This window comes from Dipodomys spectabilis, unplaced genomic scaffold (assembly GCF_019054845.1).
Source record: "Dipodomys spectabilis isolate Male_0828 unplaced genomic scaffold, ASM1905484v1 ptg000085l, whole genome shotgun sequence".
Taxonomy (NCBI): domain Eukaryota; kingdom Metazoa; phylum Chordata; class Mammalia; order Rodentia; family Heteromyidae; genus Dipodomys; species Dipodomys spectabilis.
This window is the reverse complement of record NW_024870762.1, coordinates 4,212,617-4,351,069: the sequence shown is the minus strand read 5'-3', so window position 1 is coordinate 4,351,069 and position 138,453 is coordinate 4,212,617. Positions and strand designations below refer to the sequence as shown.

The following is a 138,453-nucleotide window of genomic DNA, read 5'->3' as shown; positions in this document are numbered from 1 at the left end:
CTCAGAGTTCAGGGCTCATGACTGACAAAAGAAAAGAAAGAAAGGGAAGTGGAGCTGTGGCTCAAAGTGGTAGAATGCTAGCCTTCAGCAGAAGAGCTCAGGGACAGCAGTCAGGCCTACAACTGCCAAAATAAATAAATAAATAAATGAGTCTTATGACCTTTCCTGCCCTGGCTGGTTTTGAACCAGCTGATATCTGAGGATATCAGCCCCGTGACTAGCTAGGATAACAGGTATGAGCCACCAACCCTTGGCCAATCATCAGCTTTCAGTCTTTGGATGTTTCTTCTTCTTGGTGAAGACCTGCAAGGCAGATAGGGACCTCCTCAGAGCCTGTAACCAGGAAACAGGAGACTTCTTTAACACAGGAGAACAGCCTCTACCATGTACTTTACCTACTGAGAAGGAGCACTCCTGATGTGCAGACTCCAAGCGCAATCAGAAAGTCCGAGGCTAGACTAGACCACCCTGCACAATGAACTGCTGCTCTTCTCCATTTCTCACCTGTAGCTAGTTCTTTCCCATATTCTTACTTTAGATCAATCCTAAAGAGAATCCTACTGTGAAAGATTCACATACTATATGTATGCATACCAACTAGTATTTCCCAACAGGAGAGTTGACAAATAAAATGTATTGTTTTTTTTACATTATTAACTATTCCTGTTCTATGTAACTTTTTCCTTCCTAATTTTAAGTAAACCTGGACATATTTTTCATCTATATAGAATGTCATCTATTTAAGATGTTCTAATGAGTCACACATACTTATATTAAGTTTTCCGGAGACATTATGCTTTTTAAAATTTGTTTATTTCTAACAGTACCTTATGTCCCACATTAGAAATCATTCCATAAATCCTAAAATATGGGGGCTGGGATGGTGGCTCAGTGGTAGAGTGCTTGCTTTGCATGCATGAAACCCTGGGTTCGATTCCTCAGCACCACATAAGCAGAAAAAGCCGGAAGTGTTGCTGTGGCTTAAGTGTAGAGCACTAGCCTTCAGCTGAAGAGCTGAGGGCCAGCACCCAGGCCCAGAGTTCAGGCCCCATGACCAACAGAAAATAAAAAATAATAAAATAATAAAAAAATCCTAAAATATGTATAAATTTTAAACTATTGTGCTCTTCTTTGAAGTTAAGACATCTAAACCCCCAAAATAACTTACAATAGGTCAGATAAACAGACTTGACTGATAAACAGAATGTGATATTTTTAGAAATGTTTCCAAAGATTTTTCACATAAAAGAAACAACACACTGGCTGGGCATCGGTGGCTCACACCTGTAATCCTACTTACTTAGGAGACTGAGATCTGAGGATCATAGTTTAGAGTCGGCCTGGATAGATAAAATATAGACACTCTTATCTCTTATTAACCAGCAAAAAGCTGGAACTAGAGGCATGGTAGAGTGCTAGTCATGAGTGAAAAAGCTGAATGAGAGTTTAGGGCCTTGGTTTAAGTATCATTACTGGCAGGTGTGCACATGCATGCGTGTGCCCATGTGCACACACACACACACAATTTAGCAAACTAAGAGCAAAAGGAAACTTCCTTATCTCAGTAAAGGCTCTCAAAAATCTTCAGAAAATATTACACTTAATTAAAATACTTTAGACATAACCTTTTGAATATCAAGAAGAGGAGCTGAAAGTATACACAACACAGTGGCTAGCATGTGTGCTTAACATGTTCAGATACTGGGTTTGATCCCAGCACTGGAGGAAAAATAAGGCTGAAGTGGCTTATGCCTACTATGGGAGTGGGAATAAAGAGGATAACAGTTTGAGGCTAGCCCACGTAAAAAGTTAGCAAGAGGTGGTGATGCTATGGCTCAAATGGGAAAGGGCTGGCCTTGAGCACAAACAGGCTCAGGGACAGTGCCCAGGCCATGAATTCAAGCCCTAGGACCTGGAAAAAAAAAAAAATCTCAATAAACAAGCTGGGTATGGTGATATGCACCTGTAATCCCAGCTATTCAGGAAGTGTAAGTAGGAGTATTGGAGTCTAGGCCAGCTTGAGCAAAAATAATAAATAAAAGCAGGCTCCATCTGAAAAAACAAAGCAAAAAGATCTGGGATTGTGAGATCTGAGGATCATGTTTCAAAGCCAGCCTGGGAGGATAAATCTGAGAGACTTATTAACAAGCAAAAAGTTGGAAGTGAGCTTTGGTTCAAGTGGTAAAGTGCCAGCCTTGAGCAAAAAAAGCTAAGGGACAGGTCTGGGAAGGTTGCTCAGTGGTAGAGCGCTTGCCTTGCATGCCTGAGGCACTGGGTTCGATTCTTCAGCACCACATAAGCAAAAAGAAAAAAGCCAGAAGTGGCGCTGTGGCTCAAGTAGTAGAGCGCTAACCTTGAGCTGAAGAGCTGAGGGACAGCGTCCAGGCCCAGAATTCAGGCCCCACGACCGGAACCCCCCCCCCCCAAAAAAAGCTAAGGGACAGCATCCAGTCCCAAGTGCCCACACACACACACAGTCTATTCATATTAGAAAATACCTATAAGTAAGCTTAACCAAAATACAAAATCACTCTGTGAAGAAAACTTTAAAGCTCTAGTAAAAAAAACAGAGAAGATCCAGGTGTTGGTGGCTTACAACTGTAATCCTAGCTACTCAGATGGCTGAGATCTGAGGATCACAGTTCAAAGCCGTCCAGAAAGAAAGAAAAGTCCATGTGATTATTGTCTCCAGTTAACCACCAAAAAGCCAGAAGTAAAACGGTGGCACAAATGGTAGAGCATTATTCTTGAGCAAAAAAGGTAAGGGACAGTGTCCAGGCCCTGAGTTCAAGCCCCAGTTCTGGCACAACACAAAAGAACACAGAAAATAATTTGGATAGAAGAAGGGAATATCATACTTTGGAATGGACCATTTACTAAGATGTCAGTTTTCTTCAAAATAGCCTACAAGCCAGGCACTGGAGGCTCACGCCTGTAATCCTAGCTACTCAGGAGGTTGAGATCTAAGGATTGAGGTTCAGAGCCAGCCTGGGTAGGAAAGTCTGTGAGACTCTTATCTCCAATTAACCACCAGAAAACTGGAAGTGGCTCTGTGGCTTAGTGGTAGAATGCTTGCCTTGAGCCGAAGAGCTCAGGGACAGTGTTCAGACCCAGAGTTCAAGCCCCACACTCCTTCCTTCCCCCAACACAATAGTCTACAAATTCAGTGCAAATCCATTTAGAATTTTAACTTGTTTTTCTGTGGGTTTTTTTTTTTTCTTTGGGTCCAGTCGTGGGGCCTGAACTCTGAGCCTGGGCGCTGTCCCTCAGCTCTTTAGCTCAAGGCTAGTGCTCTACCACTTGAGCCACAGCACCACTTCTGGCTTTTTTTTTTTTTTGCTTATGTGGTGCTGAGGAATCGAACCCAGGGCCTCATGTATGCAAGGCAAGCACTCTACTGCTGAGCCACCTTCCCAGCCCCAAGAATTCTAACTTGTTTTTAAGGGAAATATTTTGTTGTTGTTGTTGTGTGTGTACATGTGTGTTTGCTGGTCCTAGGGCTTGAACTTAGGACCTAAGTGCTGTCCGTGAGCATTTTTGCTCAAGACTAGCACTCTACCATGTGAGCCACAGATCCACTTATGGCTTTTTTGGTGCTTAATTTGAGATAAGAGTGTCACAGACTTTCCTTCCCAGGCTGGCTTTGAACTCTGATCCTCAGATCATCAGCCTTCTAAGTAGCTAAGATTACAGGTATGAGCCAGTGGTACTAGGCTGTTTGTTTTGTTTTGAGATGGGAGTCTCACTGTATTGCCTAGATTGACTTTGAGTTGGTGGACTTTAGTAATCCTGCCTCAGCCTCTCTGGTAGCAAGGACCAGGTCTCTAGCATGTATGAGCGAGGCCCTGGGTTCTATCCCTAGCACTAAAAAAAGAAACTGTGAGTATAGTACTTTGTGGACTATTTTGTGGCCTAGCATGTACAAGGCTCTAGGTTGCAGCCCAAGCATAAAAGGGAAGAGGAAGAGGACTCAGTCTCTAGATTGGGGAGTCTTCCAGTCATCAGGTGTGACTTTGAAGGACACTGGGGGACCCTGGTCTGTCCTTTCATTCTCTTCATATCCCCCATCCCCTTTCTCTGTGGTGCTGGAGTTCAAACCCAGGCCCTGTGCCTGCTGGGCAAGCACTCTATCATTGAAATATATACCTCAGCCACTTCCCATTTTTGCTTCTCCACATGAGGTGAGCAGTTTCACTTCTCCATACTCCTATGGTAATGTGCCACTTCACCACAGGCTTAAAGGCGACATAGCAAACTAACCATGGACTGAAATCTGCACACTGAACCAAATTAAGCCTTTCACTTTGTAGGTTGATTGCTTCAGCTATTTTGTTATAGTAACAAAAAACTGAGTAATACAGCAGCTAAGTTAAAATGTCTACAGAGGGTTGGGAGGTGTGTTTCAAGTAGCCCAGCACCAGCCTAGCAAGCCAAGCAATGTGAGGCCCTGAGTTTAATGTGGCAAGGGTATGCCTATCACTCTAGCTAGATGGGTTGCCTGACTTATGCAGATCAAGCCCAAGGATGTGCTTTGGTGGAAAACTAAGACTTTCTCTTAAAAATAACCAGCAAAATCAGGACTAGAGGATGGCTCAGTCAGCAGAGCACCTGCCTAGCAAGAATGAGGCTCTGAATTCAAACCCCAGTGCCACCAAAACAGAGAAAGCCCAAACCCCAAATACATATTAAGTTGCAAATGTTTCTTAAAAACAGAGTACTGGGGCTGGGAAGGTGGCTCAGTGGTAGAGCACTTGCCTTGCAATGCATGAGGCCCTGGGTTCAATTCCTCAGCACCACATAAGCAAAAAAGAAAAAAAAAAAAAAAAGCTGGAAGTGGCGCTGTGGCTCAAGTGGTAGAGCACTAGCCTTGAGCTGAAGAGCTGAGGGATAGTGCCCAGACCCAGAGTTCAGGCCCCACAACCGGACCCAAAAAAAAAAAACAAAAAACAAAAAAAAAAACAGAGTACTATTGGGGCACTGGTAGCTCACACCTGTAATCCTAGATACTGAGGAGGCTGAGATCTGAGGAGCATGGTTTAAAGCCAGCCCAGGCAGGAAAGTCTGTGAGATTCTTATTTGCAATTAACCACTAGAAAACAGGAAGTGGCATTGTGGCTCAAGTAGTAGAGCACTTGCCTTGAGCTGAAGAGCTCAGCGACAGTGCCCAGGCCCAGCCCCACAAATGACAAAATAAACAAAAAACAGTACTGAAGGCCAGGTGCCAGTGGCTCATTCCTGTAATCCTTGTTACTCAGGAGGCTAAGATCTGAAGATCATGATTTGAAGCCAGCCTGGGCTATCTCCAATTAACCACCCAAACTGTAACTAGAGCTGTGGCTCAAGTGGTAGAATGCTAACCTTGAGCAAAAGCAGCTCAGGGACAAGGCCCAGACCCTGAGTTCAAGCCTCAAGGCCAGCACTCAAAAAAGGTTTCACTGGGTGCCGGTGGCTCACACCTGTAATCCTAGTTACTCAGGAGGCTGAGATCTGAGCATCACAGTTCAAAGCCAGCCCAGGAAAGACCGTGAGACTTTATCTCCAATAAACCACCAGAAAACAGGAAGTGATGCTGTGGCTCAAGTGGTAGAGTGCTAGCTTTGAGGTGAAGAGCTGAGGGACAGCTCCCAGGCCCAAAGTTCAAGCCCCATGACCAATTAAAAAAAAAAAAGGGCTGGGAAGGTAGCTCAGCGGTAGAGCGCTTGCCTTGCAAGCATGAGACCCTGGATTCGATTCCTCAGCACCACATAAACAAAAAAAGCCGGAAGTAGCGCTGTGGCTCCAGTGGTAGAGCGCTAGCCTTGAGCTGAAGAGCTGAGGGACAGCGCCCAGACCCAGAGTTCAGGCCCCATGAAAAAAAAAAAAAAGATTTCCATTTATCTATGTATTCATCCAATAAAGACAGTCTGTCAAATACTAAGATGGTCCAAAGATATGATCCTTTCCACATAAGGAACTGAAATAGAAAAGAGTGCAAGGCAACTGAGTGTGATGGTCTTGTACTCACTCAGAACCACCATGTGAGGGGCTGGGAAGGTGGCTCAGTGGTAGCATGTTTGCCTTGCATGCATGAGGCCCTGGGTTCGATTCCTCAGCACCACATAAGCAGAAAAAGCCAGAAGTGGTGCTGTGGCTCAAGTGGTAGAGTGCTAGCCTTGAGCTGAAGGGCTGAGGGACAGCACCCAGGCCCAGAGTTCAACCCCCACAACTGACTGGAAAAAAAAAAAAAAAAGAACCACCATGTGAGACATTCAGATGCCAGACTTGGGGATGGTGGTGACAGGCATTCACAACACTGAAAGAGACCTTCAAGCACTAGCAGAACACACTTACCTCAGATCTCTAAACACATGGGTGAGAGATCTTGAGTTCAGTGAGGGACTGTTGACTAGTTGTTTCCAAGATAGCTTGGAAACTGCAACATGAACAATCTTACTCCAACATGTCCAAATGCATTACTAGCTATCACATAGCTTATGTGATAAGACCATTTATGCAGACAAAGTGATAATAAAACCCTGTGTGAATTCTCTAATACAGGTTGATTCCGCCCCCCCCCCCCATACTCTCTCATAGGGAAAAGATAGGTGATCAGCTTGCAGATCAGACTTATTTGCTTGCCAGATATACGTACTGTTAGTTGGCATGCTGGTTAATTATAACAGCTTGGAAGTTACATAAATGTCCAACAATAGGAAGTCAGTTAAGAACAAAATTCTTTATAGTGCCTATGTATAATGTAAGACTATGTAGCTGTTAAAAATATGTGTTGTTGGGTGTGGTAGTCTACTCCTAATCTACTCCTAGTCTAATCCCAGCACTCAGGAAGCTGAGGCAGGAGGGTTGAGAATTTCAGGTCATCCTGGGCCACACAACAAGACCTGGTTTCAAGAAACAGACAAAAACCTGGGGGGGGGGGGGGGGACAGGTGGAGATAATAATGCCAAAGGAAAGTGTACACAATAGAAAACACTTGCTGGGCTGTGACTCAGGTGTATAGCATCTTCCTAGCTAGTTTGAGGCTCTGAGTTTAAGTTCCACTACTATTTTTAAAAAATCATTCAAAAAGTTAGATTAGAGAGTGAGAATGTGGCTTAGAGGTAGAGTGCTTGCCTAACATGCATAAAGCCCTGGGTTTGATTCCTTAGTACCACATAAACAGAAAAGGCTAGAAGTGGTGCTGTGGCTGAAGTGGTAGTGTGCAAAAGCTCAGGGACAGTGCTCAGGCCCTGAGTTCAAACCCCAGGACTGGCAAAAAAAAAAAAAAAAAGATTACAACTGGGTACCAGTGGCTCACACCTGTCATCCCAACTACTCAGGATGCTGAGATCTGAAACTCAAAGTTCAAAGCCAACCCAAGGCAGAACATCTGTGAGACTTATCTCCAGTTAAGCACTACAAAAGGCAGAAGTGGAGCTGTGGTTCAAGTGGTAGAGTGCTAGCCTTGAGAACAAATCAAAACAAAACAAAAACAGCTCAGGGACAGTGCCCAGGACCTGAATTCAAGCGCAGGACAGAAAGAAAAAAGAAATTAGGTTACAAAACAAATGTATCAAATTATTCTGACTGCATTTACAAATAGTGGGGAGGAGGCATCTGGCAGAACTTTTTTTTTTTTAAAATTGGGTATGGTGCCTCAAGCCTAGAATCTTAGTTACTTGGGGAAGTTGGAAAGCAGAGATCAGGGGATCAAAGTACAGTCACGCCTCTTCCCGCCCCCTGGTGCATGCATAAGACTTCTCAATTTTCCATCTCAGTCAATGTCTGGGTCTGGTTTCAAGAGCCCCTTGTTGGAGGTATGGGGTGGAGGTGGGGCTTCAAAGGCTATGTGCAATGGTGTGTGCCTGTCATCTCCAGTGACACAGGGAAGTAAGTACAAGTAGGAAGTCCCGGCCCTGCCAGGGCATTAACTGGGACCTTACTCGGAGAACAACCAATACAAAGAAGGGGCTGGGGGTGTGGCTTAAGAGGTTAGAGCAACTTTCTCAGCACTGAAAAAAAGAAAACAAACAAAAAAGAGCTCTGGTTTTTTGGTGGAGTATTTTAGTTGGTTGGTTTTGTTTTGTTGCTATGGATGGAGCCTGTTCTCTTTGCCCTCCCCCCTACCCCCCAGCTCTTTTTTTTTTTTGCTTGTTCTCTTTTTGGAGACAGAGCCTCACCTTGTAGTCCAGACTGATAAAGAACTCCAGCTTTTTCTACTTTGGTCTTCCTAGTGCTTGGATTACAGATGTGTACTGCCACACCAGACCAACTCGTTTTAGTTTACAATTTTTTTTTTTGGGGGGGGGGGGTCCGGTCGTGGGGCCTGGGCACTGTCCCTCAGCTCTTCAGCTCAAGGCTAGAACTCTACCATTTGAGCCACAGCGCCACTTCCGGCTTTTTTTTTCTTTTTGCTTATGTGGTGCTGAGGAATCGAACTCAGGGCCTCATGCATGCAAGGCAAGCGCTCTACCACTGAGCCACCTTCCCAGCCCTAGTTTACAATTTTGTAAACATAAATCTGTATTTTTCTATATTCAGTAGTAATTACTTCTATGGTCAGGCCCAGGTCTGGAATCCTTAAAACTGGGTATTTTCAGGTTGGGAATGTGGCTTAGTGGTGTAGTGCTTGCCTTGAGCAAGAGACAGTGCCCAGGCCCTGAGTTCAAGCCCCAGGACTGACAACAACAAATGAAGAAAAGAAAATAACTACCCTTGGTCCAATAGGACCTCCAGGGTCTTCCTATCAATACAGGATCAAGAACTGAAGTTCCACCTCCCTCTCCTCTTCCCCGCCGCTGTCCCCACCCCCAGCCTCCCTGACCTAGTGATAGAAACTGCGGGCGAGCTCTTCCCCAGGCCTCCAGCGTCTCGCAGGCCCCGCCCCTGCCACCACCCGCGTCCTCTCTAGCCTCCAGGAGGACCCGAGTCTCTGTGCTCCGCCATCTGCGGCGCTGACTCCCAGGCTGGGAAGTGTGCAGGTGCACAGCGACCTCCTCGTTGCTCAGATTGTCAGAACACCTTGTCCGGTGGCATTTCCTGTTGGACTTCTCGAGAAAAACAGGAAACAAAACTGTTCTCCTAGCAAACGGAAATCACTACTGTTCACAAGTCAGTGAATTGTATTCCAGTGTCAAAATACAAAAATGACCGAGCTTAAAGATCCTTTCCGGGCTGGGGCGAGGACTCAAGTGCTCACCACTGCCAGGCAAGCATGCTAACGCTGAGCCGCGTCTTTGGACCACACTCTGGCCTGGTTTACAGATTTCTCATTCTAGATTTCTGCATAAAAATCCCATAAAATCCAAGTGCTCTGGTAAGCCCAGCTGACAGGGCTGTTTTTAGAGAGAGGAGGCTGAAAAAAGCAGAAAAAAGTACAAAAAACAGATTGCTCGTTTCCAAGTTACTTTCCTTGCAAGGCAAGGACAAGGAGACAGAATGATAGAAAAATAACCTACTGGTTCGCCTCAGGTTACCCTATGTAAGGGTTAAGGCAGAGGAAGCTGTCATTACCATGCCAGCTGAAGCTGGTATATTTGGAACTTTGGCTAGCATCTGCCCTGATTTCCTTAAAGATTAGGTGACACCTTTGATTTGGTGGAGTGGAACTTTAGCATTAGTGACTGCATTTTGGTTATCAGTCTGGCCTGTTGGAACCCAATGTAGGAGCTTAGTCCAAAACAATAGCTTCCTATAATTGGACGTACTGGGTTTGAACTCAGCCTCCTGCTTGCTCAGATGGCACCCTGCCCCTTGAGCCAGCAATGTGTTTTACTGGGTGGTTTGGATATTGAGTTAGACTTTTCTGCCTAGTACTGGCTTCAAACCATAGTGCTCTAGACATTGATGCTTAGATGTAATATTTATTTATTTATTGCCAGTCCTGAGGCTTGAACTCAGGGCTTGGGCACTGTCCCTGAGCTTCTTTTGCTCAAGACTGGTGCTCTACCCCTTGAGCCACAGTACCACTTCTGGCTTTTTCTCTTTATGTAGTATTGTGGACGAACTCAGGGCTTCATGCATGCTAGGCAAACACTCTACCACTAAGCCACATTCCCAGCCCTATTTTATTTTTTTAAATAATTTTTATTGTAAAGATACTGTACAGAGGGGTTACAGTTACATGAGCAACGTAATAAGTACATTTCCTATGGCACATTGTTACCCCCTCCTTTGTTTTTCCCCTACTATCCTTCCCTCCCCACTTCCCCAACTCCTCCTTCCCCCGCCCCCAAGTTGTAAAGTTCGTTTTCAACACAGTGTCTTGTATCTCATTGTTAAAATGGGTCAACCTGTATCCTTGTTTCAGCATTTTGTTATTTCCCTTCCCCTCTCCAAATTAGAAAAATGTATATTCAAGATGCTGGGCACCAGAATCAAATACAATGATAACAGGGGTTATACCATGGCGGGAGAACATACAAAAGAAACAAACAAAAGTCACATAGTACATTAAAAACAACATTGACAAAGAAAAAAAACCTCTAGTGTCCCTACATTGGGGTTCATTTTGCTTAGCATCATCTTATATGATCATATGTACAGGGGCTGGGAAGGTGGCTCAGTGGTAGAGTGCTTGCCTTGCATGCATGAAGCCCTGGGTTCAATTCCTCAGCACCACATAAGCAAAAAGAAAAAAGCCGGAAGTGGCGCTGTGGCTCAAGTGGTAGAGCTCTAGCTTTGAGCTTAAGAGCTGAGGGACAGTGCCCAGGCCCAGAGTTCAGGCCCCACGACTGGACCCAAAAAAAAAAAAAAAAAATATATATATATATCTATATATCTGATCATATGTACATAGTGTAAGGTCTGCACAGGGACATCTCCCAACCTCTTGGCTGTTTCCACCCAGTATCTGTTATCTAGGTAACTGGCAGACCTGGAAGCAGTCATATTCCCTTCTCCTGGGTCACCTCTGGTCACATGCCTCCCATCTGACCTTAGGAAAGTCCAAGACCCTGAGGTCACATCCAGATCCAGTGTGGCCACACCTTTGTCTCACCGGGCCACACCTCTTCCTGTCCCTGGCTTAGATAAGTCCTGGCCCAGGGATGGGTTGCCCCTTCCTTTTCAGCCATGCCTCTCCACCATACATGGCAGGGGCAGCAGTTTGGTAAATAAACTTCTTTTCCTGCCTGAATAGTGTATGGTGTTCTCTTCATTGGCTACCTAATGAAACCTACCTCTTTAATATATCTTACAGATAGCTTTTGACTTTGCTGTTTATTTTTTATTTTAATTAATTAGTTACTGTCAGTCGTGGGGCTTGAACTCTGCCTGGGCACTGTCCCAGAGCTCTTCAGCTCAAGACAAACACTTTACCGCTTGAGCCACAGTGCCACTTCTAGTTTTTTTCCCCCCTTTTTGCTTATGTGGTGCTGAAGAATCGAACCCAGGGCCTCAGGCATGCAAGGCAAGTGCTCTACCACTAAGCCACCTTCCCAGCCCTGAGCCATACTTCTATTTGTGGCTTTTTGCCGGATAATGGGAGATAATAGTCAGAAGATAGGAGTCTCATGGACTTTTCTACCTGGCTGGCTTCAAACTGTGATCCTCAGATCTCAGCTTCCTGAGTAGCTAGGTTTGCAGGCATGAGCCTCTTCAGTTTATTAAAGCTGCAAATTAAGGGCTGGGAATGTGGTTTAGTGGTAGAGTGTTTGCCTAGCACGTGTGAAGCCCTGGGTTTGATTCCTCAGTATCACATAAACAGAAAAAGCCAGAAGTGGCAGTGTGGCTCAAGTGGTAGAGCGCTAGCCTTGAGCAAAAGAAGCTCAGGGACAGTGCCTACCCCTGAGTTCAAGCCCCCCAGGAAAAAAGAAAAGTTGCAAATTATCAGGTTATGGTGGCATACACTTGTGATAACAGTACTTAGGAGGCTGAAGCAGGAAGATCAAGGCCAGGGTGGACTACAGAGTAAGACGATGTCTCAAAAATAAAACAAAAACAAAGCTGTAAATTTGAAAGTAGATTTGCTTATTTGTTTTTGTTTCAGCAGTACTGAAGTTTAAGCTCAGGGTGGATTGCTAGACCTAAACTCTACTACTTGAACCATGCCTTAACCTTTGTGGCTCAAGTGGTAGAGAACTAGCCTTGAGCAAAAGAAGCTCAAGGATAGTACCCAGGCTCTGAGTTCAAGCCTCAGGACCAGCAAAAAAAGAGAAAAATTTAACTTATACATGTGGATATTCTATTAGAAATCTTGTACATTGTATATAGAAGTAAGAGTAATATCTTGCTTTTGACTAGTGTTCTTTAAACAGCCCACGGGCTGGACAATTTAAATTTGCTTGAACATTACTCATACCATTTACAAATTTAGTTAATTAAATTCTCTTAAATATTTTAGCTATGTTTACAAATTTAATATACTTGATTTTTATTTTAGTTTATTTTTTTTTTTACCAAGCACTTCAAATTCCTCACTGGGAAAATTTACAAGTCAAATGAGAAAAGAATCTTAGGCATATAAATAATTCTCATAACCTTAATAATTCAAACTTTTAAATGTGGCAAATCAAGTAATCTAAAGATCTTAATATTGTTTACAAACATCAAAATATTTGATATCTTTTAAGTTATCCATTCAAAATAAATTACAGAAGTCAGTTTGAAACCACAGACTCATCGGCTACGTTCTGCAAGATGCCACTTTCTTGGAAATATAATAAATTAAGAAGCAGTCTTAATGTTACGTATTCCTATAATCCCAGCACTCAGGAGGCTGAGGCAGGAGGCCTGTGAGGTCTAGGCCAGTCCGGGCTACAGAGGGAGACCCAATCTCAAACAACAACAAAATCCCCAAAAGCCTGGTGCCAGTGGATTTTGCCTGCAATCCTAGTTACTTGGGAGGCTGAGATTTGGGCAAGTGATTGAGTTTTGAAGCCAGTTCAGAGAGAAAATGCTAGAAACACTATCTCCTAAACAATCAGAAAAGGCTGGGATAGAGCCATATATCAAGTCGTGTTGAGTGGCAGTCAGCAAAACAAGGAAGCTTGGGCTCTGAGTTCAAATTCCAATAATATATATATATATATATATATATATATATATATGCACACACACACACACACACACATATATATATATATATATGCACACATACATTAATTTTGATGAACAGGGCAGAAGAGGTGATTTTGCTGATAGAGAAGGGCTGAGAAAAGCAGAAAATGGAGTGGTTAACATCAAGTTGCTTTTTGGTAAGAATTAGAGGATTACTGGGCATTGGTGGCTTATACCTTAATCCTAGCTACTCAGGGGGCTGAGATCTGAGGATCACAGTTCGAAGCCAGCTCAGTCAGCAAAGACCAGAGATTTCTTTTTTGTTTTTTGTTTTTTTTGGTTGATCGTGGGGTTTCAACTCAGGGCTTGAGCGCTGTCCCTGCACTCTTCAGCTCAAGGCGAGCACTCTACCGCTTGAGCCACAGTGCCACTTCCGGTTTTCTAGTGGTTTATTGGAGATAAGAGTCTCCGGGACTTTCCTGCCTGGGCTGACTTTGAACTGTGATCCTCATCTCTAAGCCTCCTGACTAGCTAGGATTATAGGCGCGAGCCACCAGCGCCCCGCTACTCAGGAGATTCTTATCTCCAGTTAGCCATCAAAAAGCCAGAAGTGGCGCAGTGGCTGAAGTGGCAGTGTTATCCTTGAGTGAAAGAAGCTCAGAGACAGTGCCTAGGCCCTAAGTTCTAGCCCCAGGACTGGCAAAACAAAACAAAATAAAAAAACAAACAAACAGGAACATTACCATCAAAACAACAACCAAAAACCATGCAAAAGGAGACGTTGGAGCAGAGGCCTTCAGTGTGAAATGCGCTGAGGAGGAAGGAGAAGGGAAGTTACTATGGAGACTCTAGAGTTGTAGCTGCGACAGCTGGCTATGGGGAGTAAGAAAAGTCTGTGTGCTGTTGAGAGAGTGCCTGTCTGAATAGGATGAATTTGTTCAAAGAAAATGTCTCACACGTCCCCTCCTCTGAGAAGCTTCCCTATTTCACTCAAGATCAGGTTTGGTGCATCCCTCCTAGGACCCCCACACAGGGCCCCTAGCCTTCCCTCGCTCCTGGGTTGTCAGCTTTCCCGTGTCACAGGCTTTCCCCAGGGACCAGCAAAGAACATGAATGGGATGACAGTAGGCTTTCCCCAGGGACCAGCAAAGAACATGAATGGGATGACAGTAACAGACTCATAGGTCTTGTTTGTTTTGGTGAGTCTATGGAGGCCAGGTAGCCTTCATCTCTGGATTCTCTTGCCTCAACCTCCCTAGGGCTGGCAACATAGGAACATGCTACCCTGTCCTGCTGGATTTCATGGATGTTAAATGGGCACAAGCCCATTGGAGGATGATGGCATTGAGTCAGAGATCATTTGAGCTGTGGGCCCACAGAGGTCATTACCAAAATCTGGAACTTGGAGAACACAGCCCTGGGCTGAGAGTGTACTCAGTGCTAGAGTTACTTCATTACTTTCTTCTGTTGTTGTTGGTTGTGGGGCTTGTACTAAGGGCTTGGGCACTGTCCCTGAGCTCTTTTGCTCAAGGCTAGTGCTCTGCTACTTTTAAACTACAATTCCACTTTGAGTTTTTTTGAGTGGTTAATTGGAGATAAGAGTTGCAAGGGGCCGGGCGCTGGTGGCTCACGCCTGTAATCCTAGCTACTCTGGAGGCTGAGATCTGAAGATAGCGGTTCAAAGATAGCTCGGGCAGGTAAGTCCATGAAACTCTTATCTCCAGTAAACCACCAGAAAACTGGAAGTGGCATTGTGGTAGAGTGCTAGCCTTGAGCTGAAGAGCTGAGGGACAGCGTCCAGGCCCAGAGTTCAAGCCTCACGACCAAAAAAAAAAAAAAAAGAGTTGCGTTGGGATTTTTCTGCCTCAGCTGGCTTTGAACCACAATCCTCAGATCTCTGCTTGAGTAGCTAGGATTACAGGCATGAGCCATTGGCTCTTGGCAACTTCATTACTTTCTATTCTGTTAGCTGGTGGGCTAAATGCTTCCACCATCCTCCCCCACTTTACTTTTATAATTTATGGTGATTTTTTTTTCTGGCCCTGGGGCTTGAACTTTAGGCCTGGGCCCTGTCCCTGAGCTTCTTTTTTGAAGGCTAGCACTCTACCACTTGAACCACAGCACCACTCTGACTGACTTTTTCTGAGTAGTTCATTGGAGATTCAAGCCTCACACTTTCCTGCTTATAGTAATTTTTAACATGGCCAGTAATCATTTGGCACTGATAGCTCACTCCTGTAATCCTAGCCCTCTAGGAGCTAGGTTAGAGGTGAGGACCCAAGTTCAAAGCCAGCCTGGGCAAGACAGTCCATGAGATTCTTTTTTTTTTGGTCTGGTCGTAGGGCCTGAACTCTGGGCTTGGGCGCTGTCCCTCAGCTCTTCAGCTCAAGGCTAGCGCTCTTCCACTTGAGCCACAGTGCCACTTCCGGCTTTTTTCTTTTTGCTTATGTGGTGCTGAGGAATCGAACCCAGGGCCTCTGGCATGCAAGGCAAGCACTCTACCACTGAGCTACCTTCCCAGCCCAAGTCCATGAGATTCTTATCTACCTTTAACCAGCAAAAAGCCAGAAGTGGAGCTGTGGCGCAAGTGGCAAAAAAAAAGTTTGAGAAAAAAAGCTCAGGGACAAGGCTTAGGCTCTGGGTTTAAGCCCTATTGCTGGCACACACACACACAAAAATTGTCCAACAGTTAGTGAACATACCTGAGAGAAGGTGTTCAATCTTGTTTTGAGGCAGTCTTGATATGTATACTAGGCTGGCCTCCTATCTCAGCCTTCTGAGTGCTAGAATTACAGGTGTGCACCATTATGCTCGCTGAAGATGAGTTTTGCTGTTTTTCTGGCCCTTGACTTTGAATACTTCTAGTACTCACTGGTAATTCCAAACACACACATATGCATGCTTGTATGAATGTATGCATACCTGGGATTATAAATATTTGTGCACAGTCTGGTTAAAGCTGAAGTATATACAGCTGTGACACAAGATGATGCTTTCCCTATTTTAATTAATACATTCATTTTAACACAATTCAGATAGTTAGGTCATAATTTTTTGTTGTTGTTGTTGGGCTTGAATTTAGGCGCTGTCCTTGAAGCTTTTGCTCAAGACTAGCGCATTGCCACTTTGAACCAAGGCTCCCCTTCGGAGGTAAGAGTTTCATGGCTTTTCCTGCCCGGGCTGGCTTTGACCCGCGATCCTCACCTCTCTGCCTCCTGAGTAGCTAGGATTACAGGCCTGAGCCAGTGCCCGGCAGGCGCCCCTGATCTGACTACCTTCGGTTCCGCAGAGCTCCCCTGCCTCATTCTGTTGCCCCTAAATTCTCACCCCCTGGTTTGGGTAACACCGGCCTCGTCTCTGATCTAGGTTTGGGGAACTTCATCTTCGCAGAGGTCGCGAGGGGACCAGAGGTGGGCAAGAGCCACAACCTATTGGGGCTTCCTCCCCATGCCCATCAGGATAGTATTCCGACTTCTTCCCCGAGGTTGCGTTGATTCTTCCAGCCACGAATTATTGGTAACTTTCCCTCAGTGCCTCAAGCTATTACCCTCCTCAGCCGCTTGTCCCCGCCCGCCGCGGGAAGGAACGGGGGCGGCCCTAAGGCCACGCCCACGAAAGGGCACGCATGCGTCCCCGAAGCGGTGGCGGCCATCTTTGACTCGGGCAACTGGCTCAGTACAGCTTTCAGTGAGGAGGGAGGTAGGGGTGGTGGTGACAACGAAGGCTAGGCTAGCAGAGCAAGAGAGGCATCTTAGCTGTCTGGGTCCCTAAATCTGCGTTGGGCCTGTACTCACCAGACCTGAGACCTTTCCTTGGCTGTTCCCTCCCTGCGTCCTAATAAACTTAGAACCAGTATTCTGGTGACAAGTTACTTCTTCCTGTCTCTGGAAGGCACCTGTTTTTTAAAACCTGAAAAGTGGGAGTTTGTGAACGCATGCGCCCACACATGCACGCGTCTGGGCTCCAAACCTATTGTTTAGGTATCAACAATAAAGTCTCAGTATGAAGCCTGCACAGAGTAACCATACCATCTGAGGAGCGTTTTCTGTACATTGTGGGGGTGCACGCCTGGTAATAGTCACTTTCCAGCCACTTCAGTTTGTGCCCACTGGCCACCAATTCTCCTCTGTGGCCTCTTTGATAACAACACGCAGGGGTAAGGAGCTTGGCAGCCAGCCCCAGAGCAGTGAGATTGAAATCCAAGAGTCCTCTTAGACGGATGTGTGACATTTTAGAAGGGTGTCAGAAACAGACCAGAGTGCCCAGGACTGAAAAGACTTTGTAGATTTGGGAACATTTCAACGCCCCCATACTTGTTATTTTTATCAACCAGGGCTGCCTCCCAGTAGGGACTCCTATGCAGCATCAAACTCCTAAAATCACAAAAGCCCTCTGTGTGTGTGTGTGTGTGTGTGTGTGTGTGTGTGTGTGTGTGTAGGGACATCAGGAAGGGAAAGCTGGGACACTGTATCCCAGGCAGAGCTATACATTAGGAATAAGAACCTTTTGGATCAATGGGGGTGGTGACCCCAGGGAAGGAGATGAAGTCAGGTCCAAGTTGGTCCTTGGGGGTCCTCAGACTTGTGCAGCTGCTCCACCAGCGGTGTAGTCAAGGGTTCCTTGGCTTCCCAAGGGAGACAGTGCAAGGAGAAGGAGCTAAATAGTTGGTGGAGATGTCACACAGGGCTGGCTGGGAATTCTTTTGGTCTTCCAGCCCACCAGGGAACCACACCCAGAATTCTGGAGACCAATGAAGGATTTGATGCAGTTACTAAGCCAGCTACATTCCAGCAGGCCCAGCTTCCCACAGTCCAGCCAAGTCTGCTGCTTTCAAAAGGCACAAAACCCAGAGTTATTTGGTGGATTGGGTTCATATAAGACATTCAGCAAATGGCTAGCGAGGTAGAAGATACGCGAATACCAGGCAAAGGTGGGGGATTGCACAGTTTATTTTCAAACACAGCTGGAGGATGGGGGTATAGGGTGGCCCGAAGGTTCCATCTGTATCCCCTTCCTGCATTTGGCTTAATCAAGAACTTCCCTCTCTTTATTCCCAAGCCCCAAGGCTGTGCAAGATAGAGAAAAGTGCCCCACCTCAGCCCCAGGAGGGCCTAGGCTGCCTGGAACATGTTGGGTGGGGCTGGGTAGAGTTCAAGTATTCACAGTTCCCCGGGATTACTCCATGCCCAGGCCATGAGAGAGAGTTCCAACTTGGGGATCCCTCCTGGTGATTTACCCCTCTCCCTCTCAAACACCTCCAGATGAGTCCTACTTCTTTCCTCAGTAATAAGCCAGATCGAAAGCCCTGAAATGTAGGAAGGATGGAGGCCTAAAACCACCTGCTCATCCAAGATCCCTAGGGGGGCAGGCAAGGGTCTTCATCTGTAGTGACTGGGCTGGGAGCCGTGGGAATTAGGGGAGATGAAGGGTAAGAACTGGAGGCAGGCTCAGAGAATCCTGATGAATACATTCAGACAGCTCTGGTCTGCACTACCTCCCACCTCTACCCCTCCCTATCCTGGGCCCAGAATCCCTGAGAGTTCAACTACCAAGGCAACTTAGGGTGATAGAATAGGAATAGGGGAGATGAACAGGATCTTGGCTCCCATCTCCAGCCAGTCCTGCTTATGGAAAGCCATGATTAGGCAGGGCCAAGAAGGCTCAAGTCTCATCTCTCAGGCTCCAACGTTCTGGAATAGACCAATCCTGGGGGACAAGGAAGGTGGGGGGATTCACTGAGTCTCATAGCACTGATGCCCCGACTTTGGGCAATGGTGGGAAAGGGTGGGAGCATCTCTCGAGGATAATATAAAAAGCAAAAACCATTAAAAAAAAAAAAACTTCCTGGGAAGACATGGTCCCCAGCCTCTTGCCTCGCTACGATATCAGCCTCCCCAGCATTCAACACCAGAGAGCTAAAGGAAGAGGCTATAGCCACTCTCTGACAGGATGGGGCCTAGAGAGGGCGCCTGTTAGCACCATGTAATGCTGGAGTGGCTATGCAGCCTGAATGACCCCTGGGCCAGGGCTCTCCAAACTGGAGTGCCTGTTTGCTAAAGCTTCTGTAGTCTTGGGGCTAGGAGGGACAGGTCTACAGGAAAGAAGGGGAAGGAAGACGTTTGGGCTGAAGTCCAGAGGTCTCACTCAGCTGGAACCCCAAAGAGCCAGCCTAGGAGTCATGATTTGAAGTATCTTCGTACCACAAACTGGCCCAACAGAACCACAGCCAGGGCCGCTAACACATTCAAGATAGGTCTATAGCTGAAGTTCAGAACTGCCACCTGCCAAGAGAGAGGGGGTGGGTCAGAGAGGGGCTCGTGCCTTGGGGATTGGGATAGCCCCAGAAGCAGGGCGGATGCTGCCATCTTTGGGAACTTACCCAGCCACCCCTCTGTGCAATCCACCGAGTAATGTAGTGACGCATCATGACGTCGATCACAAAGCGAGTCACTCGACTGAAGAACCCAGTCAGGCCATGTTGGTAGATATGCATGGCCAGGCGATAGCCAAAGCCCAAGAGAGCCACCACGCGGCCCCAGCTGATGCCGCTGTCAAACAGCCTGCGGGCAGAGTGTCCCATCAGCCAGTGGCGAGACCAAAGGAGCCTTTCAACCCTCGTCCTCCTTCACCCTGGGAAGCTAAGTGGTTAAGCTGGGATTCCAGGCAGAAGAGACTGGCCTAGGCCTGGCCTCAACTTGGGAGAGCATGGGTTTCTGTGAAAGCAGAAAGCTAAGAGGCAGAAGCAGGAGACACTGCTGGTGCGGGGATCCAAGGCTGCAGGCACACAGAGACACAGAGGCAGAGGGTAGAGAAAGTGCACAGAAGCAGCAGGGGGATTACCTGTGGGTGTTGCTGCTGGTCTGGCAGCCCAAAGGGCAGCAGAGAGAAAAGGACAGAAGAGGAAATTAGGCCAGATCCCAGAATCGAAAGGGCATGGGGTGTGGAGGGCTAGCTAAGGACACGGGCTGGGGCCCTTTGGATCTCAGCACTGATTCCAAACCTGTCACCTACCCCTCCCTCCATCCCCATCTCCACAAATAGCTAACTTTTCAGAGTGGACACTTGTGTCTCTTCCTGTTTCACAGAGAGGAGAACGAGGGCCAGGAGGTTCCAGTGGAGTTGGTGGCGAAGCTGGGATCTGAATCAGGTGTATAGAGTCTCTGTCATCAGAGACTCTATACATCAGGTGCTCTTTCAGATGCCACAGGTAAGCGACCCAATCGAGGTTAGTAATGTCACCTGGGGAGCCAGGTGCCAATTGCTAACTCCTGTAATCCTAGCTACTCAGGAGGCTGAGATGTGAGGATCATGGCCCAAAGCCAGTCTGAGTAGAAAAGTCCATGAGATTTTCTCCAATTAACCACTAAAAAGCCAGACTTGGAGCTGTGGCTCAAATGGTAGAGAGCCAGCCCTGGGCAAAAAAGCTAAAGAAGAGGGGCCCAGGCCCTGGGTTCAAGCAACCAAACACCCCAAAACCCTGGGGAGCCTTGGGGGACACCTCCACCCTATAGCCCCTCCATGTCCTAGTCTAACCATCAGGTCCTTAGTGCCAGAGCTCATAAGTGCCATGAGCTTTTACACAAATGGAATCTGGGACTCAGAGAGAGAGAAAGGGGAAAAACCAGCTCCTTGAGACCACATGGGGACCCTGTTGCTAATACTGACAGAGAAGCTTCTGGCTGCCATAGATGGCAGGACGAAGTGACTGGGCTGGGTACCTGGAGGCGATCTTGGCGAAGAGCTCGGGGGCGTTCTCAGCTGTGGGCTGCAGCTGCTGTAGCATGTTCTGGAATTCGGAGTCAAAGCGCCGGTTAATGTCGTCTCCGATGATGGCGAGCTGCCGGCCCACCTGCCCCATAACGCTGTAGGAGTGGGGTGGTGGGTGAACAGCCACATTCAAAGGCAGGTGGGCTGGGCTCAGAGATGGGCATCAAACACAGTCCATGCTCTCAGCGTGGGGGGACATGGGAGGACGGAACCCTTCTTCCCCCAGTCCTCCCTAGCTCCCAGGATCCACATAGAGACCTCCCCCCTCTCCACACACACACACACTCCGACTGCGAGCCTGTCTCCCCAGAGCTCACCTGTTAGGGTCTTGAGGTAAGTTGACCATTTCAGGGTCGAGAGGGGCAGCTGCCCCCTGGGCCTCCTGCTCTTGCTGGTGGCTGTAATAAACGTAGCTGCGGAAAACCTCCTCGGTGTCCTGGGCTACCTGCTGCTCTGAGGGTCAAAGCTGGTCGTCAGCCATGGAAGGGAGTACCAGTACTCTGTGAGTGGCTCAAGCTTCCCCCTACATTGCATCCTTGCCCACGGGCAGAAAAATCCAGAGCCCTTTACTGGATACCTAGTACCCACTGCAGAGTGTTTGCTGACAGCAGAGCAGCCGGGCAGCTGAGTGATGTGCACAAGTTCCCACAATTAGAACAACTAGTCAAGCCAGGTGTGAACCCCAGCATGTGGGCTGTATGAAGTACCCAGCCCTTTGTGTTTGGCCTGGAATGGGAACCTCAGGTGCAGAGAATATCCTGCAGTGAGTGGGCTGTGAGCTGGGGCCTCCCAGGCCATCCACTGGGAAGAAGGGAGGAGGGCAGCCATCTTACTTCCCTCACAAGTCTGAACAATTGAGTTCCGAGTTCCCTGATCCCTGGACCTGGCAGGGGTGATAAGCCGATTCACTTCCTTATTTCTCCAACAGGGATATGGCGGGGAGGGCATTCTCTGCCCTCTTCTTTCACCCCGCCCCTCTGCTCTGGGTTGGCCCTCAGGCTGGCTCCCTGGCCTGCCCCTGTTTCCAGGCCCTCTGCTCTGGGTTGGCTCTCAGGCTGGCTCCCTGGCCTGTCCCCATTTCCAGGCCCTGTGCAGCCCACATTCCTTCCCACATGGGCTTAGCTGTGACTGTGTAGTTCCAGCCTCTGAGCCCCATGGGCCGTGGGCTGAGACACCTTTCCGCTGAGGGCTGAAACGTGGCAGAAGCCTGTCCCTAAGTCCTGCCTGGCCCTGCCCAGTCTGTCTTCTCCATCCTCGTGGTGGCCCTTGTGGTTTCAGGGGGGGAGGCAGGAGGGGGGAGACGGGAAGACTCTTACCAGAAGCTGAGGACGAGGAAGGTTCTTCACAGCTCTCTCTAGGAGGGCCGGGGCCTTGTCCCGATGCCATCTTTCAGGTTTCAGGGGAGGACTGTGTCAGCCTACAGGGATGGATGAGAAAAAGTAGAGTTGGGAATGGGCAAGAGCCTCTAGCTGAGGATTCAAGATGGAGGGGGGGGAGGTCCTCCATTCCCAGAAAGTTCCTGTAATCCTTAGGACTTTTCTCCTTGTTCTACCACCTTGGGGACCAGCGGCAACTGCTGAGGGCAACAAGAAATCACTGAGCATCTTCCTGGCAAGGCTTTAAAGGAAACAGCATCCAGCGTGAGGAAGCTAGGGAGGTGTCTGCTCCTCGTCTCTGACCAGCAGCCAGCGCCTCCCGGAGGGTATGGCATGGCCCTTACGTCCCTTCTCTGTCACTCCTGGCCCTTGAGTCTGTCTTCAGAGATGGAGGGTTCTTCCAGCTAATCTTGGGGCACTCTGTCCCCTCCCTACCAAGTCCTGAGAGTTCTCTGCCTCCCAGAAGGTCTTCCTTTCCCCCAGGGCCTACTTTCCCTTGGCTGATCAGGACACACCTTCCAATTCTCATCTGTGAGCAGAAAATACTTTGTGTGTTTGTGTGTGCTGGTTCTGGGATTTGAGCTCTGGGCTTGGGTATGTCCCTGAGCTTTTGTGTTCAAAGCTAGCACTCTACTACTTGAGCCACAGCTCCATTTCCATCTTTTCTGGTGGTTAATTGGAGATAAGAGTCTCATGGACTTTTCTGCCTAGGTCAGCTTTGACCTGTGATCCTCAGATCTTAGCCTCCTGAGTAGCTAGGATTACAGGTGTGAGCTGTTGGTGTCCAGCAGGACATACTGTATATTGCTACCACTTAGGAGCACTCTGGGTGTTGGATATTGAAATCTGACAGCATCCCAGCCAAGTACATACTATCATGTCCATTCTACAGGTAGGAAAAGTAGGGCTTCCAGTCATTAGTGCCCGAGGACATGGAACCCGGGGAAGATGTTGGATGCCTCCAACACTCACTTCCTGCTTGTGGACCTTTCTGGTGCTCTTCTTTCAGAGCAGCTGCCTCCATTTGCTTCCTCCCTGTGCCCACCTCCTCCTTGGTGGCATAAAGCTGATGGAGCCCTCAAGAGTCCAAGCCTCCTTCATAGCCCCCCACCTTACCTGCCCTCCTATCCCAAGATTTTTGTTGTTGTTGTTGTTGGTTGTGAGGTTTGAACTCTGGGCCTGGGCGCTGTCCCTCAGCTCTTCAGCTCAAGGCGAGCACTCTACTCTTTGAGACACAGTGTCACTTCCGGTTTTCTGAGTGGTTTATTGGATATGAGTCTAATGGACTTTCCTTGCTTGGGTGGCTTTGAACCTTGATCCTCAGATCTCAGCCTCCTGAGTAGTTAGGATTTTTTTTTTTTTGTCAGTCGTGGGGCTTGAACTCTGGGCCTGGGCATCCCTCAGCTCTTCAGCTCAAGGCCAGCACCCTACCACTTGAGCCACAGTGCCGCTTCTGGCTTTTTCTGTTTATGTGGTGCTGAGGAATCGAACCCAGGGCCTCATGCATGCGAAGCACTCTACCACGGAGCCACCTTCCTTTTTTTGTTGGTCCTTTTAACTTTTATTAGTTTATTTTTATTTTTTGTCAGTTGTGGGGCTTGAACTCAGTCTGGGTGCTATCCCTCAGCACTTCAGCTCAAGGCTCTACCACTTTGAGCCACAGCAATACTTCCATTTTTCTGATGGTTATTGGAGTTAAGAGACTCATGGACCTTCCTGCCTGAGCTGGCTTTGAACGTCGATCCTCAGATCTCAGCTTCCAGAGTAGCTAGGATTATAGGCATGGGTCACTAGTGCCCGACTTATTTGTTCATTTTTATTGTGTGTGTGTGTGTGTGCACATGTGTGTGCGCGTGTGTGTGTGCGTGTGCGTGCGTGTGTGTGTGTGTGTGTGTGTGTGTGTGTGTGTGTGTGTGTGTGTGTGTGTGTGTGCTGGAACTGGGGCTTGAACTCTGTGCCTGGGCACTTTCTAGCTTTTAAGCACAAGGCTGGTACTCTATCACTTGAGCCACTGTTTCATTTTAATTGGAGATAAGAGTCTCACAGACTTCCCTGCCAGGATTGGCTTTGAACTGCAATCCTCAGATCTTAGCTTCCTGAGTAGCTAGGATTACAAGAATTAGCCACCAGCACTAGGCTTAATTTTATTTTAGATAGGTCTTAACTCTGTAGTCCAGACTTGCCTTGAACTTCAGATTCTCCTACCTCAGCCTGAGGGCTGGGATGACAGGTGTGTACTACCAAGCCCAGCGCAAGCCATCTTCCTCAGTCTTGGCCTGTTAATCTTGCCCAAGGGCGTATTTCCTGATGCAAGCTCTTTCACTTTCAGTTTGCACCCCTTTTAGAGCCCCATTTCTTCCCAAGCTGCCTCTGTCACCCTGGCAGGAAGTTTCCCTCTTCCAACTCTCAAGGATGGCCTCGCTTCCACTCTGGGGCCAGCACAGCCCCTCCCCAGCTATCTGCTCACCTGCCCGAACTGGTAGCTCACATCCGAAGACTCAGATCAGAGGGTCATAGTTTGAAGCCCGCCTAGACAGGAAAGTCCGTGAGACTCACTCTAATTAACCACAAAGAGGCCGGAAGTGAAACTGTAGCTCAAGTGGTACAGCACTAGCCTTGAGCACAAAAGCTCAGGGAGAGCACGCAGGCTCTTGAGTTCAAGCCCCAGAATCAGATTGAAAAACAAAAGTCCCTTTGCCTCTCACCCAGTCAGCTCCTTCCTCAGGAAGAACACCCCCCCTCCCCCGCCTTCCTTGTCTCTAAACTCAGGCACCCTCAGGCTCAGGAGATGCTGACTGCCTCCCACCTCCCTCTAACACCACCCCAGCGGCTCACTACTGGGGAGCAGGTAGAGCCTCAGAACAGTCCCCAAAGCTAGAGGCCTGTGCTGACCTAGGCCTACTCCTGTCCCCCAAGCCAAGGGGCCTAACTTCCCATTCCACCCCCACCTCCACAGCTTGCTGGGCCCGGATGCATGTCTCCCCAAGAGATACGCCTGGCCAGGCCCTAGAACGGGTCTGGGGGTCCTAGGAGAGCAGAAAGCACTTGAAAGTTCTATCCCTGCTCTTGACCTTGGCTCTGACCTCTACTCCCATCCCCCCCCTCCCCCACCAGACTTCTGTCATCTAGGACCAACCCGAACTGCCACAAGGGAGAAAGGTGGCGGAAAGAAGGGCATCCCACAGTAACTCAGTCCCGATCAGCTGCCCCCCCCCCCCTCCAGCAGGCTTGAGGGACCGGCCCAGGCCAGCCTTTAGGACTCTGCTCCCCATGGGAGCCCCGGTGGGCTCCCTGCCCCACCCTGAGGCTGCCAGGAGTCAGAGGGTGGGGCAGATCCTGCCAGCTTACCTGCCCAGACACTGGACGCAGACCTGGGCTGGCTCAGAAGGGCCGAGGTTGATTCCGAGGGGCTGCCGGCTGCTCCCCAGGCGCAGGGCTCCAGGCCCGTCTTCCAGGAACTGGCGTCAGGGAATTCCTGGTGTCTAGATGAAGCCTCTCTGCGTGTGCCCTGCCGGGCCCAGGGACCCGCGCGACTCCAGCGATCATAGAGGTGCCGGCAGTGCCCAGCGATGACCAGCTCCCCCTAGAGGAAGTTGCCTAGTGGCCACCGGATGCGGATGCAGATGCACAGGCTGCAGCCTGGAGGGAAGATCTGCAGCCAGCCCAGCCCAGCTGCAGCTGCTGCCCACCGCCCCGCCTCCCCCCTCCCCCCCAGGTCCCACACAGGGTTCTGTTCTCTGCCTTTCCCATGGTTCTCAGTTCTCACCCTCTGATCTTGCTCTTTTCCATCAGTCAGTACAAGTGAAAAACAAACACATCATTGTGTGGTTCTAAGCCTATGCACAACTATGGGCCATGCACTTAACTCCTGGAATCTTCCCAATAGCAATTGGAGATAGGTGCTGTCGGCTAAGCCCATGTTACAGACTAATAAACAGAGGTCCCTAAAGTCACTGAGTTGGGTGGATAATTGGACCTGGGAATAAAAATACCACATAGGGACTCTTCCTGTGATTCAGGCACCTGCCTGTTTTCTGGAGGTCCCTTGTCCTGAAGGTGGTAGGCAAGAAGCAGAGCTCAGACTCTGCTTACCTGGGGTCTGTGCTACCACCTAGACTCTGCAAGCCTGATGCGCAGAGAGGAAGAGGGTGGACCCTGTTATTTGATTGCTGGAAATGTTCCCACGCACAGAATAAATTCTAGAAAGACATAGGGATGAATAGAGTCTATAACGGCCCTGCCCCATTCCGAGGGTCTGTTCTGCCCCCCTCCTCCCCCCCCCACCCCGTGCCCTCATCCTGCAAGGAAGCAGAAGTATGAGTCAAGAGGCAGAGTGACAGCCTTGAATGACAACAACAACAAAATCTAGGGGGGAGAGTGCAAGTTCAAGCCTGAGCACTGGACCAAGCATCGTCTGAGCTGCCTCAGCCTGAAGCCCAACCCAGCCTGGCTCCCTACACCTCCTCCCTGCCCTCCCCCCCATTCCATCCCCCACCCCCACCTCATCTTTGCCTTCTAGAATTCCAAGTTTCCAACTGGAGGTTTTCATTTGAAAATGACTCCTGTTCTTAAGCAGTTGGTGCTAGGTAGGTTGCTTGGCTTCCTCAGGATGGGGGCTTCGGTCCCAACCCCTCGGTCACGATCACTGACTTTGGGGTGCTCTTCTCTGTTCTGCTTTTGTGGCTGGATGGGCAGTCCAAAGGCCTGGTCTGGGGTCTGCCCTGGCCCCTTGCTAGATAGAGCAGGATGCTGGCTCCCTTGGGATGTGCCTCCAGGGAGGCACAGGGAAGATGGTGCCAGGATGCCCGGCCACCCTGCCCTGCCCTCTCTCTGTGATCACACCTGGCTCTTCAAGCCTGCTGCTGAACGAGGCCTTGGGGTTAGGCATGGGGGACATGAGCGCCCAGATCCCTAACCCCAAGGAGGTCCTGAAGCTCATAGCCCAGGGGAGAGAGGTGACTTCAGTCTCACCCAGAGGAAGCTGGGAGGTATACCTGGCTACCTGGCTACAGGAGGAGGAGGAGGAGGAGGAGGAGGAGGAGGAGGAGGAGGAGGAGGAGGAGGAATGGACAGGCAGAGGCTCTGGGGATTTAGGGGTCTCCTAGGTGAGTGTGGCTGGGGCTGGTGGGAGTCCAGTTAGGAAAGGAGACCTGGGGTGAAGGAACTGGGAAGAGTCCTGGGTGTAAGATGGGGGGAGAATCTGGGCTCCAGATGGCACAGCCAAGTTGGGGAGGGTCTGTGCTTGAGAGTCTGTAGACAGGTGAGCGGCTGGAATAGGCAGGAGATGGAGGAAGTGGAGGCATGGCTCAAATGGTAGAGTGCCAGCTTGAGGGAAAAAGCCAAGGGAGAGTGTGAGGCCTGAGTCCAAGTGCCCTTACCAGAGTGCGCGCGTGCGCGCACACACAGACACACACACAGAGGCAGTGGATAGAGGTCAGGTATGAGGTTTGGAGTGTGGAGGTGGATGGAGGTGGATGGAGGCCTAGACCAATCCAGGCAGGAAAGTTCACTAGACCCAGCTCCAAAATAAGCAGCAAAAAGCAGGGCTGGTGGTGTGGCTCAAGTAGTAAAGCTCCTAGCAATCCCGAGTCTCTGAGTAGAAACCCCATTATCACAAAAAGAGGGAGGGATTGGAGTTGTAGTTCAGCCATAGAGCCCTTGCCTAGCATACTCCAGGCCCTGGGTTGCATCCCCAGCACCACAAAGTGATGATGATGATGATGGAAGAGGACTGAGGTCTGGACAGGAACATGCCACAGTGGGCTCAGCCTCAGCCCTCCAGTACCTCTTGCCTGCCCTTGCCCTCCTGGATCCCCACTCCCACGGGGCGTGGCAGGCCCCCTGTGAGGAGGGGGTCTCTGCCTGCTCCTCACCTTCCTGTCCTTGACTTCCATGGGGGGCGTCCCCCCTCTATGACCAAGACCCCAGACCCCAGGAGGCGTATCAGAGGCATGAGGGAGGGAAGAAGGAGGGGTCTAGCAGGTCTGGTTCCGTGTAGTGGTGATGGGGTCTCTACCTACCTCCCCTATGACTGTGCTTTGGGATTAGGGCCCACTTTGCCCACGCTCTGAAGATGGAGCAAGAAGACCCACAGAGAGCCATGGAGTTGCTGGCGGCCAGCACTGTGGCCTTCACTGGAGAGGAGGAAGTACAGGAGGAAAAGGCAAATGAAGAGGAGGAAGAGGAGGAGAGCCTACTTAAAGGTGAATATGGCGGCTGCAGGTAAGGAGGGAGCCAGCAAAGGACTTTCTTCCTTTAGGGTGTGGGATCCAGCAGGACACAGGACCCAGTCTCAGGGAATAGTGGCGTCTACACCAAGCAACTAGCATTGCTCAAACTCTTAAGTTAAAACAAGAAGAACTAGCTCCTTTCTCTGAAGGTATTTGCAAGGATAGGCTAGGATGCTGGCAGTCAAGTGCCTAGGACTGGGCCCATGCACAGCAGGCTTTCCGTAGAGAGCACAGGGTATAGTGGCACACACCTGTAATTCCAGCTATTAGGGAGGCAGAGGCAGGAGGATCATGGTCAGAGGCCAGCCCTGGAAAAAGCATAAGACCCTATTGGAAAAAAACGACAAACTAAAGGATTGGGGAGAGGGTGCCTCAAAGGGTATAGCACTTGCCCAGCAAGTAGGAGGCCCTGAGTTCAATCCCTAACACAGCGTAGCCCTTCTCAGCCCCCCCATCCCTGCGTTCTGATACCAGGAGTCCCCACCCCAGCTGCCAGCCCATTAGTGACCACCACCACCCCTTCACAGGTGACCTCAGATGGACCTCTTCCCAGATGGGGGTCACTCCTTGGCGCCATCTCCTCAATTTATACAAGCGGTTCCAGAAATCAGCCATGACCAAGGTCTGTTGGGGGTGTGGGGTGCCCTCCCTCCCCTGGGTGGGCCCACAGTCCCCATCTTGACAGTTCTCTCCTGGGGTTTGGGGCTGGGGTCCTGTCTGCTCAGGGACCTTGGCCTGGTTTTTGTTGTTTTTTTCTTCAGTTTTCTTTCCAGGAAGACTTGTCTGATGAGGAGAAAGGAGAGGAAGAGGAAGTGGAGGAAGAAGACAGCTCGGCCAAGCTCTGTGACACACACCTTGCCACCTCCCAGTCACCACTGCATAGGACTTTTATGTGCACAGAGTCACTAGGTATGCGCCTCAACCAAACTGTCCCCAGGCCCAGAAGCCCACTTTGAGTCAGTGGCTTAGAGATGCAATACAGAAACTGACCACCAGATGGCACAGGAAGACCTAAAATGACCAACTACAACAAGACCAGCAAGTGGTTGGTTTGGAGGCCGCTAGGCCTAGGATCAGACTCATTCTGATTTGGGAAGTAGCAAAGTGTAGGTGGTGTCCTTCCTGGAGGCTTCTAACTCTTTGTATGGCCATCCCCATCCCTAGATCCATGTCCCAGTGCAGTCCCAGGCTGGGTTCAGTAGTAATAACATCCAATACAAAATCGTTGTGGGGCTGGGGCTGGGCTGTGGTGCACAGAGACTTGCTTGGCATGTGTGAGGCTGTGGGTTCACCCTCAGGCACCAAACAAAAACAGAAAGAAGATGAAATGTTGCCATTTATAGAGCCATTACTAGGGCCAGACTTTCCTGTAAGCATATTACATAAAATATAGTATTTCAGGGGTGTTGGCTCATGCCTGTAATCCTAGCTACTGGAGAGGCTGAGATCTGAGGATCACACTTCAAGGAAAGTCCATGAGCCTTCTCTCTAGCTAGCAAAAAGCTCAGTACCACAAGACTTCAGATGCCAGTCTCAAGCCCAGGTTGGTTCTACCTAGGCTTCTGCCTAACAGATGATCAATCACAGTTCCTGAGATACCTCCTACCCTCTGGTTTAATTAATTTGCTCAGGCAGCTCACAGAATTTCCATGCACTTAACAGTTTACAGTGAAGGGTATTGCAAAGGACACAGATGGAGAAAGAGAGATGCAGAAAAGAGACTCAGAGAGCAAGGCAGGAGGGGAGGGCGTGTCTGCTCTTTGCTGCCCCACCCACAAGATCACACTGAAAGCTGCCTAGGGGCTCTCCAAGCTCCATCCTAAGGTTGTGTGTGTGTGTGTGTGTGTGTGTGTGTGTGTGTGTATGTGTGTGTGTGCATGCATGTACACTTGTATGTGCAGGTATGTATGTGTGTGCAGTACTGGGGGTTGAACTCGGGTTGAAGGCACTGCCCCTTATTCTTGTTTTTTCTTGCTCAAGGCTGACACTCTACCATTTGAGCCACAGCTCTACTTCCAGCTTTTTGCTGGTTAATTGGAGATTGGATCTCATGGACTTTTTTACTTGGGCTGGTTTTGAACCTCAATCCTCTGATGTCAGCCTCCTGAGTCACTAAGTTACAGGCATAAGCCACCATTGCCCAGTTTAAGTTTTGTGTTTTGTTTTGCTTTTTGAGATGAAGTCTCACTAAGTGCCCAGGCTGACCTTGAACTTGTGATCCTCCTATCTCAGCCTCCTGAGTAGCTGGGTTGACAGGTGTGCACCATGACACTAAGATGTCTTTTTAAAAAAATGTACACTTCACTACATTGGTCCACTGGTGATCAATTTATAGCTCTCCTTCTCGATGTCCTCTCTGGAGATGGACAGGATGGAGCTGAAAGTCCCAGCCCTCTATCCTCTCCTGGGCTTTCTAGTGACCAGCTCTATCTTGAAGCTTTAGAGTCTGCTAGCCAACCATCATTCATTCCCATACAGACGTAGTGCTTTGAAGTTTCCAAGGGTTTAGGAGTTTGCAGCCAGAAGACAAGAAGGAAGCCCAGATGTGTTTTGGGGCTTGAACTCCCACTGTCCCTGAGTTTTTTGCTCAAGGATAGCATTCTATCACTTTGAGCCACAGCTCCACTTCCAGTTACTTTGAGATAAGAGTCTCATGGACTTTCCCTCCCAGGCTGGCTTTGAACTGCAACCCTCAGATCTCAGCCTCCTGAGCAGCTAGATTACAGGGGTGAGCCACCGATACCAGACTTTGAGTGTGTGCTTCCAACAGCTCACATGCATATCTCTCTGGCCCTCAGGTTTTGGAAAGTCGGAGCTGAAGAAGCTTCTAGCTGTACCTCGAGAGTCCCCACTCTGGAATGTGGACAGCCCCAAGGACCAGGAGCTGCGGGTCCAATCAGAGGTCACCAGGAAGGAGAGTGACATGGTGAAAATCTGGGTAGGCCTGTCCTGTCCTGGACCACCAGACCCCAGTGCATGAGTAGGGCAGCTACCTCTGTCATAGTAACTCTGAGTGAGAATCCTGGTCTCCTACATGCATACATTGTACAAGCACACACATACGCACACACACACACAAATGTTTCTTACTTGAACCAGATGTTCATTTGTGTGTGTGTGTGTGTGTGTGTGTGTGTGTGTGTGTGTGTATGCTGGTCCTGGGGCTTGAACTCAGAGCCTGGGCACTTCCTCTTGGATTTTTTTTTGTTGGTGTGGGGCCTGAATGTGGCCTGGGTGCTGTCCCTCAGCTCTTCAGCTCAAGGCTAGCGCTCTACCTCTTGAGCCACAGCACTGCTTCCAGCTTTTTCTGTTTATGTGGTGCTGAGGAATCGAACCCAGGGCCTCATGCATGCAAGGCAAGCGCTCTACCACTGAGTTACCTTCTTAGCTACTACCCTCTTTTCTCAAGGCCGGGTGCTCTGTTACTTGGGCCATAAGCTCCACTTCTAGCTTTTTGCTGGCTAATTGGAGATAAGAGTCTCTCATACCTGGCCTGATGCCCAGTTTTAAGTCTTTGCCATTTAGTCATTCCCTTCCTGTGTGGCCTCTCTGGGCCTTGGTTTCCCCATCGGTGTAAGGAGGGGATTTGTGAAGACCAGCGATAATCAAATAATGTTGCTGTTTTCCTGTTCTCTCTCCTATTCATAACTGCTTCCCCCCCCCCATTGGTTCTGGGGAGTGACCCCAGACCTCACCTCTCATCTCCTGGCAAAGGTTGTTAAAGGTCAGGCATGTCTCAGCTTGTCTGAGGATGCGCTGATGGATTTGTTTTGAAAGTGTGGTGATGCCGTTTTGCAGTTTATTTCATCCAGTCATGATCTGCCTCCTGGACTTGGTGGATATTTGCTCCACAGTCTGTGGTTTACCAAAGGGAGGAGCACGGGGGAGCACAGAGCCAGAGGCCAGAGGCCTTTATGGAGTTCCTTCCCTGCTCTGCACTGACTTGCTCTGTGATGTGATCTCCAGTCTAAGCTGATTCTTTGTTCTTTTTTGGTGTCAGTCCTAGGGCTTGAACTCAGGGCCTGGGCACTGTCCTTGAACTCAAGGCTAGTGTCCTGCCACTTGACCACAGCTCCATTTCTGGATTTTCAGTGGTTAATTGGAAATAAGAGTCTCATGGACTTTCCTGCCCAGGTTGGCTTCAAACCTCCATGCTCAGATTTCAGCCTCCTGAATAGCTAGGATTACAGGCATGCACTACCACTATCTGACTTTCCTTCCTTCTTTTATTCCTCCTTCCTTCCCTTCCTTCCTTTTAGGTGTGATTCTAGGGCTTGAACTCAGGGCTTTACACACTCACAAGGCTCTATCACTTGAACCACACGTCCTCTTCCTCTAAACTGTTATTTTATTTCTTTGTCCATGAAATCATGTGCTGCAAAGATAGGCTTTCTCCCATAGGACACCACGGTCCCTCCTTGCTGGGTCTCAGGCCCACGACTTGTCCATACAGGGCACATGACCCTCATCCATAACCGCACCAGTGCTCCACCTCTAGCCGGATCCACACACTGCCTTGTTTGTTTGTGTATTTGTGGTGGTACTGGGCCTCAAACTCAAAGCTGCAAGCTCTAGTTTGGCTTGTTAGCTCAAAGCTAGCATGCTACCGCTTGAGCCACATTCTGCATGCTTTTTTTTTTGGTTGGTTGATTGGAGAGAAGAGTTTCATGGATTTTTCTGCCCAGGCTGGCTTTGAACAGCAATCTTCACATCTCAACTAGCCTGAGTAGCTAAGGTCACGGGTGTGAGCCACTAGCACCCTGTTCAAATTGGCCCTTTTGCACTAATGACCTGTAATCTTGGGGTTCTCCCTTCCCTTGCCCCTCTCTCTTCCTCTCCCCCTCTTCTGCCTGGCCTGTGGGGGGGGGGAGGGGAGGCTCACAGACCTGGGGGCCCATGGGGTTTCTGGATGGAGTAAGCAGGGGCCAGCCAGCTCACTCTGGAGCCACAGCGGACCCCTGTGAGGATGTTGGGGTCCCATCCTCACCCTGCCCTGACTCTGTCCTCTCTGTCCTCAGTGCCAGCAAGCAGAGGGGGAAGAAGGCTGCTCCCCAACCTTTGGGGAGTGCTGGAGGCTTGAAGGAGGGCGGCTGAAGCTGGACCCTTCACCGGAAGGCAGGGTGCTGAGCACCCTTTGTGAGGCCTCTAGGAATGAGGTGAGGAAGGGGAGCGTTTTGTGGGGGTGCCTGGCTCCCTGGGGCTTCCAAAGGACCGAGTGAAGGGGAGACGCGTTCCTCCATCTTATGGGGACACATCCCCCTGGGGTTGGTGGAGCTGGGCCAGCTTTGGGATAGAGAGAGAGGGGTTGGAAAAGGTGGCAGAGGAGGGGTGCGAGTTTCTGGGGGGTGGGAGTTTTCTAGGGTGCAGCGTAGAGAAGGAGCCTGAATCCCCAGGGGCCTTTCACTCATTTTTGTCCTCAGCCTCTGTTCGTGGAAGAGCTGGAGGAGGTGAAGAACTGACTGGGAACAGTGCTGGAACAGTGCTGGCCACCGGCCGGCCTGGCCCGCCCAGGCCCCCAGGCCCCCAGGCTCCCCCCTGACAGGGTGGCGCTTCTCCTCATAAGAGGCCTTAGGAGTTGGGGGTTTGGGCATGGACAATGTCTCCCCATGTCTGCGGGGTGCCTGCCCAGTCCACTGTCCCCACCCATGACTCGGCTGTGGTGTGAATATAAACCGGTTTGACGTTGGCCTCCTGGGTTCTGTGTGTGGACCTGGCCTCTCATCCTCACCCCTGGAATAAGCCCAGCTTACTGGAGAGGGGTCCCCAATCCAGTCCCCAGGCCTGTGCCCATAGTGTTACATTATTGGGGGCCCACAGCAGGGCATCTAACCAAGAAGGGCACAAGAGTTATGGTCATGGCCTAGTGTGGAGAAAACCCCACAAGCTTCAACTGGCAGGGGAGGCCCTGACCGGAAGGAGGGGCGTCCCTGGGTCCCCCCACACTCAGTTCCCAGGCTGTGCTATGGCCTCCCAGAGAGGATCCGGGAATTCTCCGGCAGGAAGTTCCTGCCCAGCAGCTTAGGGACAAAGCCAGGAAAGAGGCTTTGGAGCCATGGGGTTCTGCTTCAGGAGGGCTAGCCTAGGGGGAATGTCCCTGGGGTCATGGCAGGAGGGGAGGCTGGCAGGCTGGGGCACCTTTATCTGTAGGCCTGTCATGCAGGCTGGGCAGGGCCTATTCTGTGTCCTGCTTAGGGCTGAAAACTTCTGGGGCTGCTGGTAGAGGAGGCTAAAGGAGTGTTAGGGGGCCTAGCAGTGGTTCAGATACCTGGCGGGCGTAAGCGCTGCTGAACCCAGAAATAAGGGTTGGGTCCTGGCCTTTACTGGCTGGGAGAGGAGGAAAGGCTGGGAATCTCAAATTTGGCTTCCTGGGATCATTTGAGCCATGGGGCCATACCCAGTTTGGACACTGGGAGGCGCTATTTGCCAGAAGGTCCTGTTGGCCCTTGAGAGATTTTTTTTTTTTCCCCTAGGCTCTAAGCGGGAACTGTCCTCTTCCACAGGAGGGACTCCTGTCTGGTCTGAAACATCAGACTGTTGTAATTCTCCCTGCTTCCCTCTTACCCCTGACCCGCTTCCTCTCCCTTCTTGGAGATAGGCTTGCTCTGTGGCCCCTGCTGGCCTTGGGCTTTCGTGCTTGCTTCATTACTAACACCTGGATTGAACTCAGGGACTTGGCCATTGTAAAGCAGGCACTCTACCGCTGGAGCAACACCTCTGGTCCTGTTTTCTCTGCTTATTTATGAGATTAGTCTCTTTTTTAGCTCAGGCCTGCCAAGTTGACAACCCTATTTGTCCTTGCTGCACAGATGCAGGAAGCAACTATGGGCACATGCCCAAGCCTTTTCTGTTGAGATGAGGCTCTGGCCTGTAATCATGGTCCTCCTGATCCCAGTCTTCCTTGAGGCTGGGATGAGAGGCATTACCACACCCAACTATTTGTTGAGATGGGAATCTATAAACTTTTTGCTCCAGCTGGCATCAAACCATAATCCTCTCAATCTCTGCCTCACAAATAGCTAGAATTATTTTTTTTTTGGACTTGGCTTTATTGTTTCAATGTTGTCTTATTTCTAGAGTCTTCTATATTGCATTGAACCCTTATACTTAAACACAGAACTTCTCTTTTTCCTATTATTGCTATTGTTCCTCTTACTGTTTTTTTTTAATTTAATTTAATTTTTTTTGTGAACATACTGTACAGAGGGGTTACAATTACATGGGCAGGATAATGTGTACATTTCTTTTTTTTTTTTTTTGTCAGTCGTGGGGCTTGAACTCTGGGCCTGGGCGCTGTCCCTCAGCTCTTCAGCTCAAGGCGAGTGCCCTACCACTTGAGCTACAGCGCCACTTCCGGTTTTCTGGTGGTTTATTGGAGATAGGAGTCTCACGGTCTCTCCTGCCCGGGCTGGCTTTGAACCACGATCCTCAGATCTCAGCCTCCTGAGTAGCTAGGATTACAGGCGTGAGCCACCAGCGCCCGGCCAATGCGTACATTTCTTATCAAGCATTGCAGCCTCCTCCTTTGTTTACCCTTCACATCCCTTCCCAGCCTCCTCCCCCCACCCCCCAAATAGCTAGAATTATAAGTGTGAGACATTTGTGCCCAAGCTGACTTGGATAGTTTCTGTGTGTGTGTGTGTGTGTGTGTGTGTGTGTGTGTGTGTATGTGTGTGTTGGTCCTAGGACTTGAACTCAGGGCCTAAGGTGCTATCCCTGAGCTTTTTTTTTTTCTTTTTGTCGGTCATGGGGCTTGAACTCTGGGCTTGGGTGCTGTCTCTCAGCTCTTCAGCTCAATGCTAGTACACTACCACTTGAGCCACAGAGCCACTTCTGGTTTTTTCTGTTTATGTGGTGCTGAGGAATTGAACACAGGGCCTCATGCATGCAAGGCAAACACTCTACCACTGAGCCATCTTCCCAATCCCAAGCTTTTTTTTCTTGAAGTTAGTGCTGTACCACTTGAGCTACAACTCCACTTCAGGCTTTTTGGTGGTTAGTTGGAGGTAAGAGTTTCATGGACTTTCTTGCCTTTGAACTTGGGTTTGAACTGCAATCCTCATATCTCAGCTTCCTTAGTGGCTAGAATTACAGGTGTGAGCCACCAGTACTTGGCTCTTTTTAATTTCTTTTCTTTTTTCTTTTTTTTTTTGTCGGTCGTGGGGCTTGAACTCTGGGCCTGGGCGCTGTCCCTCAGCTGTTCAGCTCAAGGCCAGTGCTCTACCACTTGAGCTACAGTGCCACTTCCGTTGGCTCTTTTTAATTAATTAATTAATTAATTTTCCAGTACTGAGGCCTGACTCAGGGCCTGGGCACTGTCCCTGAGCTTCTTTTGCTCACGGCTAGCACTCTACCACTTGAGCTACAGGAATACTTCCGGCTTTTTCTGTTTATGTGGTGCTGAGGAATCGAATCCAGGGCCTCATGCATGTTAGGCAAGCACTCTACCACTAAGCCAAATTCCCGGTCCTTTTTTTTTTTTTTTTGCCGGTCATGGGACTTGAACTCTGGGCCTGGGCGCTGTCCTTCAACTCTTCAGCTCAAGGTGAGTACTCTACCACTTGAGCCTCAGCACCACTTCCATTCTGCTGGTAGTTAATTGAAGATAAGAGTCTCATGGACTTTCCTGCCTGGGTTGGCTTTGAACCGTGATCTTCAGATCTCAGCCTTCTGAGTAGCTGGGATTATAGGCGTGAGCCATTGGCACCTGGCTCCCTGTATTTTATCTTTTATAAGCCAGTACCAGAGTTTGAACTCAGGGCCTTAGGCTTTCTGGGTTTCCTTGAGCCACACCTCTGACCTAACTTCTTACTGGTTACTTTGGAGTTGGGATCTCTTAGACTTTGCTGCTCAGGCTATTTTCTGACTTTAATGCTCCAAATCACAGCCTCCCGAGTGGCTAGGATTATCATACCAGCGAGCCTCTGGCGCCTCTTGGCCCCTCTTAACCATCACTGTGACTGAGAGCAGTAGCAGTGTGTTGATGGTGGCTCAGTGGCCACATGTTTGCAGGGGGGTGGTACTACAGCGGGTAGCCCGCTGTCCCAATCCAGCCCACGGAAGATGGAGGCCCTGCTTCCCACCCTCAGTCTATGGGGAGTGGGTCCAAGGGGAGCTTGGAGAGGATTCGTGGCTCCTTGGTTGGCCCACGGCTAGCTCCTTGCCAGGACCCACGGAGCCCTTGACTCAGAGTCTGAGCGGGCGCCGGTGCAAGGCCATCTGCGCAGCCTCTGAGTCAGCCAGGAGCCTTGTGACCATATGACTCACCTGGGCCTTAATTGCCCTGCTAATCATTTCCTCCCTCGGAGGCTGTTGGGAAGGGTGGGGCCTGGAAGGGCAACCTGGAGGCTGGGGGCGGGGGCAGTCAGAGGCCTTGGCTAGCGTGGGACCCTTTTGGCTCCTTCTGCTGCATTTCCTCCCCTGTCCTGGGATTCTGGGGAATCTCAGAGAAGGGCCACGGGACTGGCATGATGTCACTTCCGGCCTGGGCAGGACGAGGGTTGTGTGCTAGGTGGGCATGGGGCACGTCTCAGCCCTGTGGGTCAAGGATGGCTTCAGAGAGTGGCCTGGCTTGGCACTAATGGTTAGTGGAGGCAGGGATGACCCCATGCAAGAACCAGTGTTGGGGAGGGGGCAGGAGGAGGGCAGAAGGTCCAGGAAGACCTGGAAAGAGCCAGGCATCTCTGGAGGGCATGCATATATGCAGGCATGCATGCATGTGTGTGTGTGTGCGCGTGTGCACACACATGTGTGCCAGTAATGGGATTAAATTCAGGGCCTAGACACTGTCCCTTATTTTTTTGTTCAAGGCAGCACTCTACCACTTGAGCCACACCTCCAGTTCTGGCTTTTTGCTGTTTTTTTTTTTTTTTTTTTGTCGGTCGTGGGGCTTGAACTCTGGGCCTGGGTGCTGTCCCTCAGCTCTTCAGCTCAAGGCGAGCGCTCTACCACTTGAGCTACAGCGCCACTTCCGGTTTTCTGGTGGTTTATTGGAGATAGGAGTCTCACGGTCTCTCCTGCCCGGGATTGGCTTTGAACCGCGATCCTCAGATCTCAGCCTCCTGAGTAGCTAGGATTACAGGGGTGAGCCACCAGCGCCCGGCTCTGGCTTTTTGCTGGTTAATTGGAGATAAGAGTCTCTTGGACTTGTCTGCCTAGGCTGATCCTCACATCTCAGCCTCCTGAGTAGCTAGGATTACAGGTATGAGCCATCGGCACATCTGGCTGTCTGAAGGTCTTTGAGTGTGTACTGTGGATTCACTGTGGCCAGCCCTGAAGATTTGGGGCACCTCAAAGTCACCCTGCTGGGTGGGGTGGCTGAAGGGCCATGGGGCTGGGGACCCTCCATGGCCTCAGCTTACCCAGGGCAGAACCACTTGCTTTCATCTCCAGCTGGAGTGGGAGCTGGCAGCCGCGAGGAGAGGCCCGGGAGAGAGCTGGGTGGGGTGGCGCTCCGCCTCCCACAGGCTGGCACAAGCTGTGGCGGCTGCACGCCCGGCCCACACCTTGCCAGATCTGCCTTCACATCTGGGAAATGGGAGAGTCCCCGGCTTCTCCTGTGGGTGGAATGGAGATGTAACAGACACCTAGGAACTGCTTTGGCTGAAAAATACTGGGGCCTACAGATACCCACGGTAACTAGCAGCAGGGGAAGCCAGGCGCTGGCTGCTGCTCAGGAGGCTGAGATCTCGAGGATGAAGGTTCGAAGCCAGCCCGGGCAGGAAAGTCTGTGACACTCTAATCTCCAATGCACAGCAAAAAGCTGGAAGTGGAGCTGTGGCTCAAGGGGTAGAGCATTAGCTATGAGCCAGAAAAGCTAAGCAACAGTACAAGGCTCTGAATTCAAGCACACACAGACAGACACAGACACACACACATGCACATGCACACACACACACACACACACACACACACACGGGTTTTAGGAAGGACAGGAGAGGAGGGTGACATGTTTGTGAGGGTGGGAAGCCATCCTCCGGGGAAGGCTCAGCAGGGTCTCTCTACTTCCCAAAGACTGGCTGGCGTTTGGGGTTCTTCCCTCTGTGTATGGAATATATCACCTTTCTCAGACTCCCGCATACTGGGGTGCAGGCTGGAGCTAACATGTAGAACCCCTGGAGCTGGGCCTCTGGTCTAGAACTCAGGTTCTCAAGAGCTTCTTGGATCTCCAATTCCCAACTCCAAGATCAAGCTAAATAAAATAAGAAAAAGAAGCTTCTAGGTCCATGGAACCTTCTCAGAGCACCCATTGGCAAATATTTACTAGAGATCCACTACATTCCAGTCCTCTTCTCTGTTCTGTGGTACAGCAGTGAGTGAGACATTCCAAACCTCCAATTTGGGGGAGCTTTGGTTAATGGTCGCGGAACAAATAATAGGCAGACAGTATGTCAGGGGCTGACAAGGAAGAAAAAGGAGGTGGTAATGGGATGGGGCCCTCAGAGATGCCATTTTAGACAGTGATGGGTGGGAAGGTCTCTCTGAGGAGCTTATATGTAGGCAGGAAGTATGGGGGAGGAAAGCATGGGACTATCAGCCGATGCAAATGTCCTGAGGCAGGAGCTGGGTTGGCTTGTGTTTTCAGACAAGAAAAGACCTGCATGACTGGGAGTGGAGGCAGAAGAAGGAACTGAAGAGGTCAGGTGGCAATGGAATTGAAGTGAGGAGATGGACTTCTCTGGTCAGGGATTGTGTGCGTGTGTGAGCGCATGCGTGCACACGTGTCAGTACTGGGGACTTGAATGCAGGGGCTAGGCCTCGTCTTTTAGCTTTTTCTACTCAAGGCTAGTGCTCTACTACTTGAGCCACAGCTCCATGTATAGCTTTGTGCTGGTTAATTGATGATGAGAGTCTTACTGGACTTTCTGTTGGGCTGGCTTCAATGGTGAGCCTCAGATCTCAGCCTCCTGCATAGCTAGGATTACAGGTGTCAGCCACCAGCCCCTGGAGTGGTAGTGGTTTCTTTCATCTGAGTGTATGTGGGGATATGATGTGGTTTGTGTGTGTAAACTGCAGAGGGGGTGAGGAAAGTTCACAGGGGCAGGGCCTGTAGCAGGGACGCAGCTGGGGGGCTGCTGGTGTGGTGGGGGCGTTCTCATTACTGATGCTGCAATGCAACGGGCTGGGGAAGGGGTGTCCCATCTCCCACCCTCACACTCTAGAAGGTGGAGTCCAGCAGGGCTGGCCAAGGCCTGTGGGTGGTCAGGTCGTGTGTAGGTGCCGGGGGCCGGGTGGTTGGCACTGGCAGCCGGGTGGGGCTGGTGTACTCCAAGGAGCGTGCACACCTGCAGCAGTGCATGTACCTGCACAAGCCTGCTCACCAGCATTAGCATGCTCAGCAGCACCAGCTCATGCGCTACCCCTGGAGCAGCTAGCATACCGGGAGTGCAGAACACGCGCACCCACGCGAGTGCACACACCAGGTGCACGCGAGGCTTGAGCGCGCACGCTGGGAGCTGCTGGACCGTGCAGAATTTCTGTTCCCTAGCTCGCTTGGCCTGGTGGGTAGCAAGGGGTCCCTCATGGTGGAGTCGGGGGCTTCCATGTTGAGGACAGCCCTGCGATCTGTCCACAGACCAAGGAGATGGACAATGAACACCAGTAACACCGTAGATTTGGGGAGCGCAGAACAGGGGCTCCCAAATTCCTGCAGGGAGGAATCTGGAGGAGGTGCCATTGGGAAGGGCACCTGTGCGTATCAGCAGAGTGTGCACCTGCGGCCTGAGCCCATTTACACCTTCCTGACCAGGCTGGAGCCGCACAGGACTCCTGCCATCCTGGGCTTCCTTGTTTACTCCACTTACCTATTAGCCAACTGCTTCTACATCCACCCTGGCACACTGTCTTTGGGGAGCCCCTGAGCTCCATCATAGATGCTGTGCGGCCGGGCCCTCTGCACCCCTGCTGTCCTCGCCACTCCCCACCCAACCAGATCCACAGGATGGTTTGATGGCCCTTTATGATCCAGTGCACACAGCGTGGCCACAGGTTCTACCACAGGGCTGGACTGTGAGCACAGGAAGGCTGGAGGGTGGGGGTGGGAGGCTCCAGACTGCGGCAGGGACGTGGGCAGGGGCCGATTCCATAAGGCTGCTTGGGCCCATCTACGTGGCTGTGCTGTAGGTCCGGGAGAGTGGCGTGCAGCAAGATGGACAGGAGAGGATGGAAGAAGTCAGGCCACAGCCTCGGTGGGAGGGGCGGGGCGTGAGCTGGGACAGGCTGGGGATGCTGCAGGTCATAGTTGGGGGGATGTAGCTCCTGAACATCCCTCAGGAAGAGGCCGGGAGGCTGTTCACCGTGACCTGCCTCTCCCAACTCAGGGTTCCCTGCCCGAACGGTTCATAGTGCTAAGGCTCAGAAAGCCGCCCTAGATGCCAAGCAAGAGCCTCGTCATTGTGGCTGTGTTCTGACCCATACAGTTGTTTTCGTTTTGTCAGTCCTGGGGCTTGAACTCAGGACCTGAGGACTGTCCCTGAGCTGCTTTTGCTCAAGTATAGTGCTCTACCACTTGAGCCACAGCGCCACTTCTGCCTTTTTTGAGTAGTTTATTGGAGGTAAGAGTCTCACAGATTTTCCTGCCCAGGCTGGCTTTGAGCCATGATCCTCGGATCTCAGCCTCCTGAGTAGCGAGGGTGTGAGCCACCAGCGTGGGACTCTGACCCACACTATTGGAGTCATTTGAAGCCTGGCTCTCCTGCAGATTAGCTGTGTGACCACTTTAGTCCCTTGACCTCTCCAGACATCAGTTTAATAAAACTTGCTGGAGAATTAGTGGCTTCAGTGCCTAGAAAAGCAACTGGCACATATTAAAGCACCACATACCTCAACTACTGTTATTTTAAGATTCTGTTAAGAATCTGTCCTGGATACCAGGACCAACAAGGCCTCCGGCCATCTGGCCCTTCCTGTGTCTCTGAGCCCATTACCATTTGCTCTCCTTCTTGTTCTATATTCTCTGGCACATTTGTTTCTTTTTGACTCCTTGCTCACTCCTGCCTCTGGACCTCTGTACTTGGAGATTCTACCACTTGGAATCTGTGTGACCCACGACCTCACTGACCTGCAGATCTCTGCTCAGCTGTTACTTTCTTGGGGTGGGGACGGGGGGGGGGGGGTGGTATTTCTTATCCCTTCTGGGTGGGAGACTAGAAATCTGTCTCCTTACTTTGTTTTATTTCTTTGTGCTGGTCTTATGACTTGAACTCAGGGCTGGTCATTGTCCTTGAGCTTTTATGCTCAAGGATAAAGTGCTCTACCACTTGAGCCACAGCTCTATTTCCCACTTTTTGGTAGTTAATTATAGATAAGAGTCTCATGGACTTTCTTGCCAGGGCTGGCTTCAAACAGCCATCCTCAAATCTCAGCCTAGGATTACAGGTGTGAGCCACTGGCGCCCAGCAGCTTTGTTTTTTGTTTTTTTTTTTATATGTTGCTTTGCTCTGCTTTATTTTTCCTCAGATTGCTCTCATCATTAAACACATTGTGTGTTTATTTGTGGGTTGTCACCTGACTCTCTCAGCTGGAACACAAACTTCAGGTGGCAGGCATTACTTGTTTTGGTTTGCTGTGGTGGCCTCTGGGCCTGGAAAGTCATTTGCACATCTGAGGCACTCAAGTGTTGCTTGAAGGAGTGATGGACGGAGACACTGAGGGGGAAGGCCTCCCTCCACTGGGAGTCAGAGAGGTAGGAGGGACTTGGACACGTAGCTGGGCATCACCTGTAATTTTAGCTACTCAGGAGGCTGAGATCTAGAGGATGGTGGCATGGGCAGAGAAGTCCCCGAGACTCCATGTTGAAAATAATCAGCAGGGAGGGAGAAACTGGGAGAGAATGAGGGAAGGGGTCATACTAGCTACTCAGGAGGCTGAAATATGAGGATCGTGATTCAAAGCCAGCTTGGGCAGGAAAATCCATGAGACTCTTATCTCCAATTAACCATCAGAAAACTGGATGTGGCACTGGGGCTCAGAGTGGTAGAGTGCTAACCTTGAGTGAAAGAGTTCAGGGACAGCACCTAGGCTGTGAGTTCAAGCCTCACAACTGACCAAAAGAAAGAAAGAAAGAAAGAAATGTACTCTCTACTTGACTTATACAAGTATAACCTATCTGTATGTCACTTTTATAACAATTTTAAAACTCTTGTCTGAAAAAAATCAAAATACTCAGCAAAAACCTGGGCTAGAGGCATGGCTTAATTGGTAGAGTGCCAGCCAAGGAAGCACAAGACCTGGAGCTCAAAACCAAGAATGGAAAAGAAAAGAAAGTACATAGATATAGAAAGGAGGGAGGATGAGGGGCATGTGAGAGGGACTGGGGTCCTGGTGTGGCCCGAGGCAGAGCCTTGTCCATCTGCCCTCCCCAGGCCCTTGCTCCCTAGCCTGTTCCTAGGACCCCTGTAGGCCGGGCTGGGCTGTGCGGTCCAGGACGTGGGCATGGCCCTCCCAGCCAGGCAGATGGCCAGGCCTGGACAAAGCATCCTTTTCCCCTCTGATAAGCGGCCTCCTTTCGGGCTGGAAGGGCAGGATGCGTTTTGCTGCTCAGGAAGTGCCAACGGCCAGCTGGGCTTCTGGGCTGGGTGTGGGGGCTGCGCATTTGCCACCTTGGCAGTGACCCTAGAGCAGACCCGTCCCCACCACCATCCTGACCTGCACCCAACTCTCCTGTGCATTCTCCAAATGGTGACAGGGAGCAAGTGCGAACACCATGCCTCCCTGCCCCAGGGGCTTGTGAAGGGGTAAAAGATGGGGTGCAGGGCGGGGTGTGGCTGGCTACTTCATACAAGGTCTGCTGTCAGCTTTCAGATCTCTGACTTGGGCTATTACGAGAGGCTGTCCTGGAGGCTTAGAGCAGCATCAGTGATGCTGGGGACAGGCCAGCCACTGGGAAGGGACAGGTGAGGTGCCCCTTGGCTCAGGAGGAGGCTGAGAACATGGGTCCCCACACACAGCCCCTGCCTCCCTCCAGCTGACCACAGTGCACTGGGAAGTTTTCAGGGCTCCCTGAGACCAGGTCCTAGAGTCCCTCTCCCACCATTCCTGTCCGGCCCCGCCTCCCAGAGTCCCTGCCCCACCCACCTCTATCAGCCCCGCCTTCCAGAGTCCTGGCCCCACCTACCTCTGTCCAGCCTCACCTTTCTGCTCCATGGCCTGGGGCCCTGGCAGGCAGAATGGAGCCAGGCGCCAGATGCCAGGCCCTGTGTGCTCTGGTTCCCAGTCTTGGAATCTCCACGATGCTGGCCTGAGGTCTCTTGATGGTTTTGGGGGGGGGGGGCGCAACACCTCCACTCCAGTCCCAGTTGTTTGGCCAGCTGTCTCTGGGTCCATCTAAAGCTGGACAGGGGTGCATGGAAGTGGTCACTTCTGGAGTGCAGGGTTTCAGGAAGCTGAGACTGACTGTGGGGGGGGGGGGGAAGGGTTGGGGGAGAAAGGGGTTGTTTGTGGCCAGGGAGACTGGACAGGGAGATGGCCGAGGAGAAGAAACTATCAGGCTGATAGAAGAAGACATTTCCCTGGGTGCCTTTTTCTCCTTTTGAACTGCTTAAGCATCCTCTGTCACTGGGAGACCTGTTCCAAATATATGGCTGCCTCTCCATCCATCCCCGCGCCCGGCATCATGTCTGAGGGAGCACCGGCATCATGTCTGAGGGAGCACCGCTGCGTCGTGGCAGTGGCCTGGGGGTGGAGGAGGTGGGGAACCGGAGGCTGCTGCGGTGTCCTGTGGGCTCTCCTCCTCTGCTCTGTTCTCCTCCCCATATGAAGGCTACTGGTGTCTTTGTTCTGGGCTGTGGGAGGGATGCTGGTCTTGGCCACCCATCATGGTGCTTGGGAAGAATGAAGCCCCGGAAGTGGCTCAAGCACAGGGATCTCTGGTGCACTGTCTCAAAGCTCAGCTCACTTGAGTAACTCCAGGCTGCTCTGCCCTGACTCGCGGAGTCCCTGCGAGGCGGACAGGGCTCTAAAAGCCTTCAGTCATTGGCTTCTTTCCCTCCCTGCCTCCATTCTGTGCTCAACTGGTGTTTGTTGCCACCGACTCCATTCATGACATGTCCTCCACCTTTGGTCTCAGGATCTGCATCCTGAGGAACCCACACCAAGACAGCGAAGAGGAGATGGTTGCTGATAAACTTGTGATCAGGTGAGGTTATGATAATAAGAACCAATAAGAAGCTGGGCACCAGTGGCTCATGCCTGTAATCATAGCTACTAGGGAGGCTGAGATCTGAGGATCACAATTTAAAATCAGCCCAGGCAGGAAAGTCTGTGAGACTCTTATCACCAATAACCCACTCAGAAAAACAGAAGTAGTACTGTGGCTCAAATGATAGAGCACTGGCCTTGAGCCGAAGAGCTGAGGGTTCAGAGTTCAAGCCCCACAACCAACCAAAAAACCCCCAAACAAACAACAAGAATAATATGTATAATAAGCTAAATGTGCTGGGTGCCAGTGGTGCATACCTGTAATTCTAGCTACTCAGGGGACTGAGATCTGAGGATAATGGTTCAAAACCAGCCTGGGCAGGAAAGTCTGTGAGTTTCTTATCTCCAATTAGCCATCACACACACAAGCTGGAACTGAAGCTGTGGCTCAAGTGGTAGAGTGCTAGCCTTGAGTTAAAAAACTCCTCCCCGCCCCCCAAGCTAGAAGTGGTAGATCAAACCTGCAATCTGAGCTACCTGACAGATGGAGATTTGGAAGATTTAGGTTCAAGGCCAGCCTGAGCATAAAAGTTCATGGAACTCTACCTCAACCAATGGCTGGGAGAAGTCCTCCCCAGCAACACAGGGAAGCACAAATAGGAGGATCACAGCCCAGGCCAGCCCAGGTGTAAAGTAAGACGCTACTATGGAAATAACCAATGCAAAAGGGGCTCAAGTGGTAGAGTACCTGCTTGGCAGGTGGGAGGCCCTGAGTCTAATCCTCAGTATAGCCCCTCCCCCCATGTCTCTAATCCCAAGGCCAGTTTGAGCTACATAGAGAGACCTTGTCTCCAAAAGCAAAAACAAAGAATAAATATAAACTAAATGAACAATGAAGATTTATTGCTTTTTTTTTTTTTTTGGCACCTGCTCTGTGCCAGAACCACAATTCTCCACACTTGCTGCTTCATTTGACCTAAGAGGAAGCTGAGCTTTAGGGAAGTTGCTTGTTGTACATGTACACAAAGCCTACAAGCATCAGCCCTGTAGGTGGCCGTGTCCATCTCCCACCTGTGGGATGGTCTGGATCTGTTAGCTGTTTGGTGGTGGCCTGCAAGACCTGGCCAGCTCTGTAAGCCTGAATGTCCTCATCTGTGAAGAGTCAGCCTAGTGCTCAAACACTGCTACAGCGCCGCCTAGGGGTGGGTCATGGGCCTGGGCTCTGCCTACTCAACCTCTATTCTCAGTCTCCCCATGCCCTGCCCTGGGAGCCTCCCTTTCTGTGCCTTAGAAGACACCGGGCTCAAACTTGGCTAGTTACTCTGCCTGGATAGGGGGACTCCAGTGTGACACCGTACAGTAGGACACGTGACTATGTTGTGTTTGTGAAAACCCACATGGCAGCACCACACACCACAATAACGCAAGCTTGGGTTGGATCATCATCATGTATCTATGTGCGTTCATCACCTGTAGCAAGCAGGGCACTCTTGCAAGAGAAGCATCATCGGGGAGAGTGGGAGTTGGGGGTGGGAATGATACTTTCTCTCGCTGCTCAGTTTTCCTGTCCACCTGAAACTGTTCTATAAAAGTGAAGTATGTTGATTGAATCAAAGAATAGCCTATGGGCTAGAGAGCATGCAGCTGGAACTTTCTTTGGAATTGCTTCCTCGGCCCTCCCTCCCTGCGATGAGGTCAGAGCTGGGCAGATGTCAGCCTGCCTGCTATACTCAGCAACAGCAGGACAAGGGACTCTGTCATGGGCCCAGGATTCCAGAAGGAACTAGCAATGGGAACCCAGGAGGTTAAGACCTTCTTGAGAGCCAGGTAGATGCCCAGACACAGAAGGTCACCTCGGAGGTGGGAGGCGGGGGAGCAGGTGGGTTCCCCCACCCATGGCACCCTGTCTGGTTCTGTGGACTATACCGTGTTGTGGCACGTCATCCCACAGTCCCCTAGGCTGGGGTTCCTGAGGGCAGAAAAGTCACCTTCGTTTTCTATATGCTGTAACCTCCAAGGACAGCATTCCTTGCTCTGGATTCTCCCTCCCTCCCTCCCTCCCTCCCTTCCTCCCTCCTTCCCTTCCTCCCTCCCTCCCTTCCTCCCCCTCCCCCCCCTCTCCTTTCTTTTTCTTTGTGCTAGTACTAGGGTTTGAACTCAGGGCCTGGGTATTGTCCCTTAGCTTTCTTGCTCAAAATGGTGGCATTACCACTTGAGCCACAGCTTTACTTCTGGCTTTTTGCTGGCTAATTAGAGATGTGAGTCTCACAGACTTTTCTGGCCCACTGGTTTTGAACGATGATCTTCAGATCTCAGCCTCCTGAGTAGCTAGGATTACAGGCGTGAGCCCCCAGCACTGGGCTTTCTCTGAACTCTAGTTTCTATATGTTGTTCTCTATTCCTGCCCTAGCCTGGCCCCGCCATGGCAGTCCCTCAAGTAGTGCTGTACTCAGATGTTGGGGTTAGGATTCGAAATCTAGAAACCAGCCAGTCCTCCCAGGGGAAGCCTTCAATAGCCTCTGGCTTCTTAAGACCAAGATCAAACCCTCTGTGATCCTAAGCCCTGCTTGATATGACCCACATCTCCCACCAAAGTCTATCTTGCTCCAGTACTTTGACATTGCTTTCTTTCATGGTGCTCCTTCCTGCCACAGGGCCTTTGAGTTCCTATACCTGGAGTGACAGTTCAAGTATCACTTTCTCAGGGAGATCCTCCCATCTCCCCTGCCCACTCCTCACTTTCTAGCTCCCTGGGGGACCTCCAATGTTGTGTCAACACCTCCACTCTTCCACAGTGCAAGGTAACATTGCAATGTACTTTAGGTAAGTGATTCACAGCTTGCATCTGAACTTGGATTCCAAGAGGGAAGGGCTTTGTCTGGATGTCTGGGTGGGTCTGGATAGGGTCTCTGTGGTACCCTAGTTACAATGCCTCTGAGCATTAGCAATCTCGGTTGTCCAGGGGTCTGGCTGGATTAGAGGGTGGGAGGTGAGGGGTGGGGGCTTTGCTCCCCCCAGGCCTCAGCAAGGCTGCCTCTGCTCATCTCAGGGGCCTGGGAGCTGGGTGGGGGTGTGGGAGGAAGAGGCTGACTGCTCATTCCAGACCAGCGACTCTCCATCTGGTTGGCAGCCTCCCCCACTGCCCCAGGACAAGGGCTCCAGTGTCTGCTCAGTTCCTGGGCAAACAGCAGGCCTTTCTCTCCCTCCCTACTTGGAGTGCCTTGGCTATGACCCCTCCCTGCCCCCTTGGAAGGGCACGGCACCCCCCTCAATCACGAACCCTTTCCTTCAAAACAATCCAGAAAGCAGGCTGCCCAATCTGGCGTGGGAGCAGGGCCTGCTTGATGGGTGAACCCCTATAGTTTTAATTTTCCTCAGCTCTGGCCAGGCAGCCTGGTCAAGGACCTGCTTGAAGGCCTCAGACCTGCCAAGGTGGATGTGGGGCGGGGCTGGAGGCCAGGGCTCAGCCCAGGTGGACTCAATGTCTGTCACCTTCCATCAGACAGGGCCCATTCTTGCCTGGTCCTGCCCCAGACCATTTTCCATACTGTCTCCCCTACCGCCCCCTCCCCCTCTACCCTCCTCCCCCACTGCTTCTCCCAACCAAGTTGCAAGCTGATGCTCTTGCCTATGGAGGCACTGAGGCCAGGGCACACCCAACAGAGGCCTGGGCCACTTTCTCTTGTGTGCATTCTGGACAGAATGGGTGGCCAGAAGTCTTCCTCTGCCCTGCAAGATGTTAGCATCAGAGCTGAGTCCTAGTGGCTCAGGCCTACAATCCTAGCTACCTAGGGGGCTAAGAGCTGAGGATCAGGGTTCAGTCAGCCCAGGCAGGAAAATCTATGAGACTCTTATTTCTAATTAATCACCAAGAAGCCAGAAGTGGAGCTGTGGCTCAAGTGGTAGCACACTAGCCTTGAGAAAAAAAATCCTCAGGGCTAGCACCCAAGCCCTGAGTTCAAGCCTCAGACTGGCATGTGCACACACACACACACACACACACACACACACACACACACACACACACACACACAGATGTCAGCATCAGGCTGAGGTGACCTCAGAGGGTGACCAAATGCATTCAGCCTCCACCAGAAGGGACTAGTGGGTATAGCTTGTGGGCATAGCAGGTCCTTGATAACATTATTCAGTAGGGTAGTGTGGGAGACCTTGATAAAAATCTTCTGTGTATACCCAAGCCTGGGTTATCCACAGAAACCAAGATTCTACCGTTAGATTGTCATTGCTTTAAATCTACAGGCACTTCCTCTTTTTATGAATCTTAGGACCAGTGCATTTGTGGACAGGGCTAATTGCTTTGCAAAATAGTTATGCTAGATTTTTAATTAGTTTATATTAGTTATAGAGAATTTCATCATGATATTTCCATACATGCATAGAATATATTTTGATATACTACCCCTCTGTTACTTTTTCTGTGTGTGCTGGTCCTGGGGCTGGGAGCTTTTGTGCTCAAGTCTAGTGCTTTATCACTTGAGCCACAGCTCCGCTTCCAGATTTTTGGGTGCTAAATTGGAGATGAGAGTCTCATGAGTTGGGCACAGGTGGCTCACACCTGTAATCCTAGCTACTGAGGAGGCTGAGATCTGAGGATCGTGGTTCCAAGCCAGCCCAGGCAGGAAGGTCCACGAGACTCTTATCTCCAATTAATCACCAGAAAACCATAAGTGGTCCTGTGGCTCAAAGTGGTAGAGCACTAGCCTTGAGCTGAAAAAGCTCAGGGACAGTGCCCAGGCCCTGAAAGTTCAAGCCCATGACTGGTAATAAATTAAATAAATAAATAAAAAATCTCATGAACTTTCCTTTCCCTGGCTGGCTTCAAACTTTGATCCTCAAACCTCAGTCTCCCGAATAGGTAGGATTACAGGCAGCATCCTGCTACCACAGTTATTCTTTCGCATCCTTCCTTTTATTAAAACAAGTTTCATTGTCTATTGCATATATGTATGTGAAATACTTTGGTCATAGACCCCTACTTCACTCTCTGCTTTCACCCGCCTCCCTCTTGGTAGCTCTCACCTACAAACAATTCCCATTTTACACTGTGTCACTTAAAAAAAAAGACACCTAGATTCTATAAATGAGAGAGAACATGCGGTATTTGTCTGTCTCAGGCTGGCTTATTTTTCAAATGTCAGAACTCCATTCTTCTTTATGGCTGAATAGTATTCCATTGCATGTATGCACCATAGTTTATCCATTCGTTAACAAGCACCTAGGCTGACACCACAGTTTGGTTATTATAAATGGTGTTTGTGCTGGATATTTCTATTCATTCTCCAGTCCCATTGGCCACTCCTTTGCTCTTGTCTGGGCCCAGGAAGCTGATCCCGTGACTGTGTTACCCAGCTCCTGGCCCTCAGGTGGACTGTTAGGCTGACAGATCATTGGTGGAGTGCTGGAGGAGGAAGGTGAAGGGGTATTTGCTCTATTAATCCCTCCCCCCATACTCAAGTTGGCAGTGACTGGGCCTTGCTCTCTGGGGTCTCACTGCTCCTTGGCCTCCTTAGGCCTGAGTGGGAACAGCTCCCAGTAATTGCCAGCTCTAGGGCACTGAACCACCCAGGGGGCTGCTCAGTCCTGTCCTCTGCCCCTTACCATCTCTAATCATTCATGAGGGCTGCCTTCCTGCTGGGGCCTGATGTATGGCTCTATATTCTCATGTCCCACCAAAGGAAACGGAGGCCCAAAGAGGCGGCTGGCTCCTTTTTCCATCCTGTGAGTGATGAACCTCCAGGACTTGCTTTTCACCGTGTCTGGGAAAGGTGCCTGGGTGGGAGAAGACACAGATGACAGGCCTGGAGTTTAGCCCCCTTGTTTGGGAACTCCAGAACCAGAGGCTTTGCTCCAATCAGATCCACGTTGGAAGGGAGCGAGGGCTAGGCTGTCTTCTGTGACAGTGCAAGCCCCAGAAGCTGGGTGATTTTATCTCAGGCTTTGCCAGCACAGAGCCACATGTTACAAATGTCTGGCTACATTTCACCAATGAGCTCTCCCTGCAACCCTTGCTTGTGGTAGGTGGTGGGTAAAAGTGAATAGATGTGTGGTGATGGGGGGGGGAGTTGGGTGGGAAAACAGACATTGTGCTTCTTTTCTCCGCTTCCCAAGAGGTGGAGCATGGTCTCCATTCTTGGACAAGGGTATTGGTGAAGGTGTGTGTGTGTGTGTGTGTGTGTGTGTGTGTGTGTGTGTGTGTGTAGCTGTGTGGTTGCTGTGGCCTGGGGTGCCCACCCAGGGCAGCTGATGGCATGGGGAAGGAATTCCCCGGGATTGCAGCGGGACTGGGCTGGCACCACCCATAGTGGTGACCCAGCTGGGTGGCTGCTGCACTGAGTCAGCCCTTGACTGGCCCCACCCCACCCCGTGGCACTGCTGTCATATCAGGAGTCCAGGCAGAGGAAACCCTAGAGAATTCCCTGTCATCTGCCCCAAACCACAAGGCAGTGGCGACTTAGAACGAGGGGGGCATGCCTTCCCTTTGCAGTCCCCAGCAAACAGCTGAAGCGGATGGAGCCTTGATTACCAAGCTGGCCCCAAGACCCAGAGGGCTCCGTGCCTTATGCAAAGCCACACAGCAGAGCTTGGAGCAGACAAGTCTCCAGGAGGTGATGGTGGGGTGGGGAGAGAGGACAGTGGTGGAGGAGGCCGCAGATGCAGAGCTAGCTCTGCCCCATGTCCCCCCATCCCAGTGTCCTTTTCTGAGTCTAATGTGGGAGAAGTCTGATGGGAGAAGGCCATCCACTGAGGTTGGGCCCTGGGCCAGGTGCCCGTTACCATAGGGATGGTGATAACTGCTCTGGGGCCTGAACTTGGTCCCAGCTTAACAGTGAACCACTCAAGCCACTCAGGAGAGATAGGGCCCATGGGTTCATCCCCACAACTTCCAGCATTCTTGGAAGGTCCTCCCCCGCCCCTGTAGAGGGGCATCTAATGGTTGGGGGGGGGGGAGGCTCTCAGTCTCCCTGTATATCCATCTCCTACTTTAACTTGTAGACTTTCCCATTTGTGTTCTCTAGAGTCCAATTCAATATAGACTAGCTGAGCACTTGACTATGCTACGTGCCTGGCCTGGAGACAGACTTCCTTCCTTCCTTCCTTCCTTCCTTCCTTCCTTCCTTTAGACAAGGTCTGGCTATAGAGCTTAGGCTTCCCCTGAGCTTTGATCCTTCTACCTCAGTCTCCCATGAGCTGGTATTACAGGCCTGGGTTACTACATTTGACTTCTAAGGTTGCGTTCTTAAAAAAAAAAAAAAGGAAACAAATTTCACAAGATATAGACATTTAACAAAGCTGGAAGGGAAGAACAGGCCGTTCTCTCTCTCTCTCTCTCTCTCTCTCTCTCTCTGTCTCTCTCTCTCTGTCTCTCTCCCCCCCCCCCCCCCAGCGCCTCATATTTGCTAGGCAAACTATACCTCCTCCTCAGCTCAATATACTATTTCTTAAAACAGTCATAGAATTACTACTAGTGCTTTACTGAAGGAGACTTTATTCCAACCACTGAAAATAGAAGAGATGTAGAGAGGAGCCTAGGTACCAGGTGAATTCTGGGAAATGCCAGTGAGCACTCTCTTTGGGGAGGGGAGGCGTGTTCACATCAAATCAACGGGTACATCCTATTTAGCACACCAAGTAACGTTGCAGGAAAGTGCCAGTGCTGGGATCTGCCTGACCTCTCCCCCTGTGGTATTGGGGTTTCACTTGTTCTCTTGATTTATCTTGGTGAGAGTAGAATGGACAGGCCAGCTCCGAGAAGCAGAGCCAATGAACAAGCTCACTAGAGTTGCACCCTCCATTTCTTTGTTTTAAAATGTTCCTTTGGCCAGGCACCAGTGGCTCACGTGTGTAATCCTAGCTACTCAGGAGGCTGAGATCTGAGGATCATGGTTTGAAGCCACCCTGAGCAGGAAAGTCTGTGAGATGCTTATCTCCAATAAACCACCAGAAAACCGGAAGTGGTGCTGTGGCTCAAGTGGTAGAGCACTAGCCTTTTGCTTTGGAGCTGAGGAACAGCGCCCAGGCCCAGAGTTCAAGCCCCATGACGAACCCCACCCCCCAAAAAAATGTTCCTTTGGTGCTAGGATTGAACCCGAGTCCTAGAGCTGCTGTATACTCACTTTACCTCCTAGCTGCAACCTCAGTCCTATGATATTCTTCTTCTTCTTTTGGGCCATTAGTAGGACTTGAACTCAGGGCTTGGATGTTGTCCCTTAGTTTTGTTTTGTTTTCTCACAAGGCTGGTGTACCACCACTTGAGCAACACTTCTACTTCTGACTTTTTGCTGTTAATTGGAGATAAGAGTCTCACCAACTTTTCTGCTCAGGCTGGCCTTAAACCTTGATCCTTAGATCTTAGCCTCCAGAGTAACTAAAGTTACAGGTGTGAGGTACTAGTGCCTTGCTTGAAACTTTTTTTTAAGTAATAATTTTCTTTAAGCCAACTATTGCAGAACCTAGATATATAAAAGAGTTTATGGTGGACTTGACTTGGCAGAAGAAGGTGTCTGGAGTCCAGAGGGGTGGCTCCTGTGGAAACAGATGGAAGATGGGTCCTGTTTCCAGAAAAATGTCTAGCTCTGTGTGTGTGTGTGTGTGTGTGTGTGTGTGTAGGCTGGCAGCATCATTCTTCCTGGAGCCTCTTCAGTTAGCTAGGATGGGGAGGAAGGCATGCTCTCTACCTCTGGGTCCCCCAGCTTGGGGCTCAGAGCACTCAGGCTGGGAAGGGGAGGGAGATGGAAGAGCCTAGGGCAAATCTTAGGCTCAAATCCAGTGGTTACCACTTCCTGGCTGAGTTATGGAACCATCTATTTTTTTTCCTGCCAATCCTGGGCTTAAACTTAGGGCCTGGGCACTGTCCCTAAGCTTCTTTTGCTCAAGGCTAGCACTCTATATCACCCGAGCCACAGCACTACTCCAGCTTTTTCTGTTTATGTGATACTGAGGAATCGAACCCAGGGCCCCATGCATGCTAGGCAAGCATTCTACCATTAAGCCACATTTCCAGCCCCCATTTTTAAAAAAATTTACTTAAAAAGTGATGTTTAAGTAGTTGTTCAAAGGGGTTTCAATTGAACATGTCAGTTTGTGAGTAAAATGAATCTTGATGAAAGTCACCCCTTCCATCATTTTTCTCCATTTGTCCCAACCCCACCCAATTCCTCCAGTTACCTCTGGAAACTTCTATTTGAATATTAGTATGGGAGGGCAAGGCTGGGGCAAGGAAGGTCCAAGCCCTGAGTGTGGCCACTGGAGAGAATGCTTCCAAGACATCTCTCTTAGTACTCCTTGTTTGAAGAAAGAGAAAAGGCAGTTAGATCCAGGCTGACACACAGTAGTTCTTCAGCAAACCCTTATGTAATAAGCATTATTTTCCTTTGTAACTCCGGGGGACAGGGGGAGTCAGGAGAAAGTCCCCACAGGCGAGGCCTATCAGTGAGGCTACCGAAGCTAGGATGGACAGCAGCAGCCCAGGCAGGTAGCAGGTAGTACAGAGTGCTGAGCTAGGTCAGGAGCTTGGCTTCTGCATCCTATTGCCAGGCACTTCAGTTTTGGTGTTCCTTCTCTGCTTTGGTCATCTCTTTTTGGCAGAGTGGACTGCATAAAATTTTTGAAACTACAAGGTATGGATAGCTCACTCCTATAATCCTAGCTACACAGAAGGCTGAGATCTGAGGACTGTGGTTTGAAGCCAGCCTGGGCAGGAAAGTCTGTGAGACTCTTATCTCCAATGAATCACCAAAAAAGCCCGCACTGGAGCTGTGGTTCAGGTGATAGTGTTAACCTTAAGCAAAACAAAAACAAAAAACTCCCTCCAGGATAGCACCCAGGACCTGAGTTTGGGACCTGAGTTCAATCCCAGGTCTCTCTCTCTCTCTCTCTCTCTCTCCACACACACACACACACAAAACCAGAAAACCAGAAGTGGAGAGGGGTGGTCCAAGTGGTAGAGCACCAGTCTTGAGTAAAAAAAGACCAAGAGCATGCAAGGCCCCGTTCAAACCTCTTCCCCGCCCCCAAAAAGGTTTTGAAACTTCGGTGTGAAACTCACTGAATACATTAAAAAAATGATTTATAATGAGTCACAAAAACATTAAAACAACTGAAATAGGCTAGGAAATAGAGCACACCGCAGGTCATAGGGTAGGCATTGTTTGGGAAACAATTGTTTCATGTGCATATGCGTGGTGGGGTGGACTGATGTAAAGCTTATTTGTGACTGCAGCCGCTGATAGAAAAACTGTTTAGCACGGGATTCAGTGACCCTCAAAGTGTGGTTAAAAAAAAGCCACACAGGGGCCTTTCCCGGTCAGCTGCTGCCTCCAGGCTCTCGGCTGTGCCCACCTCTCCAGGGTCTCTTCTTCCTGCTTCTGTCTCCCAGTCCCCTCCTGGCATTCTCCCAGGGACAACCACCCACCCCCCTCCCCTCAGGAAGTGTGAGCGTGGGAGCCTGGGGGCCTGGGGATGTGTGACTGAATGGGGGTGGCATGGCTCCTCTCTCTCAGGAGTTGAAGTGAAAGCACTGGGAGGAAAACACCCCAGCACCCACGAACACAACAGAAAGCAGGCCGGCCTGTGAGCCAGGGCCTGGCACGGGGCCTCGGGAGTCCCTCCCAAAGGGCTGGCACCAGACTTGTCATTGTCGGCACTTGGGTGCGCTATTAACTAGTGAAGGTAATTTTCTCCTCCTCACCCTTTTTTTTTTTTTTTCTCTTTTCAAGGAAAGACAGAAGAAGCCAAGCGTTTCGGAGCCAACTTCTGGAGAAGGAGCGGCTGAACTGATTCGGAAGTTGGATTTCTTTGTACACAGGAATGCAGAGAGAAAAAAACAAAACCCACCCATTGCTTCATTTCCCCTCCAAGCACTTTCATATTGTGCAATGAAAAGTTTTGTTTTGTTTTTCCCCCTTCAACTTTAGAGGAAAATGAATCCCGATTTGCGCTGCACAGGCACGGAGCGCCCCCGGAGCGGGATGGCTCTCAGCTGGGCGCGGAGACGGCGCGGTGGCCACGGGGGCGATCGTGGGTCACGGCCGGGACGCTCCGGGGCGCGGGCTCCGTGCGCAGCTCACGGCAGCGCCCGAGGCGGCTCCGGATCCCGCTCTGCGGGCCGCCGCGCTGGGGCTCCGTGACACGGGGCCGGACGGCAGGCAGTCCCGGCGACGTCCCGCAGCGGGGTCTTCGGGGAACGGCAGTTCGAGGGGTGGAGGGGACAGGCAGGAGCCCCGGCTCTTCCTCCCGGCCCCGTCGTGGCGCAGGGCGTTTTGGGGGGCCGGGGAAGGCAGGCGGGGCGTGGGGCGTCCGGGAGGCTGGGCCCGGAGCGCGCGGGGTGCCGGGCGCGGGGAGGCGGGCCGGTGCACATGGGGCCGGCGGGGGCGCGCGGGGTGTGGCCTCCCCGCCTCCCGGGCGGGATTTGCATGTGTGAGCGGCGGCCCCACACTTCCTGCTCCTTCTCGGGGCAGGTACGCGCGGGCCGGGCTGGGCGGGCGGGCGGCGGGCGCGTCGAGACGCGGGCAGCTCCTCACCCGGACCCCGGGCCACGCCGCGCCGCCTCCCGCTGTCGTGGCCGCCAGCCCGCCCCGGCCTCCCCGATCGCCGGGTTCTGAGGTGGGAGGGCGCCCCTCCTCGATCCCGATCGCCACCGTCCTCGCCCCCTCGTCGGTCCGCACGCCCCCGGGCGCCCCCGCCGCCCCGGAGGGCCGAAGCCATGAACGAAATGTCCAGCTTTCTCCACATCGGGGACATTGTCTCCCTGTACGCCGAAGGCTCCGTCAATGGCTTCATCAGCACTTTGGGGTGAGTGGGCTGAACTCAAGGGGCGATGGCGGGAGGGGCCCCCCGGGGGCCCCCGGTGCCAGCTGCGCGCGCCCTGCTGCCGCGGCCCGCTGCCCTCGACCGGGAACCTGGACGCCGCAGCCTGGGGGAGCGCGGGCAGGGCTCGCCTCCTGCGTTCAGAGAAAGGAAGTAAAATGTTTGTTCAGGTAGGAGTCGGGCTGTCCTGCGGGAGTTGTTGGGGGCGCCCGCCCGGGTGCCCTCGACGCCCTGGGGTGCCTGCCCATCTCCTGAGGGTACCGAGGGGCTGAGACTAACCCTGCAGGTGGCCCCCGGGCAGGCAGGTGGTGGGTGGCCAGGCCGAGATGAAGGCCGGCCTTGCTGGGCTCTGGGCTGGGGCGGAGCTGTGCGCGGTGGGCTGGCTCAGCGTGGAGCCTGTGGCTCTGTGGAGGGGTCGCACCTTCTCGGCTCTGCCTTCTTGCTGACCCGCCCCCCTCCTTTCGGTAGGAGTGTCTTTTCCACCACTCTTGTCTCCAGGCGTCCGGAGTCCTGGCCGGCTGCCCCCCTTTCTCTCCGCCTCTCCCCCGTCAATTTCCTGTACTGCTCATCTGGCGCCCTTGGGTCCCTGGTCCCAGGTTCTCTAGAGCACTTTACAAACATTAATTAATTCTGGCTGCCACCCCCCAGGGTCTGGACTGGTTCAACTGGGGAATCGATTCCCCGCCCTGGCAAGAAGCAGGCCTGTGTGGAGGAGAGGTCCTGAGCGCAGGTTTCTCTCCAGGAGCCTCCTTGACCCTCGTGTTTTCAGTCTGGGGACCTGGGTTCTGTGGCCCTGTGCTCCCAGCTATGTCCTGCTGCCCTTTAGGGTCAGCCTGCCCTCCTCTGTAACCCAGGAGGGCTGGGCATCTTTCAGCCTCGTGCTGCCTCCTCTGGGAGTGGGGCACGTCGCAGGTCAGCACCTGGCACTCCACTGGTCCCCACCATGCCCAGCCTGGGAGGTGGGAGTCACCTGTTGGTGTCTCCCAGGGTGGTTGGGAGTTTGGTTTTAGTTCTGCTGTGGAGTCAGTCAATCCCTGCCAGCAGGGAATTCTGTCTGGGAATTCCAGCATATCCTGCTTTCTTATCTCAGCGCCTGCCAGCCTTGTCCTGTCACCTCCTGTCCGATGGCCAGGCCCATTCTGCACCCTCCCTCCCCCATGTCTGATTTTTCTATACTTCAGAGAGTGCAGCCACATCTGGGCCCGCATCTTACAGTCTGCCCCAGAGAGCAATGGCCAGACCCCAGCCTCAGATAATGCTGAGGGGAGGAGGAGAGTGAGTGGGGGCTGTAGAGGAAAATGGAGGGTAGAGGGGGGAGGCCCTCACAAAGCTTCATGGAGTTCTGGAGAAAGGACCTATTTTCTCTGGTGCCTAGTGCCTGGCTCAGAGCCTAGCACACAGTGGGTATTTTTTTGTGAGTGTTGGTCCTGGGGCTTGAACTCAGGGCCTAGGTGCTGTCCCTGAGTTTCTTTTGCTCAAGGCTAGTGCTGTACACTTCCAGCTTTTTATTTTTTGTAGTTTAGTGGCGACAAGAGTCTTTCCTGTCCAGACTGGCTTCAAACCATGATCCTCAGATCTCAGACTCCTGAGTAGCTGAGGTTACAGGCATGAGCCACCAGTGCCTGGCTCAGTGGGTGTTTTTTTAGGCACTTGTGAGGTTTAACAGAGACAAGAGGTAGTCTCATTTTTTTTTCTTTTCTTTTTTCGTCGGTCGTGGGGCCTGAACTCTGGGCCTGGGCGCTGCCCCTCAGCTCTTCAGCTCAAGGCTAGCACTCTACCACTTGAGCCACAGCACCACTTCCAGCTTTTTTCTTTTTACTTATGTGGTGCTGAGGAATTGAACCCAGGTCCTCATGCATGCAAGGCAAGCGCTCTACCACTGAGCCAACTTCCCAGCCCAGGTAGTCTCATTTCCAGTTCCTCTTCCTTCAGGCAGCCCCATTCCCTCACACTGGATTCCCTTTGTTACCTCCTAATATACCTCCCTGTACCTTGGCCCTTCCTGCCCCAGGCACCGCTTTCCAGTCCACCTTGATCCCAAGTGAGAGCCTTTTATCCGGGGTGCCCCCTCCCTCTGCAAACACCTCCAGCATGGATGGACACGAGCACTCCCAGCCTAGTGTCCTAGCAGCGGCAGCCCCGGCCTAATCTTCTGGGTTTACCTCACCTCCCTCTTTGCACACCTGAAGTTCCAGGTGCAGTTCCTGGAACCTGTCGCCCACTCCATCTGTACCTTTGCTCCAGTGCTGTTCCTGCTAGCCAGAGTAAATCTGTCCTACCCTCGAAGACCTGGTGCGCTGGGGCCTCTTTAGATCACCTCCCCTCCTTCTCAGGGCAGTGTTAACTCTTTCCTCTGTTGTACATCGCTGTGCTGCATTAGTTAGGTTTCCTGCGAGGCTTCCCTGTGGATCCCTGCTGGACACTTTGCCCGCACCAACCGTGGAAACACTCACAGTGTTGGGCTCAGTGAGGATTTGATGGGGGGGGAGGTTGTCATGGTTCAAGGGTAGATTGCAAGGCCCACTTCAATGAGGATACCATCACTACCACCAAGAGAAAGGAAAGATAAAAAGAGCTTAAGCCTCAATCCCCCAAAGTGTAGTCCTCCATCCAGCAGCTTCAACAACACCTAGAAGCTTGATGGAAATACAGAATCTCAGACTCTCTGCCGTTTTATTTATTTATTTATTTATTTATTTATTTAGTGGTGCTGGGGTTGGAACCCAGGACCTCCAGTGTACTAGGGGGCATACACTAGGTGAGTTCTAGCTCTCTGCCACTGAGCTACCAGACTAAATCTCAGTCCAAAGTTTGCATTTTAATAAGACTCCTGGAGATTGGAGAGGTGGAGCACAGAGCGAGAAACTTTGCTGGGTGATTCTCTGCCTCATCCTCTCCAGAATCTGCCTCCAACCTTAAAGGGGACCTGCTGCTTTTTTGTGTGTGATGATATTGGGGCTTAAACTTCTAGCCAAGGCATTGTCCCTTAACTGTATCACTCAAGGCTGGCACTCTGCCACTTGAGCCAAGTGCTGATTAGTTGGAGATAAGAAACTCAGAGACATTTCTACTGGCTTCAGACTTTTTTTTTGTTTTTGCTGGTCATCGGGCCTGAACTCTGGGCTTGGGCGCGATCCCTCAGCTCTTCTGATCAAGGCTAGAGCTCTACGACTTGAGCCACAGTGCCACTTCCAGCTTTTTCTGTTTATGTAGTGCCGAGGAATTGAACCCAGGGCCTCATGCCTGCAAGGCAAGCACTCTACCACTAAGCCACCTTCCCAGCCCCTGGCTTCAGACTTTTATCCTCAGATCTCTGCCTCCTAAATAACTAGGATTACAGGAGTGAGCCATGAGTGCCTGGTCCCCTTAAGCCTTTTTGGGGGCTGGTGGAATCAGGGTATTGAATCCTGGAGGTTGATGTGGCTGAAACCTGGGGTTGTGGCTCAGTGTCTGGTGTCCAGGAGGTACCAGTTAGTGCTGGGTCAGTCTTGGTGGGCAGCGGAGCTGGGTCAGCTGGGGAGATGGTAAGGGGGCTGTGGTGGAGTAGGGAAGCTGGGACAGCCTTGGACTTGGGCCAGAGCTTTTTGGGAGATGGCCAATTAGAGCCTCCTGGATAATTAGAGGTCTGGTGAAGATTGTATATTAACTCTGGGTTGGGAGGACGGGAGGGGCCAGGGGAGTGGATACTGGAGCGGGTTGGGACTGCCTGCTGGCAGGGGAAGCAGGTCCACACCTGTTCTTGGCAGGAAAGTGTGGTCAGGGCCCTGCCTTGCCCCTTACCCAGGTACAGGCAGTGGAGGCCAGGGCCAGAGTGGCTAATCAGGGCCAGCAAGAAGCGGAAGATTTATAAGGCCTCTGGCCAGGGGCTGGGCAGAGCTGGCTTTAGGAATGCAGGAGGACCTTTAGGATCTCATGTCCAGTCCCAGAGGGGTGATCAGACCCACAGGGAGTGGAGATTCAGGTAAACTGTGCCTTGAACTGAGCTCACAGCAGTTGTCCAGGTGCCTCTGCCCATCCATAGCTGGCCTAGGAGTAGCCCTGGGGGGCTTCCCAGTCTCTGGGCCTGGATCACCCAGGTTGGGTGATCAGTGAAGGTCCTTGGGACAGGAACATCAAGGGCACGGCTCTTAGGAAGGGTCTCATGCTTACTACCAGATCCTAGATGGTTTTGGGGAGGCTGTGCCTTCTCAGACGGTGTTTCCGTCAGTGCCTGTGTTCTCTAAGGCGGTCCAGCTACACCTGGACTCTCCTGGGGAATTTTTAAAGATTTTCAGCTTTCGCTGGGTGCCAGTGGTTCACACCTGTAGTCCTAGCTACTCAGGAGGTTGAGATCTGAGGATCACGGTTTAAAGCCAGCCTGGGCAAGAACGTCTGTAAGACTCTCATCTTTAGTTTACCACCAAAAAGCTGGAAGTAGAGGCTCAAGTGGTAAAGCGTTAACCGTGATCAATAAAGCTCAGGGGCAGCACACAGGTCCTGAGGTCAAGCCCCAGGACCAGCACACACACACATACACACAAATTTCCAGGTTTGAAGTCCCGTGCCAGATCCATAGCAGTATCTCTAGGGGTGGATTCTGGGTGTTGGATTCCTTACAAGTGTATCAGGAGATTTTAATGTGTTCAGCTCCCCGAACTTGGTCCTCTCCCTACCGCCTAGGTTGACTGTAAAGAAGCTTGCTTGTTGGACTTCTCTGCAACCTGGGCTCATTAGGTCCTTTGACAAATGTTTATTATATACCTACTATGTGCCAGACATTGTTTTAAGCACTGGGGAATTTGTAATCAAGACTGGGTTTCAGGCTCATCACAGTAGCACATGACTATAATCTCAACTACAAGGAAGACAAAGATTCTGACCAGTTGAGTCAAAAGTATGAGATTAGGCCAGGTGCAGTGGATCGAGCCTGTAATCCTAGCAACTTGGAGGCAGAGATTGCTGTCCAAATTTGTCTATTATCCCAAGTTATCGAGGAAACATAAATAGGAGGATTAAAGCTCAAATCCATCCTGGCATAAATTGAGATCCCATCTCAAAAATAACACACGAAAAGGGTTGGCAGAGTGGCTGAAGTAGTAGGGCTTGCTTAGCAAATGAGAAGCCCAGGGTTCAAACAAAACAAAACAAATCACGAAAGAATGTAACCAAAGAGAGAGTGAGGGAAAGGGTGACATTGTCCAAGAACAAATGTGCTCTTTACCTGACTTAGGTAACTGTAACTCCTCTGCATATCATCACTTCTATAATAACAATACATTTTTTTTAAGTAAAGCAAAAAGGACTGGAGTGTGACTCAAGTGGTAGCGCACCAGCCTAGCAAGCGTAATGGCCTGAGTTCAAACCCCAGAACTGCTAGGAAAACAAAACAAACAAATAAAAAACAAACTTAGTTCTAGCTGTTCTTTCCTGTGTAGTGGGGAGCTATTGAGATAATCCCTGAGGCTCTTGGAGTCTTAAGTCTCTGAGATACGCGCAAGCAATCCCTGAGGAGGGATGGTTCCTCCCAACCTGATAGAAATCCCCAGGCGGATTTCAGACCTCCCTTGGCTGTCATTTAAATGTGATTTCACTGGAAGGAGACGTTAGACTTTTGTTCTATAGCCCAAGGTAGGGGTGTTGGCCTCAGCTAGTCTGATCCATGGGATTCATTTTTGAAAACATGCATTGTTTTTTTCCTGGTTGAAAAATAATTGGGGTCTGAGAATGCGGTTCAGTGGTAGAGTGCTTGCCTAGCATGCATGAAGCCCTGGGTTCAGTTCCTCAGTACCACATACACAGAAAAAGCCAGAAGTGGCACTGTGGCTCAAGTGGTAGGTTGCCTTGAACAAAAAAAGCTCAGGGGCTGTGAGTTCAAGTTCAGCCCTGAGTTCAAGCCTCAGGACTGGCAAAAAAAAAAAAATTGTCAGCTCTTGCTGGTGGCTCAAGCCTGTAAGCCCCGCTACTCAGGAAGCTGAGATCTGAGGATTGAGGTTCAAAGCCAGCCAAAGCAGGACAGTCTGTGAGACTCTTATCGCCAATTAACCATCATCAGAAAACCAGAAGTGGTGCTATGGCTTAAAGTGGTAGAGTGCTAGTCTTGAGCACAAAATCTCTGGGGCAGTGCCAGGCCCTGGGTTCAAGCCCCAGGACTGGCACACACACACACACACACACACACACACACACACACACACACACACACACACACACACACACACACAAAATGATCTGTAGACCAGATGTCACAATGGTTGTAATCTTAGTTACTTGGGAGGCAGAGATCAGGAGTATCTTGTTTTAAAGTTGGCAGGGTTGGGGAGGCAGGAGAGCAAAAGAGGGCCGGGACATGTCAGGGTAGAGCACCTGCTGAACATGTGTGAAGCTCAGAGTTCAAATCCTAGTTCTGCCTTCTCTATCTGCTATCCTGTGACTTTTGTAATGCCTTGTGCAGACATTCTATATAGGAATAACATTTATAAATGAATCAAGCTGCACTTAGGGCTTTGTATCCTGTCAGTCTTGGATATAGTAATATGTCTTTTCAGTGTGAAGCCACCGTTCTCAGGCTGCATAGCACTGTATGTTATGATTGATGCTCCTCAGTTGATTTAAGTCATTCTAGTATTGGGCATCCTGGCTGTTCATAAGATTTCGCTGGTACAAGCAGTTTATCCCACGCATGCCTGGACACTCCTCAGTTTTCCTCTCAGGATAACGTCCCAGAGTGGAGATCAAAGAGGAGGCACCGCCTCTTGGCGGCACAGGCTCCCTAGGCGTGTTTTTCTGGTGGTGGAGGGGAGTGGAGCCCCAGAGCTTCTGACCCACTTCGTGTCACCTTTGTGAGTGTTGCATTCGGGAGTGAGAGCAGCCCCCACCCTCGCAGTGGGGCGTGGTTGGGATCCCCAGCATCACAGGGCGTGAGGAAGGGGGTGGAGAGGGGTGGTGTGGGGGGTCTGCCCACGGTAGAACCAGCCTCACCCTTCCACTTTGGGACTCTAGGGTCTCAGGCTGCAGTCAGCAGCTTGGTCTTGAAGAATCCTGCGGTTGTCATGTGCCCACATTCTGCCCTGCCCTGCATTCCTGACCCCGCGTCCCCTCCCTAGCATGGCCTATGGGGCAGTGGCTTGGGTTGGGGGTGGGGAGATGTGCTGGATTGCAGGGTGGGGACACACCAGCTGTCTGGTCTCAGCTTGTGTGGGGAAGTTTCTGGGTTTCGATGATCCTGCTTGTCCAACCTCTAGCCCTGCTCTCCAGATTTTACTCTAGGTAGAGCTGGAGCTTCCCTGGGAGTAGGGGTGGGAGCAAGGGGGGCTGGAGTTCTAGGAGAGGGAGAAAGAAGAGCCCAAATCTCAGGTCTGTGAGTGTGAGTTCTGAGCCTCTCCCATCCTCCCTTCCAAGCCTGGCAGGCTGGTGAGATCTGGTGCCAGCGATTTCCAGCACTGGTCCTGGAAGTCACAATCCCTGAGGACCCCTGACTTTGAGAGACTGGGTTATACAGCAGGGGTCTGAGGCAAAGAGCTACAGGGCCTGGGGGCTAGAACTTGTAGGGATAGGGATGAGGCTGGAGGTTCACACAGTGAGCTTCAAGGGTGGGTGGAAGGGTCCACATTTCAGACAGGTTTCTCCTTGGTGAGCCAGGCGGGAGGGACTCTCTACTGAGCCTTCATCGCTGCTGTGGACACAGAACAAGTGTATATTTTTGGTGGGCAGGTGGGCAGAGCCTGAAGAGGGAGTGGGGCAGCTAACACAAATCTCAGCCTCAGGCCAGCGCAGGCGCCCCAGGCAGACACCTGTGCCTATTTGGTTAGCAAATGCCTTTCCTCATCTTTTGTTCGACCTGCCTACAGGAGAGCCAGTCTCTATAAATGTCCAGTAGGAGTCTAGACCTTGATGATGATAGGGGTGATGTGGGTTAGGGAAAGGGGAATTAAATCTGTCTCTGATGGCAATGGTGGTGGTGGTGATGATGATGGCTGGGGTAGGGTTTTTTTGTTTTTTTTTTTTTGGTCCGGTCGTGGGGCCTGAACTCTGGGCCTGGGCGCTGTCCCTCAGCTCTTCAGCTCAAGGCTGGCACTCTACCACTTGAGCCACAGCAACACTTCCGGCTTTTTTCTTATGTGGTGCAAAGGAATCGAACCCAGGGCCTCGAGCATGCAAGGCAAGTGCTCTACCACTGAGCCACCTTCCCAGCCCTGGGGTAGGGTTTTACAGATCATTTAGCGTGGTGGCTTTGTCCTTTGCCTGTGCTGTCCCTGTGACCCCGCACCACTAGCTGAAGCCTCCCTCTATTTCAGGAAACAGACCGAGAACATTTAGAGCACCCATCTGCTCACCACCTGGACTTAATAATTGTCCCAATTTCCACATATTTGTGACTTTCTTTTTAAAATTTTAGATTTAAACTTGGGTTCTCTGTTGCTAGTACCAGCTGGCCTTAGGTTCAGACCTTAAAGCTAAGAAAGAATATTCGGAGCCTATCGTATAAAATAAAAAGGTAGTTTTATTATTCACCGTGTCCGTAGTCAGCCTATTATGTTATCTATTGTTACATAGTAACACCGTGTTTTTGCTAATGCATTTTTATGGTAAATTACATACCTGGATCTGTCCACCTCTAACTACTAAATTATGTATCCCCAAGAGATATAGACATGCTCCTCATGCTGTGACTGCAGCCATCAGTGGCTTCCTAATTGTATCCAATACTTAAATCCGGCCCTGCTCGGAGTTCTCAAGTGGTAGGGCTGTGCCCAGGCTGTCTGGATTTCTAGATCTGCTCTGGCCTGATGGTTTGCCCTGCTGGCATTCCCCAGGCCTTGGTTACTCTGTCAAGTGGGACAAGTTAATGTCCAGTTTGGGGTGACAGAGAGCAGGAGACAAGCCCAGGCCTGGCAGGCCAGGATGTTAGGAAAGGGCAATGGGATGGACTGTGGGCACTTCTTCCTTTTCTTCTCAGCTCCCCCTCTGCCTTCTGCTCCTGCCTCTCTTCTCCATGGCCCTGATGGGTATTTTCCCACGCATGTAGGAGCCCTGTGGAGACCCTAAGACTTGCGGTAGCCCATTGGATCCTGAATCAGAAACCCAGGCCTGTGGGCAAAGGAAGTGCCCTGAAGGCTGATCCATTTACCAGGAACTTTGCTTCTCTTGGTTCAAGCTCAGCCTTCTTTGCTCCCTTTCTGGGGGAGACTCCCAGTGTTTTAAGTGTGGGGCTTCTGGGCTCTGAGCTCTCCTGGGCCCTGAGCTCTCTGAAGGCAAGAAGAGATGCCACAAGTTCTTCCTGGTCCCTTTGTGGCCACAGAGTGGGTCTTTGGTAGAGATATGTATAGGTAAAAGAAGTTACTTTTGTAGGGCTGCAGGAAAAGAAATGAAAGAAATGAATATCTCTGGGTCTGAAATGGATTGTCCCATTAATTTAGGGGACTGGGCCTGGTCAGTTTCTCTCCATGTGCCAGTTTCTTCAGCTGGATGGGGAGGATTCCCCCCCACCCCCGCAGCTGCCTTGGGGATTCCCCAGATGTGTAATTTCCCCCTCCTCTGGCTGCTGTAATGGCAGCCAAGCTGGTGGGTGTAGGTTTTGATTCACTTCTTGCTGGCTCCCTTCTTCCTTATCTAATCTTGCAGGCAGCACCGGCGCCCCACTGCTTTTCCCATAACTTCCACCCGGATCTCAAAGTTCACCCTGGGTGGAATGGGCCACTCAGGTCTTGAGATGCAGTTTGTTTCCCTTCCTTCCTCAGACCCAGGTTTTGGGGGTATTGGCCTTGTGGACATTTCAGGGACAGCACTCTCCTCCTCCTTCTAGAATAAGCTATCAGTGGATTCCACTCTGGGGGTTCAAGGTGGCCCTGCTCACAGGCCTTCTGCCAGGACTTCAGAGACCCCATCTTACCCCTTCCCTATGCCCAATTGGAAAGTGCACCGTGCTGGCCCCGAATAGTCCATGCTCCCTACTGGATGGAAGGCTTACAACTAGATCTGTCCTCAGGGCCATTGTCCCCAGTAGAGATAGGGCCTGATTCACAGGTATGGTCGTGTAGCTTCTGTCCCCAGGGCATCCCAGGGTAGGATCTCACCCTCACACAGTGGACCCTTTGCAGAGGGCTTTGTTGAATGGAAGGATTCTGGATGGTGTGTGAGCCATCATCATCTGACCAGCTGGGTGGACTTGGTGGTTCTCTCTCCTCTCACTGGTCTCCAGGCTGGACTGTGGTCAGATAGAATGAGAGCTGGGCTGTAAAGTGATTTATGGATTATGGGTGCTCACATCTTAACTTCTGTTGGAGTTGAAGCCCAGATGAAGTGCTGTGCCTGGTAGATGTGGACGGGGATGCTGCAGGAACCAGTGTGGCCTTGAAGATGGCAGTCTCTCTGGGGCCTTCCAGGGGTGTGGAGACTGAGATCAGTGGGGTGGGACTTAGGCTTTGCAGGGGACGGTACATGGAGAGGACTTACTCAGGAGAGCTCTGATCTGGTTACAGCACCAGGTGCTCACCTGTGCCCGGGCTATTTCAATAAACACAGATGTCCCCTAAGAAGGTGCTGGTGGAATATGACCAGAGATGTGCCACCAGGTGGGAGGGGGGCCCCAGGGACCAGAGAGGAGGAAAGCATGGGTGTCAGCTACGCGTCACCACCCAGCCTCAGGCACCTGGCTAAGGCCCAGCGTCCTAGCCATGGTGCTGGGAACCCAAGGAGGCTGGGCGAGGCAGTGGTGGCTACACATGGGGTGGCAAGTTTCGCCCCACTTCAGCGCCAGTTTGGGTAGTTAGCTGAGAGTGCTGGCCAGGATTGGGTGGTCCAGGGGGCCTGGCAGGAGGGGTGCTGGGAGGCTTGGGTGGCAGCAGGTGGCTTTGCCTTCTAAGAGTCCCCTTCCACCAAAACTTACCTGTCTGGGGCTTCCTTGTGGCCTCAGATCTCCTGGTTGCACATCTGATAAGGGCTTTTTGCATATCTGCTAAATGGCTTCACAAGATACCCTCACCCCCTTCCTGCCAGGTAGCACCCAGATACTTCAGTGCTAAAGCTTGCATGTAGGAATGGAGGTGGGTTTGGGATCTTGAATGCATCTCTCAAATAGCCTCCTCCTTTGCCTATTGATAAGCAGGGTCCTTGCTAAGTACCTGAGAATAAAGAGGAAAGCCACTCATAAGAGGGTCTGGGGAGGGGTACAGATGGAAGCCAGCGTGGCTAGCAGGTACTGGCCTTTCTCCCAAGGAGGCAGCTGCGAAGGGTCCCTCTTCTGCCTCCCTGAGACCTCAGTACTCTTCCCCTGTCCACATTCTACTGTCCTCTCCTTTTCCTCTATGCTAGTGCTTTGCCTTTGGCCTCCCTCCCTCCCTCCCTCCCTCCCACAGCCATTCCTGACTGCCCAGCTGCAGGTCTGGGATGCTTTCCTCACCTCCTTGTGGGATATTCTTCTGGAGCCTGGGCTGGCTCCTCCCCATCACTCCCCCCCACTTCTCTGAGTAGCTCCAGGTTCTCTTCTAGCTTTGAAACCCACTGGGTATTGGGGAGGGGGGTGCCGTGCTTCAGAATCTGTGCAAACAGGGACAGGGACAGACAGACATCTTACTCAAGAACCAGGCAGCTTTGAACCAGCTAATTAGGAAAAGCATTGACTACCCTCATTTGCATGTCTTTAACCTGTAGGAGTGGCCCAGCAAAGGGGTTTCCAGGGGATGCAGGGAGGGTCCTGGATGAGGATGGATTTAGGGAATTCTGACCACTCCCCACCCCCTCCTGCCACAAGGCCTTGTGCACGGGCCAAGAGGGCACTGTCCTCCCCCCTCCCCCCCATCTTAGACTCTCACACTATCCTGTGGTTCCATTTCCCCTGGTGGGACTCCCTGTCCAGCTCCTGGTCAGTGCTTCTCTCCTCCCACCCCAGAGCATCTGTGTTCCCTCCCCCCTGGCTTTTCTAAGAGATGGCCAGCAGATTCATTAATGTCTTACAGGAGAGTCTATGCATTATTCAAGGCAGCCTCCCCCCTTCCCCCCCAAGCAGCTCACGGTTTCCTTTTTCACACCTTGTCTGATTGGCCATGTTCTGACCTTTCCCATCCTTGAATCCAGACAAAGCCCACAGCGGTCCTGCCAGTTGGCACCAATACATATTCCCTATATCATTATTCTTCTGAGTATGTGACTTGTCTTCCCAATGAGATTTTAAACTCCCAGAGGCAAGGACCATATCTTTTGTTTCTCATGTATTTCCCTTCACAGCTGGTAGAACGAATTAATTCACTCAGTCAATCTGCTCTGTACCAGGCTGTGGTCTGGGTGCTGGGGAAACAGTAGGGAGTGAAGCTCACATCCCTGTCCTTATGGAACGTACAGCATGGGGAGGGAACGAGGGAACAGTGGACAACATAAGGCCCATGCTATACAGCTGGCCAGATGGTGATAGATGTAATGGATAACCAGAAGGCAGGGAGATGCACAAGGATCCAGGGAAGAAAGAGTGCACAGTTTTTAAAAAGGATGGAAGCTGGGTACTGGTGGCTCGCATGTATAATCATAACTACTCAGGAGGCTGAGATCTGAAGGTTGAGGTTCAGTGCTAGTGTGGGCAGGAAAGTCCATGAGACTCTTACCTTCAATTAACCATTAAAAAGCCAGATGTGGAGCTGTGGCTCAAGTGGTAGAGCTCTCATATTGAGTATAAAAGCTCAGGGAGCAGGGAGCTGGGGCTCATGCCTGTAATTTTCTTTTTTGTCGGTAGTAAGGCTTAAATTCAGGGCCTGGATGCTGTCTCTGAGCTTTTTCACTCAAGGCTAGTGCTTTACCATTTTAGGCCACAGCTCCACTTCCGGTTTTTGAGAGATTCTTTGGAGCTAAGAGTCCTATGGGACTCTTTCTGTCCAGGCTGGCTTTGAACCGCGATTCTCAGATCTCAGCCTCCTGATTAGCTAGGATTACAGGCATGAGCCACCAGCACCTGGTACTGGAGCTTGGACTCAGGGCCTAGACACTGTTCCTCAGCTTTTTATCTCAAGGCTGGTGCTTTATCACTTGAGCCAGAGCTCCACTTCTGCCTTTTTGGTAGGGAGTTAGAGATAAGGGTCTCATAGGACTTCCTACTGAGTATGGGAATCACCAGTGAGCACCTATGGGTGTGGCCAGAGTGATCAGCAAAAGAGCATAGAAAGGGAAATGTGTAGACCTAAAGAGAAACGAGGTTGAGGGCCCTCTCCCCCTCTTGCCACAAAGATGTCTGACACAACACCAGGATCTGTTGTGACACTAGATGGCCTGGCTTCAAAGCCCAATCCTGACATGCTGTAATGAAAACAGCTTTAAATTTAATCATTTAACAACCATTGATTTCAGACATTAAAGAGCAATAGATGTAAACATTAAGCAACTGTCTGCGTCCTTTCAGACATCAGCTGGGTATCTGTCGTACAATTCAATTCGATTCTGACACTTTCTGCCTGGAGTTAATGTCAGATCCTACAAGACTCTCCTCTCAGATGGGCCACTCACAAGTCTGAGTCTCTGGTCCTTCTGACTGACCAGCTCTGAGTAAGTCCCTCTTCATATTTGGTAACAGGTTAGAATGGTTCGTGGAACTCAGGAAAATAGTTTACTCAATTACTGGTTTGTTATAAAAGGTTACAACTAAGATTAGCCAGACATCGAACTTTATGCCTTCCTGGGTCACACCATCCCCCTACCTCCAGATGGTCACCGGCTGTGAAGCGCTCTGAGCCCTGTCCTTAGGAATCTTCTGGAGCCTCACTATTCAGGTGTGATTGATTACATCATTGGCCATTGATGATGATGCCAACCACCAATCAACTCCCAGCCCCTCCTCCATCCGTGGAGGGTGGGGCTGCAATTCCCACCTCTCTAACCACACAGTTGTTCTCTCTGCAACCAGAATCCTCCCGCTTCCCCATCCTTAGGCTGCTTTCCAAAAAGTCATCTCATTAACATAAATTCCAGTGTGGTTGAAAGGAACTTGACAGGAACAAAATTCATACCATTTCCCCTTTATTGCTCTGGAGCTATTTCAGGCACTAGGAACCAAAATCCAGGTATTTTAATAACGGATGCTCTTATCACTTAGGAAGTTACAAAGGTTTTGGGAGCTGAGATGACCTATATATCCCTTTTATGCGATGTTATTATATCACCGGATGGCACAGTACAGAGATGCCAAAGGTCCCAGTCACAAGGAGCCTCAAGGTGTAGACACAGCAAGGGGTAGAAGTAGGAAGGCAGTGGGACCAGGTGCAGTGGGGACACGGGGGAGGGACGCTCACTGGGAAAGGGCCGAGGAAGCCTTTACCAGTAGAGGGGAGAGGAGCCTAGGAGACAGATACCCAGGGTGGAAGAATGCAGGCGTACTAGGCCTGGGACTGTGGAGAGTCGGGGGAGAGAGTGTAAAGGCATCACAGGGCTGCTCCTTTCAGATCAACTGAAGATTTAGAACACTTGGAGCAACAACTATCTGAGGAGAGCTCAAACCTGGGAAGGCTTGAGGTCTGTTGTCCTGCCGTGGAGAGCCAAAGCCTAGTGTGATGTCTCAGATCATAAAAGATCTTCTCAGCCAATCCAAGGAGGATGATATCAATTACCAGTGCAGTTATATTAGGAAAGTCACTTAAGGTTCACTTTCCTCCTCTTTAAAAAAAGGACACTGGTGACCAGCCTCATGTAGGGAAGGTGGTTAGAATTCAGAGGTAGAAGGTGGGAGGTGCTGAGATAGAGTTGGCCTTTGAAACAGTGGGTTATTTTTATGACTCTATTCTTAGGACTGAGTGATGGCATTAAGGATTTGAAAAGTAGGAATGGGGTAGATGAATGGACAGGTGGATGGAGGGAATGGATGAAGAGCTGGGTGGACAGCTGGATGTCTAGGTGGATGAATGACTGGCCAGATGGCTGGGTGGATCAATGGGTTGGACTATGGGTGCATAGATGGGTGAATGGATGGATTAGATTGGATGGATTAATCCCAGCTGTGGCTATAAAAGGGGAATTTCAGGCCCTAGGATAGGCCAAAGAGGAGACTATGGAATGGGGCCTGACGGAGCCTAAAAAGGCTTTGAAGGTTTATTAGTCTGTCATTGAGAAACCAAAGACTCAGCTTTAGCGTTATGTCTCATAAGCTGCTTTTTTGGGGGGTGGGAGATTGGTTGTGGGGCTTGAACTCCGGGCCCTGGGTGCTTGTCCCTGAGCTCTTTTTGCTCAAAGCTAGTGCTCTACCACTTTGAGAGCCACAGTGCCACTTCTGGTATTTGAGTGGTTAATTGAAGATAAGAGTCTCACAGGGACTTTTCTGCCCCGGGCTGACTTGGAACCACAATCCTCAGATCTTAGCTTCCTGAGTAGCTAGGATTATAGGTGTGAGCCACCAGCACACAACTCATAAGTCTCTCAGTCTCCAGTCTCATTTGCTTCTGTTTCTTATCTTTTTCATCTTTGATTTTGTTTTTCTGCCTCTCTCTTCCTTGCTCTAACTCTCCCTCCCTCCCATTTCCTTCTCTCTGCCACCTGTTGCCTTTGTCTCTTCATTTCTTTCCTTGGCCTCTCTTTTCTGCCCTCAGAGTTACTTCTGCAGTGTGTGATAGCTCAGATGGAGGCAGTAAGACCCCCCTATAGCTCCAACTCCACTGAGGAGACAAGTGGGCTGCATGTGTCTCTGGTTCTTCTTTTCTTCCTAGGCTGGCTTTGAAACTCCATCTTTCTGCTTTCAGCCTCCAGGGTAGGTAGGATTGTAGATGTGAGCCATTTCTACCCAGAGGTCTTGTCTTTTAATAGTGGTGCTAGGAAAGAGGCTGACATGGTGGTGGTGGTGGTGGGGTTGTTGTTGGTGGAAGGAGCTTGGGGGGTGGGGCTTGCCAGTACCCTTGAGTCCCCTGCCCCAAGGCAGGGTGCTATGGGAAGATGAGTCTCTTCTCTCCCACTGACTAAGCAACCTTGTCCCTCAGGTTGGTGGATGACCGCTGCGTGGTGGAGCCTGCAGCTGGGGACCTGGACAACCCCCCCAAGAAGTTTCGAGGTAAGACCTCCATTCTTCCGGCCAGCACTCCTCCCTGTCTGTGTAATTTGTGGGTCTGGGTCTGAAGCTAACCCGTTCTATCTGGTTCTGACCGCCAGATTAGAGTGGGTGCTGCCCAGCAGCCTGCCCTCTGCTGTCTGTGGATCCTTGTTGGCTTGGCACTGTGCCATCTTGGCAGGGCACATCTCTCCCTTTCCTTCTTCAGCCACGCCCCTTCCCTTCCATAGCCACACCCCCTCCCAGACACACCCACTGGAAGGGCCCTGGAGGGAGGGACTCTCCCAGCAGCTCCTCACCAGCCACAGGGCTTTCTTTGTTTGTGTGACTGGGGCTAATATTATCTCAGGGAATAGAGATAGAAAGAGTATTACCTCTGGCCTTCCTGAAGTCCCTGGGGAGAGCCCTTCCCTGTGCCTCAGTTTCCCTGTCTGTGTGGTAAGAGGATAAAGACCTTCAGATCCTTGTCCTTGTGCTAGTGGGGAGAGATGATTTTGGTCAGAGGGAGGCCTTCAGAGCCTAGAGTGCTGTGCTCTGTGACCTGGCCCAGGGCCTTTCTCCACAGGGCCTCTGTGTCCTCATGGTTGGTGTGTTTGGCAGCCTTGCTCAGCAGACTGAGCGCCCGCGAGGGTGACGTGATGTCCTGGCTGCCCTTACATGAGGTGTCTCCCTGTGGGCCTGAGGCCGACAGGCCCTAGACAGACAGATCCTAGGTGTGGTGGGCAGGGTGGGAGCAGGCAGGAACTTGCCAGCCTCGCTGCCGTGGTGTCTGCCTCGTGGGAGAGATTAGCTGGGATTGTCCCCCAGAGGGTGCTGGCAGGGGGCGGGGCCACGGCAGTCCAGCCATAGCCTCCTTGCTTCTGGCAGGTTCCTGGGACCTTGCTCATCTGTTGGGGACTAGGAAAAGATGGAGGGGAGTTCCTCCCTGCCTGCAGAGGAGCCTCTCCCTCCGCCATCATGTGCTTCTATTCCTGTTTCTGTCGTGGGGGCATCTGAGTGATGATGTTGTCTGGGGTGGGGAAGGTAGAAGGCAAGGACATGTCTGGACCAATGTCTGGGAATTGTCTCTGGCCCCAGCATTCCTCCCCACCATCAGCCCCCTCTGCGCTCCACAGCTGGCCCCTCAGTCCAGCCTCAAGCCTCACCTCATCCCCGACGCCTGGCCTTCTGCCCTTCCCCAACAGCTTTGCCAGCCTCCCTGCCATCCCCTAGTTGTGGGCCACCCTCTCACCTCTGCACTAGAGGCCCTCTGTCTAGAATGTTCTTACCCACACACGCGTGCGCGCGCGGGTGACTTGTGATCTCAGTGGCTTAGAGCTCACGGCCTCCTCCAGGCTTTCCCTGACCCTCTATATGACTCCGAAATTCTACCCCTGCCCCTTCTCCCTTCCTTGTTTTGTTTTCTTGAGTCTGATGAGCCAATGTATTTTATTCACTCTCGTGTTATTATTTGTCTCCCCAGAGATTAGGCTAGAACATCGGCTCCATCAGGACAGATCTCAGCTGGCTTTTTTTAATCCAGTTTTATCTGCTCTGTCTGCCTTGTTCTTTCTGAGGATCTGAAGAGGGAGGGGGCATCTCTGAGGGTCCCAGGGGTGTCTTGTCAGGGCAGGGAGGGGAGGGGCCTGGGAGGAAGGTGGTACTGGAGCTGAGGTTTGTGCAGTCAGCTCTGTGGAGTGACAACATGGTGACAGGGAGGTGGGTGTGGCAGGGGAAGATTTGCCCTAGGCTTCCAATGGATGGAGTTTGAGGCCAATTTCTGACAATAAAAAAGCCACTTAGAACAAACGCTCCTTTGACTTCTTGCTTTCCTCCCCCACTCATCTTTCCTTCCCACACTTGTCTCTTCCTCTTGATGTTCCTAAAGCCTGTGTGCAATCCCCTGGGCCATCCTGAAGTTGCTTTGGTTTTTCTGGACCCAGCCAGCAAAATGGGATGGAAGAGAGAGGTCCAGGCGCATTTCTCCCTCTCTTCTCTCTCCCTTGTCCTAGTGTCTTGGTGGGGTGCAGAGGTCTCTCTGGGCTTCTGATGGTTCCAGATGGGCCTGAGAGGAGGTGACACTGGACAGGATTAGGTCTGTGCAGCTTCCTCACTGGCAGGTACAAATTGAAACATTAAAACTTGGGACGCCAGTTGGGGTGCTATGCCTCATGCTTATAATCCCAGCTACTCAAGAAGAGGAGATCGGACTATCTCCATTTGAGACCATCCTGAGTGAAAAGTTAGTGAAAAGTAGGACAAACACTCAAGACCTACCTGAAAAATAAATAACTAAAGCAAAGGATTAGCAGCATTTCTCAAAAGGTTAACGCGTCTGCCAAGCAAGTACAAGGCCCTGGGTTCAAACCACAATCGTGCCCAAAATAAAAACAACTTGGGACTGGAGACCTGGACTACAGCCTCCTCAGTTTTGAGAAGGAAGCCCAGAGAAGAGCTTGGGAGACCTAGCTTTCCTTGTTCCTACCTTTCCTGTAAATATGTTGGCCCTGAAGGAGGACCGCCTCTCTCCTGTAGCTTAGCGGTGGTGCTCACTGCCGATCTCCAGGTTGGATGCACAAAGCTGGGTGAAGCTTCCAGGGGTTCCTACTGGGACCCTTGTTTGTAGTTTCAGCTCCATCTACCTTCTGAGGCCACCCCAAGCCTGAGCATGTTCCAGGAATTGTTTCCAAAGTTGGCAAGGCCCTGGGAGGTCTAGGCTGCTGGGACTACAGTATGTGTGGCCTCAATGCCAGCTTGGTCTCCTGATCTATGCGTTGCTGGGGGTTTGGGGTAAACCCTGAGCAAGCCAGGACTGGCATGTTCCTGTCCTAGGCTCTCTCTCTCTCTCTCTGTGTTTTTGTAGTGCTGGGAGTTGAACCTAGGACCTTTCACATGCAAAAGTATAGCCCAGGCTTGTCTTGAACTCATAATTTTCTTACTTTTCTTACCATCTCATTTTCTTTTTTTTTTTTGGGTCCGGTCGTGGGGCCTGAATTCTGGGCCTAGGCGCTGTCCTTCAGCTCTTCAGCTCAAGACTAGCGCTCTACCACTTGAGCCACAGCGCCACTTTCTGGCTTTTTTTCTTTTTGCTTACGTGGTGCTGAGGAATCGAACCCAGGGCCTCATGCATGCAAGGCAAGCGGTCTACCACTGAGCCACCTTCCCAGTCCCTCATTTTCTTTCTCCTCATGTGGGCAAGAGGAGATCCAGTATGGGGGGCTCCAAGTATATCTCTACTCCAAGCACACCTGTGGAAACTTAGAGCTCATAGGCCCAGACACAGAGACCACAGGACATATGTTGGGGTCAGCTCCCTAGTTAGAATGGTTGATGGGGGAAAGGAGTGGAGGAGTGGCAGGGAGGAAGATGATGGCAGTCCTCTCTGTGCACGGAGCCTTCTCCCATCCTCCACTTTCACTCCGCCAAAGCACCCTCCAAGCCCTCTTCATGGCTGTTTTTATGATTATTAAACGTGTTTCAAGTTCAACAAAAGAGAAGAATAACACCCTATGGGCCTGCCACTGAGCTTTGTCAAATCCTTTGGTTGTGTTTTAGATCTTTTAACTTTTAAAGAGGCAACTTAGCAGCAGGGAAGCGCTCCCCTCCTTCCCCCCGCCCCCCCCGCATTTCCCTCTCTTCCCCTTGCTCTTGCGCCCTCTCCAGAGGTATAAACTGCTCAGAAGTTGGCATGCACCATGCAAGGGCTGTTTTAATGCGTCTTATAGATGTATTCACAGACTATCTTGGGCGCTTTGACCTTGTGTATTAAAGGCAGCTTTCTGTACAGTCTTTCTGCACTTTTTTCCTTCTGTCATTTTTTTTTTCTTTTTTTGAGCCTTACCCACGTTGACACACGTGGCCCCAGGTCACTGTTTAATTGCTCTGCAACATTCCATTGGGTGAATAAACTTCAGTCTATTTATTGGTGTTGATAGATATGTTCTGAGTTTGTTTCCAGATTTTGGCAAGTGCCAGTGTTGGGCCTATGCACATTCTGGAACTTGTGCAAGGGTTTCCAGCGTGGGTTCTTAAGGGGATTCTGCTGAGTGGCTGGAGTGGACCTCCACCTCCTGAAAAATGATCCTGCAGCTTTCACCAGGGCTGTGGCATTCACACTCTACACTCTGTGCGCAGGGCCCCTTACTTTGTCTGTCCTTGCCACACTTGGTGTGTGTGTGTGTGTGTGTGTGTGTGTGTGTGTGTGTGTGTGTGTGTGTGTGTGTGTGTGTGTGTGTGTGTGTATACACCAGTCCTGGGCTTGAACTCAGGGACTCAGGGCCTAGGTACTATTCCTGAGCTTTTTAACTCAAGGTTAGCTTTCTGCCACTTGAGCCACAGCTCCACTTCCTATTTTTTGGTGGATATGGAGTCTTAATGGATTTCCTGCCCAGGCTGGCTTCAAACTATGATCTCAGCCTCCTGAGTAGCTAGAATTATAAGTATGAGCCACAGTGTCCAGGTGTGTGTGTGTATGTGTGTGTGTGTGTGTGTGTGTGCATGTGTGCATGTATGCACGCACACATGCCTGCACACATGCCAGCCTGCACACATGCCAGTCCTGGGGCTTGAACTCAGGGCTTAGGCACTGTCCCAAGCTTTTTTTTTGTTTAAGGATGTTACTCTACCACTTGAGTCCTAGCTCTACTTTGACTTTTTGGTGGTTAATTGGAGATAAGAAGCTCATGAACTTTCCTGTCTGGGCTGACTTCAAACCATGATCCTCAGATCTCAGCCTCCTGATTAGCTGGGATTAAAGGTGTGAGCCACTGGCACCCAGCTTACTTCCAGCTTTTTGCTGGTTGATTGGAGGTAAGAAAATAGTGCCTGTATTCTTCTGTCAAGTGCTTCCTGTTGTTTTTAGAATTCCTGGCTCTCATTTCTCGTGCTTCATTTTCCCCAATCTATTCTGCCTCAGTTCTAGGTGGTGCTTTCAGGCTACTGCGGAGGAGAGTGGGAGTGGGGAGGCAGTTTTGTCCTACACGCAAGGTGATTCATGCAAACACAGGCTCTGACTCTTTAGTGGTGTGTAAATCCCTTCCCTGGGCCTCAGCCAGCCTTGAAAAATGTATAGGATCAAGCAAAGGAAGGGACTGTTCATGTTTTGCTCATTCTTTCTTCAGCTTTCACTCTCTGTTATGCATGTCCAATGCTTATTCATTTTTCCTTTCTCTTCCAGTTTCTTACTGTCTACAGGGCTTTTCAAGCTTTTCTTTTATTGATCAGTGGGGAGGTGCCTCTGCTCTTACAGGCTGTGTGAAGTCACTGCATGTCTGCCTCTTTAGTCTCCCGTGCCAGTGTGGTCCCCAGTGGGAGCTGCTTCCCAGGGCTCTGGTGTCGTTATAGACTAGTAACTGCATTTCAAGTCTGTTGTGGGTGGTGGTAGAGCGGGATAAAGGGACCCTACTCAAGAGAGGCCTGCCTAGCCCATTGCCACACTACTGGGGCTTGACCAGTCCAAGCCCACCTAAAGACCCATTTCAGTTGGGGCTTTCTGGAACCATCCAGGCGATTTCACTGGGCTCTAGTTCTGTTTTCAGCCTTGCCTGAAAGTGTGGGATTAGACTCTAGCCCTTCTAGCTGTCCAAATTAAAGTGCATGTTTTCTGGAACCAGCAAATACCCTCAGAGTGTGTCCCCCACCCCCACCCAGTATTGGGGATATAGAACACTCTATTGCTACTACTACTCTACTCTACCCATCCCTTTTTGCGTTAGTGTTTTTAAGATAGTCTTGTATTTTTGCCCAGGCTGGCCTGGGACTATGAGTCTTCTACCTTTGCTTCCTGAGTAGATGTGCATAACCTTCCTTGTTTGATCTTTTTTTTTTTTTTTTTTTTTGTCTGAGACTAGGACTCAAACTTGGTATCTAATACTTTTACTCCACCTGAGCCATGTTTCCAACCCCCTAGTTTGATTTTGAGACAAAATCTCACTAACTTTTTGCCCAGGCTGTGTTTCAAATCATTTCCTTCCTTTCTTTCTTCCTTCCTTCCTTCCTTCCTTCCTGCCTTCCTTCCTGCCTTCCTTCCTTGCTCTCTCCCTCCCTCCTTCCCTCTTTTTTTTTCTTTCAGTTGTGGAGCTTGAACTCAAGGCCTAGGTGCTGTTCCTGAGCTTCTTGCTCAAGGCCAGTGCTCTACCACTTGGAGTCATAGATCCACTTCTGGTTTTCTAGTGATTAATTGGACTTCCCTATCTGGGCTTGCTTTGAACCATGATCCTCAGATCTTAGCCTCCTGAGTAGTTAGGATTACAGGTCTGAGCCACTAGTACCTGGCCTGTTCTTCCTATTTCTGACTCCTTAACTTGCTGAGATTACAGGTGTATACCATCATGCCAGGCCTTCGTTTTCTTTTCAAGTGTCTTCTCTGGCTGAATAATTCTTCACTTTCTTCAGTTCTTTTTATTAGTCTTAAAATTATACTTGTTTTAAAAATCTAATCATTTTTGCGGTCACGTTAGATTACTCCAGAAGAGATCATTTCCTTGACTCTTGGTCCTATCAGGCCCAGAGCACACCTTGCTTGCAGATGGGCTCTGTGTGCTGCTTTAGAACTGCTGATCTGCATTGTTTCTTAGTGGGTCAAGGTTGAAGAGCTTGCCACCCTTCTTGTGGGACAACTGGGCCAATGGTTATCTCTGATCCTGCCACACTCTCTGGATTAGGTGTGGCCAAGGTAGCAGTGTACAGATGAAGTCACTGACAAGTGATGGTTAAGATCTGTTGAGGTCCTGCAGGCAGAGCTTGTATTTCTGTGTATCACTGTAGGCCCGGAGCGCCACCACATGTGTCTACCTGCCAGTCTGGGCCAAGCCATTCCCAGTCAGGCACCACCAGGGCAGTCTGTGGAGCAGGCATCTAGCATCCCTGCCCACTAAGTGCCAGTTATGACTATTATTGGGACAATCAAGCTCTGTTTCTACTACTCTGTTGGAAGCCATGGTTTTCTAATGAGACAGAGAGATCCTCATGGCTGTGGTTGGGAGGAGAGGCTGGGGTCTGGGGATGTCCTGCCTGGTGGAGCAGGACCCCAGCTCTGTGCTGGCCTGAGCAGACCTGGAACGACACATTCCCGCCAGCACACTGAGTGCCTCTTTCTAGACCAGACTCACACTGGGGGTGCAAGCAGGGCTAGGTGGGGAGCCTTGGTGGCTCATCTGCTCAAGGGTTGCCATTTCCCCTCCCTTCATGGAAGCTGTGTCTTCCCTGACCTTTGGCTTCCAACAGCACCTGGGGCCTCTGTCACCTGGTGGCAGGAGGAAAATTCAGTTTTACATTGGTCCTCAGGGGCTTGATGGTCAGCTCTGACCACAGGGGGGGGTCACAGCCTTGGAGGGAACATGAAAGGTTTCGAAGGAGAGGTTCTTGACTCTGTGACCCCTTAGGGCTCCTTCCAGTCTTCCAGCATGCTCCTCTTCTGTATCATGCGCCACTGGATGCTGCAATTGCCCATTTCCAGCAGCAACAGCAGCAGCAGCAGCAGGATAGGGGCTCAGGACCGCCGAGGCCAGCTCCTTGGTCCAGCTGTGAACCAGCTGTGAATTCTGTGACCAGGAGCTCGCCACTCACAGCTCAGCGGTGTCACACTGACCCATGGCCTGTACCAGCATTACACCATCCTGTCCTGCCACTCTGTAGACTGGGCTTTTCCAACTTACGCTTCCCTTTGAGGAGTCAAAATATCAGCCACCTTCTGAGTTTGGGCTTGTGAAAAGGATAGCTATCTTGTCTCCTCGCCAAAATGAAAATTGCAATATTGAATATGTTTCTGGAATTCTGATGTGCCCTCACTCAGTCACCAACATGGATGACTTAGTGTGGGAGAGTATCCAGAGACCAGAGCGAGGATGGATTCTACCTTCTCATATAGGGCAGGGGACGAGGTCTGGCTAGGATGTGGAGGTCAGGAGGAGGGGACAAAGCTTCCCACGTGTCTGTGGTCCGTGAACCAAAGAATCATGCAGGTGTGAGCTGTTAGCTATAGAGACCCACTAACACTATCACAGACAGGGCAGAGGGGAGGCCCCAGGGCCCAAAAGCTAGTGTGTTCTTCCTGCTACCATTAGGTGAGACCTACTGCTCTCATACCTGCTTCTCGGACTTTCCATTCCATTTAGTGCAATTCCAGAGGCGCCATAATCAATGGGTTTCTTCCAGCCACTTCCTCTCTAGCCCTAGTGGGCAGGAGGTGAGGAGGGGCTGGGAGAGCAGCTTGCAGGCCCAGGTTCTTCCAGGGAGGGCCTGAGCCCTGGATGAGCCTTGTTCCTCCTCTGTCCACCCAGACTGCCTCTTCAAGGTGTGTCCCATGAACCGCTACTCAGCCCAGAAGCAGTACTGGAAGGCCAAGCAGACCAAGCAGGACAAGGAGAAGATTGCGGATGTGGTCCTGCTGCAGAAGCTGCAGGTGTGTGTGCGTGCACAGGTGTGCATTTGTCTATGGGTGCCAGGAACCTGGGGGCACCCCAGGGCAGTGGGGGGGGGGCCGGGTAATGCAAGGGACTGGTGTGAATTATTAGGAATGAGATCCTCAGATCTCAGCCTCCTGAGTAGCTGGGATTACAGGTGTGAGCCAACAACCTAGCTAGGACCTGTTCTTAAAGAGGTGCCCCGTATGCGAGGTAGATCAAATCCTCAAGGCCACCGGGGCCTGGTCTAGCAGTGGAGGTGATGGTCAGGGAGCAGTGGCTGGGTGTGGATGCAGATCTGGGCAGGAGGGTTTCACAGGAGTGTGGTAGAGAGTGGAGCAGGAAGTGGCACCAGCCATGTCCTGTCGGGGGCAGAGGCCTCGTAGAGGGGGTATAGGGTGAGTGCATGCGTGCACATGCCTGTGGTGGTGGTGGTGGGGGCGTCTCCCTGCAGGAGCAGCTTCTAAGCAAACCTTCCCCTCCCTCTGTGTGTGTATGTGCAGCATGCGGCCCAGATGGAGCAGAAACAAAACGACACGGAGAACAAGAAGGTGCACGGGGATGTGGTGAAGTACGGCAGTGTGATCCAGGTGCGACTGGCCTACCGCTGGGTGCTCCCTGCCCAGGGGGCTGGGCAGCTGTGGGGAGAGTCGTGCCAGCAGGCGCTGCTCTTGAGCTGTGTGTGGCCTCGTGGGTGTCTTTGGACCTCTTTTGTGACTGTGCTTCTGACGCTGTGTGTGGCCCATGCCATGCCCAAGGCGGTGTTTATAGCATGGTGGCTTAGAGCAAATCTGGAGCCTCACTGTCTGTTTTCAAATCTGCTGCGCCTTTAATGTTGTGGCCTTGGGCAAGTTACTTACCTTCCTTGAGCCTTGGTTTCCCCATTTGTAAAAGCAGGCTAGTGATAGTGTAGTTTCAGGATTATTGTAAGATTCCATGTGTTAATACGTGCCAATAATTTGTGTGTGTGTGTGTGTGTGTGTGTGTGTGTGTGTGTGCCAGTACTGAGGCTTGAACTCAGGGCCTAGGCACTATCCTTTAGCTTCTTTGTTCAAGGCTCTTCTGATTAATCCATATCTCCCATTTCTAGCTTTTGGCTGGTTAATTGGAGATAAGAGTCTCATGGATTTTTCTGCTTGAGCTGGCTTTGAACTGTGATCCTCAGATGTCAGCCTCTTAAGTAGCTAGGATCACAGGTGTGAGCCACTGGTGCTTGGCCCAAGTTTTTATTTTTATTTATTTATTGTGATGCTGGGATTGGTACCCAGGGCCTTGTACAAGCTCAGCCACAGCTGTTCCCCCCATATCTCAGCATGCACAGCTTTAGAACAGCTGTTTTCCCATGATTACTTGGCTGCTAGCAGGGTGTGTTCACATGTGTGTGTGTGATTGTATATGTGGATCAGTGTATTTGTTTGTTGTGTGACAGTGTATCTGACACTGTGTATGTGTTAAGGCTATGATGTGTCCCCCTCCTGAGTGGCTGGCCTCCTGGGCATGGTGACCTGATGCTTGTCACATCCGTCCCCCAGCTTCTGCACATGAAGAGCAACAAGTACCTGACAGTGAACAAACGGCTGCCAGCCCTGCTGGAGAAAAATGCCATGCGGGTGACCCTGGATGCCACGGGCAACGAGGGCTCCTGGCTTTTCATCCAGCCCTTCTGGAAGCTGCGGAGCAATGGGGACAATGTGAGCACAGGGCTGAGGGGGGCGGAGCATGAAGGGCACACTCCAGGGGACTTTCAGACTGTTTTCAATGTGGATACTGGATGAGGTCATACCTCCCTCCTCTTCCTCCTCCTCCTCTGCTCCTCCTCCTCCTCCTCTGCTCCTCCTCCTCCTCCTCTGCTCTTCCTCCTCCTCCTCTGCTCCTCCTCCTCTTCCTCCTCCTCCTCCTCCTCCTCCCCCTCCCCTCCTCCTCCTCCTCCTCCTCCTCCTCCTCCTCCTCCTCCTCCTCCTCCTCCTCCTTTTTTTTTAAATTTTGTGTGCCTGTCCTGGAGCTTGAACTCAGGTCCTGGGTGCTGTCCTTGAGCTTTTTTTTGCTTAAGGCTAGTGCTTTACCCCTCCACTCGAGACACAGCTTTTTTTTTTTTTTTTTTTTTTGGTTGCATACCCCCTTCTTAAAAGAAAGATTGAAATGTAGAGAGAGACCTGGCCGGCCATGGGATATGCCCCTGTTCTTACTACCCTCACTCTGCTCTGCCTGTGCCCCAAAGGTGGTCGTGGGAGACAAGGTGATCCTGAATCCCGTCAATGCTGGACAGCCGCTGCATGCCAGCAATTACGAGCTCAGTGACAATGCGGGCTGCAAGGAGGTGAGTGGGCTGGGCGGGGCGGTTCTGCAGCCCTGGTGTGTGGACACCCCCTCCTCAGCATCATCTTTGCCTCTGGCCCCTGCTAGAGGCACACTGGTTGCTCTGGGTCTTGCTGCTCTCTGCCCTGTCTTCTGTTGCTCACCCCAAAATTCCATCCCTGCTTGGCAGCCTCGGGAGCCCGGCTGGGTGTGGACCCTGGGTGGGAGCAGTGCCCTGCTCTGGTGCTCCCAGGGGGACTGGGCTGGGTCCTCCTCCTCTCCTTTCTTGGCCCTCAGCACGGCCACTCCTGGTCACTCACGTGCCTGTTTTCCCTTGCACAGGTCAATTCTGTGAACTGCAACACCAGCTGGAAGATCAACCTGTTCATGCAGTTCCGGGACCACCTGGAGGAGGTGTTGAAAGGGGTAAGATTGGGAGCCCCCATTGCCAAGTAGCTGCCCAGCCCTTCCTTGTGGATCCTTCCTCTTCCTCCTGTCTCTTCCCACACCAGCCTCTACTGGTCCCTTCCCTCATAACATGTACCTAACGGACTGTCCTTCCCTGCCCTCTGGCTATAGTCTGTCCATCCCATCTCTCTCTGGGTGGCCTCAGTTTCTTCTCTTGCTGAGAGTGTCCCATTTGCCACTAGGGATCTGTCTTTTGGCATGGTACCTACCTTCTCTGCCTGAGTTTGCCTATCCACAAAGGGTAGACAGCGATACACTACCCAGAAACTTGGTACCGCATCAAATGAGAGACCTGGTAAAGGGCTCAACTAGCAACTGGCATGTGCAAAGAGTGTTGTATTACCTCATTAAACACAGCAAATCTGAGCATCTCCTTTTATCCAAGAGCCAGCTGAGATATTATGAATGTCTCCAAGGCCCATGCAATTCATAGAAGCAGAGCCAAGAACTTGGTCTCTGGGTCCAGGGCCATGGAGGTGAACAGGCCTCAGCTCCAAACCTCTAGCTGCTCCAAGGAGTAAAGAAGTGGGCTTAACTCCAGGTAGCCAGGCAGGAAGGTCCAGGGAGACCCAGGAGCTGAGATCACACTGCCTTTGTGGAGGCTACTGGAGGTGGGCCTTGAGAGGGACAGGTAGAAGAGGGAGGTGGTCCCAGTTTGGAACATGGGAAGGCCTGGGAGAACTCTAGATTCAGGATCTAGGATGAAGGCTCTGGTAGTGCCTATAGCTGTGCCTGCCTAGTCTCTGGCTGCCCTCTCTTTAATCTCGGCCCTTGAAGGAACAAGAGGGACCCAGCTGCACCTGAGGGTTTGGGGTGGCCTGGGGGAATGTGCGCATGCTGAGCACTCCCCCTGCTGCAGGGCGATGTGGTACGACTGTTCCACGCGGAGCAGGAGAAGTTCCTGACCTGTGATGAGTACAAGGGCAAGCTGCAGGTGTTCCTTCGCACCACGCTGCGCCAGTCTGCCACCTCGGCCACCAGCTCCAACGCCCTCTGGGAGGTGGAGGTCAGAGCCGGGCACCTGGACTCCCTCCGTCTCCCCCCAGGACCCTGGATGGGGCTGGGGTGGGACATTGGCCTCCAGCTCCTCAGACCCCCACCATCCCAGAGAGCTCCACATCACCTGTGGGAGAGGCTGGGCTCCCTTTCCTGCGTGCCTCACCCCTGCACGCCCCCAGGTTGTCCACCATGACCCCTGTCGAGGAGGAGCTGGCCACTGGAATGGCCTGTACCGCTTCAAGCATCTGGCCACAGGAAACTACCTGGCTGCCGAGGTGAGCGGGCAGGCAGAGGTGTTCCGGGGGCTCACTTACACCTGTGCCTCTGTTGGTTAAACAATAGCAAATAAATGATTGCCATAAGCGGACGTGCACCTACTATGCGCCAAGTGTTCCTAGGTGCTGGGGCTGAACAGGAAGCAGATGTCCCAGTGTAGCAATAAGGCTATGTGCACTGGGGCTCTGGTGTGTGTGTGTGTGTGTGTGCACGTGCTAATGCATGGCCCTGTGGAGGGGGAGATGAAGGGCTCCCCTTGGAATGGCATGGAGTTTGGGGCTGAGGTTGGGGTGAGGGTTGCCTACTCAGATGTAGCCCTTCTGGGGCTGGCACGTGTTGAGGTGGGCTCTGGTGGGTGTAGCTGCGTGTTCAGTAGCCCTTGCTCCCTCACCTTGTATCTTTGTCTAGGAAAACCCCAGCTACAAAGGCGATGCCTCAGATCCCAAGGCAGCAGCAATAGTGAGCCCCGCGCTCCCAGGCCTGGGGGAGGGGTGACCCTGGCTCTCCCTGGGGGCTGGGTGGGCACTGCGGCGGCCATGGAGGCTGGGAGGTGGGCTGGAGGGACATGAGAAAGAGGAAGGGCCCCTGACTGACTTGAGGCCCCATCCCTAGGGCCGCACAGGCCGCAGGAACGCCGGCGAGAAGATCAAGTACCGCCTTGTGGCTGTGCCCCATGGCAACGACATTGCCTCTCTCTTCGAGCTGGACCCCACCACACTGCAGAAGACAGACTCCTTCGTGCCCCGGTGGGTGTGCGACACGCTCGCAGGCTGGCCGAGGCATCCTGTCTCAGAGCCTCTCTGAACCCTACACTCCTCTGTCCTGAGGTCCGTTGACCTTTGGGCTTCTCGTACATCTGATTCCTTGTCATCTGTCAGCAGCTGAGCTGCTTGCCGTGTGCCCAGCAACGTGCTCTGCGCATGTGGCTGTGGTCCTGGCCTCGCTACAACATCACAATGCTTTTATGTGGTGCTTGGCAGCTGCCGGCCCCAGCTGGGCTGGGTGACCAGGCATGGTTCAGGGCCCGGAGGCTGGGGAGGCACCCTGGCTGGCGGCAAGGTCCTGCCAACTCTGAGACTAAACAAACTCTGTGTCACTCAGTCCAGGCCTAAGCATTTGTTAGCATCTGACCTCAGGAAGCTGCTTCGGTCTTCTCATCTGTAGAGAATCTGCAGTCCCCCCGTCGCTCGGGCTGTTGAGCAAGTGAATAGTCACTATATGGGACGCCCTTCCTCCTAGTCCCTTATCTGAAACAACTGAGGTCAGCTACACTCTGAGATTCAGATTATTTTTCATTTCACAATCAAACACAGGATTTCTGTGGCTTGCATGCATCTTGATATTAACTGGGGTACACTGTTTATCCAAATGAATTCTGGCCTTGTGTTGACTACCACGCAGTGGCTTAGGGGTGCAGTGATAGGCAGGGCTTGCTCACTCTCTGCCCGGGCCCCAGACTGCCCCCCCTCACCCTCCACCCCACTGCTGAGGTGTGTTGGGAGGTGGAAGGTGATGATGGTGGGGAAGGTTGATCCGAGATGGGTCAGGCTCTGGGGCTCACTCCCCGCCTCCTCCCTCCCTGCAGGAACTCGTACGTGCGGCTGCGCCATCTCTGCACCAACACGTGGATCCAGAGCACCAATGTGCCCATCGATATCGAGGAGGAGCGGCCCATCCGCCTCATGGTGCGGCCCGTGGTGGGCCAGAGCCGGGCGGGGGAGGGGCCCGTCCCCAGGTGCCCTGCTCACTCTTGTCTTTGCAGCTGGGCACCTGCCCCACCAAGGAGGACAAGGAGGCCTTTGCCATTGTGTCAGTGCCCGTGTCTGAGATTCGTGATCTGGACTTTGCCAATGATGCCAGCTCTATGCTGGCCAGCGCAGTGGAGAAACTCAACGAGGGCTTCATCAGCCAGAATGATCGCAGGTGAGCCTCATCAGCCAGAATGACCTCAGGTGAGCCTCATCAGCCAGAATGCCCGCAGGTGAGCTTCAGCGGGGGCCACGGGGAGCTGCAGGGCCAGTCAGGGTGGGTTTTCTGAAGTTTCATTTTTAAAAATTTTTGCCAGCCATGGTGCTTGAACTCAAGGTCTGGGCATTGTCCATAGGCTCTTCTGCTCAAGGCTAATGATCTACTACTTTAAGTCACAGTGCCACTTCCAGTTTTCTGGTAGTCAATTCCTGCCCAGGCTGGCCTTGGACTGTGATTCTCAGATCTCAGCCTCCTGAATAGCTAGGATGACAGGCGTGAGCCACCACTGCCTGGCTTCTGAAGGATTTTGACCTCTGGGCTCATGATCAAAGGAATTTCAAAGCAAAAACCAGGCACCTGAGATAAGGACTGGGGAAACAGAGGAAAGACACAGTCCCCAGGGAGCCCTGGCTGTGCTTAGGCCCCTAAAGTCCAGAATCTGCCTTATGGCTCACATCCTTCCAGAAGTAACCTTATGGTGGAGCCACTGCTTACCCTTGGGTGACCCACGAATGGGACTGAGGCTCTGGGGGTTAAGATACTTACCCAGGGTCACATAGCTGGTACGAGGCAGTCAGGATGTAAGTGTAGATCACACAGGATACCCTGCCTGGTGCCCTGCACTTACCACTCCTGACTGGAGGGCTCTAAGATTCCTTGTCTTGGGGGCAGTTAGGAATCTGGGGAGTGGGATGCTTTGAGAGCAGCTTAAGGTACAGTCAAGCAGAGAAAGTGAGGGGTAATAAAGCTCTTGATGGTGGAGGCAGCAGAGCCAGAGCGACTTTATGAACACTTTGGGAAGGGCTGGTTATCAAAGGGGACCATGTACACAGAGCCCTGGGACAGCCGCTCGGATTTAGCATATCAATCACACTTGTGATCCTTGGCCTCCTCTTGCCTAGGTTTGTTATCCAGTTGCTGGAAGACCTGGTGTTTTTTGTCAGCGATGTCCCCAATAATGGACAGAATGTCCTGGACATCATGGTCACCAAGCCCAACCGAGAGCGGCAGAAACTGATGAGGGAGCAGAACATCCTCAAACAGGTGCCTGTGAGGGGCTGGGCGAGGACACCTGCTGAACGCCAAGCTTGCCTGCTCCTGCCCGCTGGGGGCTTCTCATCTCCCGCTTTTACATCAGGAATAAGGGGCTGGAGCGGTCACTCAATGGCAGAGCCCTCGCTCGCATGCACAACAAGGCTTTGGGTTCCAACCCAGCACTAAAGAAAAACAAAAAGTATCTGTGGGTCAGGACCAGTGCCAGGTGCCTCCCCGGGTCCCCTACAGGATTGTCGTATTTAGTACCTTCCACCCCTAAGGAGAGACTTTTTATTATCCCTGCTGCCCTTTACTGGTGAGCAGACCAAAGTCCAGAGAGGCCGGGGTAGCTGGACCTCCACACAGCTGAGAAGTAGCAGGCTCAGGATTTGAACTCAGGAGATTAGATTCAGAATCCCTCCCCCCCCCCCACACACTCCAGGGCAAAGTGTAGAATAGGATCAATAATAAGCTGAGTGGCTTTTCTTCTGTTTTTTGGCCTCAGTGATATTTTTTTTTGGGGTCCGGTCGTGGGGTCTGAACTCTGGGCCTGGGCACTGTCCCTCAGGTCTTCAGCTCAAGGCTAGCGCTCTACCACTTGAGCCACAGCGCCTCTTCTGGCTTTTTTCTTTTTGCTTACGTGGTGCTGAGGAATCAAACCCAGGGCCTCAGGCATGCAAGGCAAGCACTCTACCACTGAGCCACCTTCCCAGCCCCTCTCAGTGACTTTTTTTGAGATAGGGTCTCTATGTAGCCTAGATTCGCCTCAGACTAGACATCCTCTTAACTCAGCCTTCTGGAATGACAGGTGTGCACCACTGCACCTGGCATACTTTTTATTTTTTGCCAGTTCTGGGGTTTGCCTTGAGCTTGCTCAATTCTCTTGTGATCTGCCATTTGAGTCACACCACCAACCTGGCTTTTTGCTGGTTATTTTGGACGTGACATGTCTTGCTTTGGTTGGCTTCAAACCTCTATCCTCTGGCCTCCTGAGTAGCTAGGATCATAGGCATGATCCACTGGCACCTGGCTTATCTATGCTTTTATTCATTTATGTATTATGTATATATGTATGTATGTATGTATTCTTAAAGAAAAGTTGTTTTGAGAGAATTTTAAATATTAAAGAATTGGGATCTACAGGTTTATCTCAGTGGTATAATGCTTACCTAGAATGCTTGGGATTGATTTAATCTACACACACACACACACACACACACACACACACACACACAAACATTTGTGCACACATGCATGTACAGAGAATGTGTGGAAATCATAGCTCACTTAGCATGGTACCTCATCTCTTGCTGCTTTGCCAGTTTGTTAGCATCCTCTCTTCCATCTGAGCACTTCCCAACAAGTTGCTCTTCACCCAAACTCCTCACCGTGCCATCTAGTGAGAACTGTCTTGCCTGATCACAGTGCCATTGTCACACCTAAGAAAATCAGTCTACAGTGGGGTTCTGACCCACAGCCGGAGAGTTAGAGTGAACATGGGGGGTGATGGAAGGTGGGCTGGGGTTGTGGCCTGGCTGAGAGTCAGCTTAGGGTTACTATCATGAGGGGTTTGTGGTCAGGCGAGTGGGGCTCAGGGTTCCTGGAATGATCGTAGGGGTAGGCAGGATGGGCAGATCCCTTCTCACCCTCTGTGTTCTCCAGATCTTTGGCATTCTGAAGGCCCCGTTCCGAGACAAGGGGGGCGAGGGCCCGCTGGTGCGGCTGGAAGAGCTGTCGGATCAGAAGAACGCACCCTACCAGCACATGTTCCGCCTCTGCTACCGTGTGCTGCGCCACTCACAGGAGGACTACCGCAAGAACCAGGTGGGTGCCTGGCCGCCCTCCTGTCCATGCTCGCTCCCACCTTCTCAGGCTGGATACAGGGGGGTCCCTGAGGGGCTGTCCAGGTCAGTGCTCTGCTGTTACCGTCTTGAAGTTCTTTTCTTTCTTCTTTTTTTTGGTTTTGGGTGGTACTGGTGTTTGAACCCACGGTTTGTGCTTGTCAAGCAGATGCTGTAGACACTCCGTGGGCCACGCTTCCAGCCTTTTTGCTTTGGTTATTTTTTAGATAAGAGTCTAGATCTTTGCCTGCACCAGCCTGGACCACTGTCCTTCTATTTATGCTTCCAACTATAGCTGGGATGACAAACTCTACTACTGCCTACTTTTTCTGTTAAGATGTACTCGGGGTGTGTGTGTGTGTGTGTGTGTGTGTGTGTGTGTGTGTGTGCATGTGCACATGTGCATGCATGTGTGTCGGTCCATAGCTTGCACTCAGAGAGCCTGGACACTTGTCCCTCCCCCACAGTGTAACCCCTGCTTTCACTATATTTGATGTCAGTATAACATGTGGAGGAGATGGGGACAAACAAGTCGTTTAAGGATTCAGGTGGACCTGTTGCAACAATGAGAAGTACAAAATGTCATGTCAAAACCAGCTTTACAATGTCGGAGGGGGGGGAGGGGGGGGTATGATTGGGTGGTGGGGAGGGGGGAGGCTGGGAAGGGAGGGGAAGGGTAAACAAAGGAGGAGGCTGCAATGCTTGGTAAGAAATGTATGCATTATCCTGACCATGTAATTGTAACCCCTCTGTACAGTATGTTCTCAAATAAAATAAAATAAAATTTAAAAAAAAAAAAAAAAAAAGAGAGCCTGGACACTGTCTCTGAGATTTTTTTTCCTCTCAAGGCTGGCAGCGCTCCACTACTTGAGACATGGCTCCACTTCTGGCTTTTTTGGTGGTTAATCAGACTTTCCTGCCCAGACTGGCTTCAAACTGGTATCCTCAGATCTCAACCTCTTGAATAGCTAGGTTTATAGGTGTGAGCCACTGGTATCTGCCTGGTATAGTGAACTTTTATGCCCAATTTGGCCTAGAACTGCAATCCTACCCATCTCAGCCTTCCAAGTACCTAGAGATACAGATATGAACCACTAGAGCCTGCTTTTGAAATAATTCTCTTCCTCCTCCTCCTCCTTCTCCTCCTTTTCCTCCTCCTCCTCCTCCTCCTCATTCTTCTCCCCTTCATCCTTCTCTTCTTTCCTCTCTTCTTCCTCTTCCTCCCCCTCCTCTTCTTCTTCTTCTTCTCCGCCTCCCTTCTTCTTCTACCTCCTCCCTCCTTCTCCCTCCTTCTTCCTTCCTTCTTCCTTCTCTTCGTTTTTCTTTTGCCAGTCCTGGGGCTTGAACTCAGGGCCTGGGCACTAGCTAGCTCAAAGCTAGCATTCTACTATTTTAGTTACAGTGCCACTTCTGATTTTTGTGGGAATATGGTACTGAGGAATAGAACCCAGGGCTTCATGCATAGTAGGCAAGTACTCTACCACTAAGCCACATTCCCAACCCCTGGCTTTGAAATTCTTTGGCTTTATTTTATTTTATTTTTTTATTTTGGGCTGGTCTTGGGGCTTGAACTCAGGACCTGGGATAGACTAGCTCTCTACCACTTGAGTCACAGCTCCACTTCTGGCTTAAAAAAAAAAAAAGTAGTTTATTGGAGATAGGAGTTTTATGGACTTTCCTACCCGGGCTGGCTTTGAACCGTGATTCTTAGATCAGTTTCCTGAGTAGCTAGGATGACAGGCATAAGCCACTAGTGCCCTGCTTGAAATTCTTAGTCTTGGAACAAACTTTCTTCTATTTTATTTTGCGTTGCACCCCACACATGAGGTATCTGGTCTTTGCAGACAGACAGGGCCCTGCTCATGAAGGTGGCACTGTGGAGGGAGATGGCCTATGAACTTAGTAGTTATGGACTGCCCTCCTACTTCTGTGTAGCTGGCTTTCTCTTCCGCACCTCTTCCTTCCTAGCGTGGAGTCTCTGTCTTGGGGTCTGGAGCAGAGCAGGCCCCAGCGCTTTGTCCATGGCTCCTGTGACTCCCTCTGTCTGCCTCAGGAACACATTGCCAAGCAGTTTGGAATGATGCAGTCCCAGATTGGCTACGATATCCTGGCTGAAGACACCATCACCGCCCTGCTGCATAACAACCGAAAACTGCTGGAGAAACACATCACCAAGACTGAGGTGGAGACCTTCGTCAGTCTCGTGCGGAAGAACCGGGAGCCCAGGTAGGCCTCCCTCTCTGCCTGGTATCTGTGCAGTGACCACTTGTGCCTCCTCGCCCCTGGCGGGGAGGAGGGGGAGGCTGCGCGGGCTGCTTGGTGGAATACTGCAGTTGTTCCGCACTGTTGACACATTCCTGCCTCCCCAGCTCCTCCCTGGGGTCTCCCAAATTTATCCCCATCGACAAATAAGAGAAGCCACTCCTGGGAGACCCCTCATCCCTCCACCAATGACAGAGTCAAATACCTCTCCAAACTAGCTGTTCAATATATTTTTTGTGTGAGCTGGTACTGGGGCTTGAACTCGGGGCATTGGACATTGTCCCTTAGCTGTTATTGCCCAAGGCAGGTGCTCTACCCCTTGAGCTATACCTCTAGTTTTGGCTTTTTGGTGGTTAGTGATAACAAAAGTCTCACAGATTTTTCTGCCCAGGCTGGCTTTGAACCTTGATCCTTAGATCTCAGCCTCCTGAGTAGCTAGGATGACAGGCAAAAGCTACTGGTACCTAGTTTCAGATGTTATATTTTGAATATAGCCCAGCCTTGGCCTCCCTCTCTTCCCCCTTCCCCAAGATGTGCCCTCTCACTGCGGTTGAACGTCTGTCCTACTCAGACGTGAGCCCTGGGGCGAGCAGGAACCCAGCAGCTCGCTGGTGCTCAGCGGGGAAGGAGGTAGTTCTCCATCCTGTAGCGCAGCCTCTGAGCCCCTCCTGGCCTGCGGTTCCACCTCAGGTTCCTGGACTACCTCTCTGACCTGTGTGTGTCCAACCACGTGGCCATTCCCGTCACCCAGGAGCTCATCTGCAAGTGTGTGCTGGACCCTAAGAACAGCGACATTCTCATCCAGACTGAGTAAGTCCACCCGGGGCCTGCCCCAGAGCCCTTCCTTTAGGCCCCCTTGACCCATTGTGGTTCAGACCGGAACTGTCACCCTAGTCCTCTGTAGATACAAGCTCAGTGCCTGCTGTGGGCAGCCCTGTGCCTGAGCACAGGGATGGGGCCCAGAGGCAAAACAGCCACAGGCTGTGCCTTGGAGAAGCTGAGGGCTGTGTTCCACATAGCGGCACATGGTTGCCTGCGTTGTACTCGGCCAGCTCACGTGTCTGGGGTTTTGCATGGGAGCCCAGCATGGCTGGGTGATTTGTGCTGTTGTCTGCAGGCTGCGGCCCCTGAAGGAGATGGCCCAATCCCACGAGTACCTGAGCATCGAATACTCCGAGGAGGAAGTGTGGCTCACCTGGACCGACAAGAATAACGAGCATCACGAGAAGAGCGTGAGGCAGCTGGCACAGGAGGCGCGGGCTGGCAATGCCCACGACGAGAATGTGCTCAGCTACTACAGGTGCCCTGTCCCCCCCCCCCCCCCCCAGCGGCCTTCGTGGAAGGGACTTGACTTCGGTGTGCAGTGGGTCCCGACGGCTCCAGGGGGCTCCTGCCTCTGCCCGAGGTGGTGTCTTGCTGTCACTTCCCTGCACAAAACTGTCCTCCCTCCAGGCACAGCATTAGGTGTCAAGGAAACCTCACCTATCTCCAAAGATGTCTTCACGTACCAAACGGGCTGGGTGCTGGTGGCTCATACCTGTAATCCTAGCTACTCAGGAGGTTGAGATCTGAGGATCTCATGGTTTAAAGCCAGCCCGGGTAGGAAAGTCCCTGTGGGACTCATTTCCAAGTGACCACTCAAAAACTGGAAGTGGAGCTGTGGCTCAAAGTGGTAGAGCACTAGCCCTGAGCAAAAGAGGTTAGGGACAGTGTCCAGGCCCTGAATTCAAGCTCCACAACTGCCCTTCCCCCACCTCCTCACTCTCCCCCTGCCCCCCGCAAAAAACAATACCAAACGGTCCTTTTCATTGTACACTGTATACCAGGCATTCTTGTGAGTACCTCACTGGCTGCTCATTTATGCCTTACAAGAGCCCAGGAATGCTGGGTGCTGGGAGCACATGCCTAGCTACTTAGGAGGCTGAGATCGAGGATCACTGAAGCTAACTCAGGCAGAAAAATCCAATTAACCACCAAAAATCTAGAAGCGGAGGGGTGGCTTAAGCTATGTTCAAGCCCTGGCACTGGCAAGACACACACACAAACACAAGAATACTAGGAATTAGGTCTTATTGCTCTCCTTGTAAAGTTGAGAAGCGGAAGCACAGAGACCTGATAGAATTTGCCTGGGGTAACACAGCTTTCCTGCCTGCCTTCCCTCCCTCTCTCCCTTCCTTCCTTCCTTCCTTCTTCCCTCCCTCCCTCCCTCCATTCCTTCCTTCTTTCCTTCCTTCTGTTTCTCCTTCCCTTCCTCCTTCTCTCCCTTCCTTTTTTTTTTTTTTTGCACCAGTCCTAAGTCTTGAACTCAGGGGCTAGGTGCTCCCCCTAAGCTTTCTCAAGGCTGGCGCTCTACCACTTGAGCTACAGCTCCATTTCTGGCTTTTTGGTGGTTAATTGGAGATAAGAGTCTCACAGACTTCCTTGCCCAGGCTGGTTTTGAAGCTCAATCCTCAGCCTCTTGAGTAGCTAGGAACACAGGAGTGAGCCACCAGTGCCCAGCTGGGATTTTCCCTTTTTAAACAGAAGGAAGAACGGCAAATACTCATCAAAGACCTGGGCTCTCCATCTTCAGATTGTGACTTTTCGGTTACTGTGGCTAGTGCATGGTTTCAGCCATGACCCTCTGCCATTTGTGGAGTCCTTACCTATCCCAGACCACGCTAGCAGAACCCCGGGTCCTCACTGGCCTCTCCTTTCCCCAGGTACCAGCTGAAGCTCTTCGCCCGCATGTGCCTGGACCGGCAGTACCTGGCCATTGATGAGATCTCCCAGCAGCTGGGCGTGGACCTCATCTTCCTGTGCATGGCTGACGAGATGCTGCCCTTTGACCTGCGCGCCTCCTTCTGCCACCTGATGCTGCACGTGCACGTGGACCGCGACCCCCAGGAGCTGGTCACGCCGGTCAAGTTTGCCCGGCTCTGGACTGAGATCCCCACTGCCATCACCATCAAGGAGTGAGAGGGAGGAAGGGAGGGCGCGTCGGAGGCAGAGCTGGGACGGAGGCCGGGGGTGTGGGTCACCAGGGTCCTCCCTCATCCTGGCTCCTCCCCCCAGCTATGACTCCAATCTCAACACTTCCCGAGATGACAAGAAGAACAAGTTCGCCAGCACCATGGAGTTTGTGGAGGACTACCTGAGCAATGTGGTGGGCGAGGCTGTGCCCTTCGCCAATGAGGAGAAAAACAAGCTCACCTACGAGGTGGGCTGCGGTGGGGGGCACTGGGGTTGGGGGGGGGGGGTCTGTGGGACTCTGGATTGCCCCTAATGGCGTCTCAGTCTGAGCTTAGGGTGGGTTGTGGGATCCATGACCCCACTTTCTTCCATGCCTCCAGCCTTCACCTGGGGACACAGAAGGCTGGAACTCCCCCCAGTTATATAATGCTTGGAAGAAGTCCATTCACCCCCATCAGCCAGGACCCCTCTCTCTCAGAGGTCCTCTCTTCCCCCTCTCCCCCCTCCCCCCCAGACCCTGTCCTCATTATTTCCCCATTCACCTTGATTTCTGGGTCCTGGCCCCGCCCCTAAGAAACCACACCCCCCTCCAGTGTTGGCCCCGCCCACCCTCACATTAGTCCTGCCCTTCCGCAGGTGGTCAGCCTGGCTCACAATCTCATCTACTTCGGCTTCTACAGCTTTAGCGAGCTTCTGCGGCTCACACGCACACTGCTGGGTATCATCGACTGTGTGCAGGGGCCGCCGGCCATGCTGCAGGTCTTCGAGGACCCAGGCGGTGAGGCTTTGCTGCTGGCCACCCACTGCCCTCTGGTTCCTTAGCCTTCTCCAAGCACCCAAAGTCCTCTGAGCATCCTGCTGGGTCCCCTGCCTCCTGGCTCTGCTGCAAGGTGGCATCTTGGGCCCCCAATCCCTTCAGCTGGGGATGGGCCAAAGGGTTCCCTGCCCAGCTGTTGTGAAGACCCCAGGGGCTGTTGGGCTGCATTGCTGTCTATCTGTGTTCGGTCTTGAGGGGAGACAGTCCAGCCATCATGGAACTATCCAGTGAGAGGGGACCCAGCCCTGCCATCAGGGAGTGTGCTCAGGCATACCATAGATTCATCTGAACAAAGCAGGCCCCACCCACCAGTCAGTCTTCAGTACTCCTGGGATAGTGTCCCTTCAGCCTCAGTTTCCTTCAGAGAACTCATTATCTCCCTATGCCACTTCTCTTCTTGGCCAAAAGCTGCCCTCCCCCAGGAAGCCTTTCTGGGTTAGTTGGGTTAGTTCTCCACCCTTCCTTAACAAGGCTTTGCCCTGTAACTGTCATAGAGCCCACGTGCTGTCCCCAATCTCCTGCTTGTCACTCTGGGGACCCCTGCTGTGCACCCCCTGAAAACCTTCTCTTTGCCCTCTGACCCACAGGGAAGAACGTGCGGAGGTCCATCCAGGGCGTGGGGCACATGATGTCCACCATGGTGCTGAGCCGCAAGCAGTCTGTCTTTGGCGCCCCCAGTCTGCCTGCGGGCGCTGGTGCTGCTGAGCCACTGGACAGAAGCAAGTTCGAGGACAATGAAGACATTGTGGTGATGGAGACCAAGCTGAAGATCCTGGAGATCCTGCAGGTGGCTGGACAAGACCGTGGTGGGGGGGCCAGAATAAGTGCGGGGAGGCTGGGCAGGGTGAATCTCTTCAGATGTGTTTAGCACTGGAGGGCTTCGTGAGGATCCGCATCTAGCCGGTGCGCCTCAGGGTGTGGATCTCAGACCCCGGGCATCAGCTCACTAGCTCTTGGTAGAGATGTATGTTCTCAGCCCCTCCCAGACCTCCAGACTCAGGGGGACACTTTTTTGGGGGGCGCATCCTGTCATGATAAGCCCTCAGGAGATCCAACATGCACTGAAGTCTTCCTCTGTTTCCCCCTTTTACAGATAAGAGAATGAGGGAGAAGGGGACATCCCAAAGTCTCATAGAGCTTTGAGAACACATTTCTCTGAGTCTGAGCCTCTCCAGCAGCCCCGAGGGCAGGGGTGTGTGGGGTTGGGAGGAGCGATGAGGCCCTTGTTGTTCATCAGAGGGCATGAGGATAATGTCTGGCCAGGGCAGTCAACGGAGAGATTTCTTACCAGGTCTGGTCTGGGGGATGTGGCCAGAGACTTTGTCCCCCATGAGCATATAGGGCAGTCATGGGTCTGCAATCCCAGATTCCCTAGGCCTCAGTATTCCCTTCTCTTCAGAACCTTAGGGCTGTTTCACAGAGTAGGACAAGAACTTTTGCTGCCCTCGTGGAGCAGAAGTGTCTCTTGTCTCTTGACCTCAGACTGTTCTTCCCCACCTTCTGTCTGTCTCCAGTTCATCCTCAATGTGCGCCTGGATTACCGTATCTCCTACCTCCTGTCTGTCTTCAAGAAGGAGTTCGTCGAGGTGTTCCCCATGCAGGACAGCGGGGCTGATGGCACGGCCCCTGCCTTCGATTCTACCAGTGAGCACCCCTCCCTCCCCCTGCCTGCAGGTCACACAGCTCCCTGCCCTGCCCCTTTCAGTCCACAAAGGCCTTTCCTCCACACTGTCCTGTTTGATTGCCACAGTGAGGAGTAGGGGCAGGGACCCTCCCCCCACTCCTAAGTGGGGAAAACTGAAGCCCCTAGTGGGCAAGGACTTGTCCCAGATCACAGCCAACCATAGGCCAAGGCATCCCTGGACCTGAGTCTCCTGACTCACAGGCTCCTCCTCTCCTTGCCCCCATCCGAGAAGCTCTGCACCCTGCCCAGGAAAGCACAGGCAACAGGGTGGTCCGGGATGAATTCTCCTGAAGCCTATTCCCTCCTTTTCCTGGGCATGGCCTAACCTGCACCCCATCTGGTCTGTCTTGCTCCCCACAGCAGCCAATATGAATCTGGACCGCATCGGAGAGCAGGCAGAGGCCATGTTTGGAGTGGGGTGAGGCCAGGTTGAGGAGGGGGTTGGGAGGTGATGCTGATGCTGGATTGTTGCCTCTGTTGGGACTTTGGGGTTTTCCTGAGGGTGGGGGCCTGGCTTTTCCTCCTCTGTGTCCCCCTGTAGACCTTTGCCAGGCTGGATACTCTGAACCTCCTGTGCTGGCCAGCTTCGGTGATTTTGACCCACTTGGATCTTAGTTATCTTGCTCATTTCCCTGCTTGGGTCATGTGGCTAGTCAAATCCCCCTCCCATCCCATGGCAAGAAGGAAATGTGGGGCTTGTAGCCTGGCACCCCCACTTTGAAAAACTGGGCAGAGGTGTAGCCTGCAGTTCCCGCTGGCCATTTCCGTTCCCAGCTCTTCCTGAGTGTTTAGCTCAGCCAGTAGACCTCTTCTCCAAATGGTGCTTTAAATCCATAAAATAAATCACATTAACTCACGAGGGAAACCAAGGCCTTGATGCAGTTATCAAAATATTGAGCAAAACAAATCAAAAGCGACAGTTCTATATGTGCTCTTTATTAGCACATTAAATAGCCAGCCACATGGGTGGGTGTAATTAGCAAGTAGTGAATGAAAACAGAATTTCACAATTTCCATTAGCAACTCGGAGGTGAGGTGAAAACCTCTGTAATTTTTTTTTAAACTGGTGACAAACTCACAAGGTACAGTAATGGTTCCTCATTGAAGGAAATACTTCATTTTGGTTAGAGAGCAGTGAAAAGAAAGATGTCAGCCAGCACTAGATGGGCGCTGGTGGCTCACGCCTGTAATCCTAGCTACTCAGGCTGAGATCTGAGGATTGTGGTTTGAAGTCAGCCCGGGCAGGAAAGAAGTCCGTGAGACTTTTTATCTCCCAATTAACTGCCAAACAGCTGGAAGTGGAGATGTGACTCCAGTAGGAAAGTAGTAGCTTTGAGCAAAAAAAGCTCAGGGACAATTCTCAGTACCAGCACGAAAATAAAATAATAAAGCAAAATAACAAAATAAGTCATGCATTCTCATTCTCCTTGCTAGTGATGGGGGCTTATGGAGGGTCCCTGCTTTAGATACAGGGGACACAAGGGTCCTTTGAGGGGCTCACAACAGTGGCTGTTTACCCACTCGTGGGACAAGTCAGTATTCTGAACAAACATTACACTGGGCACGCCTTTGGGTGGCCGGGCATGCCAGCCCCCCCTACTGTGGAGCAGGGATGACTAACCATGCCCACACCTGCACCCCTGCCCGCAGGAAGACCAGCAGCATGTTGGAGGTGGATGATGAGGGTGGCCGCATGTTTCTGCGCGTGCTTATCCATCTGACCATGCACGACTACGCGCCGCTCGTCTCCGGTGCTTTGCAGCTGCTCTTCAAGCACTTCAGCCAGCGCCAGGAGGCCATGCACACCTTCAAGCAGGTGATCGGGGTCGCCTGGCTTCCAACTGGGCCTTAGGCTTGTGCTGGACACTGGGTGAAGTTTCTCACAGCTTGAGGGGGTGGTGGACAGAGGGATTGGGGTACACCAGGGACTTCCAGCCTTGCTGAGCTCCTAAAAGGTGAGAATGGAGTCTTGGCTGCCTTGGGCTCCTCCCAGCTTGGCTCGGGGCCTGCTGTTTCTTACACTGTGGACAGCACTTGAGAGTTTGCAAATATTATGCATACCCATGCTAAGTGCTTCGACTCATGCCAGACCCACAGGCAGGCCTGTGTGTCACTGTGACGTCATGTCCCCTCCACAGCTCCCTGTGAGCTGTCTGCTATCCAGGCTGGCATTTAGCAAGTGCTTACTGTGTACCAGGTGCTGGGTACTGGTTCGCATTATCTCCTGGCATTGTCCCAATAACTCATTCCCATGAGAGAGGGAGGAAATTGAGGCCTTGGGAGCTTTTCCTCTCTTGCCTTCTGGCCTAGACCGAGGGAGGTAGGATCCAACTCACATGCTGGACAGTGTAGGACCCTCTTTTGGTGATGCTCGCTGACACCAATGTGTTTTCCCCTCTGCGGTGTGAGGGAGCAAGTGACAGGCCACCGTGGCATGTGACATGACTCAGAGACTTAAGTGAAGCCAGACGATGGCCACTCAAGGCAAGGGAGTAAAAGAGGTCTGTGGGCATCAAGGAAGACTTTCTGGAGGTGGTGAACTAATGGCAAGGCCATAGTATTGAGGAATAGACGGAGGTGGTGGTGAGGGGGAACACGGGAGACACAGGGAGGGGTGTGTGGACTTAGGGAAGGTGCTAGAGTTTTCTTCAGTGGCCATGGACTTGGGGGTAAATTGTCCTACAAAGTCAGACCCTGCTCCACCTTCAGGTACAACTGCTGATCTCAGCCCAAGATGTGGAGAACTACAAAGTGATCAAGTCAGAGCTAGACCGGCTGCGGACCATGGTGGAGAAGTCGGAGCTGTGGGTGGACAAGAAGGGCAGTGGCAAGGGCGAGGAGGGGGAGGCAGGCACCGCCAAGGACAAGAAGGAGGTGAGTGGGTGACGGGCTGCTGGATGGGGTCCTGGGAGGCCGGGCCTGGCTGACTCTATCCTGTCTATGTCCCCCAGAGGCCCACGGATGAGGAGGGTTTCCTGCAGCCGTCTGGGGAGAAGAGCAGCGAGAACTATCAGATCGTCAAGGGAGTGAGTGACCCCTGCATCTCTAGGTTCAGGGCTCTGCAGCAGGCCTGGCCTCTTCTACCTCTTCCACTTTGGTCTTCCAAACAGATATCTTCCAGCTTTCCTGGCATGTGAAAAACAGCCCTGCCAAGGTCTAGATGGAATTATTTTAAAAACTGAAGGAATTTAATGAAGTTCCATTTCACAGTCATATTGTTCTATTTACTTTTATGGGTGGAATTGGGCTTTTAGTGTTTCTCTGGCTCGGTGCCATGGTCTGGCTTCAGCAGCTGTGGCCTCCTTCCGGCTTCCTGTCCCACTGCTGGCTAGCGGGCAGAGAGAGAGAGCCTGAAGAGTGGGGCACGGGGCTCTGGGCTCATCTGTCTCTTTCTCCAGATCCTGGAGCGGCTGAACAAGATGTGTGGAGTCGGGGAGCAGATGAGGAAGAAGCAGCAGCGGCTGCTGAAGAACATGGATGCTCACAAGGTCATGCTGGACCTGCTGCAGATCCCCTACGACAAGGTGACCTTGGCGTTGACCTTGGACTCCCCTGGGGAGCTCTGCTAAAACCTTGACCCAGCCCAAACTATACAGTCGTCCCTAAGGCCACCGAAACCAGCTTCACCCTGACCTTGTACTCCAGCCTGTACCTAGAATTATCTTTTTTTAAACTTAATTTAATTTAATTTCATTGTAAAGGTGATGTACAGAGGGTCCAGAGTCCTCTAGAGCCTGAGTCTCGTCTTAGTTTAGTTTCAAACTTTAACTCTTGACTCCTCACTCAGATTCATCTTGACTTTGATTCAACCCAGCCTCATCTAACCTCTTAGCCCTGACCTTCCTTCCCTCCTCTAGTTTAACCCTGGAAAACATAGCTGAATCCCAGTCCCCTACCTTGACCCATGCTGATCCCATTCTCACCACTGTTTGACCCATGCTATCAGTGCTGGCCATGTCTCAACCCCTGGCTTTGATTCCTTACTGAGATATCACTCCCTGACTTGTCCTCAGGCCTGCTTGGCTCCAGATTTGAATCTTAGCCTTACTTTGATCTTTGACCTTCAGCCCTTGAGGCTCCCAATATCCAATATCCCAAGGATATTTGATTTTTTTTCTGTCTTTCTATAATTTCTCTAACGGTTGACTTGAACCAGGCCCCCAAATCTTTTTTTTTTTGGTTGGTCGTGGGGCTTGAACTCTGGGCCTTGAGCTTGAGCTCTTCAGCTCAAGGCTTAGTGCTCTACCTCTTGAGCCACAGCACTACTTCCAGTGTTTTGGTTGTTGATTAAGAGTCTCACCGACTTTCCTGCCCAGGCTCACTTTCAGCCAGGATCCTCAGTTCTCAACCTCCTTTGTAGCTAGGATTACAGGTGTGAGCCACCAGCACCCAGCCCAAATCTTTTTTAAAGATTTTATATTAGCATATATTTTTTGTACAAGGGGATTCCAGTGTCATTTTTATTGCATTCAATATACCCAGATTGAACTCACCCCTTTCATGTCTCTCCCTTATTCTACTTCTTAAAGTTTCAACAGATTTCATTTTTATATTTTCATACACATATATAAAGTCCTTTGACCATATTTACACTCATTCATCCTTAGGGTTTTTTTTTTTTTTTTTGTCAGTACTGGGGTTTGATCTCAGGGTCTTATGCTTGCTAGGCAGGTGCTCTAGGACCCAAGCCACACCTTCAGCCCATTTGATTTTAGTTTAATTTTGAAACAGAAACTAACTTTTCCCCACGCTGGTCTTGAACTTTCAGTCCTCCTGAGTAGCTGGGATCACAGGCATGTACCAATATGCCCAGCTTCACCCTGAATCTTGACCATGACACCACCCCAGATTTCCCTGAGCCAAATCCCTTTATTCTGCCCCCATCTCCCAGCCCCTTGCACTCTCTGGGCCTGGACACCCAGCTTTCAGTTGACTGGCTCTCATTTTCTCTTGGGTCCTGTCCATGCTATGAAACTTCACACTTGTCTAGTCTGGAGCTCAGACTCCATCTTCTCCCCTTCACGCCCAGGGCGATGCCAAGATGATGGAGATCCTGCGCTACACGCACCAGTTCCTGCAGAAGTTCTGTGCAGGAAACCCTGGCAACCAGGCCCTGCTACACAAGCACCTGCACCTCTTCCTCACGCCAGGGGTGAGGACCCTTGGAACATCTGGGGAGCAGTAGTGGTAGGGGTGGCTCTCGGATTCCCTCTGTGATGGACATCTGCCCACCTGTAGCTCCTGGAGGCCGAGAGCATGCAGCACATCTTCCTCAACAACTATCAGCTGTGCTCTGAGATCAGCGAGCCTGTGCTGCAGCATTTCGTGCACCTGCTGGCCACCCATGGGCGCCACGTGCAGTATTTGGACTTCCTGCACACCGTCATCAAGGCTGAGGGCAAGTACGTCAAGAAGTGCCAGGACATGATCATGACCGAGGTGAGGGCGGGCAGGGACACACGGGAAGCTGGGCAGCGGGTGTGGGAGGCAGCGTTAGAGGAGTCCTCAGTGGGCTGTGGGGGGGACTTGTAGAGGGGACCCAGAGGGAGAACTAAGGCTGCAGATCTAGTAGATCTCAGGCTGAGAGATCTCAAGCAGAACCCAGGAGAATACATAGTTAGGACTTAACACATACCAGCTAGCTGAAGGTGGGAAGGATGGAGGGCTGAGCTCCAATCTGAACACTTTACACTGAGGGGCAGTGAGCTGAAGACATCATCACAAGACAGGAGGTGTCAGAAGTGCTTTGCCATGTTAAATACTAATCCCTGCCATTACTTCTCTGTGAATGATGTAATTGCTGCCATCAGGGATATCCTGGGATCTGCAAGGGTTAAATTACCCACTGCTGGAGCCTGGGGGAGAAGGGCTGAGGGTCCAAAGGGCCTCGTGGAGGAGGGGGCACTTTCTGAGTCTAGGGATCTTTGATGCCTGAGGGCCAGGCCAGAGATACCAACTAGGGAACCCCCAAAACCTAGACAAAGGAGGATTTTCCTACATGCTAGTTCTCCCTGGTAAGGGCAAGAAGGGGACAGGAGTCTAGAGCTGGCTGGATTGAGGGGTCTGATGCCTCCTGCCTCCCTCTGCTCGCCCTGCCCTGCTCCCCCCACAGCTGACCAATGCAGGTGAGGATGTGGTTGTGTTCTACAATGACAAGACCTCGCTGGCCCACCTGCTGGACATGATGAAGGCCGCCCATGACGGTGTGGAGGAACACAGCCCCCTCATGTACCACATCTCGCTGGTGGACCTGCTGGCTGCCTGTGCAGAGGGCAAGAATGTCTACACCGAGATCAAGTGCACGTCCCTGCTGCCGCTGGAGGACGTGGTGACAGTGGTGACACACGAGGACTGCATCACAGAGGTGAGGGCCCCGGGGGACGGAGGAGGCCTGAAGGGTGGGGAGGGAACCGTGGCAGAGCCAGTTTGAGGACTTCTGTAGCCCTGCCGTGGAGGGGGTGAGAGGAGACACAGGGAGAGCTGTCAGGAATCGGATGGGGAGTCCACTGCCTGGCCTCCCCCACCCGCTGCCCAGGTGAAGATGGCGTACGTGAACTTCGTGAACCACTGCTACGTGGACACGGAGGTGGAGATGAAAGAGATCTACACCAGCAACCACATCTGGACGCTCTTTGAGAACTTCACCTTGGACATGGCTCGGGTTTGTCCCTATGGGGGGTACCTGGAGAGGGGCCGGAGCCGGGGGTCTGATGGGGGTAGAGGGTTGGTTAATGAGTCTCTCTTCTAGGTCTGCAACAAGCGTGAGAAGCGCCTGGCGGACCCCACCCTGGAGAAGTACGTACTGACCGTGGTACTGGACACAATCAGCGCCTTCTTCAGCTCCCCGTTCTCGGAGAACAGCACCTCGCTGCAGGTGGGCCTTAGGTCCAATCCCCGCCCCCTTGGCTGGCTCTGGGCTGGGGCCGGGGAAGTAGGAATGTAGAGCCACGCTTGCCTTGGTGCACACGAAGGAACGAAGGAACGACACATTAGTTATCTGTGCAGTGTAACAAATGAGTCCTCTGGTTTAGTTTAAAACAAACATTGATGATCTCATGGTTCCATGGGTCAAGAATTACAGTGAGGACAATACCGCCAGACAGTACCCCTAGTTCTGGGGTATGGAGAGTTCCTCAACACACTCACTGAAGATGAGGTGGCTGTGAGCACTGCTCAGACTCTCAGGGGCTGGTTGGTTATGGTATCCTGGTACCTTCTCCACTGCGACTTCTTGCATCCATGGAAGGCTCTGGACAGTGCACAGGGGCTTGAACCCATCCCCGGATTCCCAGACTGGAGTCAGTTCTCAGCCCTGGGGCCTATCACATGAAAGAGCCAGGTTCTCCTGGGGAAGGGTACCACATGCCACCTAAATCATAACACAAAGAAAGCAATAAAAGGGCTCCCACAGGCAGTGTAGGAGATGTGATTGCTTACTTAGAAAACTCAGGGCCCTGGGTTCAACCCTTACCACCACACACACAAAGGGCTGCTCCTGAGCGCTTCTGGCTGGAGATGGGAAGTTGGGCAGATTGTGCACTGCTGAAGGGAGGGGAATGGAGGGGACTTTCTCACTGGTAAACAAGCACCTGGCCCTTCCCTGTGGGCCCGGACCAGTGGGCCTAGGCTGTCCTGGTAGGGGGTGGGCCAAGCTACAGCAGTGGTTGTCTGCCTCTTGCAGACACACCAGACGATTGTAGTGCAGTTGCTGCAGTCTACCACGCGGCTGCTGGAGTGCCCGTGGCTGCAGCAGCAGCATAAGAGCTCTGTGGAGGCCTGTGTCCGTACCCTCGCCATGGTGGGTGAGTGCCAGGGCTGCCCAGCCCCCCCGCCCCCCCAGCTTCCAGGGGCTCCCAGTGACCACTTAGCCCCAAGCACCCACCACTCACCCGCTCCAGGTCGTTCTCAGTAAGCCTTGAGTGTCTACCTGGTATCTACACCCAAGAGAAGCTGTGCTCTCTCCTCTGAGTTGGCTTCCCAGAGGAAGCCATGAGCAACACTCCCAACTAGAGCAGTTTCCTTTTGTGTGCTTGGGCTTGCAGCTACTCTCAGCCTGTAGGTTGCAAGGGGCATGTGGAGGTGAAAGGGGGCAAAGTGGGAAGTAGAGGGAGGGATGGGTGCGAGTGGGGAGGGAGCGAGGCACAGCACATAAATGGGAAGAGGGCAGGCGCCTCAGCCTGTGCATCCTGACCCAGATCCATCCTGTCCTCCCCCATGACCTCCCTGAGCCTGGCCAAGCTGCCGCCACCCACCCTGACCTCCAGCATCCCTTCCCCCTCCAGCCAAGGGCCGGTCCATCTCACTGCCCATGGATCTGGATGCCCACATCAGCGTGCTGCTCAGCAGCGGGTCCAGCAGTGCGGCGGCTGCCCAGCGCAATGCTGCCAGCTACAAGACGGCCACACGGACCTTCCCCCGCCTCACCCCCACTGCCAACCAGTGGGACTACAAGAACATCATCGAGAAGCTGCAGGTGGGCCGGCCGCCTGGCAGCAGCCTGGGAAGGACAGGTTCTAGGAGATGGGTCTCTTCTTGTGTGGCCCGCACTTCCCAGAAGGGGCCAGTCAGCAGTCTGGGCCTGCTGGTGGAGTGGGAGCTCATGGAAGTGACAAAACCATGCCTACTCCGGATGGCATTTTCTGCCTTTGCAGTTTATTTTTGCCTGCTGCCTATGGAGGGGGGGATAGTTAGATGTTCCCCCCTCCCCATGATAGGAGACTGAGACTCAGAGAGGGCAGGGAGTTTGCCCACGGTCACACAGAGCTAGAGGAAGGACGTGGAGAAAAGCTAGGTTTTGCTCAGGCCTTGTCTAGGGTCCCTTAGGCCGGCACAGTGCTATCTGTGGAGCTGTTTGAGGGTGGGGAACGTAGTCTTAGACCTGGCAGTGACCTTGCCCTGTCCCCACCCCAGGACATCATCACAGCCCTGGAGGAGAGGCTGAAGCCCCTGGTGCAGGCCGAGCTGTCGGTGCTGGTGGATGTCCTGCACTGGCCCGAGCTGCTTTTCCTGGAGGGCAGTGAGGCCTACCAGCGCTGCGAGAGCGGGGGCTTCCTGTGCAAGTGAGCCGGTCTGGGGGCAGCTGGGATGTAGCCATGTGGGTCAGGGGACGGTCCAGTGGGGGACCCCACCCCCCGTGGGCTGTGGCTGGAGGGAGGCTGTGTGGCCGCCTTGAGCTGCTGCCTCCCCCACCCAGGCTGATCCAGCACACCAAGGACCTCATGGAGTCGGAGGAGAAGCTGTGCATCAAAGTGCTGCGCACCCTGCAGCAGATGCTGCTCAAGAAGACCAAGTACGGGGACCGGGTGAGTGCCGGAGGGCGGCAGAGGGCACTGGGGGCTGAGCCGGAGGGCACAGGGCTGCTAAGAGCCCCACTCTGGCTCTTTCCCAGGGCAACCAGCTGCGTAAGATGCTGCTACAAAACTACCTCCAGAACCGGAAGTCCAGCTCTCGGGGGGACCTCCCGGACCCCATGGGCACCGGTCAGTGCTGTCTGTCGCTAGCCTTCCTCCAGGTGGCCTGTTTCCTCCCCCACTCCTGTCCATGCCCTTGCTGCCCTGCCCTCCCTCAAGCGGGTCTTCCCTCCAGGCCTGGACCAAGATTGGTCAGCCATTGCAGCCACTCAATGCCGGCTCGACAAGGAGGGGGCCACCAAGCTGGTGTGCGACCTCATCACCAGCACCAAGAACGAGAAGATCTTTCAGGAGAGCATTGGTTTGGCCATCCGCCTGCTGGATGGGGGCAACACTGAGATCCAGGTGTGTCGTTCGGAGGGGGGATGCTGTGCAGCAGACCTTCCTCTGGCTAGCACATTCTACATGGGAAATTGGCCAGGTGGCACAGGTGGTTGGGGTTGCAGGGCCTTGGCTGCAGGCCTAGGGGCTGGCAGTCCTTCTGGGGTGGCTCCACATCCCACATCTGTACCTGTGTCACATGGCTACTTCATTCTCATCCTCTTTTCCCTACATCTCCTCTTCCTCTCCCTCCTCCTCACAGCCAGGCCTGATCTGTCCTCCTGTCCTCCTTCCAGCCATGTCCATCCATCGGCTTCTCGGCCTCTGCTCAGCCCTCATCCCCTCCTCTTCCACACCCTCTCCAGCTTTTGATGCCCAACGCCAGCAAAACCCCTTTGATGCACTAGCAAAACCCCCAACTGCTTTAAGTCCATTGGTTCATTCACTCAGCGGTTGGCAAGTCAGCATCGAGTGCCATCTGTATTCCTGGCAGTGTTCTAGGCATTGAGGGTTCAGCTGTGAAAAGGGACAAACCTGTGTCTCTTGGTGCTTCGATCCTAGTGGGGTCCCGGGGACCAGGGTCAGTGAAGGAGAGTATGGTTTGCGTCAGGGGCTCTGGAGTGCGGAGTGCGGTACACAGGACTCTGCTAAAGGGAACGACAGGGAAGGCCACTGAGCGGAGTGGGGATGGAGACAGAGCATGTAGACATGTCGTGGGAAGAAGGTAGCTGAGGGGCAGGACATAGACTTCAAAGAAATCCCTCTGGCTGCTCTGTGTGGGCCCCTATGGAAGGCAAAGACGGTCACGGGGGCTGGGATGGGGGTCCTACGAGCCCCAGCCATCACAGTTATGGAGGTCTGGCCGGGAACGTTACAACCTATTTACTTCTGGTGATCCTGGCCTCTCCCATAGCCTTAGTCACAGGGCATGCAGGGCTCTGTGTCCCCTAGGCTCAGAGCACCCTCAGGCTCGGTTACAAGACTCCCGTATGTCTGTTTCCCCTAGTTTCTGTCAGCTTTAGGTGGGTCAGGGGCCCCACTTTGTTCCTGAAGTCTGGGGTGAAGCTCTTGAGCCTTTGTCCAGGGCCAGTCAGGGGCCCAGTGCTGACATTGCTCCCGTCCCTCCCCCTGCCCACCTCTAGAAATCCTTCTACAACCTGATGATGAGTGACAAAAAATCAGAGCGCTTCTTCAAGGTGCTGCATGACCGCATGAAGCGGGCCCAGCAGGAGACCAAGTCCACAGTGGCTGTCAACATGAATGACCTGGGCAGCCAGCCTCACGAGGACCGCGAGCCCGCAGACCCCACCACCAAAGGTCAGAGGGGCAAGGCTTGGGGGCAGGATGTGCGGGGCAGGGGACTGAGGAGGAGGCCCAGGTGAGGGCCTCCCAGCAGCTCCAGCCTCACTCGGTGTTGTCTGCAGGCCGCCTGGCCTCCTTCTCCATACCTGGCTCCTCATCCCGCTATTCACTGGGCCCCAGCCTGCACCGGGGGCACGAGGTGGGCGAGCGCGTGCAGAGCAACGAGATGGGCACGTCCGTGCTCATCATGCAGCCCATCCTGCGCTTCCTGCAGCTGCTGTGCGAGAACCACAACCGTGACCTTCAGGTGAGCACCTCGCCTGCACCTGCTCGTCCGGCCCTCCCCCGGCTGGGCACTGTGGCCACGGTGGCTGGGCATGGCCATTCTGGGGCTACAGCCACAGGATGGGGGTCTTTAGGCTGCTGGCATCCCACCATGCCAAGCCATCTGTACTCGGCAGAACTTCCTGCGCTGTCAGAACAACAAGACCAACTACAACCTGGTGTGTGAGACGCTGCAGTTCCTGGACATCATGTGCGGCAGCACCACGGGGGGCCTGGGGCTGCTGGGGCTCTACATCAACGAGGACAATGTGGGCCTTGTCATCCAGACCTTGGAGACCCTCACGGAGTACTGCCAGGGCCCTTGCCATGAGAACCAGGTGAGCCAGCATGGCGGTATGAGGGCAGCTGGGCTGGCAGTACGGCTGTGTAGGTGGGTGGAGTAAGTTGGACAGGGAGAGAGGCTGAGGCCTTCCAAGCCACCATTAACTCTGAGGGAGTCTGGGCTCTGTGTCCCCCACCCCGTCACCGCCTCCTGCCAGACTTGCATCGTGACGCACGAGTCCAACGGCATTGACATCATCACCGCACTGATCCTCAATGACATCAGCCCCCTGTGCAAGTACCGCATGGATCTAGTGCTGCAGCTGAAGGTGGGTCCCGATGAGTGGGCACGGCATGCGTGTGACGTGTGTGCATGCGCAGGTGATGGCGTGTCCAGGGTGCACGGCGGTGTGTGTGATGTGCACAGTGTATATGACGCAGGCATCTCATGTGTGCCAGCCGACGTGCAGGGTGCTGTGGATAATATATGCATATTTATGTTACATAAGGGCGCATATGTGAGCAAACACGCTGGGATCTATTTATTCCAGAGCCAGTCTGTTGCCTAGGGGGTTGCATTTGCTCCAGGGTGGAGTGAGGCAGGCTTATGGCTGAGTGTGTTATGCGGAATCCCTCTCAGCAAGCTGGAGGCGGGGCTTGGGATGGTCATGGCACATCTTGGGGGCTGGGAGTAGGCGAGGAGGAAATTGTAGGGGCGGTGGCGGGGCCCCTCAGATTTGGCCTGCTTCCTTGGGCCCCTTCCCCCCCCAGGACAATGCGTCTAAGCTGCTCCTGGCTCTGATGGAGAGCCGGCATGACAGTGAAAATGCAGAGCGAATTCTCATCAGTCTGAGGCCCCAGGAGCTGGTGAGGCTGGGCTGGAGAGCTGGTGGGAAGGCAGAGCTGAGCCCAGAGGGGGAGGAGCAGGGGTGAGGGTTAGGGCCAGGAAGAGGGCATTCGAGCAGGCACTGCCCCCTCCAGGTGGACGTCATCAAGAAGGCCTACCTGCAGGAGGAGGAGCGAGAGAACTCCGAGGTGAGCCCACGAGAAGTGGGCCACAATATCTACATCCTGGCACTGCAGGTACCAGTCTCACTGATGGCTCCTCCCCCCTATGGCCACGCCCCATGTCCACACTTACAGCTGCCCTGTGCTTCCCCTCAGCTTTCCAGGCACAATAAACAGCTGCAGCATCTACTGAAGCCTGTGAAGCGCATCCAAGAGGAGGAGGCTGAGGGCATCTCTTCCATGGTGGGTGCCAGGGAGGGTAGGATCTGGGTAAGTTTGGGAATGAAACCAGGACTGACAAATGGAATGGGCCGGGAATAAGGGGTGGAACTACGACCTCAGGGAGGAAGGGCTGAGCACTGAATGGCCAATGGGGATCTGGGATGGAAGGGGATGCAGGCCACCCAAGGCTGGCCTGGACCTAACTGAATGAGGAGCTTGTATCTGAAAGCAAATTGGAGGGTGGGGCTTAGGGCAGGAGCTGGACTGGACTGGGGCGAAACCTGGGTGGAAGCAAGACTTGGGTGGCTCTAGGCAGGTCTGGAAGCTTCAAGCAGGCTGATTGTCCCATGGGATTGTCTGGCTGCTCTATCCTACTCTCCTCCCTTTGGCCCCATTCTCTCCAGTCTGGGGGCACAGTTGGGGCAGGGTTCAGGCCTGGTTGAGGACATCTGGGCCTGACCAGTCACCCTTCCTGTCCTCAGCTCAGCCTCAACAACAAGCAGCTCTCACAGATGTTGAAATCCTCGGTGCCTGCCCAGGAGGAAGAGGAAGACCCTCTGGCTTACTATGAGAATCACACATCACAAATTGAGGTGAGGTCTGAGTGCGTGGGGTTGGGGTGTGGGAGGAGCTCTTGTCCAGGAGTGACTGGGCGGCCTGGTTTGCAGATTGTACGCCAGGACCGCAGCATGGAGCAGATCGTGTTCCCGGTGCCCGGCATCTGCCAGTTCTTGACGGAGGAGACGAAGCATCGGCTCTTCACCACCACCGAGCAGGACGAGCAGGGCAGCAAAGTGAGCGACTTCTTCGACCAGTCCTCCTTCCTGCACAACGAAATGGAGTGGCAGCGCAAGCTCCGCAGTAAGGACCTGGGATGGAGGAGGGTGAGGGGTCCCACGCCCCTCACTGATGCCCCTTGTGCCTCCCTGGCCCGCAAGTGGGTGCCCAAGCCGGGGCTTTTCCAATGGCATCTGCAGGAAGTGGGCCCTGCATGGGGCAGGTGGGAGGAAGGGGGGAGTGTCAGTGAATGAGGTTACAGCTGTCCCCATCCTGCCCTCCCCGCCCTCCCCCAGGCATGCCGCTCATTTACTGGTTCTCCCGTCGCATGACGCTGTGGGGCAGCATCTCCTTCAACCTGGCGGTGTTTATCAACATCATCATCGCCTTCTTCTACCCTTACGTAGAGGGTGCATCCACAGGTGAGGACACGGGGTTGGAGGTTGGGGCCTGGGAGACCAGCCTGCTCTTACCTGGGTGAAGGCAGAGCCTTTGAGCCAGATGTAGCCAAGGGAGAAACGCCCTCCACTGGCTCCTAAGTGCATGGAGGAGACAGTGCTGGCCAGGGGTAGCAGGATCTTAGGTCTCATGGGAGATGGTGTGTGTGTGTGTGTGTGTGTGTGTGTGTGTGTGTGTGTGTGTGTGTGTGTGTGTGCTGGCCAGGGGTAGCAGGATCTTAGGTCTCATGGGAGATGGTGTGTGTGTGTGTGTGTGTGTGTGTGTGTGTGTGTGTGTGTGTGTGTGTGTGTGTGTGTGTGTGTGCTGGCCAGGGGTAGCAGGATCTTAGGTCTCATGGGAGATGGTGTGTGTGTGTGTGTGTGTGTGTGTGTGTGTGTGTGTGTGTGTGTGTGTGTGGTACCAGCACTCAGGAGATCAGGAGCAATGGCAGAGGGTAAATCCAGCCACTGGGAACTAAAGTCGGGAAGAACTGTCAGGAGGGGAGGAGATCCTTGGGGTCCTCTGCATCACAGTTGTGGTGGGCCTAAGTGCACCCCGTTTACCAGTGCTTGCTGCCCCCAGGTGTGCTGGGCTCCCCACTCATCTCGCTGCTCTTCTGGATCCTCATCTGCTTCTCCATCGCCGCTCTGTTCACCAAGCGCTATAGCATCCGGCCCCTCATCGTGGCGCTCATCCTGCGCTCCATCTACTACCTGGGCATTGGGCCCACACTCAACATCCTGGGAGCCCTCAATGTGAGTGTCAGAGGAAGTCCCTCCTCAAGCCACCCCACACTTGCCTTGTGCCCGGCCCTGGAGCTAGCTGGCCTGATGTTGCCAGCTACTGCTCTGCCGTGTCTACTTTCTTCTGTGTAGGGCCCCAGGCTTGTTATAGACTGGTGGTCTGGACCACTGTATGCCCCATTTTCCCTTGTTGACCGAGGGCACCTGGTACTCAGATACAGACAGAGCAGGGCCACTGGAGCAGCAGCCTTGTTACTTGTCCACTTGCAGATTGTGAAAGTATTTATTTGAAGTATTTATATATTAGACCATCTCCTGATAGAAATAAAGTTCCTTAAGCAAGGGGGTGCTTTCCCAACCAGCCCAGTCACTGTAAAGACCAGGAGAGGTCTTCTGTATGATCCCATGCTCCTTTGCCTGAGCCCCAGTGTTTTTCCTAGAGTCAGAGCACACAAGGGGCTTCTCTGTTATGAGTCTCTGGAATCAGTTCACTCATGCCATGTCTTCTATGCTGAGCTGAATCAGCTCTGATTCATCCCCACTGGAGCCCTGACCTCTGTGCTGGTCACAGGGTGGGCATGGTGGTGAAGTGGAGAGTCAGAGTGGGTGGTGAGGTGCTGATCTCACACCCTGCTTTTGTGCCCAGCTGACCAACAAGATCGTGTTTGTGGTGAGCTTCGTTGGCAACCGTGGCACGTTCATCCGGGGTTATAAGGCCATGGTCATGGACATGGAATTCCTCTACCATGTGGGCTACATCCTGACCAGTGTCCTGGGCCTCTTCGCTCATGAGCTCTTCTACAGTATCCTGGTGAGCCGCCTGCTGGGTGGGCTGGACTGGAGAGGGGTGGGGACAGCTGGGGCTGCCTATGAGCTGCTCTCAGTTCCTGGCGCCAGACACTCTGTCAGTCCAGTTGCTTCTGGGCTGGCAAGGAGAGGATTTTCAGAGTCCTTCATCTGACCAGTCAAGGCCCTGGTGTCCCTCATGGGCCCATCATTTCTTGCGGGGGTGGGGGGTAAGCATGGACTCTGAGCCAGACCATGGGTTTGCACCCCAGCTTGGTAACTCTTACCTGTGTAATCTGGATGAGTTTTCTAACTTCCTGGTGCCTCATCCTAGCCTGTACTTTCTAGAATAATTGGGATGAAATGAACTAATATTGTGTTAGAAACCCTTAGCCAGGCACCTGTAGCTCATGCTTGTAATCCCAGCTATTCAGAAGGCTGAGAGCTGAGATTCACAGTTCAAGGCCAGCCCAGGCAGGCAAGTCCATGGTCTCTTTTCTCCAATTAACCACAAAAAAGCCAAGGGGGAGCTGTGGCTAGAGTGGAAGAGTGCCAGGCTTTGAACAAAGAAGCTCAGTGACAGTGCCCAGGCTCTGAGTTCAAGCCCTAGTACCAGCACAAACAAAAGCACTTAGATTTCCTGGCAAGTGCAGTACAGATGTCACCATCTTCCTTTGGTACCTGGTGTCCTCCCACTGTATTGTCCCTCACTTCCACTAGGCCACCCTATATCCGTGGCATTAGAACTGCAGCTCCTCCGGGAAGCTTTTTATCATGTCCACTGGCTTCCTTAACCTTGCCTGAGGGCAGTTCTCCACCCCCCACCCCCCAAAGAGTCCCAGGGGGCCCCAGCAGTGTCCCCAGGAGGAATGGCTGGCCCAGTCCTTCAAGGCACCATCTCTGTCTTGCAGCTCTTTGACCTAATCTACCGTGAGGAGACACTGTTCAATGTCATCAAGAGTGTGACCCGCAATGGCCGCTCGATCCTGCTGACTGCCCTGTTGGCCCTCATCCTTGTCTACCTCTTCTCCATCGTGGGCTTCCTCTTCCTCAAGGATGACTTCATTCTTGAGGTGGACCGGCTGCCTGGCAACCACTCCAGAGGTCTTGGGAACTTCTTCTCTAGGGCCAGTGGGGAGTGGGGGCTGGGGAGGGTAACACTGGGCCTGCACAGATGACTTGTGCCAGGGCCAGACATGGCATGTTTGTCCCACTAGGCTCCTTGTCTGGATCTGTTTTTAGGCTCTGGGGAAGTCTAGCTCATTGCAGTCTAGATCAAAGGAAATCTAGTTCACTGCCATCTGGCCGAGGGGGTGTGGAGCCTTGAGAGCCACTTGTTTGGGAGCTGGAGCCCCTTACAGATCTGTCGTTCATGTTAAGCATGACATTTGCAGGGCTGCTGTGTGCCAGAGCCAGCAGGCAGAGCCCCGTCTGTGCCTTAGGATACGATAGAGTGGAGATAGGAAAGTCCTGCTCGATAGCCAGATTGCACGGGGGAGCAGGCAGGATCCGGGAGACCTCTTGGAGGATGTGATGCTGGAAGCAGATCCAAGAGGATGAGGCCAAGAATTTTAAACTCCTGGTGACCTTGTCCCTGTCCCCTCCAGCCAGCCCCCTAGGGATGCCACACGGAGCTGCCACGTTTGTGGGCACGTGCAGTGGGGACAAGATGGAATGTGTCTCGGGGGTTGCGGTACCAGAGGTGCTGGAAGGTGAGGCTGGGGTGTGTGGGAGGCAGCGGGGTGGGAAGATGGAGGTAGGTGGCCTGTGTGTGACCATTCTCCGCTCACAGAGGACGAGGAGCTGGACAGCACAGAGCGGGCCTGTGACACTCTGCTGATGTGCATCGTCACTGTCATGAACCACGGGCTGCGCAATGGTGGTGGCGTGGGGGACATTCTCCGCAAGCCCTCCAAAGACGTGAGCATTGCTGCCCCATTCCCCGTTCTACCCAGCCCCATCCCAATCAGCAGCTAGAAGGAGTCCTGCCCTCTGGGCACAGCTGGCCAGCAGCCTGGCTCCTCACAGTGCTCCAGTGCTGACCACCCCTGCCCATCTGTGTGCCATTCCCACATCCAGCCAGCTTCCGGTGCCACCTTCTCCAGCTGTCCTCCCCCTCCTTCCCACTCCACCCCCTCCAACTCAAGGAAAGAAAGTTTGCACCCACACTGTGCCCTGGGGCTGGGGAAGGTGTGAGTCAGGCGGCAGAGGGAGGCAGGACAGGGCAGGGCAGGACAGGAAGCTGAGTCTGCTGCCTGCGGAAGGAGCCTCCAGAGTCCCCAGTGTCAGTCCACTCTCCAGTAGCTTGTGAGTGAGTGGGAAGCCTCCACCCTGGCCAGACAGAGGTTTCTGGAATGTGTGAGGCTAAGAGTCCTGAGAGGGGGAGCAAAGAACTCAGAGCTGGCTCTTTTTCTAAACAAAAGTTTGGGGCAGAAACAAACCCTGACTTGTAGGCCCCACTTGTCCACACCATATCTGAACTCCTACAGGTTGCCTCCAGGTACCTTGTTTGAACTCGCCCTTTCCAAATCTCTACTCAGGGCCTCTGATTGCAGTGCTTGCTCTGTGGAGCCAGGTTCATGGTCCCTGAAGCCCAGGCCCTCATTTCCTTCTTCTGGGGCCTACACTAGTGACCATAGCCCCGACCCCAGCGTGAGTCCTGTCCTGTCTGGCCAGGCTAGCTTTGCGGTCTCACCCTGCAGGAGTCCCTCTTTCCGGCCCGAGTGGTGTACGACCTCCTGTTCTTCTTCATTGTCATCATCATTGTGCTGAACCTCATCTTCGGGGTGATCATTGACACCTTCGCTGACCTGCGCAGCGAGAAGCAGAAGAAGGAGGAGATTCTCAAGACCACCTGCTTCATTTGTGGTGAGGCCCGTGCACAGATGAGCATCTTCTGAGGCCAGAGCAGCCCCACCCCTGGGGAGCTGGCCACCAGCCCACCCCAAGGTAGATGGTCTGCTGCTGGCTGCTGGCTCATACCCTAACAAAGGAGGGCATGACCTTGCATGCCCTTGGAGAGACAGAGGGAAGAGCAGAGCCCTCAGAAACCAATACTTCAAACCCTCTTGGGCTACAGATGAGGAACCTGTGTCTGTCTGTGGTCTGGAGCTTCTGTTTTCTTTCCAGTGTTCTTCCTACCCAGTAGTGCCCCCACCAGCCACCTGAGGCTGAGGAGTGGGAGTCACCTGCAGGACACATCCCTTGTCTAGCTCATCCTTTTTCCTTGGGCTTGGGTATTTTTGCATTTGATCTCAGAATCCCTAGCTGCAGCAGGCAGGGCAGGAGCTACCTGGCTTGAGTGGCTGGTGCTTTAAATAGAGTGACCTATATAGCCCCGAGTGGGCTGTCAGAAGCAGTCACCATAACAAATGTCCCCTCTACCAGAGGCTGCTGGAAGCCATAGCTTCTTTCTTGTTCTCACCACTTAGGCCTGGAGAGGGACAAGTTTGACAACAAGACAGTGTCCTTTGAGGAGCACATCAAGCTGGAGCACAACATGTGGAATTACCTCTACTTCATTGTGCTGGTGCGTGTGAAGAACAAGACTGATTACACAGGCCCTGAGAGCTACGTGGCCCAGATGATCAAGGTGAGGGCCAAGCCAGGTGGGCTCAAGTCCAAGCTGCTGTGCACCATAGGTCCTCGGCCATGGTGTCCCGTGTCCCCTGGTGGCCACATCTGCCTGTACCATCCTGAAAAGCCTGGAGGAACACAGCTACAGACACTTGTAGGAAAGCCAGCAGGGAGAGAGGAGAGGCTGGTGCCAGCCCTTCGCTGCACAGAGCCCTGCTACCTGTCCACTGCCTCTGAGTGGCGTTAGGAACAGAGTGAATCCATGGCAATCCCATCAGCCCCAAAGGCCGTTAGTCTAGAACCAAGGTCCAGTCCTGGGAACTGTAAAGAGGAGACCTAGTCCATGCTCAGGGGTACTGCTCTGTGGTCACTCTGAGAGGCCTTTACTAGTTCAGCAAGAGCGATTTAGGACAGCTTCCTAATATCTGGGTGGTCCTAGGCTGTGAAGGAGCCTGGAAGACTCAAAAATGTCAGGTTTATTAGGACTGGGCAAGGTGGCATGTGCCTATAATCCCAGCTACATAGGAGGTGAAGATTATGGTCTGTGGCCAGCTGGGGTAAAAATGTAAGATCCTATCTCAAACCCACTAAAAGCTAAAGGATTGAGTATGAGGCTCGAGTGATACTTGGTCCTGAATTAAAAACCCCAGTACTTAAAAAATCAGACTTAGAGGAATTAAATATAATCTGTCCAACTTGAATAGTTACAAAGGCAGTAAGGAAACGTTTGTCCTTTACATCTATATTTTGAGCTGCTCTTTGAAGAGGTTTATCCATTGGTCTGAGAATTCACAGCTTGGAACAAAGAACCAGAAAATTGCTTGGTAGTGTCCCCTCCCGCTCACTCCACCTGTCTGGAGAAATGTGGTTCTTCCCCCTCAGACGTATGACAGGTGCCAGCTCTCCTCAGTAGAGCTGCCTGCTCCCTCAGGTCGCCATCTCTCCGATTCCCATCTTCCGGAAGTGTGGTATGGGGTATGTGTGTCAGGGAGCGGGGGGAGGAAGGAAGGAGGCTGGGTCTGGGGGCAAAGGCCTTCTCCACACCCAGTGATGTCAAAATAAACAGATGATGCTGTTAGCAGAGAAGGACTCAGACTCAGCAGACCAGAGAAGACAGCCTGTCATGGTGGCAGAGGGTCACTGCTGGCTGGGTCCTCCCCAGACCAATTCAGACTTTCCTATGACACATTCCTAGCAAGTCATTTGGTCAAGGGTGTGGCTGAGGCCTCTTTAGTTTCCTATGTATGGCCTCCCCGTGCCAGGCCTTGCCACGTCTGCTCACTCCACTACTGGTCTCTCTTTCAGAACAAGAACCTGGACTGGTTCCCTCGGATGCGGGCCATGTCGCTGGTGAGCAACGAGGGTGAGGGCGAGCAGAACGAGATCCGGATCCTCCAGGACAAGCTCAGCTCCACCATGAAGCTGGTGTCTCACCTCACGGCCCAGCTCAATGAGCTCAAAGAGCAGGTGTGTGCCCTGACCTGGCCCAGCCCGACCTTGGGGTCCCACAAGCGGACTCAGCTGCCACCTGGGTAGGAAGGGAGGTGCAAGGTCCTCAGGTCAAACACACTGCTGTCTGGACAGATAAGCAGGGTGGGCAGGCTCTGCTGCTGACCCCTGATGTGTCCCCTTTCCTCGTGATTGCCAGGCAGGCCATCCAGGGGTTCACTGAAGGTAGGCATGGAGGCATCCTGTGCCCTCTCTTGCTAGAGCGCCCTCCTCTGCACCTGGCAGTGACTGCATGACTAGGAAGGCCTTGGAGGTCAGGGGGTTGATGTGCCATGGTATCGTGGAGGGCGCAAGGTGACCTGACCAGGTGCATTTAATTTAGATGACGGAACAGCGAAAGCGCAGGCAACGGCTGGGCTTTGTGGACGTCCAGAACTGCATGAGCCGCTGAGGGCAGTCACCGAAGCCTCAACAGGGGCTCTTTGTCACTGAAGACTGCAACTGGCAACAACGCTGTCCGCTTCCTCAGGCCAGTGGCCCAACAAGCTCACCTGCCTCTCCAGGCTAGGTGCCCACCCAGCCTTTCTCTCCCCAGCCCAGGCTTTGACCAGGAAGGGGCGCCTCAGAGCTGACAGTCCTGCCTAGAGTCCTAAAGGAGAGACTCCACTAGGACTCAGTTTACCACAATTGCCTTAGATGATGATAGGTCCTGGAGACCCCTGTTTCTCCAAGCAATAACTGACATTCCTGTGTAGCAAGGTAGTTAACTAGGGGTGGAGTCACCTCTTTATCTCCCAAGCACTACATTTTGGTTGCTGCCTGCCTCTGGGGGAGGTGGCAATAATGCTGTTACTAGCAGTTAGGGCTTTAACTTATTCCAGGGGGGGATGTGCAGCCCTGCCATGGCTGCACAGCTCCCTGGGCCTCTGCCTGCTGCAGACAGTATGCAGACCTCACTGCTCTGTCCAGGCCTACTGACTCATGGATGGACGGCCCTGCTCCGGGACCCACCTCCCCAGGACTCCTGGAGGAGTCCTATGCCTGCCCAGGGGACAGGGACTGAGCTGGGAGTGACTGATTTTTGTTAAGTTTTTTTGACTGCTTGTTTTTCTCCTTGTGGTATAATGTTTTGCAAATCGTGTGTCCCCAAAACTAATACGTTAATTGCCTTAAATAAATTAATAGAAATCTATCAACTAGTCTATTAAGCGGGCCTGTGTTTGCTACCCTCCCTGGGGGCTGGCATCACCTGGTAGAGGACAGAGCAGTAGCCCGACCTCTTGTGGGCTCTCGAGAGAGAGGCTGAGTGACCCCTACCCTGCCATGATTCTTAACTGGACTCCCAGCACAGAACTGTTTCAGCGTAGTAGGCTCCATTGTCATCCTGTGTGTTCTGTTTCAAAACTTCCCGAGGCTCTAGGACCCAACTCTGCCGCTGCAGGGAGGGTGCTGTTGGTCCTGCCCTACCCCTTCCCTGGCTGTGCTTGCTGAGAGGACATTCCATGTGGAATGTGAGGAATGTGGATGTCAGCCAGCAGGGTCACTGTTATGTGGCCTTCCAAAGAATCTGCCAATGCCACCTGAGCCCCCACCTGGCCCAGGTCTGGTTAGAGTGCAGTCCCTCAAGTGCTGTCCTGGTTAGAGTGCTGTCCCTGCTAATGGGACACACAGGGTTTGACACAGCTGGGGAAAAGCTTGAGCTCTGCCCTGAGTCAGGGGCAAAGGGCCTCCCCTACTGCTGCTGCACTGTGGCAACAGGATGCCCTCTCTGACATTCAGTACTGCTTCCAGCTTCCTCCCACTGCTCTGGGAACAACAGGGAGCCTGGGAATCTCACAGGGTTTCCTGACACCGTGCAGGAAGCACATTGAGCAAGGGGCCCTGCTGGCCTCTTCTTGGTCCAGAGAGAACCCCCAATTTCTTCTGGTGGGAGATTCCCCAGTTGGCCTGCTGGTCCTGGTGGATGCTCAGGCATTCCGGCTCAAGCCAAGCTCTGTAGAGCGGCAAGGCTTCCTCCTGGGAGGACGAAAGAGTGAGTCTTGGACTGTGGGTGGGGAAAGCCAGTGGTTTTATTGATGAAAGCAACCTACAAGAGTCCACTTAGGTATGTGGACGAGATAAAACCCGAGCCCAGGCTTTATGCTTCTCCTCAGACCCCTTAGGGGCAAACTTGTCCTGCAGCTTCTTCCACGTGGCTTTATTCATGTCCTTTATCTCTGCCAAGGTGTCTGCATAGGGAAACAGAAACAGACAGACTGAGGTCTAACACGTGATTGGATTTCAGTGGCCCATAAGGCTTTTCCAACACAAATGTGCCTCGCTTTTTTTGGGGGGGTCCGATCATGGGGCCTGAACTCAGGGCCAGGGCGCTGTCCCTCAGCTCTTCAGCTCAAGGCTAGTGCTCTACACTTGAGCCACAGCGCCACTTCCGGCTTTTTTTTCCTGCTTATGTGGTGCTGAGGAATCGAACCCAGGGCCTCATGCATGCAAGGCAAGCGCTCTACCACTGAGCCACCTTCCCAGCCCCATGCCTCGCTTTTTATACTGTGCCCAGAAACTTCAAGTTGCACCCAGCTTCTGAAAAGCAGATCACTGGAGTAATGGAGGCAATGCTGGCAGTGACAGGGGATAGGCAAGCAGTGGTCACCTGCCCTCCTCCCTGCAGCATCCAAGTGGGCACATTTCTTGTTGCCCTGCTCCATAGGACAGGGCAAAGAAATGACCCCTGACTTAATTGCTCAACTTGGCCCACCCCACACAGACTTTTTGTCTGAGGTGGAGCTGAGGTGAGGGAGGACAAGCAAGCTGCTCAGGTTGCACAGTGGGAAATACTGGAGCTGGAAGCCACGTCCTGGCAGTATAGATTTACTATAAGTATGGGGCTGGGCAAGCATTGGGGAGGGAGACTTAGGCCTGGATCTACTCAATATCCCTTCCAAGACCCCTCAAGCAAATCACAACCACTGAGCCATGGGTTCCTCATCTGTAAAACAAACACAAAAACACCAACCTCCCACAGTTGTGAGGAAACATGCCTGGCACTCAATGACAAGGCAGCCATGGTCATGGCTGTGGACACCCATGAGCCAAAGCAGGGCTTCTCTGCTCATGTCACTGACATCTGGGACCAGGTACTTTTTTGTCCTGTCACTGAAAGATTTTAGCAGCATCCAGGCCTCTACTGTATATGCCAGTAGTACCTCAGTCCTACCAGTTGTGATGGCTAAAACTGTGTTCCAGACACGGCCACATATCCATGGGGGACAGAATGCTCCCCAGCAAAACACCACTGGCCTCAGTTTCCAGGAATAAAGTTCTATGATCTCTGTTTTTATGGTTTTGCTGGTATTGGGATTTGAACTGGCTTATATTTGCTTGGCTTGTGTGTTAGGCTGGTGCTCTAAAACTGAGTCATGCTTCCCATCTGGTGTTTTGTTGATTATTTTGGAGATGGAGTCTCAGATTTTTCTGCCTGGGCTGGCTTTGAACTTCAGTCTTCCTGAGTAGCTAGGTTGACAGAAATAAGCCACCAGTATCCATTTTCTTTTTGGTACTGGGGATGGAACCCAGAGCCTTGTGCATGCTAGGCCAAGCTCTAGCAGGGAACTACTTCCCAGCCTATGTTTTTTTGTTTGCTTTGTTTTTTGAGATAGGGTCTTTTAAGTAGTTTAGTCTGGCCTTGAACTCATAATACTCCTGCTTTCACCTTCCAAGTGCTGGGATTATAGGTATGCCCATTACACCTGGCTCCAGGATGTCTAATTTTACCTGTATTTTAAATTTAGGTAAGTCTCATGATAATGTTTAGCTTTCAAAGCCTGAATTTCCATCTGTTAACAAAATTTCCGGAGAAAAAGAATAGCTTTTCTGAACAAATGAGGTAATTATTTATGGTCAGAGCGCTTACTAGATTGGGACATGCACTACTTCAGACATAAGCACATTGTCCTTCCATGAGACGTTTCCCGAAGTCCAGGCTCTCCCAATGGGGCACAAAATGTGATGTCCACGTGTCCCACACTGAGGATCCCTGCCACATCCACACTCATTTTCCTGACCCTTGAGCCTCTTGCTACATGGTGCTGTGGGTCTTTTCCTTCCTTCAGAGGTAAGTTGGTAAGCTTACTCACTCCTAACAGTTGCAACAAAAATATGAGACCTGCTGTGCAAACAAATGATCAGCAAACTTTCTGGGGCTGAACTCCCAGCCAGAACAAGCTACAGCACGGGCCACTGGTGGGGCATGCCCCCCCAGGCTTCCTTGCTGCCTGCTGTCCTGGCTCACAGAGGCTTTAACCAAAGGGGCAGAGACAGGGCCTGCGAACTCATCTGCTTTCTCATCCCAAACCTAAATTCTGCTCCAACTCTTTGGGCCCCTCACGATGTCACTGTACAGTAATGCTGATAATCACATGGACTAACCCACACTGGAATAAATCTATACATTAAGGGGAAAAAGGACCCACAAAGTGATTCTGCCTTGCCAGAGTATCTTTACCCCACATTTCCTGACAACAGTGGGTGATACCATACATTGAAATCTGCTCAGAAGAATAAGAGTTTTCTACAAGGTCAAATCCCCAAAACATAGTTACCGAAGGCTGCCAAAAGGAGAGCAAAGAAACTTCTAGAGGACCAGATGGCAAATGTGTCAAGGCCATGCCCTCCTAGAAAAGGTTAGCCTATTTTTGTATATAATATCCTTTGTAATAAAAATAGTAATTTTCCAGTACCTGCCTACTTGGACCCCAGCCCTCCTGCCACCCTGCACTTTCAGTGACAATGGAGAGAGGGAAGTAAGGAGGGGCTGCCTGGGCAGGGGTTTTTGAATTCTGTTAACTAAGGTCTAGCCATGACTCCAAAACATACCTACTTAGACCCCTATCTAACCCACAGGCCATGTCCCCTGGGTCAGATAACTCATAGGCGGATATCCCCATACTTGTTTACTGAATAGTTTTTTTGTTTTAATGAAAACCTTTATTGTTTATAAAGCCCCCTTAGGACCATAAAAATAAAATTATTTTCCTTCCGTCCTCATTTCAATGACTTCCATTTGGCAAATATCTATTCCCGTGTTCTCTGCTGCCCAGTCTTGAATTTAAATGTACTAAAGATGGATTTTTCTTTTGTAAATAATGCCTTTGACCTTCTCTGTACTCTATGGCCCCAAAGCATAAACCCTGTAGCTTCAGAACTTCCTCTGGGTTATTGCACAAGGCTTTCCATCATGCAGAACTGTCTTATTAGACAATTTCCCTTGGCCTTTCAAACTCAAAGCATTATTTGCAAACCAACCACACAGGGCAGCTATGCTTTCAATACCTGAGGACAGGATCAGCTTGTATTCTTCCACGGACAGGCCACTAAAGCTGGTGTCTCTGGGGCGAGGATACTGTCACAGGAACAGGAGAGAAAGGAGAAGACATTAGTTCTGGAGCACACCAGTCTTCTTCTGTCTAAGTTCATGGGGCCCTGGGCATCCCTAAGCCAGGAGAACTAACAAGATAGCGCCACCTACAGGTTAGGACGAGGCCTCACAAGACCCAGGACAGATCCCACTTTTAAGGCACAAATACCCAGAGAAATAATGGCTGATTCTGAAGTGGGTGGAGACCAGGTATTGATAACCAGAAACCAGGTTTTACCCACACTGCTGCTCAGGAACTATACTTTGAATACAAAGCCTTAAAAAGAAATCCCTTTTGTATACAGGATTTTGTATTTGGCCATGTCTATTTTTCAAGTCTGAGTAAAACAACACTATGTGGAATTTGACAGTAATCATGCCAGGGCTGAGGAAAAGCACAGCTTTGTGTGCTGCACTTCCTTCACCCTGTCCTCATTCTGGTGATTTGTCAGTTCAGTCAGAATGGATGGTAAAATACATATAAGACCCAGGGTTGTCAGATACTCTCAAGAGCACATGCTAGCATATAAAATACATGGCTTTTATTCATAATTTGAAATAGCTTTTATTTAGGTGAACTCCAAGCCTCTGCCAGCCATCAATGCTGGCTTGGTTGAAATTGCTGGTTACATTTGAAAGTAGCAAAACCGTAATTCTTTACAAAACACTGTATAATCAGATCTTCAGCCATTCTTATTGGTTCCCCATTAGAGGCTGGGATTCCTGACTGTAGCCCACTCACCTTGTGTTTGTAGTAGTTTGAATGGAGTCGTGCTAAGCTCTCATACATCTGATCACAGGCCTCAGGCTCTGCAACCTGAAAGACAAAGCATCCCCAGAGAAGTGAGCAGGGGGATTCAGCCTCAATGCTTCTGTACCTTGAGGAAGGGAGGGCTGAATGTAATAATGCATTCACAGGAAGCACTGGTGGCTCTGCGCTGTAGGAAGCAAACCTAGCCTGCAGTTCCTGCTGTGAGCAGGTTTTTTTTTTTTTTTTTTGATAAGATAAAAACTCATGCCAGGTGCTTGGTGGCTCATGCCTGTAATCCTAGCTACTCAGGAGGCTGAGATATAGGGATTGCGGTTCAAAGCCAGCCTGGGCAGAAAAGTCACTGTGAGACTCTTATCTCCAACTCAAAAACTGGAAGTGGCGCTGTAGTTCAAGTGGTAGAGTGCTAGCCTTGAGAACAAAGAGCTCAGGGACAGTATCCAGGCTTTGAGTTCAAACCCTACAACCAACCAAACAAAAACAAAAAAAAGTCATCAACATCCAAACCTACAGAACACTCCACCAACCAGAATCAAAGATGTCACCATGCCAGGTCCAGGTGGAAAAGAGCTACAACAGTGTGGGCTCCAGGAACTGGGAGCACAGCCTCAGGAGGTCAAGTGACCATTGTATGGCATGTGGGGAAAGAAGGAGAGGGGCAAAGCACACGGTACACCAGCCAGATCTGCCTGTGAACAGTGCACAGGCATGAGAACCTGGGCTGAGAAATAAAAAGTGTTTTGAAGTCAACTTCAATCTGAAATGTGTTGAAGATTTTATGGAAGTCCTCTTCCCTCCAAAGCACTGGGACTTTCATCTGTGGAAGTGGAGAGCTGCTGAACCTCTACAAGAAGGAAACAAAGCAGAGGCGATGTTTCTGGTGAAGCAGGTGAATAGAGGACCAAGAAACTCCAATCATGTTCTACTAGGAAGAAGGCCTGGACAATGAGGACTTGTGGACAGCGAGGAGAAAATATTCAGTGCTTTGGGTGCCCTACTGAAAATTCTACAGAGAAGACTATGTCTATGAAAAATGATTTTTTTCTGTTTTCATACTTTTTCTTTTTTTTTTTTTTTTGCATTGGGGTTTAAACTCAGGGCCTCCTACTTGCCAGGCAGGTACTCTACAGCTGAGCTAGACTTTATAAGCCCTTCCGGCCTAGACCACAATCTACCTATTTTAGTCTTCCCATTGTTGCTGGGATGATAGGTGTGCACAACCACACCCAGCATCCTTCCAAGGAGTCTCTTCACTTTTCTGCCCAGGCCTGGAACCACAATCTTCTCTATCTCAGGCTCTCATTGTTGTAAGGTAACTTATCAGCAAAGCCACCTTTTGGAAGATGGAATATTGGAGTCTTTATTACAACACTAGCAGTCTGCAGGCTGCCCCTTGTAACAAAGGCCTATAGCATATCACAGTTAAGAAACAGACCAGAGAGGAATGAAAGAACAAAAACAATACCAACAAACCAATTCAGCTCTGATAGAGAGCTGAATCAGGATGCCATGATGGCCAAAGACAAACCAGGAGACAGGATACAGGACATGACCATGGAGACACATGAGTCATGAGGTAATGGCATCTGTGCTGATCTGGGCCTAATAGCGTCAGTGCAGGGGGCAGGTCCACAGGAAATTCCCAGTCCCAGGCACTGGACTGACAGTTTCAATTTCTTTTCTTTTCTTTTTGGTCAGTTGTGGGGCTTGAACTCTGGGCCTGGGCGCTGTCCCTCAAGACAAGCACTCTACCACTTGAGCCACAGCGCCACTTCTGGCTTTTTCTATTTATGTGGTGTTGAAGAATCGAACCCAGGGCTTCGTGCATGCCAAGCAAGCACTCTACCACTGAGCCACATTCCTAGCCCAGGACTTACAGATTCAGTAACCTATTAGCCAAGTGCCCGCCCCTGCCTCCAGGGATCTGGGCATGCCTATCACCTGGGAGGTGAGAGTATTTCCTTCTCCCAGCATGAAGATAAGATGCCAGACCCTACAACCACTATGTGGCCAATACAGACCTGGCCAGACCTGACCTCCTTACTTCACCATACTAAAAATGACAAGTACATACCAATCGAGTCTAGTTACCATTTGAGAAGGGCTACCACAGATTTTGACCCTGCTGGCTTTGAACTGACAGCCTCTCATTTTCAGCTCCCCAAATAGCTAGGATATAAGTGTAAGCCACTGGCACTTGAGTCATACCTCCTTTCAATCTTCCCCTTCCTCTGCCCTTGCTATTATTTAATCTTTGTAGTTCTTTACATTTTTTTCCTACCAAGATTCTGGAAGCTCTCTAGAACCAAACTTTCTCTTACATATTTTCCCAGAATTCAAATGATGGATTTTTCTAACTTACATCCTTTCTTAAAGATAGACTATATAGATAAATCAGGAGTTAAATGTTTTAATAAGGCAGCCCTGCTTCTGCCTTTGTGTGTCATTTAAATGAGGTCTCCACTTTCAGCAACAGCCCAGGATTTTATTCCGCATGGTCCACCCTGGGCGCAGGCTCCTGAGGAGAATGCCCAGAAAGCTACCTGAGAACAGGAAGAATTTCAGGCTGAGGAGTGGCCAGAGTATACTGCGGTGTCATCAAAGGCATCATCTGAGTATACAGAGGAGATAAATGTGGGGCTAGTGTCTCCCTGGCTCTTCCCAGGAAGGGCCAGTGGGATGGAGGTCGGCAGCCACACCTTGGAGTACATCTGACACATGTAATCAAGGGCAACAACCAGAAGCCACTATAGAAGTCAGAATAACACAAGCACATCCCACAGAAGGAGAGAATAACACAGGTACAAAGCTTAAAGAAAGAATTTTGGGTCATCAAAAGATAACTGCATGCACTTTATCTTCCATTTGCTCCCTTTATACCTGTGCAGAATATTTAGTGGAAACTCAACAACTCATGAAGTACACATGGCCTGAATGTGAGCATGGGTTGCTCCGATGATGCTTGTGGTTACCAACAGACACTTGCCCCTCCTCAGCTGCTCCCCCCCACCCTCAGTTGGGGAGAGTGGAGGGCAACTGCCTAGGGGAATTCTGGCACCAATGCTCACCAGCTTTGGGATCAGCCATCACCTGACCTCCCATACCTAAAAGAAATCTCCACATCCCTTTTACCATTCTCTACAGTACAATTATTTTTCTTCTGATTCCTCTGAATGGAAGCAAATAAGGGTCTCTCACCCCGCATTTCAGCATGTTTCCTGAGGACAAGGACATTCTCTTGTGACTACAGTTAAACGATGGTATTCAGAACATGCACCACTGATATAACACTCTTATCTAATCCACAGTCTACAGTCCACATTCCAATTGTGGCCATCAGCCCAGTACAGCCCTTACAGAACAGAGGACCACCTGCTGCATTTCCCTGTCATGCACCTCAGTCCCTTGGCCTGTCTTTGCCTTTTATGTATCGCCAAATTTAAGGCATATGACCAACTTAGTCTTTCTGTGGAAAGAAAAGATAATAATAGCCCCTAGTTCTGAGGGTCATGTGAGGAAGTGAGGTAATGCCTGAACGGCTTTGAATTTTGCCTGGAACACTGATAGATTGAATCAGAGCTTGTTTTGAGTATTAGTAAGCCATAATGGCAAACAAAAAGAGAGACATGACAGTCCAGGGAAACTCTTGGAATTGTGGTGGGAAAGGGTATGCACAGGGTACCACAGGACCATGCAAGGGGTCTGTGGGGTAGCCAAGAATGAGTGCTGGAAAAGGACCAGCCAAAGATGATGAGCCCAGGTACCAGGGAGGAAGGGAGAGGCTCCAGGCAGGGACCAACTGAAGCACAAGTTTGTGAGGCCCTCCCATCTCAACCAATAAAAAGCTGGGCATGGTGGCTTATGATAGTCATTACAGCTATTCAGGAAGCATTTACAAGGATCCTAGGCAAAAATCAAGATCTTATCTGGAAAATAACCAAAGCTAAAAAGGCTAGAGGGATGGCTCAAGTGGAAAAGTACCTTCCTGGCAAGCATAAGGCTCTGAGTTCAGACCCCAGTACTAATCCCAAATAATCTTGTTTACTACTTAGAAGGCTATCAACAGAGATATGTGTCAAATTCTGGAGCCTCACACCACACACCTACATCTTACATTTTATAGATTCCAGATTAAAAAAAATAGTTTTTCTGATGAAACATACATTTTTAGGAAGAGTCTTACATGCAAGCTTTAAATTACCTGATTTCACATTCACACCTAATGAGATTACAGACATTTTGGGACTAATAGCAGTGCTGGGTCTGAAAAAGGCAGCAGTAGGGACATTATGAAAAATTCAGCACTGCTCCCTAAATGTGAATAAAATAGATGTTCAACTGACAAAGTGTCCTTTATAGCTCTATTTTTGCTCCTTTTGCATTTCCCCTTGCTCAGTCGTCAGTAAATTTCTCTTTACCATATTAAACTTTTATACATACAAATCTACATCAGTGCCGCAGGCGCTGATTTCGATTTTCAAAATTGAATTTTGGGTGGTGACAGCAATTGGTACAAGACCCCTATGCGAGTCACACAGAGGGATGCATAAGCACTTGTGGGAGAGGGTGCTGCAAACCGCTTTGCTAATTAAGGTAGAGCTGGATCTGGTCCAGGAAGATCTATGTAACAAAGGTCTTCATGACTTGGTAATGAAATTCTGAAGTAATTCATTCTGTTATGAAGCATACTCTTTTCAACTCAACTGCTTATTTCTTGAGCACCTACTATGGAGAGTGCTCTGCTAGGGGGTTCGGCATAAGGGAAACCTAGTCTGGCTCTGGAGAAGCTGGTAGTCAAGTGGAGAGGATACACACGCACTGAAAATTAACCATGTCTCAGGCTGCGGGGCACAGTAGCTCGAGCTGCAGAGGTGGGGTGGGTCCTGTTGCCAGGCTGCCTGACTGGGCAGATGTGGCAGGAAGAATGGTGCTTCCTACAGTGACAGTGTGCAGGCATGAGGGAGCCACAGCCTGTAACCCTGGACCAGAGCATGGGACTCAGGGAAGTGACTGGCACGAGAAGGCTCAGGAAAAGATGTTTCTGGTAGGCAAGCAGAATCCAGGGAGAGCCTCACCAGCCTGGGAAGCACCATGTTCTTGCCAAGTTCTGTTTGGGTTTGTGGTATGTGTGGCACCACTGGTGTCTCAAAGGTTAAGAAACACCTAGGCTGGTTTGGAGGCAACGAGGCCCCTGTGCTGAGGGTGGGGTCATGCTGGTGGTGTAAGAGAAGACTGGAAACACAGGCTGGATCCTGGACTGGAAGCCCTAGTAAAACACTGGACCACAGGACGGTAACTCACCACATGAGAAGCAGTACCTGTACCTTAAAATGTGTCCAGATCAATACAGCTCCTGAATTACTTTCTCTCTCATTTCACCCCAAATGGCTTTTTTTTTTCCAAGAAAAAAAAGATAGAGGTATTTTGGAGGGGGCCCCAAACTGTAATTAGAAATATCATAATGTGTTCTTAGGTCAGTCCTTAAAAATCAAACTTCAGGGGCTCAAAATTTGGGGGACCACAAAATTTGAGATGGCTTCATTGTGGCCAGCATGTGCCAGGCAGGTCCCTACCACATCAAGGAACCAAAGCTCAGCCTCCACTGGATGACTCCACCACTGAGAAGGTGGCAGTGCAATTATATTGCTAGACACCCAAGACAAAGTGTGACTTAATTCAAAGTAGGCCAATTAGTTAACCCTGGATATAATTGTAATATGGCTGGTAGGAAAGCAGGTGGGCCCACCCTGGGTTGCATTTCTAGGTCCTTCTCAGAGTTGGCTCATGTTGGATAAATGGGGCTGGTGTGCAGTTAACACCGCTTAGGAAGCTGCTTATGTGCCTAATGAGCTCATTAGAAGAATCTGCTCCTTCCCCTGTAGTTAAGTCAACAATCACAGTTGTTTTGCCACCTTCCCCCATGTTGTGACTCTTTTATGAAGCTCCCAATGCTGCAGGGAACATGTGTTCTTTTAAGGAGACTTACTCAAAGAAGGCCAAGACCCACAAACATAAACTTAAAAGACTGCACAATAGGACAGAGGGTGTTAAGAGGTGTTACCTGTGTTCCCGCTTCCCACCATCACTCCCCTCCTGGTGGGTTAAAGGGTGGGGGGACATAAGACTCCCCAAAGGGCAATTTGAGTGGGATAAATGGAAACAGCAGTTTTTGTGTCCTGGTTTGGAGTCTTCATTATTAATTTGCCTTCTAGGGAGCCTGGTTTTTCTGCACTGGTGTCCCACTGAGGATCATTTTTCTTCCCATCTACAATGGGAGGCAGTGGATGGGGCAAAGAAAAACAGACAAGAAAACACATGGAAATATGTCTAAAAAGATCTAAGAGCAGGGGGAATGGCCTGCTGCTATGGAACAAGAGACCAATAAGAAATAATTCAGGAGGAATGGTATGCAAGGAAAGGCTGGGGAGACGTCAGATCTGGGCCAGGATGGCTGGGTCTGTTTTCTTTTTGTCTCTTACTGCCAGGGGAACCCCAGCAAGTTGTTTTACTCTTGTTTGTTTTCCTCATCTGAGAAATGGGTGACTACTTTCTTGACTACATTGAGGATGAAATGAAATGAGATCGTTCACCAAGTGTGCTATGTACCTGTGCCAGTTCTTGTGAGGACACAGGAAGCCCAGGGGCACAGAGGAGCCCTGTCTGCCTGCCTCTCCTCAACGAGACTAATTCATCAGACCTGCTTCCCTTCGCAACCTGCTTCTGGCAAGTGGCATAACCAAGGGGATGGGGAGGGTGCATATTAATCAGCCCACTGAGCCTCACCCCCACCTCCTGCTGCCAGTTTAATAGAGAGTCTACCACTACTAGAACCCACCTTTCTTCCCCAAGGTCTTTATAAATGACTCAGGGGTGTCAGGGGGAGTGAGTCACACTGCTGTTTTCTATTCCAGCAATGGGGCTGCTCCCTCCAAAAGCCATCACCAAGATTTACTAAGCCCAGGCTCAATTTCAGGTGACATCAGGATGAGGTACCACGACAGTAGTCCTGAGTAATGTGCCTGCTGCCATCCAGTCCACTCTCCCCAGAACACATCCATCAGCTGTGACAGAACCATCGGTGGTGCCATGACTTGTACCTACAGCTATGACTCAAGCCCATGTAGCCCCTTGGCCAGCTAGGAACTCTCTCTCGATGATGATGACAAAAGATGAAAACACCCAAAGGAAAGCTCTATCCTTTATGTTGGCTAACACAAACAATCAAGAAGGTGACTACATTTAGCCTCTGATGCCCCGCTCTAAGCTCCTTGGGGGTGAGGACCAGGTTGTGTTACTGCAGCTCCAAAAACACTGAAAGCTCCATATCACTTCTCACCACATCAGACACAGAAATATTCCCTTCTCACTCTTCATTACATTTCTCCATCTAGATCTGCTATATCAGCAACTGTACTCAAATGACCTGACTCATGAGCCATAAATACAATCACTTACTTATCTACTGATTCAACATTTACCCTTTGTTCCCCGCTCAATGTGGCAAGTGATACTTTAGGTATTGATGGAGGGGCATTATCCCTATTCTCAAGAAGCACCCCCTAAAAATAAAGAGGGAACACAGCTCTAGAGTTGATGGGGTTTGAAAAGTTAGGACTGGTTGTAATTCTTGACTCAAGTTCTTTATACTGTGGGCCAGTGAAGACCACCACAGATCAGATGAGTATAGAGTGACCCTGACTCCCGGAAATCCTGGGCCAGAATTTCCAATAACAAACACCCCCATCCAATTAGCAGGCTGGTCACAAGAATGTCACTGGAGCATGCTCTTGCTCTGCTAAGTTAAGATGAAAAAACAAAACAACAACAATAACAACAACCACCCCAAACAAAATTCTAAAAATCCAAAGAAATAAATGTCATGTTCCTGCTGTGCATGCTATACATCACTTCATACCTCTGACCTCTTGCCTAAGCCCAAAGAACCAACTGTCTATTTGACATTTCTACTTGGAAGTCAGTCCACTTGGCAACTCAAGTTTAAAGTGTCTAACACCAAATTTAGGATGTTCACCCTATACCCCATCTGTTCCTATCTAGTCTTTCCTATCTCTCTATATGGCACCTAGTTTCTCAGGCCCAAAATAAAAATCTAGTGCTAACCTGAGTTCCTTTCTTTACCCCACATCCAATATATCTATATCCTGTTACCTTGATTTGCAACATTGCAACCTGAATCCAGTTCTTGGGTACTGCCAAGTCCACCCAAATCACCAACATCTTCTGCCTAGGGTACAGTGGGCTTTTCCCCAGTCTACTTGTTTGTTCTTGCCTCTATTTATTTATTTATTTGTCGGTCATGGGGGCTGAACTCTGGGCCTGGGCGCTGTCCCTCAGCTCTTCAGCTCAAGGCAAGCACTCTACCACTTTTGCCACAGCACCGCTTCCAGCTTTTTTCTGCTTATGTGGTGCTGAGGAATCGAACCCAGGGCTCATGCATGCAAGGCAAACGCTCTACCACGGAGCCAACTCCCCAGCCTGTTCTTGCCTTTATAATCCATTGACACACACAACCAGAGTGACCTTTTAAAACTAGGTCACACTGGTCTCTTGACTAAAATGAGTTCTCACCAGCCTTATAAGAAGTTCAAATTGCTAAGCAGAGCCACTAAGACCCAACAGTGCCTGGTTCCTGCCCTCTTTAGGCCTCAAATCTCAGCAAATTCCACCTCACTTACTACCCTGCCATTATTCTGGCTTTCTTTCTGTCCTCTAATGACAGTTTGATTTCCTCTGCAGTAGCTGGAATGCCTCTAAGGTCAAGTGCCCTCTTGGTTCACCATGTGCATGCGTGTGTGTGTGTGTGTGTGTGTGTGTGAGAGAGAGAGAGAGAGAGAGACCTATATGTTTATTTCTCAGAAAAGCCAGATTAACAATATAAATAAATGCTTCCTTTTATCAGGCAAGCCTATGTTATATCAATTGCAGTACTTTTCTGGGGGGCTGTTTTACATATGCCTATTGCTTACTACGTCTTGAACTAGGATGTAAAGCCATACAGGCAGGACCTTACCTGTTGTCTCCCTAGGGGAGGGGTGGGAAGGATGCAAAGGCTTAGTTGGGGCCCTGTAGAGGTTCTTGGGATCAATTCGGTCAACACACGCTACACGACAAGGTACCAGCACCATGCTATGGGAGCAACAAGCCCCTTTCTGTAGCTACCTGCGCCAGGGCCTGGGTTTCAATCTTGGCAAGTGCCCTGGACCACCTGCGGAGCATCTAAGAATACTGAGGCAGAGGTTCTCACCCCCGGCTATTCTGATTTAGTAAAAACATCTGCAGTTTTTACGAGCTTCTTCGGCAAATCCAAGGGGGCAACCAAGTGAGAAAACCGGGGCGGGGGCGTCGCGCTCGGCCTGCTTTCGCGGCGGCCGGGGTCCGCGCGCACGTGCTGCCTGGGCGGGCCGGCGCGCATGCGCGGCCTCCAGCCCGTTCTTTGGCGCGGCCCCTGCCTCGTCCTTTCCTCCCCTCCCCCCCACCATCTCCCCTCCAGTCACCTGCGTGTTCTCTCCCTCCCGAAAGGCCTGTGCTACCCGCTGCCGCAGGTAAGTGCCCAAGTCCCGGCCCTGTTTGGTCTCGTCCACGGGCCACTCCTCACAGAGCTTAAGGAAGCGCCGGTACCGGCTGGCCGCCATTTTGGGCCCCGTTTGCCCCGCCCCCGGAGGAAAGGTGATCGACGCGGCGAGTTGCGCGTGCGCAGTATGGCTCTCAAAAAAAAAAAAAGACTCGTTCCAACTAGGCATGCGCAGTTCCTGGCGCGGCCGGTCCTGCTCCAAGGAGTGGCGCTGCTGGCCTGCCTTTCAGCAAGACCAGAGAGTTCACCCCTCAGGCTTCTGGGTCTCGCCCAGCCTCCAGGGACAAGGCAGAGGTGGAGTACCTTAGGGACAGCTTTGCTTTTCTTTTTCAACGTCTGCACAAACTGAAAAAAAAAAATCCCTCTTCAGAGACCTCTCCTATTTTGCATAAATGAAACATTTGCGTATAAATGCAGGTTGTGACTGGATAAAGGTGTGTTTGCACGGAATCCTGGTTGTTCACCGTTCTCCTCCCCCACCCCCCACTGCTCCTGTGCCCGTCGCGGTTCTGGCTTTGGCCCTCTTCAGCTATTGTCCCCTCCAGCCTCCTTAGGGCAGCTTCTTTCCCTTCGGGTCCTTTGGCTCACCCATCAGATACTTTTTCCTGCAATGCACTGGTTTTTTTCTTTTCTTCCTTCCTTCTTTCCTTCCTTTTCTTTTCCCTCCCTCCCTTCCTCCCTTTCTTCCTCCCTCCCTTCCTTCCTTCCTCCTCTCTTCCACATATCTAGCTATATCACCAATGTGGACTGATTTTTGTTTTCAAAGGATTGCCCCACCATCTATACTTTCCTTAGAAAGCCTCATTCTCCACATTCTCAGCCCTGTACTGAACCATACCTCTTCCCTATTTTAGCCCCACTGACTTTGTGTGGTGAATTTAGGAAGTTCTCGCCTTCCAGGTCTTGAATCTGGGAGTGTACACATAACCAAAACACAGAGTTAATGGGGACGTGGCCTTTGAAGTATAGTCAGACGATACAATATTTTAGTACTTCATATAAAATGGTGGCCCCATGAGATTATATCATCCACTGGTGATATGGCCATCCTAGTTTGTATAAGTCCTTTGTGATAGTGACAAGGTAAAAATCATCTAATGGTGTACTTCATACATATATGAGTGTATTAGACAGCACTGTAGAATTCAGAGAAAGAAATATTACTCTAGCTGTTCAGGGAAAAGAAGGAAAGAAGATCTTGGCAGCTGCAAGAGGCAGGCCTGGGGCCAGAGAGGATGAGGGAGGAATTTAATTTGGAGGGATTTTAACAGGGAACAGCTTCTCCAAAGATGCTAAGAGCAAAGATCTGTTGAAGGAGAACCTCAGGCCCTGGGTGAATGATGTCCATCTGAGGCGAGTTGAGTTCTTGGAGTGGAAAAGAGGTGATCAAAAGCTTCTCTCATCACCCACCATGTTTCCAGCCCAACTACAGCCTCATCCCAGCTGTATTTATAGCCTCAAAGGTTTTTGTTAGCTTTGTTTTGTGGTACTGGGTACTGGGATTTGAACTCAGGGCCTCATATTTGCTCTACCACTGAACCTCACCTCCAGTCCTTGTTTGTTCATTTATTTATTTTATTTTTTTGAATAAAGTCTCTTTTCCTGTCTGGCTGCATACCCAAGCCATGGTCTGCCTGTGCTGGGCTTCCTGCTGTTATTAGGAATTGAGGCACATACCACCATATCTAGCTTCCCTCGGTAGAGATGGAGTCTTGACTTTTCTGCCATATTGGCCTGGTATACTGATCTTCCCAATCTCAGCCTCCTAGGATTGTAGGTGTGAGCTACCAGCACCTGGCTTGAAGCCTGAAAGTTATGATAGCTGCCCTATTCTCAAAGAACAAGGATTTATCTATTTATGATCCAGTACCAGGTACCTAGGGCTGTACTGGAGCCCCAAGGCCATATAACTCTGCCTGAATCCTCACCACAGCTGTGGCTGGGAAGAGCACCTGGCCAGCAGCTTTCCTGGGATGTAGGGAGTGAGGTTCTTCTGTTTTGGGCATCAGGAAGAGTAACATGAGATGGCAGCAGATGGTTTTCCCTCCACTTGGGGTTTAAGTGGGATGAGAAAAATGACTGGCTACCAAAGGTAGCTCAGGGAAATACATCCTTCTAAGGTCAGTCTTCCCTCATGAACTGGCCCTTGGATGTGGTTGCTTTATCCTTGTGTACTACTGCCCTGTCCACCTCTCATCCTCCATCAGAAGGCTTGTTTGGCACAGGGTCACTAGTGAGGCTTTGGAGTCTGACAGACCTGGGATAAAATGTGGGCTCATTCATTCATTCATTCAGTCAGTCAGTCAGTCAGTCAGTAAGTCTTCTGGGACTGTCTTTATGATTTCTTGGACTCCAGTGCAAAATAAAAATATGAAGTCTCTTGTTCAAAAATGAAGAAGCTGGGCTCTGGTGGTTCATGCCTGTGATCCTAGCTACTCAGGAGGCCCCTGCAGGAAAATCCATGGGACTGTTTTGTTATCTCTAATTAACCACCAAAAGAAGAAGGAGGAGGAGGAAGAAGAAAGAAGAAAAGAAAGGAAGGAAGGAAGGAAGGAAGGAAGAAAGGAAGGAAGGAAGGAAGGAAGAGGAAGGAAGGAAGAAGGGAGGGAGGGAGGGAAGGAAGGAAGGAAAGAAGGAAAGAAAGAAGGAAGGAAGGAAGGAAAAGGAGGGCTGAGAAGGTGGCTCAGTGGTAGAGTGCTGGCCTTGCATGCATGAGGCCCTGGGTTCAATTCCTCAGCACCACAGAAGCAGAAAAAGCCAAAGTGGTGCTGTGGCTCAAGTGGTAGAGCATTAGCCTTGAGCTGAAGAGCTGAGGGACAGCGCCCAGGCCCAGAGTTCAGGCCCCACGACTGACCAAAAAAAAAAAAAAAAGAAAGAAAGAAAAAGAAAAAGAAAGGAAAAGGAAAAGAAATAGTTGTAGTTCAAGCGATAGCTCAGGGACAGTGGCCAGGCCTTGAGTTCAGGGCCTAAGACCAGTGCGTGTGCGTGCATGCGCGCCCACACACACAAATATTAAAGAATTTGAAGACAGTGACAGCAGAGAATTAAGCCAAGTGTGACTGAGTGCTGGTGACTTTACATTGTTGTGGGACAACCAGGCTGATGAAGGCCTCTCACGTGTGGATTTTACAGGGATGTATTGAGGAAACAGACAACCACTATGCAAACCTACAATACTAAGAGCAATGCTTGAACATGTTAACTTGTTTACTAAATGAACAAAGTAATTTTGGATATGATAAGGTCCAGAGAGAGATCATGACAAGGTGAAGTATCTACAGAGATGTGGCTGGGTGAAGCCCCATATCTTGAGATTGATCTGGACCTGAGTCACTAAGGTCTGTACCACATGAAGGTGGGCAAGGAAGACAGGTAGAGGGACACAGAGGCCCTTACAGAAATAGACCTCTGTGTGTTTTAGTTCCTCTGAGCTCTGGTTTCTTCATTTTAAAATGAGAATTATAGCCAGGTGCTGGTGGCTCCCGCTTGTAATCCTAGCTATGAAGGAGGCTGAGATCTGAGGAAGCTGTTCTGGGCAGAAAACTCCCGGTGAGACTCTTATCTCCAATTAGCCATTCAAAAACTGGTAGTGGCACTATGGCTCAAGTGGTAGAGTGCTAGCCTTCAGCACAAAAAGGCTCAGGAACAAGGCTCAGGCCAAGCCCTGAATTCAAGCCCCACAACCAACAAAATAAAATATGAATTATAATAATAAACTAAAAACAGTATTTACCTTGTGCCAAGGCAGAGGAACTCATTTAGTTTCCTGCTGGC

The 138,453-nt window shown here is 51.5% G+C and overlaps 4 protein-coding genes across 7 annotated transcripts; 2 read left to right on the top strand and 2 right to left on the bottom strand.

The window, feature by feature from the left end:
• Positions 1–17,906: 17,906 nt before the first annotated feature.
• On the bottom strand, positions 17,907–25,730 carry Bak1 (BCL2 antagonist/killer 1). 2 transcript variants are annotated; one of them, XM_042683867.1, is made up of 6 exons: positions 25,467–25,716; positions 22,059–22,159; positions 21,060–21,195; positions 20,694–20,837; positions 19,355–19,535; positions 17,907–19,256 (listed from the first exon to the last, which is right to left on the bottom strand). In XM_042683867.1, exons 2-6 carry the CDS (start codon positions 22,126–22,128, stop codon positions 19,152–19,154), a joined length of 636 nt encoding a protein of 211 aa, XP_042539801.1. In that variant the 5' UTR covers positions 22,129–22,159; positions 25,467–25,716; the 3' UTR covers positions 17,907–19,151. The 2 variants fall into 2 exon arrangements, with proteins under 2 accessions (XP_042539801.1, XP_042539802.1); XM_042683868.1 differs by lacking the exons at positions 17,907–19,256; positions 19,355–19,535 and adding an exon at positions 19,542–19,835 and having other exon boundaries at positions 25,467–25,730.
• Positions 25,731–27,004: 1,274 nt separating this feature from the next.
• On the top strand, positions 27,005–33,822 carry LOC122111159 (gametogenetin-binding protein 1-like). The gene is made up of 7 exons (XM_042683899.1): positions 27,005–27,073; positions 28,192–28,321; positions 28,876–28,970; positions 29,110–29,257; positions 31,147–31,286; positions 33,367–33,504; positions 33,769–33,822. Exons 1-7 carry the CDS (start codon positions 27,005–27,007, stop codon positions 33,805–33,807), a joined length of 759 nt encoding a protein of 252 aa, XP_042539833.1. The 3' UTR covers positions 33,808–33,822.
• Positions 33,823–57,003: 23,181 nt separating this feature from the next.
• Itpr3 (inositol 1,4,5-trisphosphate receptor type 3) lies at positions 57,004–120,100 on the top strand. 3 transcript variants are annotated; one of them, XR_006148011.1, is made up of 59 exons: positions 57,004–57,292; positions 73,225–73,295; positions 81,551–81,672; positions 82,177–82,263; positions 83,206–83,364; positions 83,892–83,990; positions 84,311–84,394; positions 85,296–85,442; positions 85,615–85,710; positions 86,120–86,170; positions 86,324–86,457; positions 87,297–87,396; positions 87,474–87,634; positions 88,582–88,723; positions 90,377–90,538; positions 92,609–92,781; positions 93,508–93,627; positions 93,935–94,117; positions 95,520–95,771; positions 95,872–96,016; positions 96,406–96,547; positions 97,174–97,373; positions 98,101–98,230; positions 98,631–98,688; positions 99,921–100,086; positions 100,980–101,144; positions 101,222–101,296; positions 101,669–101,794; positions 103,300–103,422; positions 103,509–103,709; positions 104,383–104,634; positions 104,806–104,931; positions 105,019–105,144; positions 105,952–106,072; positions 106,553–106,743; positions 107,181–107,329; positions 107,464–107,572; positions 107,659–107,749; positions 107,856–108,025; positions 109,144–109,318; positions 109,426–109,610; positions 109,765–109,965; positions 110,128–110,238; positions 110,681–110,776; positions 110,891–110,992; positions 111,074–111,187; positions 111,622–111,732; positions 111,808–112,000; positions 112,213–112,338; positions 112,937–113,109; positions 113,744–113,908; positions 114,795–114,987; positions 115,491–115,595; positions 115,676–115,803; positions 116,586–116,751; positions 117,315–117,475; positions 118,765–118,926; positions 119,291–119,441; positions 119,477–120,100. XR_006148011.1 is itself a non-coding variant. In XM_042684370.1 (58 exons), exons 1-58 carry the CDS (start codon positions 57,204–57,206, stop codon positions 119,357–119,359), a joined length of 8,007 nt encoding a protein of 2,668 aa, XP_042540304.1. In that variant the 5' UTR covers positions 57,004–57,203; the 3' UTR covers positions 119,360–120,100. The 3 variants fall into 3 exon arrangements, 2 of the variants coding, with proteins under 2 accessions (XP_042540304.1, XP_042540303.1); XM_042684370.1 differs by having other exon boundaries at positions 111,074–111,160; positions 119,291–120,100; XM_042684369.1 differs by having other exon boundaries at positions 119,291–120,100.
• An 859-nt stretch (positions 120,101–120,959) lies between these two features.
• On the bottom strand, positions 120,960–134,777 carry LOC122111512 (ubiquinol-cytochrome-c reductase complex assembly factor 2). Its single transcript, XM_042684372.1, has 4 exons — positions 134,603–134,777; positions 125,061–125,135; positions 124,234–124,303; positions 120,960–121,136 (listed from the first exon to the last, which is right to left on the bottom strand). The coding sequence occupies exons 1-4, from the start codon at positions 134,738–134,740 to the stop codon at positions 121,009–121,011; spliced, it is 411 nt and encodes a 136-aa protein (XP_042540306.1). The 5' UTR covers positions 134,741–134,777; the 3' UTR covers positions 120,960–121,008.
• Between the last annotated feature and the right edge of the window lie 3,676 nt (positions 134,778–138,453).

What these genes read in the sequence shown, in the direction of transcription:
- Bak1 (XM_042683867.1), bottom strand. Translation starts at nt 22,128, where the DNA reads ATGGCATCGGGACAAGGCCCCGGCCCTCCTAGAGAGAGCTGTGAAGAA. An exon ending in TTCCTCGTCCTCAGCTTCTG is followed by an intron (nt 21,196 to 22,058) that starts GTAAGAGTCTTC and finishes TTTGACCCTCAG; the next exon opens with AGCAGCAGGTAGCCCAGGAC. An exon ending in TTGCACAGAGGGGTGGCTGG is followed by an intron (nt 19,257 to 19,354) that starts GTAAGTTCCCAA and finishes CTCTCTTGGCAG; the next exon opens with GTGGCAGTTCTGAACTTCAG.
- LOC122111159 (XM_042683899.1), top strand. Translation starts at nt 27,005, where the DNA reads ATGGGGGACATGAGCGCCCAGATCCCTAACCCCAAGGAGGTCCTGAAG. An exon ending in AGAAATCAGCCATGACCAAG is followed by an intron (nt 28,971 to 29,109) that starts GTCTGTTGGGGG and finishes TTTTTTCTTCAG; the next exon opens with TTTTCTTTCCAGGAAGACTT. An exon ending in GTGAGGCCTCTAGGAATGAG is followed by an intron (nt 33,505 to 33,768) that starts GTGAGGAAGGGG and finishes TTTTGTCCTCAG; the next exon opens with CCTCTGTTCGTGGAAGAGCT.
- Itpr3 (XM_042684369.1), top strand. Translation starts at nt 57,204, where the DNA reads ATGAACGAAATGTCCAGCTTTCTCCACATCGGGGACATTGTCTCCCTG. An exon ending in ACCACAACCGTGACCTTCAG is followed by an intron (nt 109,611 to 109,764) that starts GTGAGCACCTCG and finishes TGTACTCGGCAG; the next exon opens with AACTTCCTGCGCTGTCAGAA. An exon ending in AGCTCTTCTACAGTATCCTG is followed by an intron (nt 113,909 to 114,794) that starts GTGAGCCGCCTG and finishes TCTGTCTTGCAG; the next exon opens with CTCTTTGACCTAATCTACCG.
- LOC122111512 (XM_042684372.1), bottom strand. Translation starts at nt 134,740, where the DNA reads ATGGCGGCCAGCCGGTACCGGCGCTTCCTTAAGCTCTGTGAGGAGTGG. An exon ending in GGGAGGGAGAGAACACGCAG is followed by an intron (nt 125,136 to 134,602) that starts GTGACTGGAGGG and finishes TTTGTCTTTCAG; the next exon opens with GTTGCAGAGCCTGAGGCCTG. An exon ending in CAAGCTGATCCTGTCCTCAG is followed by an intron (nt 121,137 to 124,233) that starts GTATTGAAAGCA and finishes TTCCCTATGCAG; the next exon opens with ACACCTTGGCAGAGATAAAG.